The 144,179-nt window shown below is 28.3% G+C and overlaps 15 protein-coding genes across 19 annotated transcripts; 4 read left to right on the top strand and 11 right to left on the bottom strand.

Moving 5' to 3' along the window:
• Positions 1-4,235: 4,235 nt before the first annotated feature.
• LOC112720592 (uncharacterized) lies at positions 4,236-6,574 on the bottom strand. Its single transcript, XM_025771582.3, has 2 exons — positions 5,048-6,574; positions 4,236-4,835 (listed from the first exon to the last, which is right to left on the bottom strand). The coding sequence occupies exons 1-2, from the start codon at positions 5,826-5,828 to the stop codon at positions 4,321-4,323; spliced, it is 1,296 nt and encodes a 431-aa protein (XP_025627367.1). The 5' UTR covers positions 5,829-6,574; the 3' UTR covers positions 4,236-4,320.
• Positions 6,575-6,916: 342 nt separating this feature from the next.
• Positions 6,917-10,188, bottom strand: LOC112758784 (tyrosine-protein phosphatase RLPH2-like). The gene is made up of 4 exons (XM_025807542.3): positions 9,215-10,188; positions 8,024-8,091; positions 7,727-7,906; positions 6,917-7,185 (listed from the first exon to the last, which is right to left on the bottom strand). Exons 1-4 carry the CDS (start codon positions 9,774-9,776, stop codon positions 7,018-7,020), a joined length of 978 nt encoding a protein of 325 aa, XP_025663327.1. The 5' UTR covers positions 9,777-10,188; the 3' UTR covers positions 6,917-7,017.
• Positions 10,189-10,767: 579 nt separating this feature from the next.
• Positions 10,768-15,638, bottom strand: LOC112758778 (serine/threonine-protein kinase KIPK2-like). The gene is made up of 3 exons (XM_025807530.2): positions 15,354-15,638; positions 12,228-14,163; positions 10,768-11,800 (listed from the first exon to the last, which is right to left on the bottom strand). Exons 2-3 carry the CDS (start codon positions 13,958-13,960, stop codon positions 10,948-10,950), a joined length of 2,586 nt encoding a protein of 861 aa, XP_025663315.1. The 5' UTR covers positions 13,961-14,163; positions 15,354-15,638; the 3' UTR covers positions 10,768-10,947.
• Positions 15,639-29,315: 13,677 nt separating this feature from the next.
• Positions 29,316-33,077, top strand: LOC112758770 (monodehydroascorbate reductase). The gene is made up of 10 exons (XM_025807516.3): positions 29,316-29,914; positions 30,502-30,573; positions 30,986-31,037; positions 31,113-31,193; positions 31,337-31,455; positions 31,554-31,773; positions 31,866-31,984; positions 32,077-32,202; positions 32,281-32,421; positions 32,589-33,077. Exons 1-10 carry the CDS (start codon positions 29,867-29,869, stop codon positions 32,910-32,912), a joined length of 1,302 nt encoding a protein of 433 aa, XP_025663301.1. The 5' UTR covers positions 29,316-29,866; the 3' UTR covers positions 32,913-33,077.
• Positions 33,078-33,683: 606 nt separating this feature from the next.
• On the bottom strand, positions 33,684-35,203 carry LOC112758762 (large ribosomal subunit protein P2-like). The gene is made up of 4 exons (XM_025807505.2): positions 35,086-35,203; positions 34,813-34,904; positions 33,983-34,221; positions 33,684-33,888 (listed from the first exon to the last, which is right to left on the bottom strand). Exons 2-4 carry the CDS (start codon positions 34,898-34,900, stop codon positions 33,862-33,864), a joined length of 354 nt encoding a protein of 117 aa, XP_025663290.1. The 5' UTR covers positions 34,901-34,904; positions 35,086-35,203; the 3' UTR covers positions 33,684-33,861.
• A 9,312-nt stretch (positions 35,204-44,515) lies between these two features.
• LOC112758741 (IQ domain-containing protein IQM3-like) lies at positions 44,516-48,612 on the top strand. 2 transcript variants are annotated; one of them, XM_025807475.3, is made up of 9 exons: positions 44,516-44,866; positions 45,002-45,110; positions 45,480-45,545; positions 45,753-45,841; positions 46,340-46,427; positions 46,696-46,842; positions 46,936-47,028; positions 47,403-47,504; positions 47,874-48,612. In XM_025807475.3, exons 1-9 carry the CDS (start codon positions 44,664-44,666, stop codon positions 48,381-48,383), a joined length of 1,407 nt encoding a protein of 468 aa, XP_025663260.1. In that variant the 5' UTR covers positions 44,516-44,663; the 3' UTR covers positions 48,384-48,612. The 2 variants fall into 2 exon arrangements, with proteins under 2 accessions (XP_025663260.1, XP_025663273.1); XM_025807488.2 differs by lacking the exon at positions 47,403-47,504 and having other exon boundaries at positions 44,571-44,866.
• A 1,260-nt stretch (positions 48,613-49,872) lies between these two features.
• LOC112729999 (subtilisin-like protease SBT4.15) lies at positions 49,873-53,680 on the bottom strand. Its single transcript, XM_072210815.1, has 6 exons — positions 53,053-53,680; positions 52,215-52,315; positions 51,874-52,101; positions 51,298-51,406; positions 50,971-51,190; positions 49,873-50,462 (listed from the first exon to the last, which is right to left on the bottom strand). Exons 1-6 carry the CDS (start codon positions 53,608-53,610, stop codon positions 49,921-49,923), a joined length of 1,758 nt encoding a protein of 585 aa, XP_072066916.1. The 5' UTR covers positions 53,611-53,680; the 3' UTR covers positions 49,873-49,920.
• A 4,082-nt stretch (positions 53,681-57,762) lies between these two features.
• On the bottom strand, positions 57,763-61,229 carry LOC112758732 (cytochrome P450 94C1-like). Its single transcript, XM_025807465.3, has 2 exons — positions 59,996-61,229; positions 57,763-59,314 (listed from the first exon to the last, which is right to left on the bottom strand). The coding sequence occupies exons 1-2, from the start codon at positions 61,064-61,066 to the stop codon at positions 58,802-58,804; spliced, it is 1,584 nt and encodes a 527-aa protein (XP_025663250.1). The 5' UTR covers positions 61,067-61,229; the 3' UTR covers positions 57,763-58,801.
• Positions 61,230-70,546: 9,317 nt separating this feature from the next.
• Positions 70,547-75,371, bottom strand: LOC112758718 (GDSL esterase/lipase At5g03610-like). Of its 2 annotated transcripts, none has more exons than XM_025807451.3 (4): positions 75,161-75,371; positions 74,346-74,543; positions 72,365-72,636; positions 70,547-71,278 (listed from the first exon to the last, which is right to left on the bottom strand). In XM_025807451.3, exons 1-4 carry the CDS (start codon positions 75,213-75,215, stop codon positions 70,766-70,768), a joined length of 1,038 nt encoding a protein of 345 aa, XP_025663236.1. In that variant the 5' UTR covers positions 75,216-75,371; the 3' UTR covers positions 70,547-70,765. The 2 variants fall into 2 exon arrangements, with proteins under 2 accessions (XP_025663236.1, XP_025663241.1); XM_025807456.3 differs by having other exon boundaries at positions 74,346-74,534.
• A 10,711-nt stretch (positions 75,372-86,082) lies between these two features.
• Positions 86,083-86,400, bottom strand: LOC112729990 (uncharacterized). Its single transcript, XM_025780117.1, has one exon. It carries the CDS (start codon positions 86,398-86,400, stop codon positions 86,083-86,085), a length of 318 nt encoding a protein of 105 aa, XP_025635902.1.
• A 12,711-nt stretch (positions 86,401-99,111) lies between these two features.
• LOC112758701 (uridine nucleosidase 1-like) lies at positions 99,112-103,085 on the bottom strand. Of its 3 annotated transcripts, none has more exons than XM_025807424.3 (9): positions 102,880-103,085; positions 102,336-102,451; positions 101,980-102,039; positions 101,252-101,434; positions 101,058-101,162; positions 100,328-100,424; positions 100,132-100,239; positions 99,895-100,030; positions 99,112-99,428 (listed from the first exon to the last, which is right to left on the bottom strand). In XM_025807424.3, exons 1-9 carry the CDS (start codon positions 102,938-102,940, stop codon positions 99,317-99,319), a joined length of 978 nt encoding a protein of 325 aa, XP_025663209.1. In that variant the 5' UTR covers positions 102,941-103,085; the 3' UTR covers positions 99,112-99,316. The 3 variants fall into 3 exon arrangements, with proteins under 3 accessions (XP_025663209.1, XP_025663214.1, XP_025663223.1); XM_025807429.3 differs by having other exon boundaries at positions 102,336-102,533; positions 102,880-103,011; XM_025807438.3 differs by having other exon boundaries at positions 101,980-102,056; positions 102,880-102,996.
• Positions 103,086-105,121: 2,036 nt separating this feature from the next.
• Positions 105,122-107,614, bottom strand: LOC112758693 (transcription initiation factor TFIID subunit 12). The gene is made up of 6 exons (XM_029290471.1): positions 107,480-107,614; positions 106,596-107,012; positions 106,340-106,414; positions 105,888-105,966; positions 105,720-105,805; positions 105,122-105,603 (listed from the first exon to the last, which is right to left on the bottom strand). The coding sequence occupies exons 1-6, from the start codon at positions 107,612-107,614 to the stop codon at positions 105,472-105,474; spliced, it is 924 nt and encodes a 307-aa protein (XP_029146304.1). The 3' UTR covers positions 105,122-105,471.
• A 4,580-nt stretch (positions 107,615-112,194) lies between these two features.
• On the top strand, positions 112,195-112,914 carry LOC112729981 (uncharacterized). The gene has a single exon (XM_025780108.1). The coding sequence runs from the start codon at positions 112,195-112,197 to the stop codon at positions 112,912-112,914; it is 720 nt and encodes a 239-aa protein (XP_025635893.1).
• Positions 112,915-117,232: 4,318 nt separating this feature from the next.
• LOC112758681 (zinc finger A20 and AN1 domain-containing stress-associated protein 4-like) lies at positions 117,233-118,981 on the top strand. Its single transcript, XM_025807404.2, has 2 exons — positions 117,233-117,378; positions 117,801-118,981. Exon 2 carries the CDS (start codon positions 117,935-117,937, stop codon positions 118,463-118,465), a length of 531 nt encoding a protein of 176 aa, XP_025663189.1. The 5' UTR covers positions 117,233-117,378; positions 117,801-117,934; the 3' UTR covers positions 118,466-118,981.
• A 767-nt stretch (positions 118,982-119,748) lies between these two features.
• Positions 119,749-124,378, bottom strand: LOC112758672 (purple acid phosphatase 22-like). The gene is made up of 5 exons (XM_025807396.3): positions 124,003-124,378; positions 122,554-122,848; positions 120,897-121,465; positions 120,221-120,309; positions 119,749-120,106 (listed from the first exon to the last, which is right to left on the bottom strand). The coding sequence occupies exons 1-5, from the start codon at positions 124,264-124,266 to the stop codon at positions 119,887-119,889; spliced, it is 1,437 nt and encodes a 478-aa protein (XP_025663181.2). The 5' UTR covers positions 124,267-124,378; the 3' UTR covers positions 119,749-119,886.
• Between the last annotated feature and the right edge of the window lie 19,801 nt (positions 124,379-144,179).

The following is a 144,179-nucleotide window of genomic DNA, read 5'->3' as shown; positions in this document are numbered from 1 at the left end:
GGTATTAATAAATTGCATGCAACAGCAATTTTCATGATAAATATGATATGATATTAGAGTTCTCTTATTGAATTTGGGTTGGTCAAATTGTCAGTTTATTAGTTTGCTTAAACAAATGTCGGAAATTCAAATTATGCATGCGCAACTAATTGGTCAGCAGCAAATCTTTAACTTCAGTTCAGATCTGCGACGAATTAGCTTTTAATCTATCGGGTTATAAAATACATGGGCAACTAAAAAAATTCTCCCAAAAAAAATTTAGTGTACATATAGTACATTAATTGATATTTTATATATCATATACTTTTATATATTAAGATAATTAAAGTGTATGCTATAAATAATTACAAAGTAAATTACACTAAAGAAGACTAAAAAGTAAAAAGTAATAAAAATTAAAGACTTGATTATCCTATTATTTTTTTTCAAGGACTCGGTATTTTTTTTTTCATAATAATTTCTCAATGATCTAATTGTATTATTGTTCTATAATTTATTGATAAATTAATGTGGTGCTTAGAATCGATTTAACACATGAAAAAAGTAGATGTAATTCCTCCCTAGCTAATTGATTTATAAGTTGTGTTAATTATTTTAGTGTGAAAAATAGTTGTTCATAGTTCATAATATTTAAGTGTAAAATATCGTTTAAGCAGGGCAAAGAAATTAAACCTAAGCATCATTACAGGGGATAAAAAGTTGAAATAGAAAATAAATTAAAAACAACTACATGCATTATCTTAATTAACAATCCAAACAAATAACGTAGAGATGCTTCTTTTTTTTTTTAATTTAATTTTATCTGAATATAAAACAATCCAAACAAATAAAGAAGATTCCAATTACATTATATAAGTCTTTGAAATTAAAAAAAGTATACTACATTGAAATAACCTTTTACGTTGAACTAGACGAAAAGACGTTTTAATTTTGGTCGATGAAGCAACGTTATTCAGTTTTAATATTAATGAATCACAAAATGTCTTACCTCACACATATAACTGTTAAGGTTAAATGACATTGTTTTATTAAATATTTAGTGTCAAAACTAAAATTATGTTATTTCGTCTAGTTCAATAGGGAAGTATTAGATTACTCACGGGATAAGAAATAACTTGATGAAAAGAGAATAAAAAAACTAATATAATATAATTTTTTTAATCTTAAAATCATTTATAATATAATTAAAATTTATAGGTCTTTTTCAGTATATAAGACCAATATCGAAAACTATTTTAAGGCTTAACTCTTTGGATTATGAGTGTAATTTTATTGATTTTAGAATATAAGAATAAGATAAGATGTAATTTTATTTTATAATCAGTAGAGAACAAAGGATGTTAATGGAAGAATTAAAAAAAGAATACGAAAAGAAATGGAAGAAATTAAAATAGAAAGATGAAAAACCATTGAGTTTTTATTTGGTAATCAAGTTAAGGACATTCTACTATACAGATTGAAGTTGTATAGAGAAAAAATTAAATTTTTTTATAGTTATTTTTTTATGAAATTATAGTTATTTTTTATTATTTTATTAATGTTCAAAATGTACATCTTAGTATTTTTAATTTTTCTTTCATCATATAAAAAAAAAGATCTATAAACTTACATCTTTATCCTATAATTTACCATAAAATAATAACCACACCAATTAGTCAATATTTACTACTATTACTCCATAGGGAATAGAGATGATTTAGTATTTATTACCCTTTATCTTAGTGACATTTACATTTAAGTGGGAAAATATTTCTTGAAAAATGATTGGAGTTTTAATCAATATATTATTTTATAATTTTAAATATTTTTTTATTTTTTATATTTTAAAAATTAAGTATACATTTTAATTTATTCATTTAAAATTAAAAAATTAAAAATCCTCATTATTATTCATAATTTTTTTGGTGACTGCATTATTATTTGTTGTATAACTTATATTCCTTTCCTCTCGTAATATGTTCTTAAAAGCAATATATAAATAGTTTAATAAAAGTCATTGAAATTATTATATTACGATTTAAAAAACATAGTTATAAATTTATAATACATTGGCAATAGGGCTAGCAATGGGTAAGGTAGGGTAGACCCTACCCTAACCCTACATGCGGATTGAAAATTTTATTAAAATTCTATCATACCCTACCTGCAGTTGAGAATCTCTCAATTCTAACTCTATCCGTACCCTAAAATTTTAAACCCTACCCTACCCGCAGAAATATCAAATTTTTTCAAAGTAAATATAAAATTCAATCATTTCAAATTTTATACATATTAATAACATAAAAAATAAAAAACTAATGCTCTAAATTACTAAATTAACAAATTAGTTTAGTGATTGTTCACTTATTGTAAGCTATTATATAAAAAAAGTTGTGGGTTGAACTCTCACTTCCTTCACTATATACTTAATACCCTACCCTACCTGCACGCATACTCAGACCGTACCCTATCCTATCCGCAGCGGGTCGAGTAGCCTACCCTACCAGAACGGATTGGACCCTAATTAGCAGCCTCCTATATGGATTTACTTCTCCCATAATGAATATTGACATTAATCATGCAAATAACTATAAAAGTTCACAGCAGAATCCTATCAAAATCAGCCAAATAGATGAAAATCAACGTTAATAAAAGGACAGGTATAGGTCATCAATGTCTCAAAACAAATATGCAATAAAAAAAACGTTATTGCAATGGATTTTATGACAACAGAATACACCCCAATAGTTGTTAACAAAATGTTATTGATAACTAAATTCATTGTTTAGGGCTAAGATGGTTTCAAAAGATCTGCTGCAGCAAAAGAACATGTCCTGCAAACAAAAGAACAAACAAAAGGGATAAGATGAAGTCCAATGCAATGAAGTAAATATTTAGCTCATTCACCGGATAAATGGATTTAGAAGGAATCACTAATGGATAGATAAATTATAAGACTATGCTTATTACACTGGTAAACCACTTTTTTTGCTTCAGTATTTCAGAACCACAAAAGAAAAAGAGTAAATTAAACACGTAAAATATCAAATCATAACAGTATTTAAGTAACGAAGAATGATTATGTGATCTACTAAGCACTATGGGAAATTCCTACTAAACTTTTATTACCATAATGAGTTCTTAATATAATCCTAAATCCCTGCAATTTTATAACCCAAGATACAAAAACTTTTATGCAATTTTATAATCCTAAAACTCATTTCTTTCTTAGTTGCTTTTTAGAAGTTTGTTTACATACTGTTCTTGGTCTTGTTGATGCTAAGTGCATTAGATAGCTTACTGTGACAATTGATTATACTTATTCTGCAGATATGTTAGCAGGGTCCTACTATATATTATGAGTCATCTGTTTTCCCAAAATTATGATAAAGTATTTAATTTTGATTGACTCTTAATAGAAATTATCTAACCACTCAATTCATCTCCATTAAGTTTTGTCTGAGATAATGTTATTTAAATTATAATTATATTTTAAATTTTTATGTATTCCCATCTAACAGATTATAATTATAAGGTTATTTTAAATTTTAAATTTTAAATTTACAAAATTTTATTTGTTGTATGAGACATATATGAGAATAGATACTTTTAGAATCAAAATTTCAAATTGCAAATCCTTGTTCATATGAAGGTTCTCCATGGTAAGAGCATGAAATTATTAAAGTTAATTATGACTAATATTATTAAATACTAGGGTTTCAGCAAGGCCTTTTTATATTTGGTATTAATATAATTTATTTAATTTTTTTTTTTTGAAAGAAGAGTTCAACTACAAGTGGAGCGTAAAGACTATAATTTATTTAATTTAAAATATTAAAATTATTATATATCATATAATACAACATGCATGTAATATAATTAAAATTTAAATAATTAATTAGGTAAATTTGTCAACTAAAAATCGTAGAAGACTATCTTATTGTAAACTTACATGTTAGCTAAATTCTTAAAATTAAGGAGACGGATGACAGATTTTATAGAACTAATTAATTTATTAAAAAATATAAAAATATTATTTGTATACTAAAATTAATTATCAAAATTAACCACTATTATATATTATGTATAAATAAAATAAATATATGTTTTATTGAATTTATTTTTAATATTTATTTTGTATTTTAATATATATTTAATATTAGTAACTAATTTTGGTGATAAAATTTGATATATATATATATATATATATATATATATATATATATATATATATATATATATATGTGTCATAATTAAAAAATAATAATAATATAATCATAAAATAAATTTTATCATTTACGAATTCAAAACAAAATTACATTTGTGCATATGCATATTTCTTCATGGTGGGGGACAAACAAAGACTTGTTGAATGTCAGCATCATAATCCATGGCTTCCAAGTTCTCTTTAATGGTGTAGACATGACTGCTCAGAACACGAACAGATAAGAATCTTTGCTCCTGATTCCAGGATTCAACATGATTAGCAGTAGTGATGTCGAACTCATCCTTTAAGGTAAGAGTAAAGATCGAAACGCAAAGGACGATGTTTTTGACTTTCTTGGTTCCATCTTGAAGTGCAAAGCCAAAGAGCATGGCACACGTTTTGCCTTCGCCAAGATCAACAAAGAAAATTTCTTTTACACTCGTAAAATAGGGTTTGATTTTCTTAAATAAAAGGTAAGTGCTGATTCTTTGATAGACACAGACTCCATTTCGATTTACCAACATAGCAAATATCTTCGTTATCGCGAGTATTCGTGATGGATAATTTTCAGCAGTGAAACATGCATCTCTTTTCGACTTTGAGAGTGAGTATGAAAGCATCACACTATAGTTCGTGTAGTCTTCAAGACCTGTAAATGCACAGCGAGGAGTGCTAAGAAGTCAGCAGATTTTGTGATTTGTAATCATTAATTAATGGAAACTCAGGTGCAGTCGACTTCACGTGAAGTTGATACCTGAGAACGGTTACATTATTTGTATCAACTTCACGTGCAATCGACTTCACCTGAATTTTCACTTCATTAATTAATCATTATTAGTATTTTTAATGGTATGAAATTACCTATAACAGTGGACACTAATAGACAGGGCAGCAATGGCCGTCCATCTTCATCGTTTAAACATAAATGGAAAGAAGTGAAGCAGTCAAATTCTTCCATTGTCCATTGCCGAGTTTGTATGTCGAAACAACACAAAACACGTTCGGAATTATTATAATCTTGAACCCATGAAGGAAGAAATAGCCTTTTGTCGTAATAGAGCCATTGTGACCTTTGAATCTGGCAACCATGGTAAACACGCAAGGAATCTTGAGTCTCCAGGAGAGTATTAAGCGGCAAGCGTTCCCACTCGCCGCCACAACTCCGGAGAACCCAAAAACACCATTCTTCGTCGTTGAATGTAAGAAAGTAAGCTTCACCGGAAACGCAAGCAATATGGGAATTATAAAAGTCAATGTATGCCGGCACCTTTGAAATTGACTCGCACGGATTTAACTCTGTCTTTTTATTCCCGCCGTCGTCGGCGGCGGCGGCGGCAGCGACATGGCATTGAAATTCGTAGATTTGGTAGCAAGGTTGGTTGTTGTCGTCGGAGCCACCAACTAAAAAAATCTTAGAATCCAAAGAGAATAATTGCATGTCCCAAGCTGGAAGATCCATTGTGAAATCGAAGGACGAAGGTGGTGGTAGTGGAGGAGGCGGCGGCCTGCTCCATTCCCAATACTCCTCCGAGTAGTAGTGATCTTCCACGACCTCGACCTCTTCGTCTATGGGTACCAATTTGCTCAGGTCAATGCCATGAATCTTTCCACTCAGCATCAAGCAAAGATAACTTTCCACCATTTTTTTTAATCGAACACAACCAAACCCTAAATATGTGTAGAAAGGTGAATGAATTTATGGGTAAGAGACTAAGAGTAAGACTATTAATAGTATTTGAATAGATTATGAGTTACATGTACAACCCTAGAAAAAGATTGTGTTGTGTTTGTCAATTACTTGGGGTCCAAGTTTGCCTAAAGTTCATAGTTACTTGGGTCCAAGTTTGTTTAAATTTAAACTATTTAAAGTGCAAATCTAAAACTACTTGGATCCAAGTTTGTTTGAGGTTCAAAACTATTTAAAGTACAAATTTATTTGAAGTTTAAAGTCATATCAATTAGTTTAATATTTTTCAATGTAAATAAGATAAGTTTTAATAAGCTATGAGAATGTTCATGCATTCTACAAATTTTAACACATGTTTTTACAATTTTTAAATTTTTTTTGCACTTGTTCTTTCTCATTTCTAACTTTTTATAATAATTATTTTTTACACTTTTATTAGACATGATCCATAAATCCAAGAGTAATTCACAAAAAAAAAAAATCATAACTACTTCTCGAATTGAAATCAGATCATTGATACAAATCTAATTGAAATCAAATCATTGATATAAATCTTGTCAAAGTGTTGAGGTTGAAAATCTAAAATCCAGGCAAAACATACAAAATTATAAACAAGTTGTAAACCTTTATTTTCTTCAAGAGAAAATCTTGGAGCCAATATTGTACAATCAACACTCGACACACAGAAAAAAAAAAAAAAAACATTCAACACAAGATCGAAATTTAAACTCAACAAAAGCTCATTTTTAATGAACTTCAAAATGGGTTTGTTTAGCAATTTATTGTAGTGTTAATTTCTTAATATTACTCATGTTGAAAACTATTTTGTTACTTTCTAGCCAAACATAGGAAGAAAAAATAGTGTTAAAAATGTTATTTAAAATAAAATAAAATAGCATTGTCCTCCAAACTTGGTCATCCAAAGAAATCGTATGTAAAGCTTTTACTTTGCAATTTCAAGGCTAAGGGATTCAGATCCAGGGCTTTAATGAACTAAACAGTGCAATCATGCTTTTTTGACAGTCTAAGAAGACAACTAAATGTAAATATGTAAAATCAAGGAGGAATAATTTTGATTAAAGCTTAATATTTTGACTAAGATTGTATTATGATGAAAAAAAAATTATCATAAGTAGGAAACTACTTAAGCCAAAACATCTGTATCGCGAATAATCTTCGTTGAAGGAAGAACAATTGCAGCTACTGGTTTATGTGCATATCCACCACCTTCATCTATGATCAGTCTTGAGCCTTCTACATGGAGTTTTCCATGGTGACCACTAACAACGATGGTTGGACTTGTTCTTAGTTCCTACCAAAAGAATCAAAGGTGCAAATAAGAAGTTACAAAAGCAATTCAAAAAGAAAAGGTTAATTTCAAAGAAAAATGCTATGTATATATCAAGAATCAGCCACCATATATCTTGTGTATAAATAAATGTGTTGTTTAATTTATCTTCAATGTATATTTTGTATTTTAACATGTATTTTATATGAATAGTTGATTTGATGGCTGATTTTTTGTGTATACGTAGCATGATTGAATTTCAACTATATACATATGCATATAAAAAATAGCATCAATTAGGTATGCTCCTTTCAGCTTACTTTAATAGCATCTTGTTAAGTATCAAAGAAAAGTCGATAACTATAAGGAAGAACAACTCTTCTTAAATACGAACATTAAGCATCTCATACTATCCGATACAGGACTTTGGTCACCCCATAATACCAAATCCGTAACATTTCTCAGATTTGAGGTATGCAAATAACTTTTTTCAGAAGTTGAAACAAACAGCCTAAATCCTCAGCAAGTGTATTATTCTTTGATTAAAGAAACAGCATGCTATTACCTCTGGAATCTCCCATACATTCATTCTTCCACTAAGCTGTGGTACCTTAGGCACTCGAGTATCGCGAGATTTCAACATTTGCAACTGCTGTTTCACATCCACTCCTTTCTCTAAACCGGCATGAACAGCAATCAACTTGCAGCATTCAACTCCATCTTCAGTGTTCACGAAGACATCGTCCTAGTCAAGTACGAAACAGAGTAATTTCAACAGCAAGTTATTCCTTCCATCGACGATTATTGAAAAGGAAATAAGGATTTGATGTTCAAAATGCTGACAAACAAAGTTAAGCCGCACCTCTTCATGGACCCAAATCAAATCGGCAAGAAATTTCTTGTGCGAATCAGGAACAGCCTTGATCAAATCTGAACCAAAATCATTGCCCCTCAAGTAGAGATAAAGATAATAACTCTCAAATTTTCAAGAAAGGGCTGTATATACAATCCAAACTGGTACAGAGTATTATTCATTCATAGCACTGAAAAAAAATCCTTATGCTAAGAAAACTTTCAACAAGCAAGGTTTGTCTCAATAATTGGGATTAGTTGCATAAATCAAACAACCCCATGTATAAATCATGATCATAGTAAAGTAAATCCATAGAAATCTACACCTATCTTAATGGTTTCTTTCACCTATGAAATTTTCTTGATTTTCTTCTATCCCAAAAGACTATCACTACCCTCCATAATCTATTCTTCTTATACCATGATTTCTAGAGGTCTTTCTCTAATACATTCATTATTACTATTAATTAACATTGCACCAAACATTTTCCCTCGATTTGTGTTATTCTTGCTCACTTTTCTCTATCTCTTCCTAATTTCCTCATAACCTACATGAAATATACATAATTGAAAAAGCATGTTGTATAAATAACAGTTTAACTTTGAAGCACGGACAGCCTAAAACGTTTTACAGTGATCCAATCATATAAGTTCTTTTGGATGATCATTCATGCGATCAAATATAAAATACCTTATACTATCAATCCTACCATAGTACCATATAAACTATGACTATGACATATATAAACTAACTCGAAAACACAATTGTAACTAGTTTGTTGGATAGTTTGAATTTAATTTCGATGCAAAGTAAGTCTAAAGCAATTTTAGACCTGATAACGTCACATCAGCAAAATTCTACTAATGTGATTGGACGATTATATAAAGGTGAAAACTCAGGTGAAGTCGACTTCATGTGAAGTTGATATCTAAGAACCGTTAGATGATTTGACTGATTTGACTAAATTTTCATCCAACGACCCTCAAGTATCAACTTCATGTGAAGTCGACCTCACCTGAATTTTCACCTTATATAAAACATTTTACAGCGTGCATCTAATTACTTAACGTCAAACAATGGATGGGATTGCATAATTGTGTAAAATGCTATAGGGTAAAACGCTTTACAACATCAAAATTAAACTTAGTTTCAATGAACATGAGTTACTTTAAACTTTGATTGTTTAGAACTAGCAGTTACCTGCAGAACCATGAGGAACACCGTAGGACTCAAAGGTGGGTGCTGCATCATAAATTGAACCCTGATACTCGGTTCCTTTAACGGTATTAACCTTAACAGTGATGTTCCCAGCCCACCTTCTTCCTTGCAAATGCATCTCTTCATACCCTTCTCCCTTAAACCACCCTTCCCGCTCTTCACTCTCCTCATACTCCCTCCAACCGCCGCGAAACCCTTCTCCACCCGCCGCCGGTGGAAGCACTCCCACGAACGCCGCAAACGCGAAATCGTGGTTTCCGGCGAGGAAGATGTGGGTTTGGTTTGGGTATCGAGATGGAAGGGAGATGAGGAAATCGATGACGTCACGGGTGTTGGGGCCTCTGTCGCAGTAATCGCCGAGGAAGATGATTGTGGCGGTTTTGAAGTCGTGTGGGTCCGTGGCGGATTCGAGGTTGGACCATACGTTTTGAAGCTTGGTTATGTAGCCATGGATGTCACCTATGCAGATTACGAGCTTCTTGTTCTTGTTGGTCGTGGAGGTTAAGGTGGTTGAGGTGGTTGTTGTGTCTGAAGATGAAGACATAGTTATCGGTGGCTACTACTTTGCATTGCCGCTCCCAGTTGATGTGTGACATTTAGGAAGAAAAAAAAGAGATTTTTTTATTTTATGTGGGTTGGGCTTCAATGTTTTTTTTTTTCTTAACAAATGAAAGCTTACAGATCAACATATATACACTACCGACAAAAAAAATCAACAGTCTCGCCTTCAAATTTCACCTTATACATATAGTAAGTAGTAACTATTTAGCTAGCGACAAACCTTTAAATAGAGCTTCAATCTACGACAGATTATTTCTTATCCTGCAAGACTGTAGGATTCCTTGGGAAACAAAAAAAAATCGTTAGAATTTTATTTTTTAACAAATGAAAGCTTAAAGATCAACATATATACATTAGCAGAAACAAATCAACATATATATAGTGTCAGGATTCGAATGCTATCTTGTGTATACACTAATGCAATAAATTATTGATTAGTAACAAATTCTTAAATAGAGTTTTTGAATAATAATGGATTATACTTTTAGAGATACTGTAAGAACCAAAAAACAAATATTAATATATATGATAAATTGGTTGTTAGAATTTTTTTTTATTGACACTAAAAAGAGTTTTAATTGTTATCTATATCCACTAATATTTTTAATTTAAATTAGTCTTACATAGCAAGTAGTTGAATCAAATAGTTGGCCATACATGAGTGAATGTATGTAAATTAAAAGCCTTTGATCTTAGCCATGAATACTTTTGATTGTTAAGTTAAATCCCCTATATTAAAATAATAGAACCTTTTTTTCTTTTCTAATCTAAATAATACTAGACTTTTGGGATTACATTATTTTTGTTAATACTATACAGTAATATCTTACTACTTGTTGATACACTTTTCTATAATGTAACTTAATCCAACTTAAGAACAGAATTAGTGGAAACTTTTTGTTGGGTTTTGGGTGGAGAGGGAGGGAGGGAGGGAGGGAAGGAAAAGGGGGGGGGGGGGGTTATGATGCAGTGTATTGTAGTGTATCCTAAACCTTCTACACCTCAAAAAAGGCATTAAATTCAAAACTAATTTACAACATAGGCTTTGATGATTGTTACAATTTGGCACATGGTGCATTAGAGCCATAGACAAGAGAATCCTAACAATAACAAGAATGCCATTCATGCCAAAAAGAGGGTGTTGGTCTCAAAACTCAAAACAATTCAAACTCCACTTGCTCCCCTGTTGTTTTACACTCTAAATACTTCCCACCCTTATTACCATGTGATTGTGATGTAATCTCTGAGAACTCAAACTCACATAAATCTGGTACTTCTGGTGGTGTAGCACAGCGTATTAAGGCCCAATTAAGACCTTCAAAGAAGGGATGCTGTTTAATCTCAGCAGCACCTTTCTCAGTACCCAAACGATTCTCAGGTTCCTTAACTAACAAGCCTCTTATAAGGTCCCTTGCTTGGAAACTAACAAAAGGGGTATCAGGGAACCTTAAACTCTGCAGAACCACATTGGCTAAGGTTTCTTCATTGTTGGAGCCTTTAAAGGGTGTTCTTCCATATAAAAGCTCATAAAGAAAAACACCAAATGTCCACCAATCTACTGCAGCTCCATGCCCTTCCCCTTTGATGATCTCTGGTGCTAAGTATTCATGAGTGCCTACAAATGAATTCGATCTTGCGTCTGTCGGCTCGGCCACGAGCTGTGGTAGTGATCTGATATGGGCAGCAAGTTCAGCTTTCTGTTTCCTTGCCTTTGCAGCAGGAGGTAAGAATCTTGGGCTGAAGCATGGAACTTGACACACCGGTTCGATGCAGAATGGCTCAATGCAGTTGGATTGTACACATGGACCGGAAACCTTGGCAGGATCCATGTCTGAAGATTGTTTTAGAAGCGTTGGGCTAACATCACACCTCAGTGAGAGGTCAAAATCTGTCAGCATAATGTGCCCGTCTTCTCTAACTAGAATGTTTTCAGGTTTCAAATCACGGTAAACAATTCCAAGCATGTGCAAGTATTCCAAAGCAAGAAGGACTTCAGCAACATAAAACCTGCACACATAACAAACCATAATCATCAGTGTATAATAAAAGTTTTGTTTAATTAAACATCATATTATTCATAATCCAATTTCCAATATGCTGTGAACAAGGTAGCTTATGTCTATCCAGAAGGAATGAGTGTATGACCCTAGTACATAACACAAGAATTTACAAGGTAACAAGAATACTCTTTCAAGTTACACAATCTGCAACAGTGCAAATCATGTTTGTACAACACAACATGAGAGTGACGTTCATGAGAATTTAGCAAATCCTATTTGAGTATACTAGGGAAAGTGATGATTGATGAGAAGGATCACAAGCCAACTAGCATATTTAGTCAACTATGCAAGCTAATGTATCTAACCTAAGTTTTAGTAGGTGGAATTTGCATATACTTTTAACCAAACAGAAAATGAAATGCTTAGTATCATACCTTGCTGCTGGCTCTGAAAAACTTCTACCAAGCTGTTTCTGACGTAGAACATGAAGATCTCCACCAGGACAATACTCCATGACCAGACATGCCAGATTATCTGATGTAAACTGTGCATACATTGTTGGAAGAAAAGGATGATCCAGTATCCTTAATATTTCTCTTTCAGTTTGAGCCCGAGGCATCTTCTTCCTTCTTGCCAAAAATTCATTGTCCATAACCTTAATAGCAAACAAGCAATTTGTGCCAATCAGTTCAGCAAGATAAACAGTCCCAATGTCTCCACAGCCAAGTTTCTTCAAAAGATTAAAATGTCTCAATCCCAAGACTCCATGACGCATTTGACCATGTCGAATGGCTTCCCACCTAACATCCTTTGACATGTGAGGCCGATTGCCACAAGTAGAGCCACTGACATTGCTCTCATCACTGGTACTGGTACTACTGCTGTAATCACCTTGACTACTCTTTGAACTTTGTGAAAATTCAAGTTGCTCTTTCAATCTGGTATTCTTTTTCACCTCTGTAATTTCTCTGCCACTATTGCAGCTGGTCGAAACCAAGCCTGACCGCGCTTCACTTGAGTTTACTCCTTCTCCAGGCCTGATAGACCCCATGTCTTGGTTGTCTCCTTTACCTTTGTTTTCTATAGCACACAAACATCTTTCACATACCAGTGGAGCTGGCTTATTATTTGCATCATTGGATCTAGGATCACATAATGCAGAACCTGAACCCTGCTTTAGTTTCTTCTTTACCAAACCCTTGTTCTTGATGACCATTTTGACTGTTCGAGGGGATCGCGACTTTTTGCACACTCTGTTGCCATTTACTGAGGTAGAAGAGGAAGATCCTGAGTGTAGCCTACCTTTCTTTGGTACAGATGCTTTGTTTCCCAGTTTTTTAGGGGATGACTCGTCTTCACACAAGTCTAATTTACTTTCCTTACTGCTATCACCAGAAGGAGAAGATTCAGATATTTGTTTTTCTACTTGAGCAGGTTCCAAAGGCTGTGATTGAACAACTACTTTACATGATGAAGATGCAGAATCACTTTGCATTGATGATGAATCCCTGGTATCATTGTGTTCAGTTGTTCCAGCAGTTTCAGAAGTATGAACATTTTGGCTCAATGATGTGCTTGTAGCATTTGAATGAGACTGGGATGTTGTATCCAATGAAAGTGACTTACTTTCATCTGTCTCTAGAGATATCTCCATTGTACTACTACCTTTACTACCAACATAAGAAGGCCCTGATCGTCTAGCTTCAACTACAACAGAATTGTACAGTGTATGTATCTTTCCAGCCTCAGATATTCTTGGAGAAGCTGATGACTTTGATAATCTTCTCATAGCAGCCATTTCAGATGCCTTAGATATACACATGTCCCTTAATGCTTGCTTTAAAGTCACTGGCTCAGAAGCTCCAACTCGTGGCGACCGAGGAACACCCATTGTCATTGGCTTTTTTAATATACTTTTCATCTTTGGGCTGGTACCATCTTGTATTAGGCTCCAATCCCTTGATGAAGATTTAAGAGTAATTGACTCAAACAGCTTATTAATTTCATCATCTAGATGATCCTTATGCTGTAGTTTCAGCACAGGAAGCTTCTGGTTTTTCTCAGCTGCATTATATCCAGAATTGGATCGATATATCTCTGCAGCTTTCTCTTTATCTATGTCTTCCCCTGCTTCAACTATTTCACAAGTGCCACTGTATGAACCCATTAATTAAAGATAAGTTGGCTCCACTAGCTTAGCTTTGGTGTGAAGAATGTTTATTCTAATTCATTTCACTGTGGCTCCAGACACCATACACTTACCATTCAAGGACAGTGACCTTTTAGAATCAGGACCATTGTTTTGGTCAAATCAAACTTGAACTCCAAATGATACATTCACTTCTTCACCAGCTATGTGACGTTCAATCCCTAAAGCAATCAGAAACATTTGAATAAATCAGAAAACCAGTAAAAGTCAAGAACAAAAGAAGACAGCAATCAAAAGAAAACACAAATTGACATCATCAGAACTGCAAGAGAAACTAATAGGAACAGGAAGATTTGTTGAACCAATTAAATTTATTGTCTTCTCCAGAGTTAAACATCCACTTATATATGATAAAACTCAAAGAAGAGAAAACTACAGTCATAAAGACATAAACGCAGGTATGTGTGGATACTGTACAATACACAATGCAATTTTGACATCCATTTATGCATAGGATCTAGTTTAATTTACCATCTAATTCTATTAGAATGTGACCAGCATATTTACACAGAAAAAAAAAGTACTATGATTTATGAAGTAGGAATCATCATCTTTGCTTTCGGGGCCATTCAATAATATGTCAAATCAATAGATCAGATGAAAAGTAAAGCAAACCAGGAACCAACTTGCAGTTTAACTAACACATTACACAACACTTTTTATGCTACGGAGAAAAAAAAAGGATGGAAAGGCATAACTAAGCGCCATATTCTCATCAAAATTGATTTTTTTATTTTTGAGAAAAAAAATAGAAACAATAACAAGAAGCAAAATGTAAATATTTCAAATTAAGGAAGAAAAAAAAAGCGATCTAACTCTTTTTTAATAATTTGAAAAATAAAATTTTTAAAACGATTCAATAAGTCTATGCCTATTTTTCAAAAAAAAAATCAAAGAAATAGTTACATTTTATTTTTAATTTTTTTTAAAAAAAATAATGTTGCACCAATCTTCATAAACTGGATTGGCATCCAGACGCTCATGATAAAAAAGAAAAAGAAACTATAACATCCAAACTTTCATTATCAAAGTAGAAAAAAAAAATAGAAAGAAAAATAATGATATATAACAAAGTGATTTAAAATTAAAACTCAAACTTTTCTTTTTCTTCTAATATTGGTGAACGAATCCATTGTTGAACTATATCCAAAAATCACATTTTGGAGAAAAGATCAAAGCATGAATAACAACAACAACAAAAATGCAGTGTCTTCGTTGCAGCGTACGGAATCCAAAACTGCATCACAAAGAAGGAGAAGATCCAAAACTACAACTAACGAAGCACACAGCAAATACAAAAACTAAACAACAAAACGGCGTCGTTTAAGGATCTAGCAGGAATAAAACGAACCGTTTTTCAAAAACGCGATGCGGAACGTGGTGGAAGCTGAAGCTGAAAACGGAAGCTCGTTTGAAAACGAAGGTTCTGGAAAGTTGAAAATGACGGAACCAAAGTTGAAGAAGACGAAGAAGAAGGAAGTGAAGATAAGAGAGATGAGAAGAAAACCCTAACGTGGAGGAAGCTCGGAGTTAGAGAGAGAAAGAGAGAGAGAGAGAAGAGAAGAGGAAGAAGAAGATGCAGAAGAGAAGATACATTATTCATTTTTTATTTTTTATTTTTGTCTTTTGAAAAAATAAAAAAAAAATTGTATTATTATTATTTTATTTTTTATTTTTATTATTTTTTTCCCTCTGGCTTCTCTGCTTGGCTTTCAGGCTTTCAGCACTGGCACTGATTATTTTGTACTAATTGGGACCCACCAAATTTTTATTTCAAATTTTTTACTGCAAATTAAAAAAAACATAGAAATTTATATTTACCTTACTTCCACTGTTATATTTGAATTATAAAAATAGAAAGTGTTAAATATGCAAAATTTTGTTTTAATACTTTGTAGTATATTTAATTATTTATTGAATAAATTATTACTTTAGGTAACTTCAACAAATGTATTTAATTCATGTATTCTTGTTGGACTTTCTTTGACAAATTATTAATAGTATTCAATTTTTTTTTAGAAAAAATAAATAATAATGAAGAGTTCCAATAATGTTACTATTAGTGATTAGTATTACAAATTTATTCCAAAAAACCTCAATAACTTATTGTGTAAATTTCAGTGGAGGAAATTAAAATCTATCCCCGTTATAGTAAATACATATTTTCAAACTCATCAAATATTTAAGAGTTAAGAAGATTAATAATTAATTACTATTGAAGATTTTTTTTAAAAATAGTGAATAATCTACTAATAATAATATCAAAACTTTAGTGTATGATCATTTAAGAGTTAATGAGTGAAATCATGATTCAAAGAATGCAAATTAAATTGAATATAATTCATTCACTATATTTAATAAAATAATAATCTTAAGTTGTATTTTTACATCATTTTTAAATTCAAACCATAAATTAAAAATATATATTTTCACCATTAAACTAACTAATGATTTAGCAATTATAAACCAAACATACTCATAAATAAAACCCAATTATAACCACAATATATGAAGGAAAAAGTGTAGAAGAAATTTTTTGGTACACCCTCCATGTGAATGTGATATTTTTGGTGGAACATGAAAAATAAACAAAAACAAAAACTATATATATTAATAAACACTATCTGCACTCTCATGTGAATGTGTTGTGATTAAAGACAAAATATAATATAATAATATATAAAAAAAAGGTTTTGATTTTTATTTGAAAATTTCATTTTCATGTATGAAAATAAATAAAAAAAAAAATTCATGACATGATATGTTTTGGCTGGTTAAATAGTACTTACAATAATTTTAGTGTTCTTGGTCGACTTTTGTCGCTTTGCAATAAATAATTTAACCATAGCTTGAAAAAATTGGGGATCTAAGATTTGCATTCCTATTTTAAATAACAACTATATATATATATATATAGTTGAAAATATTAAAATATATTTCGTATCATCATATCATATAGCATCCAATGCTCTATTATTTATTTATTTATTTAAGTATGTTAGATGTGATATAATATCATTTTGTGCATTCTGATAAATGAAAAGAGCCAAGAAGGTTTATTTATTTATAGTTGTTGGTATGATCTAAAATTTCACCATCCATTATGTCTTGTAATATTAAATGTTATTTTTTAAAAGATAGGACTTTGTTGATGTTAGATGAAAATCATGTTATTAGGCTTATATTATTGAATAATATTTTATATAAAATTTGAAATTTTTTTCCATCGAATAGATGAATTAATTAAGATATTTTGATATATATGTATATATTAATTATATCATTTTTATAAAATTTGAAATGGATTTTTATATTAATTTTCTATACATCGTCAAACAAATTTTCTTTAAAGTGTATGAATAAAAACATTTTTCTTAAAATCTTTTCAAAGTTTCTTAACGTATTTATTAGCAAGACTTTAAATTAGGAGGAATTATAGGGAGTCAATATATGTGTCGTACAATGCATACAATGGGGTTAATTTCTGTGATCAGTTTCAAGTATTTTAAATTAGATGTTCGATTCAGTAGGATATCAGATGTTTATTATCCCTCATGGTTATTCTGGATAGTACGAGTGTATTGTGTTTAATAAATTAGTAGTATTTTATTTTAAATGTTTATTTTTTAATTCATATTGAACCAAATAAATAACATATTATACACATTATACAGATACTCCATACTCCATTTAATCCCTAACTAGATTCATAAATTAATTACCAAACAGGATTAGCTCACTTAAGAGGTTAGATAGTATGCATATTTGATTTTCTATACGCGAATTTTGATTTCTTAATAGTTGAATTTGCAAATATATAATATATTCAAAAAAATTTCAAATAATATTATTTGGCATATTTTTCTTTCATTAATAATATATTAATATATTATCATTATATTTTAAAAATAACACATACTATACCTAATTTATAATTACTTAATTATTTAATTTTTTTATCAAAATGATATATAGTAGAAGTTAATAAGTAGTATATATACATTTAAAAAAATAAGAAAAAGGAAAAAGAAATTAAGAATATATATTATTTCAGAAGATGTGAGTATAATTATTTTTTTAAAATTAAGTGAAAGTACTATGGTCATCATGTGATGTATACCTAATAAATTTCTGAAACTTGCGTTGGTATAATAATGGCCATGATCATTGATTGAAACAATGAATCCCAAATAAGAGACAACTTCAATGTCCACCAACCAATCACTTCCTCCATTAATAAATAATTTACATATATATTTTGTACTCAATCATGCACACCCCTAAAATAAATTAAAAAAAAAAGAAAGAAATTTATTGAATAGAAATTTGTAACCTTAATTTGTGCTGGCTTGATTTAACTAAATGTTAAATTTCAGCTGAGAGAGATACCTAGATTATGGAAATTATTTTTTTAAATTTTTAATATATTTTTTATAAGTGAAATAAAAAAATTACAAATAAAAATATTATATAATAAAAAATTATATTTAATAATATTACTTAAAAAAATTAAAAAGATCTATTTTGCTCTAGTTATACAATAGATGAATTACACATACATATGTGTAGGAAAAGTAAAAGAAATGACATTTTGTTTATTTATTTTTATCTAACAAAAAACTTAACTTTCAATTCTATTATATATATGAAGAAAAATATTAGCTAAGGTTTATTTCTATCTTATATAGGCTAGTGTATATAACTATATATATAACTTTAATTGAATTAATTGGGGACAAACTGTAAATAACTTGAATTTGTATATGATTGTGTACGTGTAGAGTATAAGTATATTTCCATTTTCTATATCAATAAAATAATATTAATAAGATAAATATTTGAATGATAAATAAATTATAAACACCCCTTTTTTCCCCCTATTCATTGGACAACATTTAAGAATATCTAACTTACAAATTCACTCATTCAATTATTGTCCTGAAGAAAATTAATATGATGTACGTACCTTTTTTATTTTCCATTTCATATATATATATATATGATGATAAATTAATTATTTTATTCTGAATTAAACTCGTGAGCAAATAAAACAGGTTCAACCTATGATGATAATTGCAACATTATAATCTTCAAATAAATACTCCTAATTAAATTAATATTTATAAGAAAAAGAGATTGTCTAGTGGAGCCGAGAGAATTAGTTTTATTATTTGAGTAACGCTATTATTAATTAGAATAAAATGATAAATAAATTTTTAAAAATTTATATTTCGAATAAATTAGTTTCTAAAAAAATATTAATAAAATTTTTAAGAATAGTAAATATAAACACATTACTTTTAGATTAATCCGTATAATTAGATAAAAAAATCTTAATTTAAACATAATTTATCTATGTTTAATTTTGTAGAAGATTTTATTAATATTTTGTTTAAAGACTAATTTAAAATGTAAATTTTCATTATTTTATTCTATTAATTATTAATATTTATAATTTGACGACAAGAAAGAAACACAAATGCTCATATTTATTGATGATTTACGAGGTAGTTTGTCAATTAATAAATAAATTAATTAATCTTATCTTATAGCACCTGTAAGTTCAAAAATTATTATTATAAAATTATACTTATTGCTTTGAGATTTTACATGAATATAAAAAGGTGTGAAATATATAGACGGACCAAATTAAAACAGTCTGAACTAAGAAAAAAGAACTCTTATATACTAAACATATATAGAAGTAAAATTGATGTGCTAATATGGAATTATATAATATTAGAAAATTTTAAATATACTATAGCAATATTAATATTTTAATAATTTTAACTGTTAATTTTAATTTACATAAATAATATATATTATAATTAAAATTAATAATTAAAACTATTAAAATATTAGTGTTTTAGGTACACGTAAAATTCTTTTAATAATATTATATTAGTGGCAATCTTAATTAATTCTCACCTGATGATGTGCCAAGTTGACCTAACAAGTAAATTATAATATATAAAAAATATTTTGAACAATTATTAGACATGTGTTTGTACAAAATAATAGGGAGATTTGAGCTATACTTTTAGTAAATTTGTATTCATTAATAAAACAATTAAAATTCTCTGTTATGATGAAATAAAGCATATACTTCAATAATATTTTCATTATTATTTAAGTTATATAATATTAATATATATTTTCTATCTTTTGTAAAAAGAGTAAATACTCAACTCGACCCCTAACAATTATCTCAAAAGGATTACGAGGTTATTGACAAAAAAATATTCAATCCGATTCCTAATCTTTTGTTTTTGGGATTGATTAGTCCTTATGCAAAAAGAATAACATTAACTTTTTTTATATAAGAACTAATTAGTTCCATAAAAATAAAACTCAAAGTTAGGTTAGGTATTTTTTTTTTGTCAAAGATTTTATTGTTTTTTGAAATAATTATCAACAGCCCTTTAAAGTTTTTTCTCTTGTAAGAATTTACCATTAAATTAGTTTATAAATATTATAATATTATAATATTATAATTTACCGAAATAGTTATTGATCTTGAAATTCATTTGAAAGTTGAAATTGCAGTGACCAGAATTTATCACTGGATTTATGGTTTTTGTATTTTTGTTGAATTGGCACATTATTGCAGGGTGATAGTTAGTGACCCCACAAAAAGGAGTACTCGTATGGCTCCTATAATATGAGTTTTCATCAACGAAATGAAAGCGAAATAATTTGGATTATTGATATGGTAAGTTTCACACTTTTTAAGTTTGATATTAGACAAGTATTTTTCTATTTTTTTTAATTTTAATTTCATTTTTTTTTTCAATTTGAAAAAAATATATATAATAAAAAGTCGATGTGTATGAGTTACTGTTTATTATTATTGTTTATGCGAAGATGTCAGATATCATCAAAATTTGAACAGCGACACTTTATTGATGTTGGTCCCATGCTTTTTCAACTTGTTCACAGTTCATATTTTTTTTTTTGGTGACTGTTCACAGTTCATATGAGTATGATAAATCTCTTTCACCACATTATTCTAATTAACAGCTAGGTTTATATATATATATATTTGAAACAATTGCTTAAATCAATCTCTGACATTTTTAATATGAAATATTTTAATTTTTTTTACTTTTAAAATATACAAAATAATTTTTAATATTTATTTTTAATAGACTATCAATCTTTTATCAATTTAATTTGTTTAGTTAAAATTACTATTTTAAATTTTTTAAGAAATTATTTTGATATTTTTTAATTTTTTAGAAAATATTATGTATTTCACTCTTCTAATTAAATTAGCAGAAGATTGTATTGTTGAACAAAAATAAACATTGAAAGTTATTTTGAGTATTTTAAAATCTAAAAAATTAAAATATTTAATTTTAAGAACTTTAAGACTGATTTAAATAATTGTTTTAACTTTTTATATATAGAAATAAAAATTAATTTTTACGTAAAATTTAGAAGAGTAAACTAAATATATAAAATGTAAAATTATAATAAGATTTAAAATATAAAATCATTTTATTTAGTAAAATATTTTAGAATTAGTTAAATTATTTAAAATTGTAATATCAAATAATTTTAATAATTTTTAATTACACCGAGATTCTATGTATAGCTGTGAAAATAGCTAGTGTTTGGTGCATTTGGTAGCTAGCTTAATTTAGTTTAGTTTAGTTTGCATCTTATTAATATCATATACCACAACAACAAAAAGCCTTGATGCGTTCATTTCTTATTAGGTGAGTTCTACGGTGGTTTTTTTTTTTTGGTGACTTATAGTGCTTTTGTTATAGTTTTTAAATTGTCTAACTTTTTTTAAAGTAAAAAATAAATATTTAAAATAAAAAGTAAATTATGTAAAATTTATTAAATATTATTTATTTACTTTTTTTAGTAACTTAGGTATAATATGATAGGCACTATAACATTCACCTTCTTATTATTACCGTCACAATAAAAACTGTTATTAGTAAATTTTAAGCAGTCTACATTTATTTTAAATTAGTATCACAAAAATATTAAAAGAAACCATGATATCTTTTTTTTATACACTAATTAGATCTAAAAGATGGAGGGAAGAAACTCCCCGGAAGAAGACAATTTAATATAAATAATTGTGATTGTAATCATATTGTGTCGGTAATGAATCTATTTTATTTTTCATTTTTTATTTTTTTTTATATTTTGCTATTTATTTTGTACCACAAACCATAAATCTCCACAAATTTATGCATACACATGTGTGGTGAGAGTAGGTAATAACAATTTTTTGGTACCGGATGGTAGATATTGATAGATAAATGGACCCAAAACAAGACAATGAGGGCATGTAATAAATTAATTTCATTTATTTAGAGGGAAAATAATTCAAAGGTAGGAGGGAGGATTCTCACTTTACCATTTTAGAAGAATAGTCCCTGTATGTAGAGATTTCAAATCCTTTGTGTGTGAATCATTTATTAATCTCTTAATCACTCTTAAAGTTCAATGCTGACATAATTATAAAGTGTGAAATTAATTAAGTGTGAAGTTAAGTAGTTTTACACTAAAAAATGAAAAAAAAAATCACTTTAAGAAAAAATAAAAAATAGCCACTTTCTTATATTTTTATATAAGGTAAAATATATTTTTTGTCCTGAAGTTTGATAAAAGTTTTAAAAATACCCTTAAGTTTTATTTTATTTCAATTTTATCCCAGAAATTTTTTATTTGCATCAAATATATCCCTGACGGCTAATTTTTCAAAAAATTTAAGACTAATTTAACAACAATTTCATAAGAACAACCCTCAATACAAGCAAATCAAGAATAATTTTCATGCATTATTGTTAGATTGGTCTTAACTTTTTTTGAAAATTTAGCTATCGAGGGTATATTTAATGCAAATCAAAAACTTTTAGGATAAAATTGAAACAAAATAAAATTTAGGGATATTTTTAAAATTTATGCTAAACTTTAGAAACAAAAAATATACTTTATCCTTTAGTATATAAATAGAATTATTTTTAGAGAATAAAATTCTGATCTCTTAATTCTTTTTAACAAATTCTAAAACTTAATTAATAGTACAACTTTTAATTTTGTGTATAATTTCTACTAAACCATAGCGAATTATACAATATTTAAGAAATAAAGATTAAAGAAGTTGGCACATGTAGGTGGTCAAAATTCAAAATAGTAAATGAATATTGGTGAACCTTTAATATATAGTGGCAGTTTTTCCGTCGCCAATTTATTGAATGAAAATTTTTTCTTGTTTGTCTTTGTAAGAGTTTGACTAAGCCTTTTCCTTTCTAAAGTAAACTTAATATTTTATTAAATAAGTTAGATACTCTATATCAACTTCTCAACCGAGCTAGCTAGCTACCCATTATTTGTTATTAATTAGTAAATAAAGTAAAAATATCAAGATTTTTAATTAATATTGTATAGCTTTAAAGTACATTAAATATTATTTATGTATTACACAATAAGAAATGAAGTTTTTTTTTAGGTTTGAATTTATATTAAATAATTAAGAAATTAAACATAAAAAGTAGATGTGACTACGCATATCATCTATCCTAAAGCATACGATGATATATGAATAAACATAAATATTATGTATACGCTAAAAAATCAATCGCTAAATTAATTATTATATATTTTTATATAATATTATGTATAATTTTATTTTATTGAGTAAAGTATTGTTTTTATCTCTAATATTTGGAGTAAGTTTTAAAATTATTTCTAACATTTCAATCGTCTTATTTAAGTCCCTAACGTTTCAAAATTGGCTCAATGTTATCCTGTCGTTAGAAATCCGTTAACAGAATTGACGGTGGGACAAAATTGAGACAATTTTAAAATGTTAAAGATTTAAATAGAACGAAAACGTTAGGGACAAAAACAATACATAAAAATAAGTTTTAATTTTTTTCTTCAATAATATCAATTTTTTACTCTATATAATATTTAATTATTTTTTAATCACATACAAATAAATTACACTTAATCACACTACTTTCGTTCTAAATAAATTTTTTTATATTTTTATATTAACTTATAACTTTAAATGTAAAATTATAAAAAAATAAATTTATTTAGAATGAAAGTAACGTGATTAAGTGTAATTTACTTATATATGATTAAAAAATAATTGAATACTATATACAGTAAAAAATTGATATTATTGAAGAATAAAACTAAAATTTATTTTTATGTATCGTTTTTGTCCCCAACATTTTCGTCTTATTTATGTTTTTGACTTTTTAAAATCGTCTAAATTTTGTCCCGCTGTCAATTCTGTTAACGGATCTCTAATAACTGAACAACATTAAGTCAATTTTAAAATATTAAAGATTTAAATAGAACGATTAAAATATTAAGAACAACTTTAAAAATTATCCTAAACATTAAGAATAAAAATAATATTTTATATTATTTTATTTTAATATATATTTTAATATACATTTAATATAGTTGCCGAATAAAATATCTCATTCCACCATCCCAATCATGTTGGAAGTTAGGTCATTTACGCCTAGATTTTTCCTTGTCGAATCATTTAGAATCTTCTTAAGTTTTCTCTTATATCTAATTATTGGACTATATATATCTCCTATGTGATTTACCCTCTTCACCAAATAATGTTCTTCTGATTTTCTCTTGATTTGTCAATCACTAGTACTTAGCACAATCTCATCAAAATCTTTTTAGCAATATATAAACGTCATTTATCCTTTTTCTTTCATCTTATTATTTCTTATTCGATCAATTAACATATAATTACTTATCAATCGAAACATTTTCATGTCGGCCATACTAAACTTATGCTTATATCTTTTGTTATATATAATACTTATTCCATTTAACATAACTAACTACTCTGATTAACCTTTTTTATGAATTTTTTTTTAAGTTGGTGAGACTGTGTTTATTTATAGATACAACATTTTGAGATAGAAAATAAAAAATACAAAATTATATTTAGTAGATAAGACATAAACAAAAATATTATGTTTAAAAATATTAAATTAGTATTATTTTGTATTCATAAAAAAAATAATACATAAAAATATAATTTATTTTTTATTTTATTATTTTTGTTAATTTTTTATAATTATATTTTGTATTATTATATATTTTTTTCAAATTTTTTGAATAAAAAAAAAGAAAATAAATTATACTTTTATAATTTGTTCTAATTTATCACTAAACAAAAGACAAAAACACTAATTTTTATATCTCTATTATTTATATTTTATTTATAGTGTCTTATCTTATCTGTTCTCAAAATCAAATACAACCTCAAAATTCAATGAGAATCTAGTATGTTATACTAAAAACCAAATTATAATACATTAAAATAACTCAATGACACAATTTACCAATTTAATTAGTTTACACTTATTTACATATTGATTGACATGAACAATTTTAGACCATCATAAATTGAATAAAATCTTAATGATTATTAGAGAGATAATAATAATCAAATGAGACAAATTTATTTGAACAAAAAGGGATCAACTAACCAATGTAAAAAAAGTGAGAATGAAGAATGGTGAAATCAAATCAACTCAAATTAAAGAACCTAATATATATAAAAAAACATCATGGATTTCTAGTAAAGGATGTCCACAATGCAAGTTCACATGGGTGTGAACCTAACTTTTTTGGAAAAGGATGTGTATGGGGGGCTTCTCTTTAAAGCCAAGGAAAGAAGAAGGTACAAAGACTTAGAAATTAGAAAGCAACCATATATATATATATGCTTCTTCAACCCCCTCCAAAAAAAAAACAAGGACTATAACTTGTTCAACTTTGGAAAGCAACTATGCCTAACTTTGTGACCATTTGCCACTCTTTTTAGCTATGAAGCTTTTAGTTCTCCTGGTCACAGTGTGACCACATATCTGACCCAATTGAAAATGTAACTAGGGTTTGTGGTCCTCCATTCTACATCTATGAGTGCATGTCTCATTCATTGTCACACAAACATAAATTATGCTGCCAAACATAATTATTATGATTTTATTTAGGCCATTCTATATATCTATCTATATATAAGAATAGGGTGATATTTTTAATTTTATTTATAATTTTATATGAAATATTGTTATGTCATTGATGATCATAGGACAATTATTTTGTTTTACATTATTATATCCTCTAATAATTAGAATTAGTATAGCGAAATACCTTTTAATAGGTAATATATATTAGCCATTTTTATTATAAAATTATTTTTAATCTTTTTTTTGAAAAGTTTAGAATTAGGATTTAAAATGTAAAATTAAAAAATTTTAAAAATTAATTGATATTAGCAAAAAAAAATTTACTCTCAAATTATTCTGTTGATTCTTATAATATAAGTTTATCAAATTTATACTTAGGTCTCTATACTTTTTTTCTTTCAATTGGTTCCTATTCTGCTTTTAATTTTATAATTAAATATTTCTTAGTGTAAAAAATATTAGAGTTAACTGAATATTTATTTATAAATTAAAGATATTCATAATTAAAAATCTAAATAGATATTTAACTGCGTATATTTTTTTAAAAAAATATTATATTAATTTTAACATTTTTAATATAAAAAAATAATTATAAAATTAAATATAATATAAAAATAAAATTAAAATAAAAAACATAAAAACTAACAAAATAATTAACCCTAATATTTTTTTACTATTCACATTTTCAGAAAGGATGAAAATAATGGCAAGTCAACCTTTATCACAAATAATGTTACTCTTTCTAAAATTATATATAATTTACTTTGAGCACCAGAAATTTGATATGATTCCAACATAATTAATAAAGTTATGATGATGAAGCGTGTGTATGTATGTGTAGTATAAATTAAAGAAGCCAAACACATATTCTAATGAAAGAAAAGAAAATCTCCTCCAAATATTGGATGTACATATACATAGATATCATATGAAACATTGTTTAATGATGCAAGAATAATGAGTGGATTTCTTTTCTTAAAAAAAATGGCGTGTGTCACACTAAGAGAATAATAATGTTAGATATGAGTATATCAATTACAATAACCTTGATTTATAAACAATTAATGATGAATCTCTTAAAAAAAGAAGATAGTAACATAAAAGAAAAATAAGGTGAAGACAAGTGTGCACAACAATTTTTGGTGTTTAGTTTAAGAAAGCTACCATTCTTTCGAGTGATGCCTAAGCATGGAATGCATGCCATGGAGGATGGAGCCACCGACAAAGTCAATAATTAATCTTACATATACTTTCAATATTTACGGCGGTTATTATGTAGTTTGCACTTGTAAACTTCCATTCACTCTTTTTTTTTAAAACTAACTTAAAAAAAATTATCAATGTGGTAATAAGTATTTTGTTTTCTTACAAAATTATCACCAGGAAACTCTAATTTTTTATAGAACTTCTATTAAGTCGGATAAACTTAGTCAGATTCTTAATAATAGGTTTTGTATATAGGTATTTTACTGAAATTAAAAATAAAAATATTTGAAATCTTAAAAAGATATAAACTTAAAGATACTTTTTTTTCCTATGATCTTAAATTTAAATTTTTTAAATAGAAAAATAATTAAAGTAAAGTATATTTTTTACTTTTAACATTTGTAATTTTCTTTAAAAATATTTTTAATATTTAATTATATTTAATTTTATCCCTAACGTTTTTAATTTGCATCAAAATTATCTCTGAATGTTAATTCAATCTAAAATTTTAAGAACAAAATTAAAAATATTTTGGGATAATTTTAAAATAAATCGAAACGTTAACGATAAAATTGAATCAATCGAAAATGCTAGCGACAAAATTGATGAAATTAAACGTTAGAAGTATTTAATTAAAAAAAATACAAACATTAAGGACAAAAAATATAATTTACCCGAAAAATTATTATTGATTGTTTATAAACTTTTAAGCCAAATTAGTCGAATTCTGCATAATACAATCTAATTTGTCAAGAAACTTATGGAAGTTAAATGAAATTGCTTAAAAAATGTTGGTTTTTTATTTTGGTTTTTCACGATATATCTGTTTAAGGGTTTAAATAAAGTTGCCAATAAATTACTACATGTATAAGACAAAATTCAATACTTACTTAAGCGAACGAGTGAGTTAACCACTGCAATAATCCAAATTGGTTAATGTCTCTATTTTATTGATTAGATTGTACTAATTTATTTTAGTTTAGTATTACTTTCATTGTCTGAAAAAAAATCTAATTAAAAAAAGATATATTGAGAAGAGGCAAGAGACTGCTACCAAGCATATATGAAATGATAAGGTTTTTAATTAGTATGTTTTTACTTTTTAGTATCATTGGAGTACTTTAGTTTATTCTTAAACTTTTCCTGCTTTATTTCTCCTGTTCAGAAAAATCAAAAGAGAAACAGTTAAAAAACTGTTATGGAGTAAGATGGATTAGTTCTTCAATCTAATCATATTCTTTTTCCATGGTTCGTTTAGATTAGACATTAGTGTACATTGTGTGTTGAATTGACATATTGTATCCGATGAAGAGACATGAAAATGAATCATGAGTTTTTTTATTATTAATTTTTTGGCCGGTAATCAATTAATCCATTGATTTTTGTTCTTTCTGGCAACTAGCCACATCTTTGATTGATAATATTTTTTAAGTTAATAGTTTTTGGAAATAATTTTATGGGCTTGAGTTTTTGGACAAATTGAAACAGATTACTTGTTTGTGGACTCGATGCCTGATTCTAGCCCAATAAGATTCTTGGTCCAAAAAAGCGAAAGACTATCTTAACTATTGAAAGGGGCCCAATTTCCAAAAAGGGCCCAAAAAACTGAAATTAAAAAAAGGTTGACCTGAATAGTATATTAATCCAAATATTTGTATTACCAAAAAAAAAAAAATCCAAATATTTGTAAATTATTATCATCACTTCAAAAATAATTACACATATTAATTTATCTATTTTTACTAAAACAATCAAACTTATCATATATAATAAAATAATATAACCAATAACATACTAATAATCAAATTTATTATAATAATATAATAAAATTTTCATGAAATATCAAATATATGCTTTTTATATGATGATTAATTAGTTACTGATTTTTTATATGTATAAAGTATAATGATTGAATATTATTAAAAGGAGGAGAAGAAAGCATTGTGATCACGGATGACGTCAAGAAAGTCAACTTTTCTGACCTTGTAGAAGTTTCAGTCTAATACACATTCCCTTGACCACTCTCCATTTAACATGGCTCAATAGAATACAATGAGGATACAAAATTACCTATATAACCAACTCACCATGTTAAATCAAAATATTAATGCAGCTTACAGAACAAAATGACAATAATAAATGGACCCATTCATAAACCAGCTTTCTTTCTCTCTCTCTCTCTCTCTCTTTTTTTTATTGTTAATAATATTTGTTTTAGTTGTGAGTGAATGAACCTGGACGTTATGACATGCGGAAAGCTGTTCCCTGCACTAGCTTATTCATTGTTATTAATAATAACTTTTGATATTCATTATTTAAAATAATTATAAAATTATATCTAATTTCCCCAAAATTCTAGACCAATATGGAAAGGAAAGGATTCTATATGAATCAGAGAATTAAATTAATTAATTAATTTATTTATTTATTGAATTGGATAGTGCCACGGTGAAGGCCTCCCCTGCGGTTCCCCGTGGTGGTTAATACCAACGGCCAACGAATGGTGCCACGTCAGCTCGATTCCTTTCACACTCTGTGAATTCCCAAACTACCCTCCTCCGAACCCAATATATAATACGAATGACCAATCACATTTCCGCTTATCATCGCTGAGAAGGCGAAAAAGAGAGAAAGAAAAAAACGAACAGAAAATCTGAAACTGTAGCGATCCACAATGGCGAAGACCTTCAAGTACGTTATCCTCGGTGGAGGTGTTGCTGCTGTAAGTTCCATTTCTTCAATCTACTATTATTGCTTCTTAATTGTAGTTGTCGACTCGTGTTGGAATTTTAGCTGATCTGTGTAATTTGAGCTTGAATCTGAGTTTTACACTTTTACTGATTTGAATCGGAAGAAGAAGATTCTAGACTTAATATCTATATGCAGTGCTTAGTGATTACGGATATAGCGAAGTAGTGAATTCACGTTATGCTTTATTAGATATTTTTGCTCATTAGAACTGTTGAGATTGGATGAGATGTGATGTGATGTGATGTGATGTGATGAAACTTTTGAAATTAGTGTGGATCTTTTTTCTGAAAAAGATTCTTCTTATGTCTGTCTGTTTTAATCTACTAAGTGAGAGAATTTTGTTATGGAATTGTTAGCTGCATCAGCTCGAAATTTAGGCATGGCTATCAAAACTTAGTGCGAGTAGTTCAGCACTATTATTTCACTACTTTCCCCTGAAAAATTTGGTAAAACGGAAAAAGAGAAAAAGAAAAAAGTGCTAGATAATTTATTTTCACTTGAATTCCGTTTTATTTCCGGTTTTCGGATTGTGGAGTTGATATCATTTCGTAATTGCAGGGTTATGCAGCAAGGGAATTTGCTAAACAGGGACTTAAGCCTGGGGAGCTGGCAATCATATCCAAAGAAGCGGTATCTTATGTTTTCAACTGCACATTGCATCTCATACATCGATGTTTAGAATAGTGTGGTTTTCTCATTTGCGATTCCTTCTCGTTTTTAGATGTATGAAATGTTTGTGGAATATATACATATATATTTCTTTTCTCGTTATACATTTTGTAAATTGATACATCATGGACCTCTAAGTCAGGAGTTAAATATTACTTATTCCTTGTGGTTTTATATGTTCTAATAGAAATGATTTTCCTTTTAACTCACAAAACAAATTTACTAGAAGTTGCAATTTTTCTTTTGAATTATGACAAATGGGGAAGGAAGCAATATACATATTATTTTCTAGTATATCCTTCCTTAAGTGCTTTCTATACATTTTGTCTTAATAATACATGTTCCCTTGTTTTTCTTTTTGTATTTTCTGTAGGTAGCACCTTATGAACGTCCTGCACTAAGCAAAGCTTACCTTTTTCCTGAGTGTAAGTTGTGATATTCTCTCTCCCTCTTTGCCTGATATGCTATAATTATCTTGATGTGACAATTGGATTTTGCAGCCCCTGCTAGACTTCCTGGTTTCCATGTTTGTGTTGGAAGTGGAGGAGAAAGATTGCTTCCTGAGTGGTACAATGAGAAAGGTGATTATTGCGTTTGGTTCAGCACAATTATTGGATAGTTTTAAGGATAGCTAGGCTCTCATGCTAAGTGAAAATAAGAGTAAACTAGAAAAATGGTCCCTAACAATGATTTTCCAAATGCAAATTTAAATGTTTGATTGCAGGTATAGAGTTGATTCTTAGCACAGAAATAGTGAAAGCAGACCTTGCTGCAAAATCTCTGACAAGTGCAGGAGGAGAAACATTCAGTTACCAGATTTTGTTGATTGCAACCGGCTCAACTGTAAGGATCTTTGAGGATATTAGAGGATATGTCATGCATTGTACTTCATTTCTTCTTTTTTTCTTTTTGTCTTGCTAATACTTTGTATTTGTTTGCAGGTTATAAGGTTGAGTGATTTTGGTGTTCAAGGAGCTGATGCCAAAAACATCTTTTACTTGAGGGAAGTTGATGATGCTGATAAACTATACGAAGCAATTAAAGCAAAGAAAAATGGCAAAGCTGTGGTTGTTGGAGGTGGATACATTGGTCTGGAGCTTAGTGCAGTGTTGAGACTCAACAATCTTGATGTTACCATGGTCTATCCAGAGCCTTGGTGTAGTAAGTAGATAGTTATAACGTTTTCTTTTCAAACCATCTCGTTTTATTCTTTATATGTTTTTAAAGAAGTGCGTTATAATCTGATGTTGCAGTGCCAAGACTTTTTACATCTGGCATAGCTGCTTTCTATGAGGGATACTATGCAAAAAAGGGGGTCAATATTATTAAAGGAACGGTTGCTGTTGGATTCACTGCAAATTCTGATGGAGAGGTATGATTGAACTCTTAATCTCAATATGCTACTGATGGGATTTCCTTTTAAATTTCAAATCAAGCTTGACATGATTTCAATCCACCATTCAGGTGAAAGAAGTCAAACTAAAGGATGGCAGGGTCCTAGAAGCTGATATCGTTGTTGTTGGTGTTGGAGGAAGGCCACAAACAGCCTTATTCAAGGGACAGGTTGAAGAAGAGAAGGGTGGAATCAAGGTTAGTATACCATATCCATTTCTTAATTGATATTGAATCTTTCATTGTTGATGATAATGTCTTTTGTTGCCGCTGCAGACGGATGCCTTCTTCAAGACCAGTGTTCCTAATGTATACGCCGTTGGTGATGTTGCTACTTTTCCCTTAAAATTATATAATGAGTTGAGAAGAGTTGAACATGTCGATCATTCTCGCAAATCAGCTGAACAAGCTGCGAAGGTGAGAAAAAACTTCTAAAAAATGTTTGATCACTATGGCATTCAGTTTTGAAAACATGTGTTGGTTTCCAAAGCTACTCAGTAGATCAGTACCCAAATGGACATTTATTTTTTTCATGAACTATTCTTGCCTACACTGTCTCATTTTGAGTAACATGTTTGATGTAGGCCATCAAAGCTGCTGAAGAAGGGAAAACAGTTGAGGAGTATGATTACCTTCCATACTTCTATTCGCGCTCATTTGAACTGTCTTGGCAGTTCTACGGTGACAACGTAGGTGACACCGTGCTATTTGGAGACAGCAGCCCGGAGTCATCTAAGCCGAAGTTTGGGTCATACTGGATTAAAGATGGGAAAGTCGTCGGCGCCTTTTTGGAGAGTGGAACCCCTGAGGAGAACCAGGCTATTGCCAAAGTAGCAAGGGTGCAACCTCCAGTTCAGGATGTGGACCAACTTGCGAGTGAAGGTCTTTCCTTTGCTAGTAAAATATAGAGCTTTTGTTTAGAATGATACAACTCAAGGGTGATTGCATAGAATAAATTTCTGTACCGACTTCATTTTACTTTGGGTTTATGCGATTGTGTCATAGAAGAACCTTTTTATGTTTTTATTTGATTTCTTATGAGATTGCAATGGATATCCCTTATTTCTGTGTTATTATTTATGTTTACAGTACTTGATATGTACATCTATGTTAGAATTATCCCCCTCTAAAACAAAACTGAAAACGAATTTAGTTTTAAGAACGTGCTGTTTGCTGATTGTGGGGCCATTCTTGAGAATGTTTGCATGGGGATTTTGGTTCCTCTGTTTAAAACTAGGTATCAAAGAGCATCTGCATGTGAAACATTCCCCTGAATTATTAGTTGGTTTACTTATTTTGTTCGGTTCTATAATTTCACTCGATTTTCAGTTAAGTCCTTATATTATATTAAATTTTGTAACTAAATCTCTATCATAACAAAAATGTTAAAATTAATAGAATATTTTATTAAACTATATAAAATATTCAATCAAGTGTTAGACATATTTATTTTGTTTAACGAAATATTTTATTAATTCTGATATGATATAAAGACTCAATTAAAAAAAATATGGAATAAAATTATAGAAATCGATAGAATAATTAAACCTTATTAGTTAGTGCCAGTTTCTTATTGCTTTTTAACATTGTCAAGGAGCATCGTTTTCTTTTTACTTTTTTTTTTTTTGGGTCTCTTCTACCCAAAAACACACAAGACATATCTATAGCAAGAAAGATAATAACCAATAAACTCCTTTCTCAATTATCAAAACGTAATTCCATAGCATGAAGAAACTAAATTAAGACAAGATTGGAATTAATAGGCACAACAATCTACATTACTTATTTAGAATAGAACTATGATAAACTAAGCAGCAGCTCTAGAGTAAATTGAGAGTATGTTCTGGAAAAATGCCATTAATCGAAGAGACTGAAGCCCATATCCTGCATTATTAAAAAAGAAATTAAGATGAAGAATCAGAGACTATAATATAGAATGAAACAACAGAGATGTAGTTGTTGCAAACTAGAAACTTACATCATCGGATTCCTCTTTTTCCTCCACCTTTTCTTCTTTCTTAGCTGGAGCAGCTGCCGGAGCAGCAGCAGCAGCACCTCCTCCTCCGGCGGGAGCAGCGGCAACAGCGACACCACCACCACCACCGGAAGGCACAGAGGCTAACTGTTCCCTGCCGGCAGCAATAACCTCAGTTATATCCTTCCCCTTCAGCTGAGACATCAACAGTTCAATCATATTATCCTCTGCTTCTGCTCCAACTGCATATTACCAAAATTATGAAAATGAAAGTTAAATTTTGATGACATGATAATATATGATCAGATATCTATGTAAAAGTAGTTAAATCCTGCATGTAAATTAAATTCAAGTTACAATTTTTTTTTTAAATGACAATTGACTACAATTTCACCCCATATTGCATGCAATAACTATTAACATTAATTAAAAAACAACAATGCATATTCCATTAAACATTTAACATGAATTAACCATATCAGATTTTGTAACTAAGTACCTGCAAAACGAATATCCCTAATATCCTTTGACCGAATATTTTGTATAGTTTAACAGAATATTTCGTAGGGATTTCGTTACAAAATCTGATATGGTATAGAGACCTAATTGAAAATTTAAAGAAATTATAGGGATCAACAGAGTAATTAAACCATTAAACAACAAAATGCATATCACAGAGTAAGCTACATGAATCAAATGAAATGAAATCACACAACAGCTTATATTGTAATCAATCCATTGAAATCAAAAAAATTTAACAATAGGGATATATATATTTTTTTTAATGGAAGTAATATTATGAATTTATATTGATAGAGATAGGAGAATGGAACCAGAGCCAAGGATGCCCTTGATGTCTTTAGCAGAAGGGTTTTTGTTGCCTCCAAGAACAGCAAGCAAATATGCAGCAATCACCTTCATTTTCCTATCAGTCAAAAATCCCACATCAAATTAAATTAAACAAAAAATCGTTAACAACAATGATGTAACATTAGCCAGCTCAAACACTATAACTACTATACAACTTCTATTTAATTTATTTATTGTAACAACATTTCAGCAATGGCCAAAATTAACTACGGAGAAGGGAAAAGAAGAATAAGAACCTGCGATGGCGAAGATTCTAATGACGAGTTCAAACTTGAAACTCAATGGAACACAGATTCTGTTCCTGTTTCTCTTACGTCACTCTACGTAGCAATAGTTTTTGGTAGTTGCACTAGGGTTCGTTTTATTAGGAACAGAAAAGAAAATTAAAATGATGGGCTTCTTATTGGGCCAATTTGACCAAGTCTGGGCCCATATATGACATCTCTTGTATTCTTAATGGGCCTTCTTCAAATCCACTAGATATTGTTGACCAAAAAACAAAAAGAAAAAGAAAATAGAGATGTAATTACTAATTAGTAACCAATTGAAATTAGTAAAGATAATAAATAATAAATATTACGTTGGTTCCTAAACCAGAAATTTTGAGTTGGTATTTTAATTAGGAATAAAATATTAAAATCTAAAATAAGTATATTAGTTAATAAATATAGTTAGAATGAAACTAATTACTCGCTAATTAATACTGCCTTTTATACCATTTTATTAAGGTTTTCATTTTCTTATTTTTTTTTCTTTATTTTCTAATAATTATCATGAATTTTTACATGGTAGAAAAGTAAACAAGTGATCACATGCACCCTTTTATATTGGTATTAAAATGTTACTAACAAGTGATTAATCTCCAAGTATACTGATGTTTTTGATAATTTACACATTCACACGACTAGTGTGTTGGCCATGTCAAATACTGAAAATTCAAAACACGAGTGTTGATATTTTAATAAATATATATCTATTGTACGGAATAATAATAATAATAATAATAATAAGCTTGTCTTGTTTAAGTATGTATCTAAATATATTACCCAATAAAGTTTAAGTCCTTTGGTATGTTGACTTATTATTACTGGTTTAGGTTTACTACTCTTGCAAGTTGCACTATTTAATTAATTGATTGCAACAACTCTGATTTTGACCTATCTCCCTTCTTATATTTAGAACAAAACTAGGAATGGCACTACAATAATTAATTAATGTAACAAATTTATTAATTAGCAATAAATTTCTAATGAAACTCACATTTGTGAATAATTAGTTATTAGCATGTTGTTAGATCGAAGAATACTGTAAAAAATAATTAAAAAATGAGTAAATATTTTTTTTGGTCTCTGTCATTTTTTAAATTTGACTATATGTTTCTTAACCTTTATAAAATATCAGATCGACTCCTATTCATATATTCCGTGATACCAATAAGTTTTCTGTTGGTTTTTTCGTTTATAGTCGTCGAAAAATATTGAGGTGTAACATACAGCCTATGACATGGTCTTGGCGCATCATACGTAGAATGGTATGTGTTTATTGGGACTATTAAACCCATGTATAATAAGCAAAGCAACGTCGTTTTAATTTTATTGCTTCGGGTCAAAACGACTATAAACGAAAAAATCAACGAAAAAATTTATTGGTATCGTGGAATATATAGATAGAGGGCCGATCTGATATTTTATAAAGATTAGAGGGCGTGTAGTCAAATTTAAAAAAAAAGACGATGACCAAAAAAGATATTTGCTCTAAAAAAAATAGTGGTGTTAATAAAATAATTTGAAATAATAAAATACATAATAATATGAAATGAATCTGGAGTTACTTTTAAAATTTACTACCTAACTTACTTAGTACATGATTGCAAATGAGAAAATACTGATTCTTTTTACAACCACATTAGAGATATATTAAAATTTATACTGAAAAATAAATTATACATTAAAATGAATTAAATTACATATATATTTATATATAAATATATAATAATTGATTTTTGTGTATATTTAATATTTTTAATGAAAAAATTTAGGAAATCAGCAAATTTTATTGTTTTTAGCCATCAATTAACCATCAATGATATTTTTAATAGTGTGAAATTGTATCTAATGGTATAAAATTATTTAATTTTTTTTTTATGGTTAAGTGCTAACCAGAATTTAACAAAAGTGCTGACCCCTAGCACTTCTCATTTTTAATATATAAATTAGGATAAAAATTTTACGATTACGAAGCTAAGATATTTTTAGAAAAGAATGTAATAAGCATAGAATTATACACATGTTAAAAAATATTATATTTATGAATCAATCATCAAATTAATTATTATGTATTTATATATATATATTATTTTATATAATTATATTTAAATATATTATATATAAATAATTGATTTAAGAATTATTTTTTTTATACATTGATTTATTAATATATATTATTGTGGCACTTTAAACTATTAGGTTGCATGAAAAAACGGTAATCCAACGATGTTGTGATGGATTATTAGATACGTTCAGATCACAAAACTAATTTAATTGAATTGAAAGCTGATACTTGATAGTAGACATTAGTGGTTTATGATTTTGCTTAAGGTCACTATCTAACATGTAATGCACATCATTATTATAATATATATTTAAAAAAAAAATTGAAGTCTTCAAATTTCTAGGGCTCTTTCTTTTCTCTTATTTGTCTGTTATAGCCACGTCCTTGTCTTACTTAAGCCCATTTTTCTATGCATTTTTATTAATTATACATTAATACACTATCTTTGTTAAATTCATGAATTTGGAGTATATTCTGATTTCTCAACTTGCATAATTTATGTATTTTATTTATGTATCTACATTGATCATCGAACATTTTTTAATACATTATTATTTCTGAATTAATGTTTTCAGAAAAAAATTGTATTATTCATATACATTTAGTAAAAAATTATCTTAAATTAGCAACGATATTATTCAAATTTCTAATATTATTGATCATAGATATAATTCAGTTAAGTTACAATTGATCACATCACTAACCGAATAGTCCCCATTATTTTTGTGAAATTGCTTTTGTTTTGAATATGATATGACTTGGTGAATTATTTATCTTGTTGGAAAAGCATTTTTTTTTTTGTTTTATTGCAACCGCACCTTGTTACTCTGAGCGACTAAAAGATAGAAATTAATAAAAGATAGAAATTAAAATAAAAATTTTTATATTATATTTGATGTAAAAAATATTAGACTAAGTTATATTTTAGTATTATGTTTGATTTAAAATAAATATAAAAATTAAAAAATAAATTTAAAATTTAAAAAATTAAATAAAAATATTTAAAAAAATATTATTAAAATTTTAATTTTTTATCTTTAAAAATTTTAGTTTCATATATCTATACTTTTTAGAAGTATTTAAAAGACTAAAATTTTAAATTTCGAGACTGAAAATTTAATTTTCGTCTTTGATCACTAAATATAATATTCCTCGATATCAATTTCAAAAAGCAATTACAACCTTAAATTTTATCAGATTATTTAGAAATTTGATTATAAAAAAGAGAGAAAAATAATTAGTGATTCTAAATTATTCTTTTAATTAATTATGTTCTTATTAATTTTTAAATAAATTAAATTTTAAATGTTTTATTTTTTTGACATTTTAAAAATAATATATATTTAAATTTTTATCCATTAAAAAATTAAAAAAAAGTTGAATTATGATTCCAAATCATTACTTTAAAAAATCTCAGAATTCACAGGACTTATCCAGTAGTAGGTATGATAAATAATTTTTCCTGGAAATTAAAATTAACAACGTGGGGCCTTAATTAAATATTGTGTTTGATGTGCTGTAATGACACGGACATCTAAAATTAAAGGACACATATACTTTATTTTTTTGTTTTATTCACAACATGACTTAGGTTGCTCTCAATTGGAAAAATTTAAAAGAAATTTACTATATTACTCCCTCTAATAATCCGGTCATTATTATTGTTTTTCTTGGTCAACGAAAGCTATGAATAAACAAACCTACTCTATCTCCTTTCTTAATGACCAAATGTGTGGCCAGAAAATATAATGGATGAGGATGATTGAAAATAAAAAAAAAATAATATTCCAAAAATAAAATAAAAAAGGATTTAATTATTATATATATTAAAATTATTATTAACAAAAATTTTAAATTTTTTTATATAATAAGTACATTAAATCTTAAGTTTTATATAATTTTTATAAAAAATAAAAAATAAATTAACAATTTTAGTGTACCAAAAATTGTTACACGTTAGTTTGACCATGAAATCGAAGACTTGAAAAGCAAACTACACTCCCAAAGTCCAAACAAATAACCATTGAAATAAATAAATTTCACGTGGCCACTTGTTCAATTCTTTCTAGCGAAATGATATATACGAATTTCTAATATTTATAAAATATTTAAAATGCTTTTATATAAAAAATAAATTGAGAAAAAAATATTTATATGTTACTTATATTTGCAAAGATGCTTTTTATTTCTTTTTCCTTTTTGTAATAGTTTTTTAAATGATGTTTAAGAAAGGAGTTCTGCTATAGAGTCAATAGAATATTTGACTATGTCATGATACCACTCATCCTAAAAATTTAAACTGATGAAAAAAAGTAACACGAATAATTATATTTCTAATACTAAATCGAATATCTCTAAATCTTTATTGTACATGTTGTACAAATATTTTATTAACTCCCTATACTTTCTCTTAAAAAAAATATTAGAATGCTAGAGGATTACTACAATATTATTTATTTATTTATTCTTTTAATTGAGGAAGAACTAACGAAGAAGGTGCAACGTAATTAATGGGAAATTAATGGTAAGAAAAACGCAGCACAAATAATTTGACTATAACCACGGAATTCACGTGTTACATTGTATAGTGTACCTTATAGTACGTATATTAATTAACATTGAGTGTAACTTAATGTATGTATGTAACTTGTGATATACCACTAAATTAACATAGAAATTGTGGCATATACCATAGTCTATGATCAAATAGGGTTTTGGTTAACAAAGAAATATTTCACTAAAAATTTAAATTTATGATATTTTAATACATTTTTAAAATATTAAATATGTATGTTAAAGATTCTTGATATTTATTATTATTATTATGGAAAAAGGTTAAGGAATGTGAAATATTTATCGTCAAATACATAGTGATTTTTATTTTTTTATCACTTAAGGACAAACAACTGATCACATGGTATTCTTTATATTCAAAATATAATTTAAATTCCTAATTTCTTGATTAAAAGGCCAGATGATGGTATAAAAACAAATATTTAGCAAACCGACATACTCGTTAAAATTAAATTTTAAAGGTGAGTTGTCTCAATAAAATGGACAGAAAACAAATAATAGGAACACTGTGGGGGATAAGGTTGGGACGCATTCAATATACATTATTTCTAGTCAATTAGTGTATGACAAAAGAAAGAAAGTATATAGTTTTTATGGTAGGTATTCATGAATCGAATTTGATCTGTATATTTGCGGTGTTTATTTAAATTTGGTTAAAAAATTGTGGATATAAATTCGATTGGTAAAGTTATCGGATTGGATCCGATTCATACATTAATAGATTGGACTGCAGATTTTGTGTAGGTATCTACATATAATTTGCGTATCTTTAAAAATAAAAAATTAATAAATAAATATTTTTTTATGTTTTATTTTAACTAATAATTATTATATATGTTATATTATTTTAATTTATTATTTTAAAAATATGTTTAATATTATTTTAAGAATAAATATATTTAAAAAATAAAAAAATAAAATTTATATATATTTTTAATAAAAATAAATTTTTAAAATATTTTTATATTTTGTAAATATATCCGATATCCGATCCGATCCATACATTTGAAAATAGGATCAGATCTAAACTTAAAAATTATAGATATTAAAGCTAATCATATCTAATAATTTTAGTGTGAATTGAATTAAAATTTTGGTCATATCCCATCTTATTTAATCTAATCCAACGGTAAGTTATGTTTAGTAAAGTCGGACCAAAGTATTAATAGGGCAGCCAAATATTGGTTTCAAAGGCAGTGAGTTGTCCTCTATCATTGAACCATAATCTTTGGAAATAAATATTGTTGCTGTTGTACATGATATTATTTGTTTATATATATATTGTTATAATTAAAGTTATATTTTTTTATATTTTGATAATACTTACTTTAATAATATTTTTTAAAATAGATATATAATATAAATATACTAAAATGCATTATATATATATATATAGAGAGAGAGAGAGAGAGAGTATCTTATGGCTCATAAGAATTTAGTATGGCGGTTTTAATAATTAATTGAGATGGTTTTTGTTTAATTATTAGGTCGACATCCTTTCATAATAAAATAGTGTTATCATCACAATTTATATATGGTGCATGAAAGTAAGATACTTATAATTATGCCCAAAAAAAGTAGTAACTTATAAATAAACATAAAATTCAAAGATGGTTGCTGAAAATGGGACAAAGTGATAGTTGTGTACTTTTGTCTTTGTCTAACGTTGTTATTATTATTATTTTTGTTTATATTATTAATTAGTAATAATTATATTAGATGTACATTAAAATTCAACTATCATATTTGGGGGAGTAGCATATAATAATACCGTCAAGTTCCTAGTGTGATAATATGCTACTAGCTAGTGTCATGTATTTGTCTTAGTGCTACTATTTGTGAAATAACACTAATAATTTTCAACAAAAATTATTCCACTTTTAATAATTCAATCTACTATATACAAGTATAAAGGTAATGATGTATTTGTATATTTAAATGCTAAGTACATCACATAAAAATTTAGAAAAACCAAGGATGCAGTCATATTATTAAAATTGAAACTAGTGCATATTATATACCCCCAAGTGATCGATAACTAAGGATACAATTAAAATTGAACAATTGTTTATAATTGATGGTAATAAATTAAATAGGGCTGCCCAACAATAAAAAAAAAAACATTTGTTATGTATTTAGTATTTACTCATCATGTATGGACGCATGTGGAGAATATTTTCCTAATTAATCATGATACAAAATAAACTAGATGTTTGAATTTCTCTTATCTTCTACTCTTCTAATCTTCTTTGAACATTTAAAAAACGATACATAACGATTTTAATTATAATTTTTTGAGCTGTAATTCATCCAATCTGTTAAAAAACCATTAGAATCAATTTAGATTAATTAATATCATTTATATTTATATAACATATTTATATATTAATTATAAAATTTTATATTTTTATTATTTTAATTTATTTAATACCTATAAATACCTCTTGTATATTATACTTTTGTTTACACTGAATAATACATAAAAACACTTTCTTTAGTTTGGTCTTTTGTTTCTAACATAGTATCAGAGCGAGGTTTTGATCTTGTATACCCATCTACTATTTACAACTTCCTGATCAAAAAGAGGATCAACCAAAATTCAAATGTGTACTTTTTCAAGTGCCTGTATTTCTTCCTGCATTACTTGTTGTCAATTTGGGTTTGTGGAAACTTCTCTAAATGACTTAGGTTCATGTTGATGAAGGATAGTAGAAAAATAATGATAATCAAGAAGATGAGGAGGTGGATTCCTTACCCTAGAAAAACGAGCGGGAGCAGGAGACATGACGGTAGGAGCAGGATCATCGTCCGATTTGAAATCATCGGGAGATGGAGAAGGCGGAAGAACAGGAAGCTGTGGAGGGTCACTTGAGATAGAATCTGTAGAATCATCACTAGGAAAAAGATCAACATTTGGGTTAGTAAACAAAGGTGACTTAGTAGTAGGAATTGACTCAAAGGATGAGAACCAAAAAAACATGTGATGCTCCCAGAAGACAACATGACGAGATATACAAATACGTTTAGAGAGATGATCCCAACAACGATAACCCTTGTGTTCAGTGTCATAAACAAGGAAACAACACATACGAGCCCGACGTTCAAGTTTACTATGTTAATGAGGCTGAAGAAGAACAAAACATACACAACCGAAAACTTGAAGAGAACTATAATCTGGGGAGGTATGGTAAAGACGCTCAAAGGGAGTAACATTACCAAGAACAGAAGAAGGGAGTATATTGATGACATGAACAGCAGTAAGAACAGCTTCACCTCAAGTACGCTCAGGACACGAAGAAGAAAGAAGTATTGCACGGACGGAGTCAAGAATGTGACGGTGTTTGCGTTCATCTCTACCATTTTGTTGAGATGTACCAGGACAAGAAAATTCAGACAAAGTACCTTGTTCTGCAATAAAGGTTAAGAGTTTGGAATCACGGTATTCTATAGCATTATCACGTCGGAAAACCTTAATGACCTTGGAAAACTGAGTTTTAATCATAGTAGCAAAGTTGATATAGATCTGAGGTAACTCATGGCGATTAGTCATCAAATAAATCCAAGTAAAATGAAAAAATCATCAATAAAAACGACAAAGTATCGAGCTCCTCCCATAGAGGCAGTGGGAGCGGGACCCCAAACATCAGAGTGAATGAGATCAAAAGGAGAGCAAGCAAGAGATGAATTATTGTGAAAAGATAAAACAGGTTGTTTGGCAACTTGGCAAGAAATGCAATCAAAAGATTCATTAGTTATCCTCAGTCGTCTCCTACTGATATTTTTTGTGATAACCACAGTGCTATTCAGATTGCACATAATTATGTGTTTCATGAATGCACCAAACACATTGAAATTGATTGTCACTTTGTTCGGCAACGTATCTTTATTGATGCTGTTCGTCTCATTACTGTTAGAACACTGGATCAGACTGCTGATATCTCCACGAAAGCTTATCACCTGACTCGTTTTCGGACTTTGTTATCCAAACTCAAGCTGGTATCCTTAACTCTCACTTGAGTTTGAGGGAGGATATTAGAGAATCATTAGAATCAATTTAGATCAATTAGTATCGTTTATATTTATATAGTATATCTGTATATTAATTGTAGGATTCTATGCTTTTATTACTGATTCATTTAGTACCTATAAATACTTCTTGTATATTATATTTTTGTTCACACTGAATAATATACAAAAACACTTTTTTTAGTTTGGTCTCTTGTTTCTAATACAATCTAACGGTAATATGTTATAATTAATTTAGGTTGATTGAGTGATAAGCTTATTTATTCTTTAAGTAAAAATTAGAGGTTCGAATTCCATTTTGTGAATAAAGTAACTCATTGGTCAGCAACATGGGAACTCTTAAATAGAGTTCAGATCTACGATAAATTAGTTCTTGACATATTGAGTTAAGAGATACTGTCAAAAAAATCGATAACATCTTGTGATGCTATTTAAAAACAATAGCTTTTTGTTTTTTTTAATGCTTGTTGAGATTTTGTTTAATTGTTTTTTTTTGAATTTATAGTTTAACGTAAAGAAATAGTTATCTTTGTTTTTTAGTAAAACTAATATATTTACTGTTATCTGTTATCCTTTGACAAATTTATTTTTTCTTAAAAAAAAAAAGTTAAAGAAAGATAGAAGCGCCTGGTGGAAGAAGAGATAATAGTAAGAAGGTAAAAAGCGCGTTGTAAGAAAAAAAAAAAAGAAAATAGGAAAATGGATAAAATTAAGTAATAACGAAAAAAAAAAAACAAAACAATGTGTAACCCCAAACAACAAATAATATATAAATGCCACGTGAATGTTTTTCTTCTTAACATTCATTCATTTATTTTCATTTCTACATCACACACACACTCTCTCTCTCTCTGAAACAGAGTCATAATAATTTCAGAGAATAATGGAGGTTGATACGCTCTCTGCTTTTGAACCATTCTCCTTCGGAGATTTTCGATTAACGTCCTCCTCCGATTACTCCCAACTCTCTCCCAATGTCGATCCTCACGCGCATTCACGCGCTGCTCTCAGAGTTCAGAAGGTTTACCGCAGCTACCGTACTCGCCGCCGCTTGGCCGATTCCGCCGTCGTCGCCGAAGAGCTCTGGTGCGGTGGTGCCTCCTCAACCTCAATCTATCAATTCTAAATTTTCATTCCTTCATGCAACTCATTCTCAGACCTCTTAAAAAAAATCAAATTTTTTATTTTAATTATTATTATTTTTGTTTGAATTTTTTGAAGGTGGCAAGCGATAGATTTTGTGCGGCTAAATCATAGCACGATTTCGTTCTTCAATTTGCCGGAAAGCGCTGCTTCTCGCTGGAGCCGTGTTCGTCTCAACGCTGCCAAGGTTTTCATTCAACACTCTTCTCTCTCTGAAACTGAGTCTGAAAAATGAAGCCTTTGATTAAGTGTTTGTTTTGTTTCATTTTTCGCCGTATTTAACATACTGTGTTTTGTTTCTGTTACGTGATTATGTTTTATGTATATGTATATATGTGTATAATACTATAATGTAATGCTAACATGATCAATAGTACTCAATAGTGATGAGATGTGTGTATAAGAATACTTGGAGTTGTACGGTATATATACCATGCTATACGGATATTTATGATTGATTATTGATTATGGTTTTGGAAAAATGAATTGAAGGACCAAGTTTTGAGCTTGATTCTGAAGAAAAATGGACCCTTTTTTCTATGTTTTCTTTTGACAGGTGGGTAAAGGTTTGTCCTTAGACGCCCAAGCTCAAAAGTTGGCTTTTCAGCATTGGATTGAAGCTGTGAGTTATTCAATACTCTCCCTATTTATTTTTTTTTATTTTATTTTATTGTTGTTATAGTAGGGTGTAGTGGTTGTAGAAGCTATTTATTTATTTATTTAATTGATAATTCTGTGTTACTTAAGTTTGTTTGACCAACATGCTCTTATTAGTATATTTCTTAATTCTAATTAATTAATTAACTAGTGTTAATTATTTGAACTGTAGATTGATCCACGCCATCGTTATGGACACAACTTGCATTACTATTATGAAGAATGGTGTAAAACGGATTCTGGTCACCCATTCTTCTATTGGTGAGACTTATTTATTTATTTACCATTTTTTTTGCCAATTTATTTTTATCTCTTCAAGGAAACCCCTTTACTTTTCCTCAGAGATTTGGCTGAAACCATAGTGGGTTGATTTGTGTGTGACTTTGACTTGGAATGTGTGAAGATGACATTTAAAAAAAAAATTAATTGCTAATGCTGTTGATAATGGGTGATTAGTTGATTACTTTCTCAATATTGATGGTGCTTTTGCATTTGACTATTGCTGGGGTTGGTTCTGTATTACTCTTTCATGACTTTAGCCTATAAATGTTTACCTGAAACTACACAAAATTATTTTGAAAAATCTAAGCTGGATCAGCTAAATATAAAGGTACATATAATTGGAACATTTGATTCTGTTTTCTATCTCTTGTTACAAAAGGTGAAGCTTGTTATAAATGGCATTAAGGCATTACTATGCTAACATGAGAATGATGTATAATTAGTTTTATTGCTGAAATCTTTATCCTCATTCTGCAGGTTGGATTTAGGAAATGGGAAAAACATTGATCTTGAGCAATGCCCTCGATCAAAGCTCCGAAAACAATGCATTAAGTATCTTGGACCTGTATGTTCATCATCTAATTAAACTCAATACTTTCTTTTTATATATCCCCTTTGATTCCTTTTATCCATCATCGTGAATTTCATCCACCTTTAGATCGACATATTTGGATACAAATTATATCCTGACATTGAGACAGATATAAGGGAACAGAAGGGTATTCATTATTGTAGTTGACTTTGATGATGTTGATGTGTATTGCATTATTTCAAAAGTAGCGGCTTGTTCCTGATTTTCTGACCTGTTGATCCTTAAAATTTTCCTAAATCAGCAAGAGAGAGAGCACTACGAGTACATTGTCTGTGATGGGCAAATTATCCACAAACAAACTGGAGATTTTCTTCATACATATGAAGATACCGAAGTTGCCAAGTGGATATTTGTAATGAGTACCTCCAAGAAACTTTATGCAGGCAAGGTAATAAGTCAAGACCAATTAACAGTTAAAAGATTTCAAAGTTTTCAGCATTTCATTCCACCCAGCATACTGACACATTGTAGTAACCCTCAGAAAAAGAAAGGGTTGTTCCATCATTCTTCCTTTCTGGCTGGCGGAGCTACCGTAGCTGCCGGAAGATTGGAAGTCGAGAATGGGTTTCTAAAGGTATACTTGTTGTCTTGTTGATTCAATATGTTGCATGATTAAATCGGTTGTGCTAACCTCTTCTAAAAATATGGCCCTACCTTCATGAATAGCCTTAAAGAGATAGTGGGAAGCATTTTCTTTTTTCTTTTTATTTATCTTTTAATTACAATATTTTGGTTAATGTCCACCGAGTCACATTGGTACGCTTTTGCTTATTCCAATTTCTTTTGTGCATTGAAAAATGTCCATTTTTTGGAAGAATACATGTGGTTTATGTGCATTGAATCACATTGATATTATTATTATTATTATTGTTGTTGTTGTTGTTGTTGTTGTTGTTGTTGTTGGGTTCTTGAAAAATGTCTGATTCTCAATGGCTTTGACTTTTTCAGTCCATATCTGCATATAGTGGACACTACCGGCCAACAGATGACAGCCTCAATAGTTTCTTATCGTATCTCAAAGAAAATGGGGTCAATCTTGATGAAGTTGAGGTATCATTAGCATTGATACATTTCCTTTCATCTATACTCCAATCATTATGGTGGTCCTTTGTCAAAATCTGGTCTGTAGAAAACTTTAGGCCCAAAGATGCTTTTCTAGTCTCGATCTTCATCTGTTCTTTGTTCAACTTGAAACTTTTGGCCTTATATTTGCAAAATGATGTTTAATGTCACAGAAAATTGATTTTGCATTGTTCACTCCTAGAGTCAAAACATTTTACATTCTGTTAGAGTCACTTTTGAGGAACTACCGAACATAAATCAATTTAACATCAAATCAGTTTTAACTAACCGATTCTACATAAGTAGAACCAAATACAGTTATTGATTGAGGCTTGTATTTTTTTTTTTGGTTAATAGATCCGTAAGCCAAATGAAGATAGTGATATGTATGAGGACAAGCCTATCGAAAGCGAAGTAATAACCGAAGTTCCAACCAATGGCAACGTGTTTTCTTCTGAACCCGAAATTTCCAAGGAGGTGGAGACCACCCCATCCTCAGATAAGGAACAGGAAGATCCTCAACCTGAACCGGCACCAACACCGACACCGACACCTACCTACATGAGAACTCTCTCAGGTGGTCTTCAGAGTCCAAGAGCCGAGGTACCAAAGACTTCGATATTGCAAAGGATAAATTCCAAGAAGGCCTCAAAGTCCTACCAATTAGGTCATCAACTTTCAAGTAAATGGTCAACTGGTGCTGGTCCTAGAATTGGTTGTGTCAATGATTACCCTGTTGAGCTTAGGTTACAAGCATTGGAAATGCTTAACCTTTCTCCAAAATTTCCACCTTCACCTTCTTCTTACATGCTAGTGGGTGATCTTATGTCCCCTAATGCATCTCCAATACCCAATATAGCACCATGACTTTATACTGATGATACTTTTGTTAGTTGAGTTTGAGCCACTCAATTATCTTGTTAGGATAATAGTGGTTATTATAGATATAGTCTTGGTTTAGGATTTTCTCCTCTAAGCTTATATAGATGGTAGCTTCTAAGTAAATGTTTAAGAAAAAAAGTTATGTTCCTATGTCATCTCAACCTGTGAGAACTTTAATGTTATCTTATAGTATGAAATCCAAGTTACAGAGAAATTGATTAGTGTTTTTATCATTGTGAATGTTTATAGTGATAGATTTTATGTGTGGAAAAAAATGTTTATACACGTTGTTATATCAACAAAAAACATGATTTGACTATTCATTATTTAAAAGCCTTTAAAAACAAAAAGCAAATTGATAGTGGATGACAAAAAAAGAAAATAAAAAGTAGTGATAAAAGGTAGGATTGAAAAATAAAAGACATGCATGCTATGTAGGACCATAGAATGTGCTACCTAACATTTATAGTTATAATATGTACATGCATGTCAAAAATGGCAAAAAGCTATTATTAGTACCAATATGATTCCCAATTACATAATTTGACAAATAAAAAGAGTGACAAAGGAAAATAGCAAAAAATCCCTTGGCTTGGTTGCATATAAACTTTAGCTGTTTTTTTTTTTTTTGGAATATAAACTTTAGCTAGTGTCCCTAGTAAAGTATAAATAAATAAGTAGATAAATGGAGGTTTGATCATGATATGTTCATTGTTTGATCTATAGTGTAGATAAATTTTATTTCCTTTATTCCTTAGGGTGAGTGCACCTCTTACTTAATTCAACTTATTTATTTACAGGGTTCACATCTCTGCTATCTATAGAGTGGATCTCTCTGATTTTCATCCACTAATTTGCATTGTTGAAGAATGGAGACCATGCATATGGAAGCTAAGTTTTTATGGCTTCGGAAGAAACTCTTCTGGATGTACATTCTCTAATCTCTATCACTTTATCTTTTAGTATTCCATTCTATAGTTAAAATGAGTCATGCTATATTTTTAGGTCTTTATCACTGATATTTAGATCTTATTACTAAGAATATGACTAATGTAGCTTGAAAAATTATAGTTATTTTTGCCGACTCAAAATTTGTTTATTTTCAAATTTCAAACTTTGGACTACAAAAAAAGAAATGAATTTCCCTCTCACTTTACCAAACTAATTGTGGCTTGCATCATATTTAATATTGAATGGATTGATTGCCTACTCAAAAATGGCTTGAGACAAAAAGCTTGGTCCTATAACTTTATTATAATATATAGTCATTGATTGAAAAAAAAAAAGGTTAGGATAAAGATTACTAAATCAGTATATTGCACTAGTTAATGTTGGGCATCAAAATTGAGTGAAATGGACAATCCATGTAGCCAAATATCTTTTCATTCCAATGTACATAAAATGAGAATGAAAATCAAATACTCCTAAACTTAGAATTAAGAGAAAAAGTAAAAGATAATAAAAGAACTCCTAATCAAAATTAATTCCTAAGCTAACAAAAAATTAGTCCAGTACATGGAATTCAGTACACATTTCCTTGTTTATAGATAAGTATAGGGCTTCTAACATTGTGTTTAGAATCATTCCATTCAAGTGATGCTGATAATACCTTTATCCCTTTTGGAAATTGAGGACCCTTTATGACAACCTTAAAGGACAACTCTTGTTTTATCTTACTAAATTGCAATATACTTGGTTCAACCTTAACTGAAAGATCCTTTGGTGCTGTAATGTTAGCCTTATAAGTTGAGTTTCCAGTTCCAACATTAGTCACAGTCCTATAAAATGTTGCTGAGATGGTAGAATTGGAAGGAACCTGAATATGCATTGAAGGGTAATTGATTCCATCATTTCCTTGTGTCGGTTTATTAATGGTGGAACAATTAAAGCCTTTGCTTCCAACTAGTATATCAATGCTTGTGCTATTGTAACCTTCATTGCATAAGAATGCAATGTAAGAGTCCAAATTAATGTCATAGATTAAGCCTGGGTCCAATGCTCTTATAGGGTTGATTCTTCCTGAACCAGTTCCTAACTCAGCTGCAAAGTCTTTCATGGGAATAGCTGAATCATAGAGGTCAAAGTAGATTAGCAAAATCAGCATGAAAATTTAAGGTTTAATTATTCATGTTAGAATTTATTACCTTTCTAACAATTCAGATGGTTCTTTTAGTTTCATCAAATTTTCAATTAGGTCCTTATAGTTTAAAAGTCTATAATTGAGTCTTTATATTAGATAAAAACTTTCAATTTGGTCATTTCTAACAATTTTTGGTTGAAATATTCATTTTTTGTGTTTGATGTAGGATCAATTATGAAATATTCTAAAAGCAAATATTTTAGTATCAATGTGTTTTTGTGAAAAATAACAACTAGTGAAGATCTAATCACAAATTTTTAAACGGTAAGGACCTAATTAAAAAATATTAGTAAAATTATAAGGATTAATAGAATAATTAAACCAAAATTTAATTACTCAATTCCTTAGTTCTAAACCCATATTTCATTTTTTTGCCCAAATATAATCAGCATTTTGTGGTGATGAATTTTTTTCCATTAAAAAGGTTCTCACCGGTGGTCATGAGAGCAGACTTGACTGCAGCTGGAGTCCATTCACGGTGGAACGATTTCACATAGGCGGCGGCGCCGGTGGCATGAGGACAAGCCATAGAAGTTCCTGACAGTATATTAAAGGATTGAAAACGGTTGTCCTCAGGTTCAGGGTAAGTTGTTATGGTTTCCAACTTTGAATAACCACCTAGAATGTCAACTCCTGGAGCAGCCAAATCAGGCTGCAAAAATAAAAATCAAGTGCTTCATAAGAAGGAAAATTACCAAATGCAATTATAAGCTTAAGATATCTAACTAAGATTGTAGATGAATCATGAATGATGATCACCTTGAGGATTTTGGAGGTGATTAATTCAGGTCCTCTAGATGAGAAAGAAGCAATATATGGAACTTGGCCTGTTTTGCTTGTGGTTTTGTATATAACAGCTTTAGGATTCCTGAGTTCATAAATATTTAGATTGATAGACATATATTTATTTAGATAAGAAGATAGATAGAAAATAGGTTACCATGTCTCTATTTTGTAGCAAAATTTGTCTAACTTTTTATCTAAGAACTGTGGTATAGGGAAATGATAATGTCACTTCCATTTTACTTTTTTGCATCATATATTTGTATGAATTTTTTAGAAAAATGAATGGTATTAGCAAAATAGGAGTGACCCAACATTTTTCTGTCTTGAAACACTTATCAAATATGAAGTGAAAGAGCTAAACAAACTCTAAATACCCAAAAAAACACATATACTTTGACAGTCATTTAATTATATCTGTTCTTTTGAATGACTCTTTACGTGGTCGATATAAAAAATAGTTATTTTTTCTGATATGGTATTATGCAATTAAATACACGAGTAAAACTGTTTTACTGATTCTGCATCAAAATTAAATTCTAATAAACTTACTTGGTGGAATTGATGTAGAGAGAAATGTTATTTCCCAGAGTGTAGGCATCAACAGTGGAACTAGGAATAATTGTGACTGGGGAATAGTCTGCTTTAACAGCAGAAGCAGAAATAAGACCAGCTCCCTCTAATTGTTTTATGGTTAAGTCCTGATTTCCAGTGTCTCCAAGGCAGTACACAATCTTTCCCTTCACTTTGTCTTTGCTTAGAGTCCCATAATCACAAGCACTGCATCATACATTTTAATTATTTTCTCTTACTTCATTGAATTAGTCTTCTTTAATACAAATTTTATCTAAAGTTGTGCTGAATTTTTTTGGTAATCAATGATATCAACATACCTGGCATTGCCATAGCTATCCCCTGAAGCATTAATGGCTAGGTCTCCACTAATCAATGGATACATTTTTTTCTTGGGGGAGAAGGTGTTTATAGATACTCCCTGGCAACCATCAATCAATTAAACAGCAGAGTAATGAGTTATTTGTAATATAAGTAAGGCCAATTCTATGGTGCCTATGAGTTTTTGTCTAAATGTTGCCTAACTTACTTTTTGTAGTAAATTTTGATTTTTTAAAAATTATTTATTTTATATCTTTTAAATAAAATAATAACTTTTAACCATTTTTAGTAAATAGGCACCACATTATAGACACCATAGCATTCACCTATAAGTGAATTCAAAAAAGAAAAAAAAATTCAACTTTTGCATATTTAATTTTTGAGTTTAATTTTAATGAATTGGCTTAGTAAAATATTTTATACACATTATTTTTTATTTTTTTAGATGACTATTCATTCAATCAAAGTAAAAAGTAGTGATTTTTTATTTGTTATATGTACATGCATAGAATTAAATTTTAATTTTTTTTTAAAAAATATTTTCAATTTCTTTTAGAAGGTAAAAGCAAAAAAGCTGAAGACTCGCGTGTTCCTACTGTTTTCACGTGAATTTGTCAAATCATCTAACGATTCTCAAGAATTAACTTCACATAGAGACAAACTGCACGTGAGTTTCTACTTTAAAAATACAACAACTACTAACTAAATAGATTGCTATAGATTTTTCTAAACAATTCAATTATGCAAAGAATTCGAACTTTACAATGAAAAAGGACAGTTTAATGCACAAACATCTCGTAATAACGCAGAATTCAAGAAAAGAACATAACCACTTACCGTAACTTTTTTGCCATTACCAAGGGATATCGGTGTTATAAACTGTCTACCACTAGAAGAAGCAGCCACAGTTAAAATCCATGGAGCAACATTCTGAACGGTTTCAGCATAAGGACCATCATTCCCAGCTGAACATGTTGTTAAGATCCCTCTTTTCATTGCATGAAATGATCCAATGGCCACTGGATCACTGAAGAACTCCCTTGGATTCCCTCCAAGAGACACAGATATGAAGTTCACACCATCAGCAATTGCATCATCAAACGCTGCCAATAAGTCCATGTCACTGCATCCGCTGTTCCAACACACTTTGTACACCGCTATGCGCGCGTTCGGAGACCCGCCGCGGGATGTCCCGCGGCCGATGCCATAAAGACTGGCTCTCCGAACGAGCGCACCCGCGGCTATGGACGCCGTGTGTGTGCCGTGGCCTTCTTCGTCCATAGGGCTAAGATTTGTGTCCATAAAATCGTTTTGTTCTAAGTGGAAGAATTTTGCTCCTATCACCTTGCTGTGTTTTGTAATTAACATAGAAATGGAATGGAACCAAGTTTGCATTAGGTTTCATGCAAAATATGCCATAATAATTTTGAATAATGTTACTTGCATTCTAAGAAACATAAATTAAAATAAAATAAGAGCATCGTGTTTTTTTATATTGATATGTGTTTTTTTAATATTCTTTTTGTGAAAAAGATAAAAATGGTAAAAATAATAAAATTTAATTTTATGTATTTATTCACAAAATCATGAAAACAAAATATATATTAATCATAGTATTATTTATGTGTCTTTGTGAACAGTTGTGTGTTTCGAAAAAAAAGTAGAGAGTGCAATATTTTATATATATAGTATAGTATTTTTTATATATATTTATATACTAAAATGTAATAACTATATGATCAAAATATGTCCATCGAATAAAAAGTATAGCACCCTTAATTTAATAAATAGCATTTAAATAAAATGTTAGTCTTTGTGTGTTGCATATATAATTGCTAATTATCATAGCATCTTTCATGTAGCATAATAGTAATACATCAAAGAAAATTCCATATAGGCAGTAGTATTATTTCTCTTTTTATATGTTATATATCCATCATAATATATGAACCAAAAACTTAACAATAATAAAAAAAATTATTTTTGTGATGATAGGAGATTAAAAAAATTGATTATATATTTAAATAGATCTTTAAAAAATTTTGACGCAACGTTTTTATTTTCAAAATTTTTTTTATTACATTAAGATTCTTGAACTTTACAAAAATATAAGATATATAAGTCTTTACTTTAATTAGATTCGTTATTTTTACTTAGATAAATAAATTCTTAAAAGTGTGACGAAAAAGTTTATATATCTTACTTTTATAAAAAATTTTAGACTTCAACATAATAAAAAAATTTTAAAAACGAAAACATTCGATATAAAATTCTTTAAGGATGTATTTGGATATATACTCAAAATCAATAGACGGAGAGAAGAATACTTGTTGCAGTGTGTGAAATTAGCTGATGTGACACATTTACCCTTCCATGAGCTTGGGACAGGCCCAAACCCTTTATCATTGAAACATGGGCAATCAAGTGCAATTCCTGGTTACAATTTAAAAAAACAAAATCTATATAAACATTAAATAGATGATGAAGCACTTATATATTGTAAATTTGTAATTTGTAATTACTCTTAGAAGGCTATGGTTAGTTGAGAAATTAATCAAATTATTATCATTTTTATAAGAATTTTTTCAGTTTATTTTCAACTTTTATATATATATATATATATATATATATATATATATATATATATATATATATATATATATATATATATATGTATGGCTGAGATTAAAAATGGAAAAAAATATTTTATAAATAATTATAATATATTAAAATTTATTTATAAAAGTTTTATTTTATTCTATTTTTATCTCGGAATGGACCAAACATACCCTCAGATAAAAATATTTTTCATCTTTACCTGTGTCTAGCATACCAAGAATGATATTTTTCTCTACTTTGCGGTTTCTTTTTACTTTTATAGGCATTCCCAAAAAATCCCATGACCTTGTTGTGTGTAATTTATTCACTTTATTTGGAAACACAGATACTACATTGTTCTCCCCTGCATTAAAAAAAAAAACATCATTTCAAAAGAATATATAAGCATAGCTCAATTTGAAAAAAAAAGAATATTATAAATCAAGATTAAATTAGTCAAATGATAGATATTATTTATATATATAAAAAAAATTTCATATTTACTCTAGAAAATTATAATTCAAATACGAGTAACAAAAAAAAAAAATAGAAACAATTGTAATATTAGTAATACCTTGTAGTTTTGCTGCTTCATGTGGCAAAAGTCTTGCAACAAATCCATTGAAACTCTTTCCATAACTATGTATTTTGGATTCTCTAGCTAATTTCTTGCTACAGAAAAGAAAAAAGTCACTAATAATCATCAAGGGATGATTGTTTAAAATAAACCAAATTAAACAAGTTCAACTGTATAAAATTATATAAAATAAATGTAATTTTAAAACTTAAAGAAACTGAGATTATTACTCTCCAATGGCAGCCTCCAATATGTTGTGGTGATGATCTTCTGGTAAATATGTTGTAGTCTTTGGTAGCTCTCCCATGTATACTATGTAAGGCTGTTTTTTTTTTTTTCACAAATTTTATAACAATTGTTTTCATTAATCACCATTATTATATAATTACATAAGCACAACCAGAATAAGAAGTAACAAGAACATTAAGAAAATAAAAAGAGTGGATAAATTCTCTCAATTAAAATTTTCACTTGATTATGTTAGTGTGAATTTCCATCATTGTGAAAATCTAAGTTACATTTAGTTTGCCTTTTTATTTTTAGTGTTTTTCTATTTTTAAAATTTTGTAAAAGAAAAAAAATGAGATTAAAATAGAAATAAGATTTTATTATTTTTAATGTTTTCATTTTTTCTTTTATAAATGTTAAAAATAAAAAAACACTAAATATGATTTTGAAATGTAATTAGTATGATTTAATAAAAAGTTGTGATAAATTATAAATGGTTGAACTTTTCTCCCGGATTTAGGGTGGAGTTTGTAAGAACGATTAAAAAAATGATATATATATATATATATATATATATATATATATATATATATATATATATATATATATATATATATTTTAAAAGACCAAATATATATTCAAGACAAGCACAAATCTTAAACAAGATGTACCTTTCTTTCATGTGGATTTGATGCTTGTATCAATGAGACAAAACAATAGAGACAAATTAGTAGTGGCAAAATTTGTAGCATCTTCATTGAATTTTTCATTCTCTAATGATCTTATAGGAGAAGCTAAAGGAAAAAAAAAATTAAGGAGTTAAGTGCCTATTAATTTTGATGTATATATATAGAGAAGAGTAGGTTAAGAAGGGATGTAAAAAGCATGTCATTTTGACTTGAATTTTGGTGGCTGAAAGAAGGTTTAAGATTCAGTTTTTAGTGGCTTGAGTTTTGGATCTTAAAGTCAGACTAATGACTAGAAAGCAATATTCAGTGAACAATTAATTATTATCAATTAGTCAATGCAAAACCATCATAAATTTAAATACTGTAAAAATGGCTAATTCTTGATATATATATATATATATATATATATATATATATATATATATTTATTATATATAATTATTATTAAATAATTACATTATAAAGAGAAAAAATATTCAATAATAGTATATAGTATTTTTTTTTTGTTATAATAGCTTTGTGGATGGCTGAGCAAATTGAAAAATATTCAATAATTGAATTTGGAATTTCTCCATCACTTTGACATATGTTTATTTGTTTGTTATTGTAGACTAAGATAGAGGTCAAAGTGGGAAATTAAAATATACTACTTCCAAAATCTACCACTTCAATTGGTCCACCATTAAAAAAAAGCATGAAATTTGATGGGGCTAAGTGGATATGAAATTGTAGGCCAAGGTTAGGACTATATTGTTTTAGGGAAGCTAGAGTGTGGTTTTGGGGTGGTTGTAATAATTTGGGATTTTTTGGGGCTTCTTTGTAATTTTGTTTATTTTTGGGGTTCATGTGTAATAGTTAGAAGTATAGGTTTAAGTTCAGGTTAATTTGTTACTTATTTGTATCATGAAAAGTTTTTTTTTTTTAATTAAGAGTAAGACTCGAATCCAAAAACTTTAGATGATGATGAAAAAACTATGAAAAGTTACTTTAAGTATGTTAACGTGTATCTTGATTTTTTTTATTAATAAAATTGACAAAAAAAACTAAAATAAAAAAATAAATTTAAAAATTGAGTTGCGTTGTTGTTGTTGTTGTTTTTTTTTTTTTGTCGTTTAAGCCTTTAACTTAGTTTCTTCGAAAAAAAAGTTGAACTATATTATATTGTTAAAATTCAACAAAAATAAATTCAATTTAATATTGCAATAATTATTCCTTATTCAAGGACTTTTTTAAAGTCCATCACAATCTTTTTTATAATATTGTCACTCCAATTTGATAAAATAAATCTTATTATATATGTCTATATTTTGTATTGAGAATAACATCTCCTAACCTAAGAGTGAAATTAATTTTTTACTTTTGGTCATGCATTTCGATATGCACCATAGTCCATAGTGCCACATTCTTTACACTTCTAATTCAATAAATTAATTAATTAAATAAATAAGATATATATAGTAGTACACACTACTATTTTAGTAGCATGATTATTATTGAATTATATGTACATACAATGCCTTGAATATTAAACAATACAAATCCAAACAATAAAGTTGCCACTTTTGCACCCCAAAATGAAGTAAAAAAGAATCCACCGACACCATCAATAATAATAATATGTTGGTTCTTGTTTCTTGTGGTGCAATGGATCCCCGTACTCCATTATAACTATAGTTACATCTCATCATCAATTACCACCACCACCGTCATCATCATCATATATCATGATCAAATCTTCTATAATTTGCTAAAAAAAAATCCTCTATATTCTTTAAACCATACCCTAAATGTAGTAGCTAGGTATATATATGTTCATGTGCTTCATAATTCACTTTTTTATTTATGTACTTATATAGTATGATGTGTGAAATATCTAATAGATTCACATATCATTTATTACACATGACATAAATTTATTTTTTTACTGAAAAATTATTGTATGCTTGTAAAAAATATAGACTAAATGTCCGATTATTTGCTCGAAAGACAAAATATTTATTTATAATTTAAAAATTTTTAATTGATTTTTAATCATTTACGTAATTAGTTTAAATGATCTTTGTTATTGGACTAAATAGTTCTCGACGCATCAGCAATTCAGCATCAGCAATTCATCGTTTACAAAGATCGTTTAAATTAATTACTTAAATGGTTAAAAATCAATTAAAAATTTTTGAATTATAAAAAGACACTTTGTCGTTCGAATCAGACTGTACCAACATTTCAAATAAAGTATAAAAATAATTGAAAGTAATTTTTCATATTACCATTGAATTGTGTGCAATAATTAATCTTTTACTCTAAATTATAGGAAAATTTTTAAGTATGCCGTCATAACGGTGTTTCAGTGATTTTTAATCGTTGATTTTAATTATAAAAATATATATATATATAATATATATAATTAAGATCAACGGTTAAAAATTACTGAAATACCGGTACAACGGTACACTTAAAAAATCTTTCTAAATTATATACCATAAAAAATGAGTGACTAAGAAGATTGGGTTTTTCTTTGATTGACAATTACCGGAAGGCCACATCTAAAAGTGGCAGTGAGGCCAGGAGAGAACATTGGGGTAGCATGATGAAGAACAGGTGGAACCAATTGGAAATGAAATCTTCTAATCAAAGGGAGTGTCACACACTTAATCTCCATTAGGGCCATTTCTTTTCCCATACAAACCCTTAATCCAGCTTGAAAAACCGGGTACTTGAATGGATTCTCATGGTGGAAAACACCACCCTTTAACCACCTTTGAGGCCTAAACTCCATGCAATCTTGGCCCCATAACTCTTCCAATCTTCCCATTGCATAGGGATGGTAGGTAACCCTAGTTCCACTCTTGACTTTTGTCCCATCAGGTAACACATCATCTTCTACACAAAATTTGGAATCAAATTGAACTGGTGGATACAATCTCATACTCTCATACACTGCTGCTTGCAAATAGTGTAATTTCCGAAGCTGTTCAAAGCTTGTAAGCTCCTTGTTTGCTCCAATTACCTTATTAATTATTGTATATATAATTCTTAATTAGTTAGCCACAAATATAAATTAGAGTTTAATTTTGATACATTCACAGTCTAAAACGTTTTATACAATCTTGCGATCACATCTGTTCTTTTGAATGATTATTTACGCGATCAATGTAAAAGATAGTTATTTTTACTGATGATGTGGCTTACGTAATTGAATACACGTGTAGAACTATTTTACACTGACAATGCATCAAAATTAAATTTTATAAATTATTATTATTATATAATTGGACATGTTCATAGTTGAAAGTTGTTTAAAATATTAAAAAATAATTTTTATTAATTAATGTCCTAAGAATATTTATTAAGAAATTGACAAAAATAAAACCTACAAGCATCATAATACATGAACTTAAAAACTTTCCTTTTTAATAAAACCTCCATTTTCTAATTATATATTATTCCTTAATCATCCAAATAGTAAGTTATCAATAAAGCAAAAATTGTCCCTACCTTTTTGCTTAGGGTATATGTTTGGTTTGGAAGTGAAAATTTCTATAATTTTTTTTAATTCTAAACCAAATATATATCGCCTTAATATAATGATCATGTATAAACCCTAACAATAATTAATTTGATGAAAATATGTATATCCTTAATTAAATCAAAATAAAATAAAATAAAGAAGTTGTGTTGGAAGGTGTACCTTATCTGCTTCAAGGAGAATCTCTAACTCCACTTGAGGGTGTTTTGCAAGCAACCAAAAGAAGCTTGTGAGGGCAGAAGCCACGGTGTCACGACCAGCCAATAAGAAACTTATTACAATGTCTCTCAAACATGTCTCATCTTCAACATTGCTCATGAATCTTGACAACAAATCCTTGTGTTCGGAAAACCCCATTTTCCTTTTTTGATTTATGACCTCTTTTGCCAACATGTTTATCACTCCAAGAGATTCTCTTAGCTCCCTCTCACTTCCCATGTTGAAGAGTCTCTTCACCTTCCATATGAAAGGCGACACAGCCATCGCCCTCTCGGCCGACAGTCTAGACGCCTTATCAAAAGACAAGGCGAAATCAGACATGGGCAAAGATTGTTCTAAACATTTAGGGTCTAACCCGAACGAAAATCTACATATGCTATCGAAGGAGAATCTTCTGAATACATCTTGCAAATCGACTTGATATTTTCTCGAGGATAATAAAAGAGGGACAAGTCTTTGTTGGATTTCATAGTTGACAATCTCAAAGGCAAAGGATTTTATGGAAACTTTGTTGAGCTCCATGCTTGCCATCTTCTTTTGGAACCTCCATAATTCACCATCAACATTGAAGATTCCTTTACCTAAGAAATCACCCAAGATCATTGAGAAGGCTTTCCCTTTAGGGTAATTCTCAAACCTTGTCTTGAGCATGTACTCAACGTTGTCCGAATTCGCGGTTATGGTGTTCCTAAGAACATGTATGTGGATGGTTCTTGTTGGTGAGTTCTTGAGAAGATGAGAGTGCCAATCACAAAGATTTTCAAAATCTTTGGACCAACTTGAAGTGAGATAGGCTTGGCAAGTTTCACAATTGCAAAAGATGTTATTCTTGTTTTTTTTCTTGATAACTATTTTGAAAGGGGATCCAAAGGAAATAATTATTATGATTGTGATGATCATGATCATGATCATGATGACCATGAGTGGAAGAATAAGAGAAGAACCAAAAGAGGCATCATTATTGAAGAGTAGATGCAACAATGAAGAGGTAGGTATTACATGTTCAAGTTCCATCTATGGAAACTAATTAAATTGATAAACAATAAAAATAATTGATAGAGAGAAGAGAGGATAGTGAAGTTATGATAAGAATTAAGAAAAGAGGTATGCAACCAAAGAGAGACATGTATATATATTTATAAACCATTGATGATAATTCAATGATGTTTCTTTCTACACTTATTGTATGAGTTTGATTTGTAAATAATTATAAATAAATTTTGTTTACATTTTTTAATATGTCGGACGTAATAATTTAAGTCATCCTCTAACATGAACATATATATTAATATTTGTTAACTAAGTTAAAGAACTAAAAACATTTTTTAGATTATGACATGGTTGGATGTATTTTCAGTTTCAAGCTTTTACTAATTTTCAAAAAAAAAAATAAATTGAAGTCTTTACATATTTTATATGATTGTGTATTTGTATACATACATAGGTCTTAATTACTTACTTCTAGATTTTAAAACTCTTTCAGCATTAATTAAAAAAGTCTTAATTATTCTGTTAGTTCTTATAATTTTACTAAATATGTAATTAGGTTTTGATTTTATACTTTTTTTTTCAATTAAGTCCCTCCACACTATTTTTAATTTTATAATTGAGTTCTTTTTATGTTAAAAATATTAAAATTAATAAAATATTTAATTTTTCTAAAAAAATATGTGATCAAGTTAAGTTCTTAATTATTATAGATATTTTTTATTTGTGAAAAAATATTCAATTAACCCTAATATCTTTTACACTAATAAAGATCTAATTACAAAATTAAAAGCATTATAAAATCCAATTAAAAATAAAAAATACAAAAATTTAATTAAAAATTAATAAAATTATAAAAACCAACAGAATAATTATACCTTATTTTGATACATATTATGATGCATTTAAAAACTATTTTTTTAGAAGAAGAAAAAAACTAACCTAACATATACATTATGTTATAGTTTAGGGTTTTCATCCTAAAAAATAATGGTAAAGCTAAGTGATGAAGGTTCTAGTCTCTAAATCATTATAACACATTCTATTCACACACTTCATAAAATCTAAATACAAGTTTAGCTTCAAGTGAATAATAAAAACTTTATATCAAAACAACAATAGGAAAAACTCTGATGAATTATTACATGTGTATGGTGTCGTATCAAACCTTATACATAAAGGGTGTGGGTGTGTAAAGTAATTATGGCCCCAACGAAGAAAACAAAGTCTGTTGAAACCTTGTTACATCATCCATGATGTGTAATTTTGTACTATATTTATTTAGCACACGTGCTATATTTAGAGGCCATAAACTAACAATACTTCTTGGAATTATATTTTACCAAATTTGTGATTGGTACATATAAAAGATATCTTTTTTTTTTATTATTATTCAGTTTTAATTTCTTGACCCTTTTGGAGTTTGATTTGATCCAATACGATACACACACGCATACATTATGAAAAATTATATATATGTTCATGGCATCAGTTAAATGTGTCACAATATAGTGTTAGTATTAATTCAATTATCACGTGCTTTGGATTTGCTTGCTTTTTTCGTTTTTTAACCAACTGAGAGATGAGTGTAAATTAGAAGAGAATCTATCTTGAGAACACCAACCTGTGTTTTGAGATAGAATTTTAGGGTTTCTCTGAGATAATAATGTTGGACTTTTAGGTAGATCACTTATTCATTATATTCTTCAACTTTTAATGTGGTACCAATCAAGTAGGCTACCACTTGAAACTTGAAAGTAGTGTGATCATGGATTTATTTTTTATTTATTGTTAATATTACAACGTATATTTTATTTTTCACTGTTTATCAATTTGTATATATATGAATAAATAAATAATTACTTTAGATGTACAAATAACATGTGCATTCTCTTATCGATTTAAATTAAAAAAAATTAATATAGTATCAAAATTTTTATAACCAAAATTTAGAGTTTAATTCTTACTGGTTCTAAAAGGGAAAAAAAATTAGTATAAGACAAATTTAAAAAAAACTATACAAAATTCACACAAACTTAAAAAAAGAGACTTATATATGAGGAGATATATTATCGATATAACTGTACATATGTCCCTTTTATTGTTTTAAGTTTTTAGAAGAGGTTTTTTTTGTGATTTAAAAGAAAACAAACAACAACAAATAAAAATAAAAATAAACAAAAAACTGCTTAAGAAAGGCAATCGTCCCGCTGAATACCATTCTCAAATTCTTTTTAAGGCAACAGAAGCTCCACTTGCGGAGAAAGGGTCTTCATTGCAGTCTTTGCCATGATGTCTGCTACTATGTTTGCATCTCTATCAGCACATCATTTCCAATACATGATATCTCGGATTTTTAACACCAAAGGATTAATAAAACCATAGTAATCCTATAAATTATTCACATATACCGTCTCTTTGCCCCCGAGTCTCATGCTAAAAGAAAGTCTCTCCAAATAGCAAACAACTCTCCTTGCAAAATGCTACGATTCTCAATTGTTCCCAAACAGCCTCGTTGCCACCTTCCCTTCCAATCTCTGCTAACACAAGAAAAACCAACTCGAACACCATTGCCAGGATAACTAGCATCACAATTAATCTTAAAGGTATCTATTGAGGGAGAAATCCAAGAGCCACTAATGGTAGAGGGAATAGACAATCATTACAACTCAAAAATATTCCAGAGCCTTATCTGTGGTTCAATGCTCTTGAGGATGAAAGATCTCGTTATTTCTCGAACGCCAAATCCACCATATCAGAGACCAGAAAAAAGGTTATTTAGTAATAAAAGAAAACAAAATTTACCATTACCACATATAACGATATACTTAATAATAATGGCCAGCACATTTTCAACCACTATAAATTTTTGTCCCTCTCCTCAAAATAATTCAGAGAATTTCACTCTAATTGTAGTAATTCTGAAAATGCATGTCATTAATGTATTCCCAAATACATGCACTACTTTTTTTCCTTAAAACAAAAAGCTTGCCATATAATCCCAACCCAAACAAATTTGTAGGGAAAAGGTACAAAAAACTTTTTCTTTCTTTTGTGGGGAAATATATAGAAGACAACATTAAGTTTGTGTGTTGATATCACATCAAATCAATTGGAGTGCTTATTAGATCGTACCCTACCAAAATGGTGATATTTGGGGTCACCTTTCTAAACCATAATGCGTCCATTGCGCTTCACCTAACATAAAAGCCAAGATATCTATGTGCCTTGTCTTTTATATATATGCTAAGTGAAATCATTAATCATGTTTGTGTAATGAGTATTTATTATATATAATTGAATTACTAATTACACATGGAGAACATATAGAGATGATTAATATACAATAATCACCTGCTTAGTAACAACAAGCTAGCTAGAATTAATATAATAAGATTTTGTTAGATAAATAATGGCTTTTGTGAATAATATGAATAATGGACTCTAAAATTGATTCAATAAAGTAAAAATATACTATACTTCTAAATTATCCACCTAAATCTTAATATTAGGATAATCATCCGCACAGCTAGTGAATTGAACATCCAATATATTCATTGTTAACATTGTTTAATATTTTTATTGTCTACTTATATTTTTTCTTAATATTATTGATAAGATGAAACGGTGAGATATGACAATATAGTTAATTATCATTCTTACAAAAATTATTTTTAACGGTCATTTATTTTATTTTTAGCAATAACAAAAATAGTCATTTATATTAATTATTTATCGACAATTAAATATTAGTTGTGTTATACTTTGTTACTAAAATGTTGTAATGATAATTATACAATAATTAGTAAAGATATGTTTAACTGTTCTAAAAAAATATTGTCATTATAACATATAATATTAACAACAAATATGTAATTATTAATGTTCTGAAAACCGGACTGAACTGACCGGTTTGACCAAGTTAATCGGAAATCGATCATCTGGCTGGTCCGGTTGTACTACAAAATCACTTTGCAAAAAATCGATTAAAAAACTGGCTAAATCAGTAGTTAACCGATAAATTGAATGAACCGGACCAGTTTTTCAAAGAGCCGGTTCTCTCTTCCAGCACAAATGCGGCGTCGTTTTGTTCCTTCTATATATAAGAAAGGAAAATGGGAGACACAAAGCTCCCCTTGACCCCTTTCCTCTTCACGCAAAATTCCTAATCCCTCTTTGAGTAACCTAACCCAAGAGATTCAGAGGAGCACCCAGCCACGCCCCCACCATCAGTCCCCGGTGTCAGCGCGGTTGTTGCCATCCTCGTCTTCTCCTCTCAAAGGTCTATTCTTCTCCTCGCATCGCCCTGTCTTCGCCCTGTCCCTGCTAGCAGCTCTGTTCTCCTCGTCGTTCCGAGCGTGTCTACTTGGCTGTCTTTTCTTCGCAAGTCACCTCTGTTTTACTGTACAGTATTGCAAAACAAACGCTACCTAAATTATTAATGTTATGATTATGAAAGATGAACAATTTTGGTGCACATGGTTTTTGTGATTGGAGAGTATGTGGACCTTGCTGCTTGGTTACTTTCTCTATATATAAAGAAAAACTTTCATTCAATCATATCAAACATTAATGCTTCAATTGCATTCAAAAAAGCAGTGTGTGAAAGGACCTTATTATAACTGTGTTTAATTTGCATTGGATCCATATGTATATATATATATATATATATATATATATATATATATATATATATATATATATATATAAATCTTCACCCAATTATTGAGGTGATCTTGTCAATACTCTATGGCTATTCCTCATTACAAATATATATTAAGATTTTGATGTTGAATGTCATGGAAAAAAGAATTGTAGAATAATATTACTTGTACAGATTAAGTACATTTGTACATGTTCATTAACAACCAAACACAAAGAGAAATGAATAAAAATTCTTTTGACTTTTAATTTTATTTTATTCACAAATTAAAGAGTAACTTATTTATTTATTTGTTTATAATATTAACAAAAATATTTTTAAAGATATATCACACAAATAAAATTATTCCAACTCAAAATTACATAAATATTATAAACTAATATTGGTTACACGTCATATCCTAAATACCTCTATGTAAATTGAATCAAATTGATTCGATTTATACTATAAAAATGTTTAGATCTATAAATAAATATAAGTAAATTAGTTAATTTTTATTGGATTTCATTGTTGTTATACTATAAATAATTTTATTATATACATATATATATATATATATATATATATATATATATATATATATATATATATATATATATATCGTATGATTTCATTATATAAAAGTGTTTAGGACATAGCGTATAACTAATTCTGATTTATAATATTTGTGTAATTTTGAGTTAGAATAATTTTATTTGTGTGATTTATCTTATTTTTAACCTGTAATAAATTACTTTAATTTAGAAACCATACATAATGAAAATATGTCGAGTTCAGTTACATCTTCTTAGATGAGATGATTTTATTATTGTTTACTCAATTTTATTTTAAATATGTAAAAAAAAAAGAGTTATTAATCTTAAATTTAATATAAATTTTGTTGGACTTAAAATATGAAACAATGCATATGTGCATTCTATTTTACAATAAAATTTAATTTTTATTTAGATAAATTAAAGGTCATCCAACGACTCTGATTTTTGCTTGTTAGCATTATAGATGGCAGTAGTTTTGTTAATTTTACAAAATATAGATGCACTGTTATTAATTATAAAATAATCTTATATCAACATTTAATTATCATATGGCAACATCTCAATAAAAAAAAAAAACTATTTTTATTATTTATACTGATAATATCTCAAACTGTACTTTTCAATTATTCACTCATCACTGGATATAAAAGCAATTATTATATTCAATATTCTGTTCCAGTCCATTTCCCAGCAATAGTCTTATCGAGCCAACAATTATTAAGTTTAGATGTATTTTCACCGTTTTCAATTTTAATAAGAGTAAACTATATGTTTGTACTTACAAAATATTTTTTAGGGTAAAAAACCCAAATAAACCAGGCTGAGAATTTTTTTACCCAAATCAGCCAAAATGAAAATTTTTTCAGTAATCAACCAATGACCATTTAAATGTAATTCGAATCAACATGATTCGAACTTGGATTGCATGTAATTCGAATCATATAGATTCGAATTACTCACTGACACTCAAAGCAACATAATTCGAATTCAGCTAATTCGAATTAGGCAGCAACATGTAATTCGAATCAAGTTGATTCGAACTACTTCCATGCATGCCATTCAACGTAATTCGAAGTGGATTAATTCGAACTACACCTGAATATTTTTTTAAAATTTTTTAATAAATTTATTTAAATTATACCAAAAAAAATATTTTATTATATACAAAATAATTTAAAAAAATGGCTTAAAAGATGTTAGGAGTACTATAAAAATTTGTAATGTCCTAATGACTTAGGATATTAAAGAAATACTCTACATAGTCAACATTAATTTAAAAATTAAAATAAATATAGTTATAACCAGTATTTACCTAAATTACAAGAATATTACAAACTTTTATAGTACTCTTAATATTTTTTAAGCCATTTTTTTAAAATTGTTTTGCATAGAAAATGGCTTAAAATACCCTTTGTTCTATGGAAAACAATTTTTAAAAAAATGACTTAAAAAATGTTAAGAGTACTATAAAAGTTTGTAATGTCCTAATGACTTAGGATATTAAAGAAATACTCTACATAGTCAACAATAATTTAAAAATTAAAATAAATATAGTTATAACCCGTATTTACCTAAAATACTAGAATATTACAAACTTTTATAGTACTACTAATATTTTTTTAAGCCATTTTTTTAAAATTGTTTTGCATAGAAAATGGCTTAAAATGGCTTAAAATGCCCTTTGTTCTATGCAAAATAATTTAAAAAAAGGCTTAAAAAATGTTAGGAATATTATAAAAATTTGTAATATTCTAATAATTTAGATAAATACTGGTTATAATTATATTTATTTTAATTTTTAAATTATTATTGACTATGTAGAGTATTTCTTTAATGTTCTAAGTCATTAGGACATTACAAATTTTTATAGTACTCATAATATTTTTTAAGCCATTTTTTTAAAAATTGTTTCGCATAAAATAAAGGGCATTTTAAGCCATTTTAAGCTATTTTAAGCTATTTTCTATGCAAAATAATTTAAAATAAAATGGCTTAAAAAATGTTAGGAGTATTATAAAAGTTTGTAATATTCTAGTATTTTAGGTAAATACGGATTATAACTATATTTATTTTAATTTTTAAATTATTATTGACTATGTAGAGTATTTTTTTAATGTCCTAAGTCATTAGGACATTACAAACTTTTATAGTAATCCTAACATTTTTTAAGCCATCTTTTTAAAAATTGTTTTCCATAGAATAAAGGGCATTTTAAGCCATTTTAAGCTATTTTCTATGCAAAACAATTAAAAAAATGACTTAAAAAATGTTAGAAATACTATAAAAGTTTGTAATATTCTAGTAATTTAGGTAAATACTGGTTATAACTATATTTATTTTAATTTTTAAATTATTGTTGACTATGTAGAGTATTTCTTTAATATCTTAAGTCATTAGGACATTACAAATTTTTATAGTACTCCTAACATCTTTTAAGCCATTTTTTTAAATTATTTTGTATATAATAAAATATTTTTTTGGTATAATTTAAATAAATTTATTAAAAAAATTTTAAAAAAATATTCAGGTGTAGTTCGAATTAATCCACTTCGAATTACGTTGAATGGCATGCATGAAAGTAGTTCGAATCAACTTGATTCGAATTACATGTTGCTGCCTAATTCGAATTAGCTGAATTCGAATTATGTTGCTTTGAATGTCAGTGAGTAATTCGAATCTATATGATTCGAATTACATGCAATTCAAATTCGAATCATGTTGATTCGAATTACATTTAAATGGTCATTGGTTGATTACTGAAAAAATTTTCATTTTGGCTGATTTGGGTAAAAAAATTCTCAGCTTGGTTTATTTGGGTTTTTTACCCTATTTTTTATTAATATCTAAATATTAATTTTATTAATGGATATGTTTTTTTTAGCATTTTGAATTTCATAGGTAAAAATAATTGTTCACTCGTTTTTCATAGCGATATATATAGTTGATTTATCAATGTTTTAAATGTTAATGGGTAGAAATTTACTAATCATGATTAATGACCTAGTATTCTTGTCGCTCTTTAATATTATTTCTTTATCTTTTTACTTTTTAATTTTTTAAAAAAAAAACGTAGTAGTTATATCTAGTAAAATAACATAAATTCTTTAATAAATATTAATTACATTAATAGTGTTTAATAAAATCTAATTTATAATTAAAACATTTATTAAAATATAAAATTATAATAATTTTTTTAAATTTAAAAAAGTATAAATAAACCAGATATAAAAGTATCTTCATGGATTTATCGAATATAAAATATTAACTTGTATTTTAAAAAATAAAAATATCTTTCTAATAAATAATTAAGTATTACCAAATCGACACCATGGTCTTACATGTTTTTTCTTCTTTTTTGAGAGGGAAATAAGGGCATGGCTAAGAATTAAGATCAACTGAAAAATCGTCCTTGAACCTAATAAGGATATCATAAGTTGGAATGTCACCCTCCAAAGTGAGTCATAACCACTCTCAGTCAACTTTTGAAGGCACCATGTTTGTATTTTTTCGGTAAGTTTGAATGTTTTATTTATTTATTTATTTTTTTACATAGATTAGACAGTTCTAATTTTAAGCATTGCAACGTCAGAAACTCGCCCACACTACATACTCATCATACACACAACATTTTAAGGGAGATTTCATCTACTATATATTTGGCTTTGTCAAGTTTCGAAAATTTTAATTCCGGGTTCAGTATATTAAGTATATATTTTAGGTTTTTTTTGTTTTTGTTTAATTTTATTGTATCTTTCAGTCGGTCGATAGGTTAATGACTAATCTGTTGTGAATTAGAATTTTATTTAAGGGTTTGTTCCTGACCAATGAATTTTAATTAGATTTTTTTATTATTATTATTAGTTGTCACGGTATCCCTCAACTATGCAGATCAAAGATTAATCCACCGTGAATATGAGTTCTATTAAAAAGTCTGTTGCTGATCAATACGTTATTGTATGTACAAGATAAAATCTAAACCCCAAACATCATCACTCGACCAAACTAAGTTGGTTAGTTCCATTTAAGTTTTTATTTATTTATTTATTTATTTTGGATAAAGCCATTTAGGTTTTATTTTTTTGGTAAAAAGCCATTTAGGGTTTTATTACTATTATGTTCCATCATAGTTTAGCTCATGGTTGTTATTAGCCCAACTCCACTAGCTAGTCTATCTATAAATTGGGCAGCATAACAAAATTAGTAGACCCAATTTATATATTGTGGATCAACCGTTCCAATTTATATACATGTCCGACCAAAAAAAAATCTGTGTATCATCTTTTGAACCAAAAAAATTAATAGTTAGACATGGGTCATTTTGTATGAATAATTTTATTCATAAAGCTTTTAATACATAAAAGCAAAAAAAAAAAAAATTCAATACATTAACAAATCGGTTAAAGTGACAGATACTCTTTAATTTTCTCTTAACGATACAAGAATCAAACATTTTTCAATTAACTAATAAATAACAAAACAACTAAAAAAAATTGATATATTTAGATTCAACAACTCAATTCCTTTCGTCTAGTTCCGAAGTTGAGAAAGAGCATTCATGTTTTGTAACTTGTTATAAACCACATGCCAACCAGCTTGTGTAGGGTGAAAAAGGTCCCAAAAGAAAGCTGTTTTAGGGTTTTCACAAACCTTATACTTCTTCACATTGTTGTTATCAACATCTCCACAAGTAAAACCTTGGCTTGTTCCTAAGCAACATGGGATTAACTCATTGTGAAGGTTGTAGGTTTTAGGGTGGTTAAGGACTGAGGTAAAAGAGTCAAAGAGGTCAATGATTAAGAAACCACCCTTGTAACTTTGTTTCAGTTCGGTTATGGATTGGTTCAAGAGGTTGTTGTGGATAGCAACAAGGTTGTTGAAGGTTTCATTGCATTTTTGGAATGAAGATGTTGATGTGATTAGAGGGAGGCATCCAAGTGGTTGTAGGCCACCAATTGCAACTTTTTTCACTCCCAAGTTCTTGATTCGGATTAGGTCTTTGGTAGTTTGATTAATCACTGAGGCAATGAATGATGGAAAACCCTAAAAAAAATTAAAAATAGTAAGAAGTCAATAATAAAATTTATTTATCTTCAATTACCGTCGCAAAAAAAATAAAGAAAATAAGATTGATTTGTCTAAAATTCGTCTAAAATATATCATAATAAGTAAAAACTTGATAAATAAATGTATACTAAAAAATTATCGAAAAATTGTTTGGCAAAAAGGATTTCGAACAAAATTTTAGATAAAATATAAATTAACAACAAAAACTTTTGAAATAGAAAAAAATTATCCAAATTTTATTTAAAATAAAATATCTATCTTTAATTCATTCAAAATTTATCTTAATTTTATCCCAAAATTCATCTGATTTTTAGTATTGTTTAGAACACTAATCAAGTCTTAAAAGAGTTTAAATTTCTAATATCTAATATTCATCAATTAATACATGTTATACATAAGTAAAAGTGGTTGAATGCTTGAATTTTATATCAATCATCTAAAAACAACTAGTTTATTTTGTGGTAGGCCATAATTGAATATATATCACTGTTTATAAAATTTTTTTTTGTTTGCTTGAATGGACAAAAATTTGTTGAAAAAATTTATTAATTAGAACGATGTTACATTCTTCATTTTTTTTTTAAAAATATTTTATATATGCTTGGCATAGTAGCAAGTGTCATCATATCTAGGAATGACTATGGAAATCTATTATATTATACTTTATTATTTTTTAGCCTTAGATATTCAAGTATGGTACTTGTTTGATAGAAGTGGGTAAGCTAGAAATTCTAACAAATTTGGGACCACATATAATACTAGTACTTTTTAATAACCAAAATCTGTTTTTTTTTTTATAACCATATATATATGGTTTAATTATTTATAAATTTAATCACTTAATTAAGCTAATTGAATTATTATAGATCAGAGTTTTTATTTATTCAATATTTAATTTGATTGTCAAAAGTCTAGGTTTATTGTAAGAGTCAAGAGATAATAAGTTTTGGTGAAGTATATATAAAGACCAAATTTAAATTACAGATTTACCCCTATTATTATATAAACATAAAGTTTCCACACAAATTAAAAAAAGAATATCTAGTTAATTTAATTAATTACCTGGATAGAGCCATTTATGGTAAGGTAATAATTGTAGTCATTTCCAGCAACAGAGACATATGCAATGGAGTTGCTGAGATCAGAGGCAGTGTACACATTTTCTTTGATGAGTTTTTCAAAGAAATCAATTTGGATTGTCATATTTGGATTTTTAGATGTTGTGTTGAAGACACCTGTGCCACCATAAGCAAAATTCATTCCATATTTCAAATTATTTGGCATCATTTTTCTCAAGTTGTATGGCACTGGTGATTTCAACCCCAAATACTTGGCTGCATATACATAAAAAAATGAATTAATTAAAAATTATTAATAATCGGTAAAGGCTAGAATAGGATATATAGAATAAATTATTAGAAACATAATTATTCATATATTTTTTATTAGTTTACATTTTTAAAAAAAAATAATTTTAAGATATATTATTAAAATTTGTATGATAGAAAGGTCTAGATTTCGATTCTCGTTGATCTCAAAAACAAAATTTAGCATAAAAAATAGTGTTATAATAATATGTTTTTGGAATTTGTACAAATTTTTCATTTTTTTTTTTTGAAAAAAACAAAGATCAAATTTTAATAAAAAAATAAAAAATATTATTTAAGCTCATTAAAAAAATTTAATAGAGCTGACATTATATAACGGTAATGCTTTTTTTTACGATCGGTCGCTAAATGTAATTTAGTTATTGATTTAGTAATTAATATTTTTTTATTTTAAAAATTTTATACCAATCACTAAATTAGTCGCTATTAACAACTAAATTTTTTGGTCGTTAAAATCTTTTGCTATTCTAATATTTTTTGTAGTGATGGTAGAAATATAAAGAGAGAAGTATGGTGTTAAAAACCTGATCAATAGTTGATAGTTGATACCACGTGAGAATTGAGATTAATTAATTAAAAGTGAATATGCATTCAGGAACAATATTATATATTATATTGCATGTGATCTAGGACAGATCAAAACGTGAAACATTATTACATGAATATTTAATTCTTTTAATTTTCCTTTTTTGAAAATGATAATTTAAAATTTTATTAGCAAAAGAGAACTTCACAAAAATCATGCTACAGATGCATAAAATCTTATAGACAATATCACAAGAAAGAAAAAGTAACAAGCCAGCACAGAAATATACCAATATTATCACCAACCCCACCATTTTAATATTTCATTAACTTTAATTATTAGTAATGAGAACTAATATACAAGCAGTTAAACCAACGCATCTAAATTCCAAAAAGCATCACTTTCCTTGATTAAGTAAGCAAAGTAATTAAGGATATAATATAAAATTAGTTTATATATACTTTTTGTATTAGTAAGAGAAATTGTGCTTCAAATAATTTTTATTAATTTAAGATTAAATTTTAAATTAAATTAATAAAAATTTGAATTTGAAAACTACTTAGATCACGAAATAAATTAAAATTAAATATTAGATAAATTTATCTTTCTTTTCAATTGTTATGAATTTAACTTATTAAAATTGAGATAAAATAGATTTGCTTTAATTTCAAAACACTAACTTATAAAAGTAAGCAATAAAATAGATTTGCTTTAATTTCAAAACACTAACTTATAAAAGTAAGCAATTTTTTATTTTTATAAATTATTTAAAAAATTTATTCTTGAACGAATAAAAAACTTGTAATATACCATTTTTATATCAAAAAATAAACATGAATATTTATAAAATAGATAGTACATTAATATTAAATCGAATAGATTCTTATATATATATAAAGAGACCATCATAGTTTTTTTTATAAATAGATAACTCGAACCCGCAATTTTTAAAAAGTATAAAAAGAGTATGACATTTAAACTATAACTCGTTGATACGAGACAATCATAGTTCTTCAAACAAAATTAAAGTGAAGAAATAATATATATATTTCAAATTTCTAGTCACTCTAAATCATTTTTGATAACTTAATTAATTAGTCAAATTTGTAATAGTAAGTACGGTACTTACCAATGTAATCGGAGAAAACTCTGCCGTCGGAGAATCTTCCGGCGGGTTTACCGGGAAAGGTGATGCCATAAGGCTGTTTCCATGAACCCGGTTGATCTTTTCTTGTGTTCCCAGCATCAACATATGAATCTCCGAAAACAAACAACTTTGTTGGACCATAATGTCGCACCCTTGCCTCAGCTTGCAACCCTATATGTCCTATCATAATTAATCAATAATACTTAATAATTAAAACTCTATTATTAATTTTATCTGTTGATGAGTTCTTCATGAACTAGTCAAGCATAATTAATACATGAAATGATGAAACCAAGTCATAAATATATAATCTACTTATCATTCATTCAAGTGTTACTCTTTCTATACAAAAATAATTAAGTCTTTTTTTATTAATTTAGACAAAAAAAAAGTAATACTGGTCTCTAGATAATAATAATAATAATAATAATAATAATAATAATAATAATAATAATAATAATAATAATAATAATAATAATAATAATAATAATAATACTTTTGATACCTGTATAAAAATATGATTGTTACTAATTAATTATGTATTTAAATTATTTTTTAATTAATAAAACAAAAAATGCATATTTAGTTGACAAGAAAATATTAATATCAAAACAGTATTTATTATAAGATGGAAACTCAGATGTAGTCGACTTCATGTGAAATTGATAGCTGTTAGTCAAATCAGTTAAATCATCTAACGACTTTCAATTATTAACTTTACATGAAGTCGACTGCACCTGAATTTCCACCTTATTATAAAGGATGTAAATAGTTTCGATAAAAAAAAATAATCGTACCTGAGAGAAATATAAGTGTGAGGAAGAAGAAAAAGAGTTGCTTGGGTAACTCCATGATGAATGAATTGAATATGAAGAAGCTAAGAGTAGGGTTGGTTCCAATGCTACTTTTTAATTAATGAAGTTAGAATTATATATATTTAGAAGGAATGATGATTATATATGTTTGTTGAGAGAGAAAGGAGGAATGAGCTTATAGTGGCTTGATGAATTGAAGCATGGAGACATGGGTTTTTATAGTGACGAGAATGAAAATGTTATAACATATAATTAATGATGACAATTGACAACGCCAATTCAATATTTTAATAAGAATAATGTGTTTAAATTTGTCGTTGAGCTATATGGTTTAAAGTTTAAACACGGAAGGAAAATAAAGGGGAAGAATAGTCTAAAAGCATGGCCTAGTCCATTATGACCACCAATTAGAAAAAAATAATAATAAAAAAAATTAAAAATATTATTTATATACCGACTAAAATTAGTTATCAAAATTAGTTATCATGTATTGTATGTATATAAATACATGTATAATTTAATTTATTTTTAATATATATTTTATACAGTTAAATTTAATAATTGATTTTCTAAAAATTTTTTTTTTAATTATGAAAATTTTAAATAAATTTTTTTTCTTAAGCTTAAAAAAAGTGTAACTTGTGTATTTTCTCTAAAAAAATTAATATTTAATTAAAAAATTTTTACTAAAAAATAATAATATATAAATAAAAAATTTTAAATATACTAATATATTAATATTTTAATAATTTTTAATTATTAATTTTAGTTATATATATTATATTTTATATAATTAAGATTAACAAATAAAAATGATTAAAATATTAATATACCAGTACCCTTAAAATTTAAAAGTTTTTCATATAGATAGAAGGAGAAAGTCAAGGGTAAAAATTAAAGTACACTGTAATCGTTGAATTGAAAAGGAATGTAATATTTGATGCTCATTAATTAACTATCTCCAATGCCACGTAAGCAAGGCAACTGAACATTCAAAATGTCGATAAATATATGGATAAAGCTAAGCTATACTACGCGGAACATGTGCTTCAAATTAAAATTAGGGCTGCGTTTTGTGGTCATCAATGGCATACCCTGTATAGAACAAGTCATCATTTTAATGTTCATGGATTTTAGATTGGTGATTATTATATGATAAACGCGTAACTAATATATAATCATTTATATTTTTTATTAATTTAAATTTTTAAAATAAAAAAATTAATAACATAATATCAAAGAATTAATTATTTAAATATTTAAAGTTTAATTTTTATTAATTATAAAAAAATTGATATAATAAAAATAAATGAAATAACAAGAGAAAAAAATCTATACAAAATTTATGTAATTATAAAAGATATAACAAGTTGGACTATGCTACGCATCCAAGTATTTTTTCATCTGAAGTTTTATTCAAGTAGGTTCAGCACCAATAAAAACCACTCTCATTAAAAGAACGTCATTACACGCGCTTTATCTCCTTCTCCTCTCCCGCGCTTCTTCTTCTTTTTCTTTTAAATACACGTATATGCTATCTTCTTCTTCTTTCAAATTCACGTATACCTCCACCTCCACCTCCTTCTTATTCTTCTTCTTCTCCTCCTCTTTCGTTATTGTCATCACCAACAATTGCTAAATTAAATTGAATTGAATGGATGTATGTGTTCTAAATCTGAATTGAATTGATAATCTCTAAATCATAGACAGAGGTGTTTTGAATTTGATTTTATATAATAGATTATGTTTCGTTCATTTAGTACTACTATACAATTATTTCACCAAAGTTGTTTGAATTTGATTTTATATAATGGATTATGTTTCGTTCATTCAGTACTATACAATTGTTTCACCATGAGTACGTGTTTGGTTCATTATGCAGAAAGCTATTCGAATTTGAATTTATATATGGATAATGTTTCATTCATTTATTATTATATAATTATTTCACTATAATAACATGTTCGGTTTATTTCTGTTCTGCACAATTCAAAACTCTTCCTCCTCACCTTCTACTGCTTCTTCATCAGAGAGAGAAGGAAGAAAAGACAAAAAATACAGCAACAACAACAACAAAAGAATGGCGAAAAGGAGAAAACACTTGAAGAAGAAGGAACGCGAAAAAGAAGGAGGAGAATGAGGAGGAGGAGGAGGAATGCGAAGAAGAAGACGCTTCGTGCATAAACGAACGTGAGAAGAAGAAGAGAAAGAAATATGAGAAAAGAAGAAAACAGCAAAATACGCGTGACCTAAAATTGCTTGGATTAACTTGGATGCCAAAATTACTTAGATGTACAAAATATTTCTAACAAGTTATATAATATAAGACAACTTATAATATATGAATTGACTTTTTAAAATAATTTCAAAAACATTTTATTTATTTATTTATTTTGGGTATCCGCAGTTATGCTTGTTAGTTGACTTTTGCAGGATTATATTATATATTGAATTTATATTAAATAAGCGCTTTTTATTAAGTTATATAACTAAATAAGGGCTGCGCTATCCAGAGGTATTTATTACAAGTTTGAATTAGGAAATAATATTATATTATATATGAGAAATAAAGTTAATTAGTTATTTTCATGTTACTCTGGTTAATTAATTCCCAAATACTTCATTGTCGATCGCATGAGTTAGTTATTTGCTATTTTTTAAGGTCAACATATTTGGTTCTGGATTTTATCTTGTTTTTTTGTTCTGGTCGGGTATTTTTTTTTTTTTTTATATATATACGCCATATGATTGTTATTTGTGGCCTATCTCTTATTGAGAATCTCTTTTAGAAGGAAATATTGTCATTTCTCTTTTGTGTAGTTTTTAACCAAATTAAATAAATGAATTGGTCGATTATTCAAACCCCACACTAATATATAATAACACAACAAAATAAATAAACAATTTTTCTGAGCTACTTTCATTCTCAAATTCCAACTAACTTATAAAGAAAAAGAAAGAAAACTAAAGTACTTGTCCTGAATATTTGTTTTTCTACCAATAGAATGAATAGATGGTGTATATATAATTCTTAATCATTTTAAAAGTACATTTTGCCGGCTTATTCTAATAAACATTATTCACGTACTAAACTAATAATAAGCATTGTCATTAAGATACCACTTTAATAAAGACACTAAAAATATCTTTTTTTAAAGACGTTCATACATGTCATGTTATTATTAGATATCCTTATTAAACTGGTTAATAATTTATTTTTTATTATAAACCAAAACAAAAACGATTTATTATAGCAACAATAATAAACCCAATTATCTGTATTATAATTATTAGACCCGATTTGATTTGATCGAATTATACCATTTAAACCGAATATCTTTAAATTTTTTGATAAAAAGACAATTATATCCTGACTTTTTGTTTTTTAGACATTTAAATCCCTAAAAATTTAAAAATATAATTAAATTCCTAAAAAAAATTTGGATTTATTGTTATTGTTATAAAATAAATCGGTTTTATTCTAATTTTTTAAGAAATTAAAAAATAACAAATTCATTAATACATCTAATAATAATGTGACACGTAAATATCTTTACTGGAACATCTCCCTTGTTAATAACCCAAATTCGGTTAGTTTAAGTTCGTAAATTATACTAGTTGACCCGTTTAATTTGTAAATTCACAAGGAACTTGATTGTGTCATTGCATTGTTGGAATGAGGATTGGGATGTCATTAGGGTAAGGCACACAATTGGTTGTAAGACCAACAACAATTTTTTGCACTCCCAATTTGTGGATTCGGATTAAATTGATCAACCGCTGAGTGAATTAATGGTAGTATACTCTACACATGAATATAATTAAATAAATATAAGAGTATAAAGTTAGAAAAAAAATTATTTACCTATCATACACTACACCAATTCTAGCATATGCGGGCAGTTTATTTGTGACGGTTTTTAATAACTACCTAACTAATTAAATCCTGTTTGGCAGCGGTTGTTGTGACGGAAAATAACAAATGTTGCCAAATTCATTTTATATAACAGCAGTTTTATATTAACTGTCGCTAAATTTCTCTAAAATCGCCGCAATTTGTTAGACCGATTGTAGTGTAAGCACTAGTAGTATTTAACAAAAGTAAATCACCAAATTGCAATGGAATAATATAACTATTTTATTTGTTGACTAAAGAGATGAAAGAAAAAACAAAAAAAAAGAAAAATAATTATAACTAATTGTGGCTTCACATGATGATACAATTGGATAAAAATATAAATTTAATGGAGTACATTCAAAAAGAAGACCGTGAAGAAAAATATTTTTTTTAGGTAATTTGAAGAAAATATTTTATTATATGCTTAATATTAATAATTAGTTATATGTGATATGATTCCAATAATAATAGCATGCACAAGTCCAAGCACTTTCAAACAAGATGAGCAGTACAAAAAAAATTCATCATTAATGAAAATCCAAAAACTAGGTTCACATTTTGTTCCAGCCCAGTCTTACAAGGCATCTTTCTTTTTCTAATTAATTTAATGTATGTCAAAATTAGTTCTATTATATTGCTAGCTACGCCAACATTATTATTCTTCTCTCATAATTTAAATATCCTGGTTATTAATTCCCAAAAAAAATTGATATACTGAAACAACAACCTTGTTTTCTCGAAAAAAATAAATTATATATTAATTATATGTGTTGACTGTTGCACGTGTGATATATATATTAAAATATCATATTTAGAGTTCAATTTCAATACACGGATGATGTAAAATACACAATCACGATTATTCTCTTAAATGGTTATTATTTACGCAATTAATGTAAAAAATAGTTATTTTTATTAATATAATATTATGTAATTGAATGTACATATAAAATAGTTTTACACTGATAATACATCAAAATTAAATTCAACCGAAATGGAATGATTATTATTAGTGTGTGTAGCCAAGTAATATTTGTAGTAATTTCCAGCTACGTAGCCAAAGAGTTGGTGAGATCTGAGGCATTGTAAACTTTGTCTTTGATGAGTTGTTCAAAGAAATCAATTTCTGTTGTCATGTTTGGTGTGGTTTCGGTATCAAAGTTTATTCCATATTCCATATTATTTTGCATCATTTTCCTCAAGTTGTAGGGCACTGCTGATTTTACTCCCAAATACTTAGTTGCATGCATCCCATGAAAATTTTATAATTAATTAAATTATTGTTACATATATAAATATGATGAGCAAATTAATTATTTAATTATTAGCAAGTAGATATAAATATCGCTTAAGAAAACGTGTTAGATATTCATATACTGAGTTACTGACCCAATATTAAGCTTTTGTGATAAATAGTTTCACGGCAAATTAAAAATTTGTATATATTAGTTTGTTGTTTAATGAAAAACTATATATAACAATGTAGGTTGTAACTGATTTTGTCGCGCTTTCAATACACTCATCAAATAATTTCTCTTTTTTTTTCACCTTTCTTTTCCTTTGTTTCTTGTTATATTTACATTACGTGTAGATACAAAATTAGTTAGTAAATTATTAGTTACTAATATAAAATACATAATAAATATAAAATATACAATAAAAATGAGCTAATAATACATCATATATTTATAAATAAATATATAAAATTTAATGAGTATTACTTTTATGTATTATATACTTTCCACACTAATTTAGTTTATGATATGATCAAGTGAGGGTTAACTATATATATATATTTTTTAATATTAATAATACAAAATTTATAGTAATAATAAAAAAAGAAGAGAATGAGAATTTTATATATCATTATTTGTCTCATATTTTTTTCTATAAAACATAACATGAATCGAACTTTAAATCGTTAAGGTATAGAAATTCTAATATCATATTATAAAATTATTTACACTAAAATTTAAGGGTTTTTTACTTAAATAAATTGTATGGGAGTCAAAATTACCTTTTCCTAAAACAGATTTTGCAACGTGATTATCTTTTTGTATTATTATATAAATCGTCCTAGGCTGCAAATAGTTATATAAAACATGAATCATCTCACCTTAGGACGATTAATGCATGACCTTGTGAGGCAAATTAAGAGTAAATCGTGGCAGGGCTTCTTGGGTTAGAAGTAGAGTATAAATCGTCCCAGGGTAGTAGGTTTCACGTGTTCATGGGCTAAATCAAACTGGGCTGTCACAATTTATGTGTTATTGGGACCCTCTTCAGCCTGGGATGATTTATGTGTTACTTTGTAACACTAACTGGGCTGGGACGATTTATGCCCAAGTTAGCAACCCTAAGGACTCAAGCACGACTTATGCAGGCAGAAACTCTATAAATAAACGAGTTTCAAACAGACGAGTCACACGGGACATATGTTGAGGGTGTGAGAGATTGCGGAGAGTATTTTCTTTTTAGTGCACCACCGGGGAAAAATAGATGAAAACACAAGTGAGGGTGTAACTTTTTCTAGCAAAAAGCAGATAGGTGTGTTTATAACTCCATCAACGACGTTGATGGATTTGCACAGTAGTATATTAGAGAAGGCTGAAAAGTGTGGTAAAAAACGCGTGAAGCAATTATTTTTTCGTATTCCGATATCATTGAAGCCAGGTTATGTTAAGTTTGGGAAGTATGCGATGTTGGGTGATGACGACATGCGAGTTATATTTCACAGTCAATCAAGATTTTCCGACTTAGGCGCGCTGGAGTTGTTTGTCAGAATGGTTGACGTGGAGGGCAGCAGCGGGGGAACTGCTCCGAATCTGCCCACTGTGAAGTCATCGATGCAGTCCTCCGGTGGGAGTTCATCAAACAACTTTCCAAACCACACCCATGCAGGTTTGCCACCCTCCATCAACTGCTCGAAGTCGCTGAGGCACCCACTCACTGCATGACCGTCAATTGGAAGGCCAAACTGATATGCCACATCTTGTAGTGTTATGGTACACTCCCCAAATGGCATGTGGAACGTATGTGTCTCGGGATGCCATCTCTCCACAAAAGCACTGATCAGCGGCTCATCAAGCTTGAACCAATAATCATTCAACCGAGCAACATGTAATAGGTTCGCACGATCTAAGTACGGGAGTATACGATCATGCAGTATCATCTTCTGTTGCCGATGCACGCTCCTAACGCACCGGGTTGGCTGAAAATACGCAAGCATAAGCACATAATTATTTCGGGTCCTTAAACACACACACATAGAAAATAACTTAGTCCAAGACAAATATCCAACTCACAGATGCCATCAAAATGGATATGTTGATAATAACATTTCATGTTCAAATTGACATTACCAATATAATGTAAGAACCATAAAAGTCACAACCGAACCGATCAACTCACCGGGTTAATGGTTCAACCGGAAATTCACCGGTTGAACCGATTGACCCGGTCCTATATAATTAAAAAATAAAATATATTAAAAATTTTAAAATTTAAAATTTAAATATATATTTTTCACTAATAATCCAACTTCAACATTTTTAAAAAAAATTGAAACTCAAGCGGTTCGGTCGAACCGGTCTTACCGAGTGATATCAATTTAAACCCCCTCATTCCGGGTTTGACCACACCCGACCGGTTGGTTGCCTTATCCGGTCAGATCATCATATTGGACCGACTCAGGATCCCCGATTGCCCAGTTTTCCCCTCGAATCGGTCCGGTACGGTCCGGTCCGGTTCAGTCCGGTCCGGTACGAACTCAATAGTAAAATCAGAAAATTTTATGGGATTCTACCATCAGAACCATCAACCTATCATGAGCGAACTCCATAATCTATTAAGAACAATGATGTTTAACGTCTTATACTAAACCAAAAACTAACTAAATCACTATACATGGTATCCGACAACGTCTTAATAAAAAAATATTCTAATATGCATATTCACCCTATACAATATCATCCAACATACTATATCATCCAAAATTTAAAAACATTACAAAATTTAAAAACTTACCTCTTGATCGATAAATCCAGCAACATGCGCAATGCCGTTCAGGCGGTACATATCTCCTTCGTTCGCGGCCATTATCACCCCCGGAGAGATTCCCCAACTCCACCAGCCGGCCACCGGCGGCCCACTGCCACCACCACCGGTGCCACTCAGACGCCTCTGTCCACCACCAGTTGCACCTCCGCCACCAGCTGGTCCCACACCCGAAAACACTTCTCCCCCCAAACTTCCTCTCCAGTAAAAAATGGTGGCTCCCAAACCTCCCTAAACCCTTTACGCCGCAGCAACAACAAAGATGACTCGTACTTGAGTCCTTAGGGTTACTAACTTGGGCATAAATCGTCCCATCCCAGTTAGTGTTACAAAGTAACACATAAATCGTCCCAGGCTGAAGAGGGTCCCAATAACACATAAATTGTGACAGCCCAGTTTGATTTAGCCCATAAACACGTGAAACCTACTACCTTGGGACGATTTATACTCTACTTCTAACCCAAGAAGCCCTGCCACGATTTACTCTTAATTTGCCTCACAAGGTCATGCATTAATCGTCCTAGGGTGAGATGATTCATGTTTTATATAACCCTTTGCAGCCTAAAACGATTTATATAATAATACAAAAAGAGTAATCACGTTGCAAAATCTGTTTCGGGGAAATCAGGTAATTTTGACTCCCATATAATTTATTTAAGTAAAAAACCCAAAATTTAAACCGAGAGATAAATAAAAGCATATAAATTATTATATTTGTAAGAATATTTGGTACAACCGTACAAGATGGGAAAAAAATCACGTGTAATTTTTTACTTTTCTTCCGTTGTGTATCAATAAATTAAAAAGAAAAAATATTCAATAAAAATATTAAACAATATGAATAATGGATATATTGGATGTTCAATTCATTAGGTGTGCGAATAGTTATTCTAATATTAAGATTTAGGTGAATAATTTGGAGTGTAATGTGTTTTACTTAGATTGGGTCAATTTTAAAACTCGTTGTTCATATTGTTCAAAAAAGTCATTAACTATCTAGCATAACCCTATTAAAAATACTAAGCATGTTTAATTTAAATGTATTTAAAGCTTCACATGATGACATGATACTATATTAAGTATGTATGTTTAAGCTAATGTTAATTAATTAGGGCTCTCATATTAGTAAGATCTAGGCGGTTGAAATTTGAAAGAGTTCTAGACTACTAATTAATAAGTATAATAAATTTTTTTGATAGTGATGTAATCATTAGAATAAAGTAAAGTAGTCACAATCGCTTCCTCACTAAAAATCATGAGTGGAATCAAGGCTATTGACAATGCAAGTTCTACTTAAAAAAAAGCACTCTACTATATAGATTGGGGTGGTATAAAGAGAGAATATAAATTTATTTTATAGTTATTTTTTATTATTTTATTATTATTCAAAATGTGGATCCTACCTTTATCAATTTTTTTTTCATCCTATTAAAGAAAACATCTGTAAACTTACATCTGTACCTTATAATTCACCAAAAAAAAAAGCTGCATTATAAAACCAAACTTAAGAATATACCGAAAAACACAATAAAAACAAGACTCCCAACCTTATTCTTTTTTTTTAATTAATATTGGAATGCGGATGTTTTGTTTTTTGCAAAATAGCTGAATTTCATTACTCAAAGAATTATGAAATTCATCTTTTATATTTTTTAATGTGTTTTGTTGGACCTTATTTCTCTTTATTATGTTGGATCCTCAACTTTCCCGAAATACCTTACCCATCACGAATAGTTTTAATTTTGTAGTTTTGTTTTGTTATGTCTCGGCCCAACATTCTAACCAATAAAAGGGTCAAGTCCATTCGGGTCGGATTGAGTTCTAGTTATGTGGGCCGGGTCGTTTCTTTTGGCCTTAGGCCATGTCCAAAAAAAAAATTCTATCTTAGCTTTAAGATTTTAAGATTTTGAAATTAGCGATAACTTCCTCTATCATAAAAAAGGTTTTGCTTCCATCCTTATTGTCTTGTTTTTTTTTTTTAAATGAAGAAAAAAATGTAAGATATAATTCATACTTCAAACTCAAGAGGCTAGCTAGATAATGTTAGCTAGTGTATTTAATAGATATGAGCTTTTAATTTAAATATCATTGTAGTAATTAAACTAAAAGTAAAAATCAATCATACTATGTGTGTACACAAAAAATCGATTATTAATCATTGGTCACCGCGTATAAAAATATATATTTGACATCTTATAAAAAAATATATTATACTGCTTGCTTCAGATAAATTTAATTATTCGTCTTTTATAGATTTAATTATTCTACTACATATTTAATTGTTCCAATGACTAATTATTTAGGTAGAAAAATATATGAATCAATATATATATAAGCACGTAGTTGCCAATTTTTAGCATGTACGAAGCATTTTTAAATAAATATATATAATATCCAATGATAGAATACGAGTGAAAACAAAAAATAAAATGGTTCAGACTCACTCATAATCAAATTAAATTATATCATCATTAACTAATAACTTTATTTAACATAGACTCATTCATGAGTTTTTTTTTTTTACTAATGTGCTATTTTGTTGGAATTTATTATAAGAAGGTAAAAACTCAAGTGCAATTAATTTCACGTGAAGTTGATAGTTGAGAGCTGTTAAATAATTTAAATAATTTGACTAAATTTTTATCTAACGATCATCAGTTATCAAATTCACGTGAAGTTATTTTTACCATAATTAATTATCATAATAAAAGAAGAGTGATATTTAGATAATTAATTTTAAAAGAGTGATATTTTAATACTAAGTTCTGATAAATGTAGAACATTGGTTAAAAAGCTCTCATTCATTCATGCATGTATAAGAGTTCTGTATATTGTCACAAAAAAAAAAAGAACAGGTAAAGAAAATCATGTATGTGTATATATGTGCTCATCCTAGGCCTATATACCAAGACAAGTAATTTACATATATATAATTGAAAATAGAGTAGTTCTATGATCTAGAATTAGAGAAAGGGTTAATCTTGATAACAAGGCCAGGAAAGACATCATCAGGGTCATGAATGTGTGGATTTTCTTCAACAATGTAAGGGTCACCACACTTTTCACTTATTGTGTGAAGTGTTTCTCCCTCACCAACCACATATATTTCATCACATACCTTGTTCTTCATCTTGAACTTGTTGTTGAAGTTGTTGTTCAATTCATCACCACCACTACTTGACTCATTCATACTCATCAACACAAGCATTAGTGCAACAAACACACCAATGTTCCAACAAATCTTCTCTCCCTTCATTCTACTTCCCATCAATCTCACTAATACTAATTAATAACAACAACAACTTGGTGCAAACCCTAATTTTGCTTCTTCTTCTTGTTAGCTCAATTTCTTTAATATTTTTCTATAGGATATGCATGCATATATGTATGTATGTTTGTGTGTTTTAGTAAAGATCCCTCAGCTCTCACAATGCCATATCCTTAATTGGTTTTAGATGAAATTATATATATATATATATATATATATATATATATATATATATATATATATATATATATATAATTAATTAAATTGGGAGAATAGGGTTTTCCTCTATCTGGTTGTTGGGGTGGGTGAAGTAGTTTTATGATGTGGGGGGTGTTGAAAATTGAAATTGTACTTTAAGTGAAGTTTGTGATTGTTGTCAAAGTACTTAATTAAAAATGGGAAAGAGTTGGTTTAACTAATTTATTAAATTGGTTATTGTTTTTGGTTTGACTTACCTTTTCTTATTTAAGTATATGGGTGTCAATCATCTAAGTTTTTCAACTTGTATTAGTAATTTTAACATGCATCACATAATTCATTGAAATTCTAAATATACAAATTGAAAGTTGGATCCACTTAATTATACTTTATATTTACTAATTGATGATCATATCCATATATAACTATATATATGGATAACTTTGCAAAAGTTAAACATGGCTAATTGTTAATGTTAAGGTAAATTCAATACCCTCAATAATTAATATTCATTTATGCTAAATGAGAAAGCATAAAATTAATGGTAGCTAGGTATGTATCTATTTGATTTAGTAGAATTTGAAATATATTTAGAGTTTAATTTTGATGTATTAAGTTTTAGATACTCATTCAATATGATTAATGTATTTAGATGAATTTTTAAATAATAAAATTAAAAATTATTTATTTTTACTAATGATAATACATAATTGGTTGTTTATATAATTTTTTTTTATATCAACGGTATATATGGAAATTAAATTTATATAATTAAGTGCAATATTAATGAATGTGTGAACAAAAGAAGGTTGAATCAAATTAAAGCATATATATAATTTGAAGTAGTTTGAAAGCATCATATCATTAGTAATTGGTTGAGCCTATAGCCGAAATGACTGATAAGTAGGAGGTATATAGATTATATCACAAATAATATTCATCCACCCACCTGTCCTTCAAACTTATTAGTATAAAAAATGATTATATACTATGCTCTTAATTAAGATATATATAAATAACACCATCAATTTCTCAACCATAATTATAGACAAATTGACTTAGCTTGAAAACCAACAGAAAGCCCTAAATGCATCGAATTATACCAACTTAGGAACAACATGTTTTTCTTCTCTTTTTTTTCCCCTTTTTTTTATTTGATGTGGAGGAATAACATGTTGTGTTATGCATCCTATATATGATTACTTAGGAAAGTTTCGGAAATAGTGAAACATCAAATATATGATTACCAAACTTTTAACATAGATATATAATACCGGTAACATACTTAAATAACATAATGACATGCATTTAGTGATACAATTTATTTTTTTGAACTTATATATTTTTCTTACAATCACAAAAAAAAATTGCTAATTACCGTTTGATTTATGGTGAATTTTCAATATAAATCCAAAGAAAATTATTATTACTATCAGATTGTATCCGACAAAAAATTTTTTTGACAAAAATATTTTACCGTCAGATATTTTGGATCCAACGCTAACTCTCACTCATTTTTTTGTTGGGTTTTTCTAACGCAAAAAAAAAAAAAAATTAAAATGATAATGAGATTGCTATTGTCACTACAACAAATCCTTAAGATAGCAACGGTTATTTTGCGGCGGTTTTGTAAATGTGCCGCGAAAAGACAAATTGCGGCACATATAGCGGCGGTTAAAGGTTGGGGCTGTCAGGACGACATTTAGCGGCGGTTTTGCTAAAACCGCCGCTATATTGCTGTAAGGTTAACATTTCGCGACGGTTTTCTTCAAACCGCCGCTATATTGCCGGTCAGGTTTGTATTTCGTGACTTCTTTTCGAAAACCGCCGCGATATGTCCGCCGGTGACTTCTTGTTAGGCATTTTGCGGCGGTTACTTTTAAACCGCCGCAAAATGCGTGTTACCACATATTGCATTGTTCTCTTTAGAAATAACCATCTGGGTATAATATAGTTAAATGAAGACTACTTTCTGAAGCTACATATGTTTAAATCATTCTTACTTAAACTCGTAACACTTTTTTTACATTCGGTTTACGATAAAAAATTCACAAGTTACTTGTAACCTTTATATGTTAACTCATGTGAACAAATTTACCACTAAGATTTTCTTGAATACGTTATTGGCATTTAAAAATTGCATTCAATCATGGATGTAAAAGTAGAAAATAAAGGAAAACTCTGATATTTATGAAGTTAAAATAAAGTTCTAGAGAGCATACATCAAAGTTACTCCTCTTTGAAGTTATGCCTTACTAAACCTAAACCAAGAATAAACATGTACAACTGTGACCCAAATCATTAAACTAAGAAAATCAGCGTAACTGTTATAATAAAAGATCAAAATTTCTCTCCAACATCATATTGATCTGGCGAAAAAAACTCTGTTATGAATCTATGGGCTTCACGTTTCAGAGGATCTGATATTTCATCTCCATACCATGGCATCTTATTCAGATCAAAGCACCTTTTCTTAACATGTATATCATCTTGTTTATCTTGTTGGTCTTCTAAAGTTTCATCCTCTTCATCCGGAACCTTATTCAGATCAAACTGCATGGATCTATCAACTGCGACAGAGGATACATCATCTAAAATGTCTTCTGAATCAGACTCTTCTCCGTCTAGACTGTTAGGAACTATTTCTCCGGAATATTCAGGTACGACTGAAAATATCAACATGCACATAACAGAATGAGTATACATAGAAGGAATTGAGAACTCTTGAGTTATTAAATACTGACTTAGAAAAAAAACCAAACTACAAGATGCTAAGACAATTTTATTACTAAACGCAAATTTTCGACAATTACCATCACCCTTGTTAGTAGTTTGTGCAATTTTCTTAAACATAAGCTCTGTAGCAATTGTTGTGCTTGCAGAGGATGACAACAAGTCCTCATTTTTTATCGATCCTGTTCCACCGTCATGTTATGTTCACTATTGTTTTCAAAACGTAACACTAGTGAAATTATATTATGTAATACATAGCAAGATTATAAAAAATGCAACCCTAATAACAACTGTAGAAGGAATAAAGATTTAACGTATACTAATATTTCCATACTAAAATCGATGAAAGAACCAAAAATTTGGCTTTTACTCATGAGGATTCACAATAACATAACTATTTAACTGGAAAAAAAAACTACACAAGTGTAAAGTAACCAAAGAAAATAACATACAACGCTGAGTTTATTTAACTTAGTTAATGACAAAAAGATCATTTTTAAAACACATTAAAATGCTTCATACAAAGCATTATGCGACATCATCGAAATTCTCTGAGGCATTTTCTATGAGGTCTTCTATATCCTCCTCCCTTGTCAACAGTAAATCTCCAATGTCACCTTCCGCTGACATGTTCAACCCTGGCTGTGGAGAAAAACCAACTTCAGCTTCTTCATTCTCTTCTCCCATGTCATACAAATCCTTTGGTTTCACATGAACCACAACACTCCATTCTTTAGCTACTTCGTCATCCACATAGTATACAAGCTGAGCTTCTGGTGCCAATATGTACGGTTCATCTTCTTCACGATTACCAGTGTGTATTGGACGAGAGAAATTAACGCTGGTAAGCCCCAAATGGTCTTGTTTGATGCCTCTACTGGTAGTGGTATCAGCCCAAACACATTTGAACAATACCACTGTGAAGGAACAACTGTAATTCAACTCAATTATGTCTATAATTTTTCCGTAATACGGAACGCCACCAACAGCCACTCTATTATCACGCATGCTTGCATAACTTCTCGTATTAGATGATACATATACTCCACTATTTTGTGTTTTCATCCCATTTTCCTTTGTGACAGTTCGAAACTTGTACCCGTTAACATTATATGCCCCAAAACGTCTGGCCTGAGTCATGGGACTGCACGCAAGCAACTTCAGCTCTTTCGATTGAATAGTACTTTCCAGAAGAACCTGAAACCACATAACATTCACGCTTTATATTAAAGTCGGTTTTAAAAATGTACTAATTCCAGGCTAAAAAAACATTGGTCAGGTTAGTATTCTGTCAACCTGAGCATTGAACCACCGAAGAAATTCTGCATGGACGACACTATCAATCTTAGCTGGGGACCTTGTCTGATGACGCATGCTTCGCTTTGTCTTTTCCCTAAATGTACTTTATTGTAGAGAAGAAAATTAGTCCAACTAGAAACTAGGGTAAAAGAGTTACGTTGGTGTTTTAGAAATACATGCGTATACTTACTCAAGGAACGGAACAACGACATCGCAGTTGACTAGCACATGACGATGAGCTTGATGTTTTTCCATTGGAGTGAGTTCGAAATGCGAAACTGCCCCTAATGCCTTGCCAATAGTTGGGAAGATACTCTCCTCTGAATTGTGAGGAACGTCAACAGGCTCATCGTCAACTCGCCCTGGTCGGTTAATTATAGTCTCAATATTATCCAAATACCTAGAACAGAAAGTCAGGATTTCCTCAGATAAATAGCCTTCTGCAATTGAGCCTTCCGGTTGTGCTCTATTACGAACATATTGCTTCAGACGTCCTAAATACCTTTTATATAAATACAATAAAATACTCAGTATATACACAATTAATTGATTTGAATGTACTAAAGGGGTTTATCAGTAAGCTAACCTTTCTATTGGATACATCCACCTATAATGTACGGGTCCACCAAGAGTAACCTCATCAACGAGATGCACGGTGAGGTGAACCATGACGGTGAAGAAGGATGGAGGAAAAATCATTTCCATCTGACACAAGGTTTGCACAATATGATTCTGAAGCTCAGCAAGCTGCATAGGGTTTATGGCTTTCCCACAAAGTTCTCGGAAAAATGAGGACAAATTTGCAATCACATTGGACACCGGACTTGGAAGTGAAAAATTCACCAAAATTGGGAGTAATTGTTCCATCAGAATATGACAGTCATGACTTTTCAACCCAAATAACTTGCGCTGTCGCAAATCAACACAACGAGCAACGTTGCTAGAGTAACCATCTGGAAATATCACATTCTGCAAAGTCTTCAGGAAAACATCCCTCTGTGAATTCGACATCGCAAATATTGCATAAGGATATTTACCACCTTCCCCCGGCCATAATTCAGGCCTTATACCCATGCATTGTAAATCTCTGCGAGCTTTTAGATTGTCCTTTGATTTGCTGCTATCGTTTAAGATAGTGAATACCACATTGTCACACACGTTTTTCTCTATATGCATCACATCGAGGTTATGACGCAACATCTGATCCTCCTAGTACGGGAGGTCAAAGAAAACACTCTTCTTCTTCCAATGTGAATCATCTTCATCCGCATCCTGGCCATTGCGTCTTTTTTTAGATGTCACACTTGAACTCTTCCCAAATGAAACGTGCATATTAGACTGCTGCCTCAATACATCTGTTCCGGATAACTTCTTTGGCGGATCTCTACCTTCGACCTGCCCATCAAATCTATTCCGGTATAGTCTGTATTTGTGTCCCTGGTTTAAAAAGCGTCGATGGCCTATGGAACACCATTTTTTACTGTCTTTCAGCCGATGTGGCTTAGCATCTAAGTTACACGTAGGACAGGCTAACCCACTGTGCGTATTCCAGCCGGATAGGTTTCCCAATCCTGGAAAGTCGCTAATAGTCCACATTAGTGCCGCACACATCTTGAAAGTGTTTCCCTCTTTGGCATCATAGGTTTCAATGCCATCCCATAATTGCTTCAACTCATCTATCAAAGGCTGCAAATAAACATCTATGTCGTTACCCGGCATTTTCGGCCCAGGAATAAGCGTGGATAGAATGAAAGATGTCTGCTTCATGCAAATCCAGGGTGGTAGATTATACGGAATAAGAATCACAGGCCAGATGGAGTACTTTGTGCTTATATTCCCAAAGGGATTAAATCCATCGCTTGCCAAGGCTAGGCGAACATTGCGCGGATCCACAAAAAAATTAGTATACTTTGCATCAAACTTTTTTCATGCTTTAGCGTCCCTTGGATGCCTAAGGAAACCATCGTTATTAGACGCCTGTTTATGCCATAACATATCACTCGATGTGTTGCTGCACATGAATAACCACTGCAGTCGTGGTATGAGGGGAAAGTAACGAAGACTCTTGGCTGCTATAGGTTTTCCTTTTCTCTTTACTGGTACGTTGAGCCTAATAATAGATCCTTTTTAGGCTTCTGCTTCCATCTTGAACATCCACATTTCTTGCACCTAGTCAGGTTCTCATCATCACCTCGGTACAGCATACAGTCATTTGGACAAGCATCTATCTTGGTGTATTTAATACCCAGCTTTCTTATAGTCTTCCTAGCTTCATACACTGTCTTTGGGAGTTTTGCTTGTTCGAATGCGTCGCGCAGCAAGTCAAGAATCATTGTTATTGCCTTATCACTCACACCGCACATACACTTGATATCATAAAGCTTCACTAAAAATGATAATTTGGAGTACTTTGAGCATCCGGGATATAACTCCTGCTCTCCATCTGACAGTAGATCATTAAAATCCCGCGCTGCGCGACTTGGACCTTCATACAAGCTCGGTAACACGTCTTCATCATCTTCTGCATGCTCGATTGTTGTGATGTCCTCACTCTCATTTTGTATCGTGAAATTGAATGCATCGTTGACCATTTGGTGCATTTGATTCACTTGGGATATCAGATTTTCATCTTCTCGTCCCAATCCAGGCCTCTCTTCAACCGGCTTCTCACCATGACGCACCCAAATAGTATATCCAGGGAAAATGGTCGTAACAACAGATGGTCGTATGCCTCCTCTCTTGTTTGCATAAGTTGAAACCCGCATTTAGGACATGGACACTTTATCATGCCATCGGAGGATGCATTCGCAAACGCAAAGTCTAAAAAAGTGTTCAGTCCTTGCCTATATTCCACACTACCCCGTGACTTTGAAATCCAGGTTTTATCAATATCTAGTATAGTATTAAAATATATCGAACTAATTATTAGTGACGTACGAGATATGAGAAGACAAACTGGTAAAAATATGCATCCATCATAACTATGACGATATAGTTTTAGCTAGCAACTTAGTTTTAGCAAATTATAGTTGATATGAAATTTAAAGTTTCTGTGAGTCTACCTTAAAGTGAACACCGTGTAACTAATGTCTTTATTAAATATGCCATTACTTCTACTTGTTTTAACTAAATTATTGTGTAGGTGTCATGCAACTTAGTTGAAATTGTTTTGGTTTTATATTAACTATCATTGAAAAAATTAGATATTACAATCCAATAATGATTTCAAATTTTATGTTACAAGAAATTATAAATTCAAATCAATAAATTATATTTTATTCTCAGCCACTTTTTAATTTAGAATAAAAGCTCCCTTACAGTCTTAATTTAGATATATGGTGCATTAGTTGATTATCAAACATTATACGTTTTTATGTTAAATACCATTTTTAATTAGAGTTGGTCAAACTGGATTTTGAATGAAAGTGATCTTGTAAAATTGATTTTGGATAGAAGCGAGTTTGTGCCAACATAATTTATGTTTGGCAATTCTATACTAAAATTGATTTTGATAAAATGAATTTGTTTTGATAATATTAGTTAAAATTACCTTTAGATAGAGAATTAGTATATTACTAAAAAAATATAATATTAATTTATAATATTAGTTTTTAGTATATTTAATCGGTTTTAATACTTTTTTTTAGTATATTTTTTATATAATATTTTTTATAAAATTATATTTTAGTCTGTTATAATTTTTTCTAATAAAAATTAATATTTATACATTAAATTAAAAATAACATATAAAATAATATATTTTATTACTTCTTATGAATACTCTCATCAAATCTTACGCTCTCCGCCGTTTTGGAATCTAACTTTGTTACTAATTATTATACCATATACTAATTAATATAATAAGTAATACTATTAATATTAAATTATCCTTATAATATAATAATACTATATGTTATAAATTACTAAACGGATATTTCGACAGTTATACATCATAAGCAATTATTATAATAAATTAAAATCATTATAATATCTATAATTATATTAATAAGGATATTAATACTTATAATATTTATAATAAATCTTATAAAATAAATTATGTTTATTGTTATGATATTATGTTTACTAATAAGGATATTATTTATAATTATTTATGAGGATATTAATATCTCTATAAATATTTACAACTGTTACTATAAATTAGAGCTATTATAAGCAATTATTATAATAATTTGATTAATAATTATTGTAATTTATTTATATAATTATTATATTTATAGATTTTATGATTGTCATATATTTATAGGTATTATAAATATAGTAATAGCTATTTATTAGAATAATAAACATTATTAATTTATAATTATTAATTATTCATAGGTATTATGTAATAGAGATTACTAATAACGTACATTACTTATAAGGATAAATTATTAATTTTGTGAAATGTTACACTTAATTTCTCCCACTGATTTTAGTTTGCCTGGTTTGGGAAATGTTCCTTAAACGGCGTCCTTTTTTATTTTTATTAAAAAAACATGTGTATACATAGTAATTCTCTTACATTTGATATTCATCATATCTTTTTCATTTGCATTTGTTTTGTTACTTATTCATAGAAAAAGTGTGAACAGAACACTTTAAATCAGAGCAAGCAAGTTTACACACATACTGGAGGCTCCAAAACCTTGACACGAAAAAAAGACGAAGTGGTAATAAGTCATCCTTTGCATTAAGATTTCGATTAAGCTTCTTGAAAAATATTATTGTTTACTAAATTGTGTCAATATCAATGATATAGGAGAGAGAGCAAGAAAGGCCCGTTGGTAGAGGAGAGTTGTTTATCATGACTCATAAGAAAAGAGATGGCTCGTATATCCACCCCGATGCGCGTGTTGTTAGTGTAAGTCATGTTTGAAAATTTGAAGCAATATATAGCTTACTGTATATATCGTGCTACTGTTAACTTCTTCCTTTCCAATGCTGTATATTTTTAGGAAGCAATTTCAAATGTTGAGAGGCAGGATGGATCCTAAGCAGCTTTCACAGAATGACTCGTTAGCACAAGTTCTCGGAAAGGAGCACCTAGGACGAGTTCGTGCCCTAGGTGCTGGACCATGTCCCACCCAAATCTTTGGTAACGCTGCTGGAATACCATCGGGTTTTGTAGAGTCCAATGCAGAGGATAAGAGGATGATTGCAGAATTGACGGCTAAGCTAGAAGAAGAGCGGGCGAAGAGACAATCAAGACATAAGGTCTTGGGATATGTAGTCCAACAGTTAGGAGGCAATTTGCCAGTTGAGATTGCTGAAGAGCTGGCTTTTGTGGGCGGTACACCGGACTCGTTATGAGTAGGGCCATCTTCATCTGGAAACCACGACCCGCAACAAAAACTTTGAATTTCAATTAATGGTCTTGGATACCTTTTACATTTAAGTTGGTTTAGTATGTTAGGCTTATTTTATCCAACTTGAGCATTCTTACTTTATTTTGGATGATATTATAACAATTTCGTTATATATGTTATTTTTGCATAACTTTAATTTGGTTTGTTATGTTAATTGAGTTGTTTTACTTGGTTTAAATTAGTTAAAAAGTAAAAAAATTAAGGTTTAATAAACACTCTTTATCAAAATAGGTAAAATAATAGAAAATTTAAAATTTTAATGGAAAATTTGAATTTGGCGGCGGTTTTGAAACCGCCGCAACACTATAAATTTTTTTTTCTAGTCCGCCATTTAGCTGCGGTTTGTAACCGCCGCAAATTGGATAATAGCAATTCCTTTCACATACTGTGGCGGTTAATAACCGCCGCTAAACTTAAATGGCATTTTGCGGCGGTTATTCCAGCAGTTGATTAAAACCGCCGCAATCCGTTTTGCCGCGCCCTATCTTCCGGCGTTCCCAGGAACCGCCGCTAAATGGCGTTTTTGTTGTAGCGTGTTGTGAGATTTTTTACGATAAATTCAATAATAAGGACAAATCATTTTAATGAAACAGTTTGTTTCAATTAAATGTCTTGTCGCCAAATTTTTTTACAGAAAATTCAACAGTGATATTTCATTTTATTTAAATGTGTTTTACGCCACATTATTGCAACGGATTTAGTGTAAAAAATTACAATCGAATGATAATATTTGGCAAAAAAAAAGTAAATTGAGCAATTTCGATCAAATTTTACGTTGATAAATCCAACGATAATTATAGTAGAAAAAATTCGACAGTCATTAGCGTGTTTCTGATAATAAATTACCTTATCGTAATTAAATTATTTAAATTTGGATCCTTTAAATTTTGAATTTGTACTTTAGAAGGTAAAGTGTGATCTTCTACCCTTGAATAATTTTTCTCTCATATTTATTTTTTGTTCCACCTATAAAATAAATTGTAAGAAATCATCCTTTATTTTCTAAAGTAAAATTCAAAATTTAGAGGATCCAAATCCAAATTTTTTAACCTTACATTTTTATTCTAATCACTCTAGATTTTGCTATTCCATTTTTATTACACATGAAAAGTATACCGTAATTAAAATTAAAATTTGTGTTATGAAATAGTAATCACTCAAATTTCTTAACTTCGTTAAGAATAAATTAAAAAAAAATACTTAAACAGAGAATCTTATGCATAATAAAAAATCTTAATATTTAAATTTGCAAACAATGACTGAGACATGAAATCTACCAAGGAAAAAGATCAAATAATTAAGAAGCGCCATATATGAATTTGAACGAAATAGTCAAATAATAAATAATTATTACAGAAGTAATTATTGAATAATTTTCTGTAAAGTTCCAACAAAATTTAAAACTACTTGTAGTGGTAGGTCTAATGGAGGTAGCTATTAATGTTGGCATTGACAAATAAAGATAAAGGTTCCATTAAGACAAGACCTATATGAAAATATCATATAGCAATACTCCTAACTATGATTAGTGAATAATTAAGGGTGCTTATTATGGGATAAGTTCTTTATGTTTTCTTTTAACATTCTGCATATTATATTAATTGCATTTTTACCCAAAATGGTCAACTATTGTATAATAATATATACACCAAAATAATCTTGATTTAAAAGAAATATAAAAAATAAAAAAAACCTTTATTTAGAAATGGTTTGGTCTTCCATAAAGCTAGGATAAGGATACATACAAATTCAAATTTAGAAAGAAAATAAGCTTAAATGTTTGGTTCATCAAAATTGTGATAATAATTAATATTTATGGAACAAATTTTAATTATTTAAATGATCAAAATTTAAATATTTATGTCAAATTTAAATATTTATGTATCCTTATCAAAATTGTGATAAGGATACATAAATATTTATCCAACAAATTTTAATTATCAAAGAAAATTTTGAAACAACTTTAAAAATATATATTTTATGGAACATTTATCATAAAATAAAACCTATTTTCCCAACTGCTAGTGCAGTGGTTGAAGATGTGTTTCAATTTCAAAGTACACATTAAATATTTCTAATTGTAACCATATTGATAGGTTAATGGAACTTGGATGAAAATGACATTATCACAATTTAGGGTATCCCAATTAATTAACTCTTCCATAAGCATCGTTGACTCCATTATTATTCTAAATCTTGCATAATATTATACTTGAACTAAGACTATAATTTAATTATATGCTCCAATTGTTTTATTAGTTCATCGCAATTAGAGCTAGATTCTGTTAGAATAATTAGCTGCAAATTTTGGGTTTGAATCTATAGTACTCATTATTAATAGTTATAGTTACTATTTACTAAAGGCAAGAGTTTTCAAAAATTTATGACTAGTCCGAAAATTCTGTTGAAGGTTGGAACAACTTTCTTTTGTAGGTAACCTACTTATTGTTTAAGTAATCTATTATTATTATTATTATTATTATTATTGTTATTATTGTTATTATTATTACAAGAAAATTTTGACATTGAAAGGGTGAGAACCATCAGTGAACCCTTGACATCTTTGAACTAAGGTTAGTTGACTTCAATCAACTATGTTATATTTACACAAAAAAATTAGTTACTAAAGTAATTAATCATATAAAAAATAAATTAAAATATAAAACACATTAAAATATAAAAAATAACATTTATTAATTATTATGTTCACGTAAAAAAATTAGTTATCGAATCAATTATCATATATTTATATATAAATATATATTATTTAATTTAATTTATTTTTAATATATTTTTATTTTAATATATATTTTATATAAATAACTATTTTTTAATATATATTTTGTATGATTGTATATTTAAACACAAATACACATGATGATTAATTTAGTTAGTGTCTAAATTTGTGTGTACGCATAATATTTTTGTAGTTAAATATAAGTGCAACAAAACAAAAATGATGACCTTAAACAACATTTTTGCAATAATTAATAATTAAGTGGTTACCTTAGCCTTGACATTTTCTTTATTTATATTTTTCTATTAATTTCGCAAACACTCAAATAATAATGTAAGTGTCAATTTTTTTTTAAATTTGATTGACCCTAAACAAATATTAATTTAGAAAAAAATCACTAGAAGTCATTACATTAAGATTCATTGTCATTTGTCACATTAAAACTCAAAAGTGATTATTAGCTCATCTTTGTGTTAGAGTCCAAAATCCTCATGCTACAATTAACTTGTGTCAGAAGGGAAGTAGTTCCAATTATTTAATATATATATATATATATATATATATTGATCGATTCTTCATAGAATCATAATGATTTCATGAGTCTTTCCTTAATAAAACGAAGAACTTCATCAACATTCACCGTCCAAGCAACTGAAACTGGGGAATAACCTGTCCATGGATTACTTGTATTCCATCTGCATGTAAGAAAAAAATAAAAAATAAAAAATAAAAAATTTATCATAAAATTTAAAAAATAATGATACTTGTACTTATTTTGTATCTTATATTAGGTCAACTTACACTTCTATCTCTAAATAAGGACTCAATTTAAAGTGATCAGAAATTCAGTTGACTTAATCTAGACGTAATGAATGAATTATTTAAATATATTTTTCCAAAATGCCCATTATTTTCCTTGTTTGTCTAGTATTCGAACATCTGACAATTGCTTAAGCAGACAAATGAGCTGACCACTCGACCAACCCAAATTAGTTATCTTTGTTACTATATGTAATCCTATTTAAATCTTAAATTATAAATCCTAAAATTTAAAATTTGTAGCTCTGTAGGTGCAGGCCCAATTGAAGGCCCACTCTATTCAAGTGTAAACTAGTTTTAAATTTGATCATATTTCAAGACCAGAAAAAAATTTGATCATACTTTTTTAGTCCTAGGTCCATAATTGTATGTCCCTCACAAATGCCTTGTGTCTCTACTCTCATTACCCCCTTCTTATAAGTAAATAAATCTGGGTGCACAAGTGCCACAAAAGAGACAGGGTCATGAAGGAAAATTCCTGAAACCATATAACAAAATAAATAAATTATTAATGAATAAATTAAAGATATATTGTCCCTTAAAAAAAAAGCACCAAAACAAAATAATTTGTGAAATTACCATAGAAACCATCAGAATTAACATGCCAATCCCTATAGAATTTGCACATGTTACTCAATAAATGTGCATACTTTCCTCTGGATTCCTTCAATTTAAGGAGGTCAGCATCTGAAAAGTGAAAAATATATATTGATCCATACAAATTAAATTGGAGAAAATAAATTATATATTGATTATTGTGATATGATCCCATCACCTGTGAATTTGATTTGGGTTGTAATGTTTAATCCAACAACAACAATGTTAGCTCCAGAGGTAAACACAATATCTGCTGCTTCTGGGTCTCCATAGATCTTCAAATAATTAAATAGAATAAGGAGGACATGAAATTTGACCAAATTAACTTTTGTGTATTTTATTTTTTATGATGATTTACCTATAAATACCCATTGCATTAATAGACAATATGAAAAAAATTTATACTTATGAAAAAAAAAGTTTAATTACTCTGTTGGTCCTATAGTTTCGCAAAATTTTTAATTAGGTTCCTATACTTTTTTTTCTTTTTAATTGAGTCCCTATACCAATTTTTTTTTTCAATTGAGTCTCTACACTTTTTTTTTTCTTTTTATTTGAGTCCCTGCACCAATTTTTTTTTTAGTTGGGTCCCTATATAATGAAGCCAATTACTACTAAGAGGGACCTAATTGAAAAAAAATTTAGTGCAGGGACCAATTAAAAAGAAAAAAATATAGGGACCTAATTGAAAATTTTACGAAATTATAAAGACCAACAGAGTAATTAAATCGAAAAAAAAATTGACCAAATATTGACATATAAGCAAAAATAACGAATTCTCAAATTTATTAATTAAAAAATAATCTAAAATATATGAATCTGATGAAATGGTCGTATATAATTATTTATGTTGTTAGTGCATCAAAATTAAACTCTAAAAACTATAGATATAATATATGATCACTCACATTTGCTTCTGCAGCAGGATTAACATTCCCTAAGGCCAAAACAGAACCACCAAGTACAACTATTTTCTTCACCTTGCTTGCAAAAGAAGAATCCCTTTTGATGGCCTGAAAATAAAAAGTTAATTTTTAAAAATAAAAATAAAAATTCAGGGGCCATAAAAAATTTCACTAGTTAATGACTTATCAATAATTACCAAAGCTAAGTTTGTTAAAGGTCCAAGTGCTAGAACAGATACTTGACCAGGATATTCTGAAATTTTCTCCACTAAAAATTCAGAAGCAAACTTGTCAATTTTCTTAGCTTTTGGTGGTGCCAAGAACATATTTCCCAATCCATCAGAACCATGAATTGAATCAGCAACCCTAGGAATTCCACCCTTTTATCATAATATAATAAATCATTATTTAAGACTAAAAAATAAATAATAAAAATAGGACATGATGAAATACAAACTATATCTCACATATATATAATAATGTTACCAAAAAAAAAAAAAGGTTTCGACATTAGTATTCAAAATTCAATAAAAGACTTAATATTATCAAATTGGTGTGATATTTCATTTTCACTTAAATTTGGAAAAACAAAAAGGAAAATAAAATAAAATAATTATACAAATTATATTATGCAAACCTAAGTAGATGTCTGAAGGATGAAACCTATATATCAAGGTGAAAACTCAGATGCAGTCGACTTTACATGAAATTGATAGTTGAGAGTTGTTAAATGATTTGACTGATTTAATTAAATTTTCATATAACGGCTCTCAACTATCAACTTTACATGAAGTTGACTGCACTTGAGTTTTTACCATATATCAAGGGTTTTAGCGTGAGTATAAAATTTGATCCATAAACTTAATTATATATCCCTTTTGAAATTCCAATCCAAATATATGAATTATAAAATATAATTAATCACCTTAAGTGGTTCAGGGCTGCCTTCTGCTACTGGAACATTTTGATGTCCTGCAAGCTCACACTGCATAATTTTGTTTACTATCAAAAATATAATTAATTAATTATATTGGTGAAATCTATAGTAACTATTATTATGGTGGTTATAATGCTTACATAAATTTATAACACTTAAAAAAGTGTTACTAAAATTAAAGTAATATTTTTTTACCTTTTTATCATAACATTTTTTTTAAAACTAAAAGTAGTTCTAAATATTAAAAAATATTACAAAACATTATGATATAACCACTATAACATGCACCTTATATTATGATCTGTTTCAGAATTATTAGAGGCTAAAAATAAATCAAGACATACCAAAAGAAGAGCATTGTGTGTGGCACCTTGTGTGGTAACATTACCAAAAATGGTGGTCATGCCTATGATCTCCACCTCTGGACTCTCAAATGCCATCATAATTGTAATGCTATCATCTTCATATTAAAAAAAAGGGGCCAAAATTCACCATGACAATTATTTGGAGGGATTCTTATAATATTATAATTGGTCTACCAACTGTCAAGTTCAAAAATAATTCTATTATTTACTTTTTTACTTATCATAAGAACAACATTGTTATTTTGGTCTAAGAATTGGACATAAGTCACTAATTTATTGGATCAATCAAATTATTTATAATCATATATATAAAGTGGTACTATGGTGAAAGTTTTTGCTCAAATCATGATTAGAAATTTTGCAAATTTTTAATCGAAACCAAATATGCTACTACATCGTCCATCTAATAATAAGTGAGTTGTGTAGTAAAATATCTTTTCCCCAAAAATTATATATCATTTGCTAATATTTATGAAATATTAATTTTGAGTAGATATATATAGAAATTAGGAAATGAACTCACCAATTCCAGGGTCAGTATCAATGATGAGCTTCTGGGGTTCATGGAGTAGAGAATTCGCCATGGGAGTTGGTAAGAGATTTATGATAATTTGTGAAGGAAAGTGGGAATGATTTGTATGTGTGTATCACAAAGCAAAATGAATATATATATTGTAGTGACATTTATAATTAAAAAAAAAGGTGAAAAGAAAATGAGGATGTATTGTAGTGACAAAGTTAGGCACTTAGGTCACTAGCCTTTTATTTTATTTTCCTTTACAGACTTTAGATCAATCATGTGAAGATATGTTAGTTGTTGAATATTATGATGCTGGTTTCAAATCTCTATCAAAATATGATTTAATATTAATATAATTTATGGACTTAACAAGAGGTTAGATTTATGTTTAAAATTTTAGAGAAGATAACATAATGTTATATATATTTGTAAGGTTTAATTACTTTTTTTTGTCCTTATAGTCTTACTGAATTTTTTATTAGGTTTATATACTTTTTTTAATTTTATAATTAAGTTTTTTGTAATCTAAAAAATATTAGAGTTAACTGAATATTTTTTCGTAAATTAAAAGTATTCATAAATAAAAATCTAACTAGATCTTTGACTGTATATATTTTAAAAGAAACATTATGTTAATTTTAACGTTTTTAATATAAAAAAATATAATTATAAAATTAAAAACAGTATAGAGATCTAATAAAAAAATATAAAAATTTAATTAAAAATTTAATAAAACTATAAAAATTAATAGAATAATTAAATTTATTTATTCTTTTTCACGAAAAAAACATTAAAATTGCTACCCGAAAAGGAAAAGTTTTTTTTTTTCGTCTTGAAATGGAAAAGCTTTTAACGTATTAATATCTTGAGCTGGTGACAGTATGGGCTTTGTCAGCATTCAACAAATCCTCTCTCTCTCTCTCTCTGGTTTTTTTAACGATAAGACAACGAACTTTATCTGAATTTCAGAAGTTTAATGATAATCTTTCCCCAGAAAAGATACAGCTTTTACATTAAGCTTCTTTATTTTATTTTTTCTTAAACTAATATAAGCTTTTCTTTTGATTCTCAAGCTTTACTAAATTTGATGATGTGATTAATTTACACATAATAGAAGCATAAAAGTGAAACAACTCATTCATCAAGTTGAAAAGTCGAATATCTTGTAAACATATAATTCAATCTAATTTAGATTAATTTTGACGCAAGTGTAGCGAGTTTTATATTTATTTGTAACTTTTTAGACGATTATAGTAATAGTAAAAAGAAATTCTTTATGGGATAGTTATACATAATTAGATGAATGACTATTTCTATGATCATCATGTGGGAAAAAAAAAACTTTATACAGATAACTCAAGGATCATATTCAAATTAAATTAATTTTGTTTTGTGGCCAAAATACAAAATGTATAGGAGTTTCGTTTAGATTTGGCTTTTTTTTTAACTGCTTTATTTTTGGCATAAGCTTCTGGCCGTTCCATGCCAAGGATGACTTGGAAGATAAGAATTAAATCTAATTACGGATCCTTGTGGTGTCATAATATTTGGAAAGGAATTAAAAAATGATAGTACAAATTATCAATTTTTGTTTCGATGCCAGCTGAGATCCTAAATGATCCTACAATCCAATCCCACTTGAAATTATAAATTTATAATAATATATAATGAAGCAATAATTTAGACAGCGAATAATTATCTTGAGTGCACCATAGTTTAACATTGTCCATGTGCGATCCGTTTTAATTAGTTTATTAAACTTAGTGTTGAACAAAAAAAAGTTTAAAATTGATTATTTATATATGATCTTTTCCACACAGGTTATGAGGTACGAACATTACTTTATATGAACAGAAAATCAGAAGAAACTATTCAAGATTTCAAGGTGATTTGAATGTTAAAATATTTGTTAAAAGGAGAATGTACAGATGGGGAAATGCTTACTACAAGTTAGAAGAAATCTTTTTTTTTTTTTTACTCTTGTGATAATTTGATGCCATGAAGTGGGAGAGTGGATGATGAGCATTTTAGGTAACAAATGTTGTGAAATGTTTCTAGATTCTTTTTGGGGGCATATGATGCTTACAAAAAGGAAATAAATCAAATAAATAAATACTATAAAATAAACTTTTGTGATGATTTGATTCCATGAGGTGGAAGAGTAGCGAATGATTTACGGTTTAGGTTTTAGACTTTAGAGTTTAGCTTTTGCGACGCTTCTTGGAGCAAGACACTTGGAACAAAATTACAAAAATTAGATCCAAGACATGAATTCAACGGGAACAAATCTTTTTTACAAAAGATGGGGAATTGGAAATACTCAAATGCTTCAAAGTTCATGGTGTTCCTCATGATCAAAGAAATAAAAAGCAACACTTTTCTTGCCATAATTTTGGTTGAGTAAAAGTGTAGAACCCCTTTAAAGCATTCCTAGAACTACAATTCAAGTGGCAAGATAATAATGATTATAAACGTCATTTGTGACTACAATGCACACAAGAAAACCTGCTTGGTTCAATTCAATATAAATTTTAGTTACCTTTCCGAAGGGGTTTCTCCTTGATTTTGTAATACATAAACACTCTGCACCTCTCGTCAGTTTTTAGGGTTGGGAGAGCCAAGGGCATTCAAGGGTGTCTTTGCCTGGCTACCCTTTGCGCCACCAGATGCTTTGCCAGCAGAGCCCCTAGCATGTGCTGCCTCCGCTGCTACCATTGATTTCTTCATCTGTTGAACATATAACAAATAAAAAAAAAATAATTATAATAATAATCACAACTATTCATCTAACAGGTAAAAAATATAATTACTAGATTAAAGTGAAAGAAAGAAAAAACACTTACAGCCGCTAGTCGCTCCTTGTGAATATCACTTGCAACCTGCAAAAGAAGGATAATTATTCCAGGAAGTGTCATATTCCAAGTTTTCTCTACAAAGACGAAGATGCGGAGTTAAATGTGAAATGTGCTGAAACCAAACTCTGAGCAAGAAAAAAATTTCTAATCACTAACCTAGATGTAAAAGTATGTCTTTTGCTTCCAAAGTTGTTGATTTCCGATGCTTAGCTAGCGAGCAACCAGATTTTGTTATCTATTGAAAGGATAGAAAATCATTAGTCCAAACCATAAAACTAGTATTAAGGAGAGGGAAATGAATCAAGATAAATGGATCATCTGAAAAAGACAAGATTGCTTGTGTGGTTAGTTTATTTCTATAAATATGTAATGCAAAACCAAATATCTGATCTACTTTCATATGCATATATCGTAGAAATCTTGTACAACTCCTGGTTCAAGTAAATGAGATGAAAAAATCAGCTTTATAGAGAAACCAAAGAACAATAAATAAATAAATAAATCAATAATAACAGATAGACTTAACAAATTTTATTGAATTGCAAAAATTTGGACAAAGTTTTCCAACAGTTCACTGAACACAATTGAGTTAAAGGTAATTTACTCACAGACTCTAGAAAATTTTCTGCAATATCGACAAGAATGTCTGCGACATCAGGATCCAACTTCTCGGCTGGATCGACCTGCCAATAAAGTAGAAGTGTAAATATAGGAAACAAAAGTAACACATTCATGAAACTAGGGATTGGACAGCCAAACAGATTTATAGTAAAATTATCAAAATTGAACTGCCTTGTGCCATATTGCATTCCGTAATTCAAATTTTGACTTATCCGCTGAACAAAATAGAGAAGCATTGCAGACCTGACTTACTAGCTCATGGATGCTTCTTTTGCTGAGAACACTATTACAAGGTTCATCAGTATCCACAGTAGCTAATCTACTTTGAATTCCTGGTTGAGCTGCAGCGGATTGAGCAGCCACAAGAGTTGAAGGTTTCTGATTTCCTGGGACCTGTAGCCTTGTAACCTGCTGCTGCTGAGGGACGTGTGGAGCCCTTGATGCGGGAACTTGTTGCCCAAAATGCTCCTGTGGTTGATTAGATGGCAAAGATGGTTGCGCCTGTGATGCTGTTGGTGTAGACTGCTGCTGCTGAGGAATGTGGGCCCTTTGCTGCAAGGATGCTGGTGGGTTTACTTGCTGCGGGTGCTGCCTATAAGAAGAGGTCGGCAAAGGAGGCTTCCCCTGTGGTCCAGATGACAACCACGGCTGATTAAGTGACTACATACTTTGAGGTACACTTGGAGATGGTGTTGCAGGTGTTCCCACTGATGAGGTTCTTATAAGTCCATGCCCTTGGAAGCTCTAAAGAAAACATGACAAATTGCAAAATCACTGACCAACATTATTTTTCTGTATGTTTACATACAAAGCTCAGGCATTGCAACAGAAGACATATGAAGTGAGAAATCCTCTTAAATAACATGAGTTGAAACAGCTAAAAGAGATATTCTTATTCTTAATATATAGCTATACGCACACTCACAAATCACTGTAGTAAAATATCAATCAGTTGCTTATATTTTGAAACATATCACACTCCTCAAAACCCGTTGCCACTATCTCTCTGACTAGAAAAAGCAAAAACTACCAAAACAAATAAGCGAAAAGCATACAAGCATGCTCAAAGTCATAAAATTTACTTTTACAAAGTTGCAGAGGAATGTAGCGAAAAAGCAAAGACTAACTTGCGAAACAGTAGTTGGACTATTCTGTGCAGGGGGTGGTGGTCTGAGAGATGATTGAACAGGTCTATGTTGATGTGCAGGTATCCCACCTGGCCGCATTTGTGATCCGGATCCAAGCGAACCCAACATTCCCATTCCTTGCATTGGTGGTCTCATTCACTCTCACCTAAACATTTCAAACAACTAGTGAAACAGAATGGGGCACATTTAGATCAACTTCCTAAATACGGAAAGGGGAAAAGAATCTTTTAATATAAGTAAAATGCAGGAACTCAAGCTCAAGCAACTCTATATGCTCCCAGAAAAGCAAGAGCTCATTGTTTCCTAATTCTACTTTTGTGAAATTTATCCAACTAAACTCCCCAATCTATATCCAGTGACTATTTCCCATTCTAAGTTTGATTGTTTTTCTACAAAGAGGTTGAATCAATCCTTTTGAGTGTTTAACTACCAAATAACCAAATACATTAGCCCTTAAACAGGGTTAATACGATACTGTCTCTAATTATTGAGGACTACACTTACGAGTTTTGATCTTGCCAGTGACTAGTGTATTCAAAGTTGTTCTATTCAACTACCACTCAATACTAAGTACTAACTACTCAACCAATCCTTTAACTGTTCGGTTAATAACTAACAAGCTAACTATAACTAGTTATGTGCCTATAAAATCAATAAACCAGCATTGATTTCACGAAGATTCTACACCAAAATTTCCAAACAGTTGGGGGGAAAATTGGGGCCTATACCTGAGAAGATGCATTATTGGAGGCAGATTCTCCGATGCCAACTTCGGTTCGGCCCAAACCACCGAAATGCTGACCAAAGGAAGAGGAGAATGGCGGAGGGGAAGGGCTCTGGTGGTGTGCGGGCACACCGATCGCCATGCCGCCACGCGGAGCGGCAGAAACGGACGGAGAGGCAGAGGATTGCGAAGGAGGAGGAGCAGCGGCAGAGGAATATGGAGGGAGTGACGAGAAGTGAGAGTGAGGCTGATGCTGCTGCGGCGGTTGCGGTGGCGGGTTGCGGCTGAAGGAAGGAGGAGGGTGGCGAGGTTGAGGAGGGGCTGGGGATGGTGCGAGGGGTTGGAGGTTTTGTTGGGATTTGTACGGAGCTAGGGTTTGGATTTGGGGGAGCTGAAGGAGAAGATGGAGGGAGAGACGAAGAAGGAGAAGGAGAAGGTGGAGGTTGTGATTGTGGTGGTGGTGATGGTGATGGTGATGGTGATGGTGATGGTGATGGTGATGGTTGAGGAGGTTGCGGCGGCGAGGGTTCGGCAGCGGTTGGGGCGGTAGTTGTTGGGGCTGTGGGGACCGCTGGTTGAGGATCCATGGTGGTTGATGCAGCTGCAGTTACTCGAAACCGAATTTCAAAAGCATTAAGAAAGACTATTGCCTATTGATATACCACGAAATATGAATTATTAATTCTTATTATTATTAATATTATTAATAAATAATCAAATAATTATAATTTAAATTATTTTATTTGTAGATAAAAAAATCTAAACGATAACCATGTTTGACATTATATATGCACCAAATATTCATGCAGATATTATTATATTGAGTAATTATTCCAAGATATCTTAATTTCTATCTTTATTATTCTTTCTAAAGCCCAAACTTAATTTCTATCTTTATTATGATGCGCTTTATGATTCTGTAAAAATTAAAATACACACGTTTTAATTTTTATAAAAAAGTAATTCTTATCTCTTAACATTTATATTTAAATAATTTAGACACAAAATTTATTATCATCATATAACTGTCTAATATCATTAGATTTAAATTCAAATTATTGGTATTTATTTAAAGTGAACTAACTAATAAATCAATTCAAATTATTTGACTTATTTGATTATTTCTATTTTTTAGACTTAATTTAATATTTAAATAATTAGATACCAATTTTCAGTTAAGATATAATTGGTTTAGATAATAATTCTGACAAAATTATCTTTACAAAAGATACGCTAACTTAATTGTTAAAATATACTCTATAATTTATCTAGTTAATGTATTATTTATTACTATTTTATTCGATTTGTATGAATAATAACATATATAACTAAAAATAACTAATTGTTTTATTCATTTTATCTTTTCAAATTGAAATTTAAAAAGTTGTTACAAATGAATTTAGAGTTTAAATTAAATTTTAAATTAGTTACTTTAAATTAGACACATTCATTTTTCAAAAACTCAAAATCATTAAAAAAAATTCATAAAATATTTACACCGCACGACATCTTATTTGTAGCGGTTCGGATAAACAACCCTACTAAAAATAAATTGATTCGTATTAAATACCGAGTATATATTATTAGCTCTATATATACACGATGAAATATAAATTATTATTAATATTTATAATTTAAATTATTTTATTTGTAGATAAAAAAAATCTAAATCATGTTTGACATTATAGCAACGCATAAAAAATAGTATACATGCACCAAATATGCATGCAGATATTATATTGAGTAATTATTCCACGATATCTTAATTTCTATCTTTATTATTCTTTGCCAAAGCCCAAACTCAATTGACATAGGCTTGGTTTGGTAAAGCTTTTTGAAGATGTGCTTGTACCTTTTAAAAGTTCAAGCTCTTCATTTTGTGTTTGGTAAATCAAAAAGATCATGTGCTTGTGCTTGCAGCTTTTAAAAGATCGGGGTACTTTTGAAAGCACCTAGAATAGAGCTTTTCAAAGTTGGCTTGTGCTTTTCAAAATTTAAAAGTCTAATATAACCTCATATGTTAACTAATTTTCAAATTTAATGTTTGCATTTATGTCTATTATAGTATTTTTAAATTTTAAAAGCTATTTTACCAAACAAAATTGAGGCGCCTGATTCAATACTCCTGGAAGGTTTGGAGTATTAAAACTCTTTTTAAAGAGTTAAACAAAAGTTAACGTATTTGTAGTTTTAGTATTCTTTAATTAAGAAGAGAGAGAAGAATCATCATTTAATTATTAAGGAAAGAGAAAAAAATTAACATTAAATTCTATTTGGATTAAATTTTTTGTTTTAATTTAAATTTATTTTATTTTTAAATTAATATTAAATTATTATAAAATTATGATAAAAATAAAAATTTAAAAGAATTAAAAAGATATAATACTCTTATTATTCTAAAATTTTTTTATTTAAACAAACATATTCATATTATTTTAAAATTAATATGAATAAATTAAATTTTAAATAAATATATTCATCTTATTTTAAATAAATGTTCTCATATTATTTTTTTAAAACGATTAAACATGATTTTTAAATATTTCAACAAAAGAGATAGATATATGTAATCTTTCAAATTAATAATATTAGAGTGTATATATAAATACATAATATCTGAAAAGATTAATAAATCTTATCTAAAAAATATAGTTAGAGATATTTTTTGCTTAAGATAATAAAAATAATACGAATATATTTATTTTTATTAAATTAAATTATTAATTTAAATTATATCTATCTAAATTTTAAATAAAAAATTTTAAAAATTTAAAATTAAAATATGTGAATAAAATTAGATTAATAAAAAAATATACGAATACGATTCAAATTGTATAGAAATAGGAATAAGTTTGTCAGTAAACAAATTCATTATTTTTAATGAACAAAAAAAGATAGTATATTAAATAAATTTTATGAAATAAATTATAATTTTAAATAAATAATTAAAATAAATAAAATATAAAATTATTAATTAAATAGATTTTATTAACTAATTAAATAACTTATATACTAATAGAGTATATTAAATTTTTTATAATAATTATAATTATTATTTATTAAAAATATATTTTATAAGTTGTAATTAATATATTTGTAGTTTTTCAAAAAAAAAATATTAATTGTTTATTGATTTCGTCAGTATGCATTAAATGTTAACTTAAATCAACGCAAAGTAAATTAAATTTTAAATTTTAATAATGTTTTTTTTGTTAAAATTATATGGAGTTTTAAAACTCCAAACATCAAGGGAGTATTGTAACATCCACCTTGTAACATCCACCTGCTTTATGATATCGGTAACATACGCATGTTTTAATAAAAAAAAAATAAGTCTTATCTCTTAATATTTATATTTAAAAAATTAAATACAAAATTTGTTGTCATTATATAATTGTTTAATATTATTTAGATTTGAATTCAAATTATTGATATCTATTTAAAATGAACTAACCAATAAATCAATTTAAATTGATTGACTTATTTAATTAATTCTATCTTTTTAGACTACTTAAATTTTAAATAATTAGATAATAATGTACAGTTATGATATAATTTACAAAAGATACGCCAACTTAATTGTTAAAGCATAACTTATAAATCTAATTTATCTAGTTAATGTATTATTTATTACTATTACCCGCTTTGTATGAATAATAACATATATAACTAAATATAATTAATCATTTTTTTACTAAAATAGGAGACTCGAATCCGCAACCTCTTAAATAAATATGCGAAAACTATGTCATTTGAATTATAATTCATTGACTAAATGTAATTAATCTTATTCTATTCATTTTATCCTTTTAAATTAAAATTTAAAAAGTTGTTACAAACGATTTTAGAGTTCAAATTTCAATTTTCAAATTAATTACTTTAAATTAGACACCGTCATTCTCTGCAAACTCAAAATCATAAAAAAAAAAGTTCATAGAAAACTCAAGAACAATCAAAGAATTCCAAAACAATGGAGAACAAGAGAAAGGATCAACCTTCATCAGCCTCCACCAACTACCACCACCGCCGCAATGTGAAACCGAAGCCCAATCCAGAGCCTCAAGATCCAGAAATCAGAGAATTGCAGACACTCCCTCTCTTCCCTACCGGACCATTATTCCAATCTTCACCTTCTTCCAATCATTCACAGGATCCAGAGCTTTCATCACCACCACAACCACCACCGGCACCGGCCTTCGTCGATGACCTTGACATAGTCATCACTCCTCCCTTTCCATGGGCCACTGATCGTCCGGCGAAAGTCCACACACTCCAATATCTGAAACAAAACAAGATCTTAACAATCAAAGGAGACGTTCAATGTGGAAGCTGTCGCAAAAAATTCGAAATGGAGTTCGATTTAAAGAAAAAGGCTACAGAGCATGGAAAGTTCTTGAAGGATCACAGAGCTTCCATGCATAGTCGCTGTCCAAAAGAGTGGATGAATCCGAATCCGATTGCATGCAAATTCTGCGGCCAAGAAAAAAGTGTGAAGCCTGTTATTGGAAGTTGGAAGGATCACTCCATTAATTGGTTGTTTCTTTGGTTAGGTGAGTTCATAGGGTTTTGCACTTTAGAAGATTTGAGGTATTTTTGCAAGTACAATAAATTGCATAGAACTGCAGCTAAAGATAGATTTGTTTTCAACGCTTACACTGAAATCTTCAAACAACTCATTCGAGTCGATTAGAAATCATTGTAGCATGATATGTCAAATTCACTTTAGTTTAGTTTTTAATCTTTGTTCATTTTTTTAAGATGAATGAATACTCACAATTGAGTTGAAGTTGATATTATGATGATTTAATTAAACTTGTTATATCGTTTAACAGTTTTTAATTGTATTTGAATTTTTTAATTAGGGTTTTGCTGGATGGCTAACTTTTTCAGGGCAACGAAAAGAAAAAAAAAAATAGATTAGCCTTAATTCAAATAAAATGTTTTGGTAATTTATAATTTTTTTTTTAGTTATTCTTACGTTTAGATATTCATAGAGTGTATTTGGTAAACATGTTTGAAGGAAAAAATCATAAATATCCTAAAGCTTTTTGAAGACTTCAATTTTTTGTTTGACTAATTTTCTTCTCTACAAACCCAGAAGTAATTTTGTATAATTATAAAGATTATTTCTAAGTTCACCTTTCAATTTAATTCTAAAATGTATGATTAAAAATGGAGACTAGTTGATATAATTATGAGTTTATTTCACGGTTCTAGTTATACAATTTTGACAACTATGGTCATATATATATATATATATATTTGTATTTTTTAAATTACAAACTTAAAAATATTAAGAAAATGACATGGTTAACAGAATTCACAAGTTTTTATATTAGAATTGGCCAATTTGACATGAAGCTAGTGCAAAGAAGTATGCCTTGCGAAATAGGTTAATTATGTATTTGAATCAAAATTCTTAATCAAATCGATCATTGAATTAATAGAATTAAAAATTTAATTTAAATTGAATCGAATATAATAAAATTATATATATTGTTTTATTATTTTAAACCAGTTAATCGCTTAAAAAATACCGATTTGGTCAAATTAATTGGTTCTTTAACTGAGTATTCCAATTTATTACCTATCAAATTTTGCTTGAATTAATTAATCCGATTAAACCGATTAATAGGATTCGTTTCACATAACCATAGTTGAATGGCTTAATGTAGAACTTTTGTACCACCCTTCATATAGTTGCATGTACTTAGTTAGTATTGGTTTGGATTAATTTGAGTAAAAAAAAATATAAAAAATAAAGTATTTTTATTAAATTTTAAATATATAAATGTATTTTTTGTAAAAAAATATTTTTTTGAAAATTAATAATATTTTATTAAAAAAAAAAACAGAAGCAAAGATCGTGTTAAAAAACAATTCATCTCGTAATGAAGTTAAAAATATATTTTTGCAATTAAAAAAAAAAGACCTTCCGTTGAATTATTTGTAATCAGATTAAAGAAACTTCACATGATCATTTAATAAAAAAGTACTAACTTAACCCATCATATATATTGTGTTAAATAATTATATATCATACGTGGAGATTTTTTTTTTAAATAGTGACAACACAATTTGTCAAATTGCTATTGGATGACAAATACATGAACATGCTATTTCTGGAAGAAAAATGAAAGCATATGAAATGACATGGTGGTATGGAAGACAGGGTGCGGCAAAGTTTAGGAGACGGTGGCCGACCCCAGCCCACAGAAAGAACACAACACGAGTCACAAGGTGCGGTTCCCTTTCAATTCCAAAGCCCATGATCCATCTTCATCCCTCACACATGACACATGGATCATCATGATATGCATCATAGTTGATCATATTAATATAATTTTTTATTTCTTTTATAAAACACTTGGGATTAAATTATATTATAAGAAAATTTTAAAATCTATGATATACTGATGTTTCAGTCATTTTTAATTATTAATTTTAATTATAAAAAAATATATAATATATATAATTAAGATCAATAATTAAAATTTACTAAAATATTGATGTACTTGTATATTTAAAAACTTTTTTATATTATATTTTTTGTTTATGAATATTCAAAAGGTTTAATTATTCTGATTTTTATATTTTTATTAAATTTTTAGTTTAAATTTTATATTTAAAAATTTGTAATTAAATTTTTTATTAAATTAAAAATTTCCAATTTAATATTTTTTAATTATTTTTTGTTAAAAATAAAAATTTTTGAAATATTTATTTTTGTGTTTGATATAAAATAAACTATAAAAAATTATAAAATAATATGAAATAAGTATCTAGAATTATTATTTATTTTATAAATTTTATCTAATATAAAAAATTTAATTTAAAATTTTTAAACTGTAAAGATATAAAAAAAATCAATAAAATTATAGAAACTAATAAATTAATTAAATCTATCTCAAAAACATCTTTTGTTTTTTATATAATCGTAATGTTTTTACATAAATCTATATTAAAAAGGTGTAATATGAAAATATAAATAATCAGAATCCATTAGAACTAATTAACTAAAAGTAATTTTGCTGTCAAATTACACAATAAAAGATTTTAGTATAAAAAAATAAAAAGAATTTATTAGTATTAATTTAAATATAAGATAAAAATAAAAATATTAATTATCTAAGATTTTTCTATATGATAAATTTTTAATAAATTTAAAAAATAATAGAGGTATTTATTTATAAAAATAGGAGAAATAGACACTATGTTAGAAACAGGTGTGGGTCACTACCTCAAGTGGATGCATTTGATGTGGTTCCGTTCTTCCAGCTAAGCACAACTAAACCCAAAGCCGTGGTTCCCTTTAACAACAGCAGTATTCATCGAACCTCAACCTCCTTACACTTCCATTTCTTCTTGACAATTCACTCTCACCCACCAAACCAAACAAAGTTAAGATTTGGTTTAGTAACATTTTTTAAAAAGATGTTTATATTTTTAAAAAGTATAAATTTTTTATTTTGTATTTAATAAATAAAAAATTTATGTATTTATATTTTTTATTTTTAAAAAATTAAGATATTTTTAAAAGTATTTAAGATAAAATTTTTTAAAATTAGCTTGTACTTTTTAAAATTTAAAAGTCTAATCTTATATATTAATTAATTTTTAAAATTTAATGCTTAAATTTATGTTTTTTATAATATTTTTAAATTTTAAAACTATTTTACCAAATATAATTGTTGTTAGCTTGTTATTTGTGTTTATTAAAAATTATTTTTAATTTAATTCATTAAATATAGATGCTACACTTTTTAAAAAGTCATCTTTTAAAAAATAATTTTTATAAGTTATTTTTAAAAAATAAAAATTTTATTAAACTAAGTCTAAATATACTCATAGACATTATATAATAGTAAAATTTAATTTTAATGTATTAGCAGTATAAAATATTTTTATACAGATAATTAATATAAAGGATAAATGACATGTATTAAAATTAAATTTATAATAGTAACTATGATCTGGAAATTTTCATAATAATTACATATTTGAAATTAATTTTGTATGAATAAAATGAGTTATGTCTAGAAAGATAATATTTTAAACAAAAATAAATAACTAAGAACCATCAGAGTAATAGTAACTGGTATTCCTTTCGTTATCGCAGCCTCTCTACGCGGCAGACACGGACACGCTGCAACCACTTCCATTTGTTTCTGTGTTCCAAATTACTTTGAACAATGAGAATATATTTGTTATAATAATGAATTAATTATTCAAATACTTAATTAATTATATACTTTTTCTTTTTTAACTCTGTACCAAAAAAAGTCATATATGTATAAAGAACACTACTTTTCAATTTTAATATTGAACTATGAATTGTGTTTTTCAGCTATTTTAGAATTTGATATATTTTATCATGATGTGTATTGAATATCAACAAATTATAAAATCAGATTTTTTTTAGTACACAAATTTAACTTTTAAATTTATGGTTTTAAATTTTTAATTTTTATAAGTATTTAAATTTGATTTTTAAATTTATGTTTCACTAAATTTTAACAAAAATCAGATTCTTCAATTTATATATTTACAAAATCTATAACTCAATTGTTATAAAATCTGAGAATCATATTTTTTATTAATTTTATAACTTTTACCCATCTTTAAAAAAATTAGCATATAAAGAAAAGCAGAATTTATTCTAGAAACCAAAATAAGAAGAAAAAGAAAATTGTGAATCAGAAAAAAGTTGCTGAAGTGGCGACCAAATCCATATTGAGCACCACCACAACCAGCCTGTCCCTTTCTTTCAAATAAAAATATTTTTTTTTACACTGTATAATTAAAAAAATTGCTAATAATGCATATTTTCTTCACCTCAGCATCATCAACCATTTCTTTTATTTTATCATTTCTTTTATTTTGATAAGATCAACCATTCTCTCTAGTCTCTACATCATATAAACAGAATTAAATAATACTAACACTAATAAATTAAAAATAATTATTACAATTTTGTCTAGTTTCGCCGTTTCTTCCTCCTTCTCTCATAATCCTTTTCCCACTCGGTTAATAATAATCCTTCTCCATTAAGATTCTTTCTCACACCATTCTTATTATCTTCTCCTTCTCCCTTCTCTTTCTCCACATTCTCAACCTCAATTCTCAACCTCTTCCCAAACAAAACCACAACCAGGTATCGCAATTTCCCTTTTTTCTTAAATTTATATCGTTTTTTGTTCTCTTTATTTTCTGTATTTGGTTACGGGCCACAAAATTTTCAAAAATAACCCAAAAAGAAAAAACCGTATATGGTTTTTGCAACTTGTATTTGTTTTTTCCAGTTTTTTTATACCGTATTTTTTCGTTATAACTCTTAACTATCTTTCCAATTTTTTCCATTCGATTTTCTCGGAATCCAAACTAACTCAACGTTTTCAATTGTTTTTCCTCTTCAATTCTCTCTATAAATTTCCTTCATCTTCAAGATATTTCCAACACTCCATAACCAAAATCATATTTCTAGTCTCTGAATCTCAATAAGATTTTTCAATTTTTTTCTGAATCTAAATTTTAGATAGCTAACGTTTCTTATGAACTTCTGTAAATTCCGATCAGGTTCAAAACATTCACAGCGGTTCTGATTGTGAATTTTCTCATCAAAGAAAGGAGACGAGGAAAAAATTAAAACAGAAAAAAACAAGAAAAAGCAGAAATTCGAAAAGCTCAAGCTCAGATCTAGAAACGTAACCATGGCGGAAGAACATCCATGCCAAGCTCCTGAAGGTCACAGGCTCTGTGTCAACAACTGCGGGTTTTTCGGTAGCTCAGCCACCATGAATCTCTGCTCCAAATGCTTCAGAGAACAAGAATCCGCAAAATCTACGATCGAGAACGCTCTCTCCACCGCCACAGCCACCGCAACCTCCTCCGTCGCCGCCTTTCCATCTCCGTCACCGTCCACGTCGTCTTCTCCGGCGCCAACGCCAGCCGCCGTCGAATTCTTTGTCCCTCAACCGGTTGAGCTAGAAGCTTCGAGCTCCGTAACGGTTTCTGTAACGACCAGCTCGAATCCCGGAGCTCCGATTCAGCCGAACCGTTGCGCTACATGCCGTAAACGAGTCGGGTTGACCGGGTTCAAGTGCAGGTGCGGTGTCACGTTCTGCGGGGCCCACAGGTACCCGGAAAAACACGCGTGCGCTTTCGATTTTAAGACGGTGGGAAGGGAGGAGATAGCACGTGCCAACCCCGTGATCAAGGCGGAGAAACTCGATAGGATCTGATGGGAAATATGGGAATTGTTTCTCAGCCGTTGGATCAGACGTATGGGCCTACACAAAGCAGATGGTTATTGTTGAGTAAGTCCTTCTTAGATGAGTTAATCGTGGCCGTCCACCTGGACATCCGGTGCAACTGAGAGATTTGTCGGGATGTACTATAAAAAAATATGATTATGATGTAATGATCTTATCTTTGTTGTTATTATTAAATTTTAATATTATAATAATAGCAGTTTGGTTGCTTTGCTTGCTTGGCTGTCTCGACTAGAAAGGTTGAATAAGTCATAGGTTATTTATGTGGTATTAGCTTTTGTAAAGTGTGAAAAGCAAGAAAAAAAATGAATGAAAGATTGTAGTTTCATCCACCACTACTACCACCATCTTTAGGGATTAAAAAGGTAGTTGAAAATGAGAATTTGGTGGTTTTGTTGTTGGGTCTACAAGTGGGCAAAAGCCCAGTGGAGCGTTTTGTGTTGCTTTCTATAATGAATGCGAAAGTGAAGTTATCATATTTGGCTATTTGCACGCAAGTGGCTTGTTTTTTTCATCACTTTTATATCCTTGTTAATTATGATTTATGATACAATACGATTCACAACTATGTTAGCGGTCAATGTTGGATTGAACAAAGAAGTTTAGAGAGAAAATGTTGTTGGGCTTGGGCTTGGTGGGTTAGTGCTCCCCTTTCCCAATATAGCAAAAATTTGACTGATGGTAATAAATTGGCAATGTTATTTGAACATAATCAAAATAAATATAAATTTTTTAAAAATTAATTTGTAATCAGTTACCAATAGTCAAAATTTTTGAGTCAATTTGATCAAGTGAAGAGGAATAATAAAAATATGAGATATTTAGTTAGAGTTTAAGAACATGAAGAAATGTCATCAAATATGATGTCTTGATGACTCTTTTTATGTAGAAATTTCATACTATCTGATTTGAACTTTTTATGATTTTTTGATGTATGTGTAGATTTTTTTTTATTTGTTTTTATGATTGACCTATTTTTGTATTTCCTTTTTTTTGAATCTAATGTTTTCTTTTTTATATTAGCACAAAAAAAGTGTCTTTTTTATTTTTTGAATTATTGAAAAAAAATGTAAAAATACTTGAAATACATTAATTTTTCAAATGATTGAGAAAGGAGAACTCTTCTACTTATCCCAAAAAGAAAAAAAAAGGAAGAAATTGTGTTAGTTGGGGCACACAAGGATGGTAGGATTATTCTTCAATTCTAAACTATGTATTGCTAGAATAAAAAAGAAAAAAAGAAATATGGAAAGTTATACAAGCTAAGTTTGATTATTGAAGGAAAATGGATGTGTATATACAAAATACACATAATAAATTAAGTCCTAGCTAGCTGTGTATAATACAATTAAGAGAATTAAAATTAATTACTCTTATGTGTATATATCTTTTCATAGCTCTTGATGAGCAACAAGGTGATGTTGTTGTGTGTTCCAACATTCTTTAAAGCTAATTAAGCTCTGAATCCAAACATCATCAGCTACAAAAGCATCAGAATCATTGTTGCGGTGCCATGACCAGTGTGCATGTGTTTCGTTCACTATTCTCAACCTTCCATGACCAAAGCTTGCTTCCCTATACAATGAGAGTGGACTTACCGGTTTCTTATACCTGTATTATATTCCATCAAAAATCACAATTAATTAACAACCCTATAAAAATAATCATTTGAAATTACGGAAAATTAACTTATTAATTAATCAAGAGTAGTAGCCAATATCTCACGATAATGCAAGTCCTTCACGATTTCCTCCATCTCCAATTGTCACGTACATTGGACCACATGGATCCGCATTATTGTCATAAACCCTAGTCTGTAAACAAATAATAACCCAAACATAATTTAAAGGCATTTCAACAAAATTTTTTATGGTATTAATATATATAGAATCAAGCTCCTTCGAAAAAATTAGTAAAATAAAAAAATAAGACTCTAATTATCATATCATCTTTGAGTCAAGATTGTATGAATCTCGCATAATAAAAATCACAAATTTAATGGTGAGTAACTTCTTATTTTATTAATTTCTCATTTTAAAACATTCTTTCCTACTAAATAAATATTATATGAGTTTAACTAAAGAGCTTACTCTTTTTTTGTTAATATTAGTAAATTGTATTTAAAAAATAAGTTTATAATAATAAAAAGTTTGACTATTGTTAACTAATAATTAAAAAAAATTACAAAAATTATATTTATTTTGATTATATTGAAATAACATGGTAAAAATTCAGATGAAGTCGACTTTACATAAAGTTATATCTAAGAGCCGTTGGATAAAAATTTAGTCAAATCAATCAAATCATCTAACGACTCTTAAATATCAACTTTACCTGATCTGAAGTCGACTTCACCTGAGTTTTGAGCATATGAAATATATGTATGATTATTATGACTTACAAAGCGTTCATATGCATGAACATGGCCAGCAAAGACCAAGTCAACACGAGCCTCAAAAAGCAAGACCTCCATGGATTTTCTCATGCTTTCACCTTCACCTTGATGTGCTTCATTGGTGTTATACCAAGGTGCATGCAACAACACAACCACCCATGGAGTCCTCTTCCTATCAACCTTCCCCAAGTCATCTACAAGCCACGTGTACTGCTCTGATTGGTCATCAAAATCAGTGTATGACCCCAACATAATAATATGGGTCCCAGATACCTCAAAGGAATAGTAGAGGTTTGAGTTGGACCCACTTTCTTTGTGGGGATTGGGCCATCGGGAGTTGTAGGCCTTGAAACCGGTTGGCTCGGTAATCGGTAAGATCTCAACTTCGTGGTTGCCTTGAGTGACCATCCATGGTCTCTGGCTGGCGTATGGTTCCACCAGGCGACCGAAGGAGTCCCATAGTGGTTGCTGTGTGTCAGCATAGGATAGGTCACCCGGTAATAAAAACACATCATAGTCTTTGCTGTTAACATGTTTTAAGGTTGATGCTGTCCATTCTGTTTGTCCCAAGTCACCTACATCATGCACGAAAATATTTTGTTCTCAATGTTACTCAATCCAAGTTATTTTCTTTTAAAAAAATGTTAAACATTTGAAATAATTTATAATATATTAATTGAGGTTAATTTTTATACATTTTACACTCTCATATAATATGTTTCTTTATGATCATTCACGCAGTCAATATAAAATATAATTATTTTTACTGATGTGACATTACGTGATTGAATACGTATATAAAATTACTAATAGTATATTAAAATTAAATTTATATTAATTTATCTAAATGAATCATTATCTTAGACAAAAATAGTAGCATATAGATTTTTTTTCACCAGCATATCTCGAACTTAGTAAATTAATGACTAATTTTTTGTAGAGTTAAATTTTATTTAAAAGTTTAATTAATAAATTATTGTATATATAAGATAATATTTGAATTTATGATATTTATTTAAATGGATTAAACTTATATATGACTATAGTAGTTGATTATTGTATGTAATATATAGTACTTGCCGCATCTAATTTTATGATCTGACAAATACCTTAAAGCCTTTAAAGTGTTATTATTCTTTGATGACCATATCCTATGTCCTAGCTAGTGACCTTTCTGAAATGCCAAGGCCACCTTAATTTGCTTTGGATTTAAGCAGACATTGATCACCTCCCTTCTAAGGAATCTAAATGATTAAGAATTATCGTAAAACCTTTTTTTCAAAAAAAAAAAACAAAACAAAAGAAGTTTCTTAGCTACTTAGGAGCTTAACTATTTTTTAGAGGGAACAAATTTAGGAGCTTTACTTGATAATGGAATATTTAAGTGCTTGATCTCCGAATAAAGAAAAAAAGGCTTAATTGTTATATTAACAATTATCCATGTTAAAAATAAAGAAGATGTTAAAAAATTCCATACAAAACAAAATTATTATTTCCTATGAAATCAAATTGATAAATAAAAGAATAAAAAATTATTTTCTTAAAATTATTTATATATCTCTCTATAAAAATTTAAATTTGTAAAAATAATTTTATGATCTAATAAAATACAAATAACACGATTCAAAAACAAATTAATGTGTGGATGAAGCAATTAAATTACCTACAACCGCAAATTCAATGGGGAAATTGAGTGGAGGAGTCTTGAAGGAAAACTCAGGGCCCAAACCACCACACCTATAGAAGTAATTGGTATTGGGCTTCAAAGGCCCAATAACCACATGGTGGATCTTCCCTGATTGGTACATGAAATAATTGTATGAAGTGTGTTCCCCCTTTGATTTTGCTTCATATTCTCCTCCTTGTTTTGTTCCATACTCCACCACTGATCTTGCATGCTTGTCTTCTGTTACCCATGACACTCTCATGTGATCTTTCCCCACCAATGATATGTGAACCTACAACATATATCAATATCACAATATGATGAATAATTAGGGTTCTTATTCAAGTTTGGTTTGTTCATAAATTGTTAAAGTGTATAAAAAGTGTATTGCTCTTGTTTTGTTCAATTAGGGTTTTTATTTGCCTAGATTCAAGCCTATACTAAGAATACTATTGTAATCTTTTAGTATCCTTGCTCTTTCATATAGTTTACCAATACTTTTGACTATTTAAATACTCTATCTGTTTTAAAATAACTGTTGTTTCCACTTTTGAATTTTATTAAAAAATCAATGTTTATTATTTAGATACACTAATTTTTAAATAAACCTAAAAAGTAAAAGAGACAGTTATTTTAAAACGGAAAAAAAAATATTTTCGGTCTTTTAATTAAAATTTGAAAAATACGTAATTTGATTAATTTTATTTAAACATTATTCATTAGAATACTGTCTTCATCCTCTCACTTTTATGAAATATTATAATAAAAAATAAAATAAAAATATTTAATGTATTGTGTAAAGTCCATATTTATTAAAAAAAAAGAAGAGACATATTGATTTCTCATGTTGATATATTTATGACTTCACAATCAATCAAAATCTTATTTAATTTGATGGGAAATAAGACAACAGCTATAATTAGACTAGAAGTGAGGCAAACTGAGTCGAGCTAAATTAAGTTCAAGTTCAACTAAAAAAAATTAAGCTTGATTCACGACTCGCCTTATTAATAATCGAGCTTATTTTATAAGTTCAAGTTTGGTTCAACGAAAGCTCATGAGTTAGCTCAAATAATAGAAACATAATCTATAAATTATAACTTATATATATAACTTATATATATATTATAAAAAATCAATTTTATATATTATTTATTTATATAAAAAAAATCCGATCCTAACTGGAAATACACTTCTTACTTTAGACATATAAATCAATCTTTTGACATATGCAAACTTTTGCCAAGAGGTAAGAGATAGAAAAAATTTAACAAACTTACACAATTAATATAGTAACACATGTCAAAAATTGATATACATACATGCATAAAGTACTAAAAACTATAATTCTCACCCAAGGGAGCAAAAAAAATGCATGAAATTGGAGAGACACATGAAATGTTGATTAATTATCGTTTATGATTTTAACAATAAATTAAAACCAACCTGTTGAGGTTCAGAATCTGAGCGTTCATGAGGAGTGAAAATAAATTGACCAGAAGGTTGGCGAGAAAAAGATTTCTCCTGTGATTTTATGATCTGTGGGAATAATAATAAAAGGAAGGAAAATAATTGAAGGAGAAGAGAATTATTATTCCTAATCATTTTGTTGTTTTGGCCTTCCATTTTGTTTAACCAATTCTTTCTCTTCAATTTGTATGTATATATATAAGGTTGTAGTAGTCTTGTATTAGTGATACAAGGTATCATCAAATTAATAAAATAATGTAACTGAAAATTGAGTTTAATTTGTGTGGAGGGTGTGTGATTGCAATGGCGTCAAGCAATTTCCAATTTGAAAAAAAAAATGGTGAAATGAGTTGGATAATCTTACAGCAAAGATCAATAATCCTCATTGGGTTACTATTCTTTGCTTCTCTTCCACGCACACATAACATTATGTGATGCATGCCAATCAATGCCAACGATGATGTTCTTCTTTTGCTGTAAATTAAACCCTAACTTTTAATGCAAGGAGATTAATAAAATATAAGGAATAAATGACCCTTTGTATCCATAAAAGATGAAAATACTGACATATGTACCCACACTAAATCGAAATTAAACTTGTACCAATGCGAGATGCCTTCCATGTGACAAAAGTACCTTATCTTTGGAGGATTGGAGTGACATGCAGGGTACTTTTGTCACACGGAAGGCATCTTGCGTGGGTATAAGTTTAGTTTCGATTTAATATGAATACATATGTCAGCGTTTTTATCTTTTATAAGTATAAATGACCATTTATTTAAATATAAATATACCAAAATAAAACAGGAATATGATTTATTCCAAAGTATTAGGTTATGTAATAATTTATCATTTTTAAATAAGTTATAATGAATATAACTAGGAAATTAATTAATTTTCAGTTAATATCAATTATTTTTTATTTTTAAATTTAAATTTTAAATAACAGATTATAAAAAAACTTAGAGTTAAAAAATTAATTTTATGATAAAAAAATACTGACTAATATTAACTAATTAAAAATTAATTTTATATATTTATTAATGTATATTAGCCACGGTTTTAACCGTCGCTAAAATATAATTCTTTTATATAGTGATAGTTTGTGTTAGTTATTTTTTTTTAATTAGTTACTTGATTAGCTTAAGTAGCAATAGCACATGTACAAAAAGACTGTAAAATATTGTATTTAAGATCATGTTACGTATCATGTAAACAAAGACTTTGGAAATTCTATGTTAATTAACATAATCTCAACAAGATCGTTATTTATTTTGTTGGAATATCCATATATCTTTCCGAATATACTTCAAGAAATAAATAACCGGAAAAACACATGGTTATTCAGAAAGAGACTAAGAGCTAGAGTAGAAAATTGTCCATTTTAATATATTTAGAATATTGATATATTAAAATCTTGAGTTCACATTTTGAAAAGGAGAATATTGTTGCACAAATTATTTTTTTTTTGTTGTTGGTATTCTTTCACCTGATAGATAAAAAATTAATTCGTTGTAAATTTGAATTTCATTTAAAAATTTGTTGGTAGTCAATAGATTACTATAAGCGCAAAACGATATTCGAATTTTCAACACTTGTTTAAATGAACTAATAAACTAATTATTAGACGAATCCAATTTAAACAAAACTATATCTGATAACAAATAATGTTTTTTCTTCGGTATGTATTACCAATAATGAATAGGTATATTGGTATAGACATGGTTGTGTACAAAACAAAAACCTAATAATTTGTCATGACATTTAATTTTTGGTAAAAGCCCAAATACAACTTATAGCATAAAGGTGAGGTCTAATCATCTTGAACAAAAAATGCCAGACCAAAAAGGAAATTTTGAACAAAAAAAAAAAACCCTCTCAACATAGATGAGATATCCAAGACTGCAATAGTGTATTTTTTAATCAATATAGGTTGATCGAGTAGTCAGTTCACTCGTCTGTTTAAATTTTAAACAAATATTAGAAATTTAAATTCTGTCTTGTGTGTACAACAATCTTTTGGTCAGACTCTCAAATAGAGTTAAGATATGCGATAGATTAGTCCTTAGTCTGTTAGATAACAATAAAGTGTATTTTTTTGAAAGTCTAACTTATATTCTCTTTAATCTATTATTCATAAAAAAATAATATATAACAAATATTACTGTGCACGAAGTTATATTTAATTTATTGTTCACAGGGTAAATTTAAAGGTGATTGTATGATTTGACATAAAATAAATGATAAAGTGTGACATATAAATTAAGTAAATGTTCTCTCATCCTCTCCAATAATATTATATTAAAATGAGTTGACTTCAACAAAAAGATGATATATACACTATTTCTCTGTTCTTTTTGGATAGAGAGCAATTAACATATCTCAAAGCATTAATTAGCAAATGGCATATCAATCCCTTTAAACAATGAAGAATGAAGCATTATTATTATTGAACCCTAAAATATAAAACATGAAGCATCACTACTCATCTCATTAATTATTCTCATCAATATAGTTACTGTTTCTAGTTGATAAAGCATAATTCCCCTGCTTCCCTATTAGTAATACTATGCCATTCATTCATTCATAGCTATCTAGGGTTGCAATAATAATTTCCCATGTGGTAATTAATTAAAGGCATTTTTGTTCCTTTCTTTATGCATCCTAAAACACTAGTAAATTTCCTTTTAGTACTATAACGATGTTGTTTTGCAAATAAGTCAAATATATATTATTATTATTGTTGTTGTTCTTCAATTTGTTTTTGTTATTGAGCATTATTTAACTGTTGATGTGACATTAAATCTTTTTGAGTTGACAACTAGTTTACTCTACCAAATATAATTGGATAAAAATGTAACATTATAATCTGCATTGGACCCCTTTCATTGATGATTATGGACGAAAGCATAATAATATTAAAAGGGTGAATCATTTTTATTAAAGAGAGGTGATTTTCTCTTCCTCCTCCTCATATGCATGGCTTATATATATATATATAATATATAATGGAGGATATTATTTAATTATTACAACAATCTATGGCATCAATATACTTCAATAGAAAAGCATTGGTAATATTTATTTTAGATGCAATAATTTATAAATATATATATATTTTTTTCATTTGGAAACTCCTACCATGGTCGTTTCTAGGATACTTTAATTCCAAAGACTTCTTGTATATAGTATATACCCTTATTAATTGGTGGTGAACTAGCATAGGGACAACATTTTCAAAGAAGCAAGAATATTCTCTTGAAATAAATAAACATGGTAAAAAGTCCCACATCAACTATAATTATTTAGGGCATGGATAAGCCTATCCATATACAGATAATCTATAAACACAATAATAAAAGAGTTTAATTTTAATATATTTAAAATATATTATTTATATAGTAATATGAGAAATATTTTATTTAAATTATTAATGTATTAAAAAATTAAATTTTAACAAAAATTCAAACTTATAATCTTACATATACTAATATTTTTTAATTTTTTAGCCATGTTATATACGCTATAAAATCAACCAATTTGACTTGATATAATAGTTAGTTTACAAGTTCACTTAAGTAAGTCTTGCGGTTTTGAATCTTGTCTTATGCATGCAACAGTCTATTGAAATTTCAATCCGCGACAGATTAATTTTTGACCTATCAAACTAAAGAATATCATAGAAAAACAAAAAATATATACTATCAGATAATTCGGGTATACCATTCAAAATTTAATTAGGCTACTATTCAAAATTTTTACCATTAGACTACTCATAATGATTTAGTAATTAGGCTTTTTTTGTAACATCTTTATTATTAGAATGTCACGTTTTCAACTGCACTACTTTGATAGAGCAAATATTATGATGACTTCCATTTTCATATATATAATAATAATAAAATAGGAGTCTTTAACTCGAAATCGTATCGCTGTTTTCTTTGGAAAACCGAAATTACTTTTTTCTTTCGTTCTACAAGCATGCATACATACAATACCAATCACAATACTTCACACACACACACATACAAAAATCCTTTAAACAAGTAACTTACAAACATTAATCATCATTACAATGATGACTCGTATCTTTCTTTACAAAAATATAAATCTCAAATAATAAGGCGAGGCAAAAGACATCTACAATAATACAACCATAAAGTATAGAAATCACGGTATAAGCTTCCTCGTCCGCTTCTTAAAAAGAGAAGTCTGTAGGGGGTGAGAACCTAACCACATGGTCTCAACAGAAAGTTTAGAATTGTCATAAGAGAATATGTGTAAAAAAAAGAATGGATTTCAACCGCAGTGATTATCGCTCGCCTTATGAATCTTTTCAAAAACCAACAGTTACTTATTCAAAATCCAAATTCATACTTCCATTAACTCTATGCTGAATCAGTTTGACCTTTCATACTTTACCAAGCTTTAACCATAAATCAATCACGGCCTCCAGCCCATCACATAATCAATTACGACCCCTGGCCCAAGCAAAATCAATCAACACACAAATCACCACAAGTCAATGCGCGTATCAATCTTTACCAACTTACCAAATTACGGCCTCTGCCCTAGCCAGTCACGGTCTCTGGTCCAAATAATCAAATTTTGGCCTCTGGCCCACATCAATATTAATTCTCGGCCTCCAACCCAAAGTAATATCAAATCTTAACCTCTGACCCAACATATAATCAATTATATGCCACCACACTCCAAACTAACAAGTCACAAACTCAAGTAATCAAATAGACAAACAGACAGTCACACATAGAGAACAAGTAAGGCAAATAGTACAATTAGCAATTAACAAGATGTCAATTAGGCAAGTCAAGTTAAACCCAAAAAAATGCAAACAAATGCAGTATGTTGTATTACTGTCCTACTGGCCATGAGCTCACATGTCGGTTAAAATGTCAGAATCTGACACATTCGGTAGTTAATTCGAACATTGTCTCTAGATTGCACATCCCAAGAGGAATACAAACGAAGGATAGTGTCTTTCTACATCGAAGGAGTGTGCCTTTTCACCTTGCCACCCGAGAGAGATGTTGGAAAAATAATACGAAGGAGAGTGCCTTTTCACATCGAAGGAGTGTGCCTTTTCACCTTTCCAACATTTACACCACAACAATAGAGGAAATCCTCCATCCTCAACTTTCCTATCCATGAGCAGTACAAAATCACTGTCCTCACAACATCAATCATAATCTCATTGTATTCACAATCACAATCAAACTCAATTCATAATCATAGTCATTACTAATCAATCTTAATATTCTTCTCATTCACTTTGATATGTCATTCTTTAATTAATCATTTTAGGGACTAACTAAATTCAACTTTCAAGCTTCTCAGATTCAACTTAAAGTACTCCTAAAATTCTCACCCTTTACCTTATAATTATTGAAACTCACAAATCAATTCTCCGAATTAACAAAATCATAAATATTCTAGTTTTCTTTAACTGAATTATCAAACTAACTTCAATAATCAATTCCTTTAAATTCATTTAAAATTTTCAAAAACATAACTCTTAATTAGAATTAATTGAATAAAACTCACTTTCAGTTCAACCAAAAAATTACTTTTATCCAGAAATTTAGCGCATTAAAAAATAAACTATTTTTAAATTTATTTTTTAAAAAGACAAGTTAAATTCTCAATTTTTACTCAACTAAAAACTTCAAACTAACTTCAAGACCTTTCAAGTTTCATATAGAAAACTCAGTTTAATTCATTAAAATTCAACCCCAATGTATATAAAGTCTTAAAACAGTTCAAAATTCATACAAGAGTTACATGGGTCAAAAAGTTGGTTGGATATGCTAAAATAGTTAAAATTAATATTTTTTCAAAAATATGACAGTCGTGCATACGCATGCCTCGTGCGTACGCACGAGTTAAATTTTGCGCATACGCATGGGACGCGAACAAAAAAATTCAATTCTATAAAGCAGGCTTTGCGTACGCATGAGTCATGCGTATGCAAGACCCTAATTTCTGTAACTTCTGCAGAATTCAGTTCTAAATCTCAATTTTTCAAAACTCATAACTTTTGGTACAAAACTTATTTTTCACCTGTTCTTAGACTGTTTTGAAGATCATTTAACTAGCTTTAATTTAAGATAGATTTCACTCAATTTCATACTCCGAGCGCCAAATTATGACCAATCAAAGTTGGTCAAAAATCTATTTTTAGTAAATTTCACACGATGCTCATTTTGACCAATTTTTAAAATCCAATTCAATTTCAAACCATTCTAAACCTAGTCAACCCAATTCTAACTCGTTTAGCACATTTCATCAAACATACCCATTGACAATAACAATACATAACACTTCTCAATTCATCCAAAACTCATTAATTTAACAATCAATTCACACATGATAATCACCACTTACCATGATTTATCAAATAGGAGATTTCTCACCTTATTCTGGCCTTAGGTCCAAACTCTCATATCAAACATCATTCAACTCAATTTCATAGCTCATCACAAAGCATTCCAAATCACAACATTTATTTACTAATCAAACATACATTCTCAACTATTGTCAAACACAATATTTACACTAATTCATCATTCAAACACATCATCAATCATACATACCAATTCATGAGACTCACATAATCATTAAAAATATAATTTTTATATCGATTTCGATTTATAACAATCCTTGGTAATAAAATAGTTTAAAAAAAAACTCCTACTTTGTTGCCGGCGGTTTCCAATCTCTTGAACTTCCTTTACCATCCAACCCGAGTCTCAACTAAAGCTCTACATTGCAAATCAATCTCCCAATCATCTTAATTTAGTCTAATAATACCAAATTTCATACATTTCATCATAGGGTTTCACATATGATGGGATAAATCAACGGAAGAACGTCCTCTTACATTTTCTAACGAAAATTTGGACAAAAATTTCGCTAGAACGTAAGATTAATTCTCTCCTAAACATCAAAATCACCGTTCATTCAATATCTCAAACCCAAACTCAGAATCGGAAGCAAACTAAGAACTAGAGATGGGTACTTAAAATTACTCACCATAAAAGTTAGATAAAAATAAAGAGGAAGTTGAGAACGACGCGTACCTACAAACAATTTATCAATCAGACATACGGTTTGAAAGTTGTGAGCAATTGAAAATGGTGATAAATAATAAAAAAGAGTTTGCTCCCACTTATCTTCTCTCTAACCATCCCTCTCACTCAAAAAGAGAAAGAAATGAATTGAAATAGGTTGAGTGAAGAATTTATGTATCATGGATTTAGGCTCAGTTGGGTTCATTTGCAATTTTGAGCTCGTTGATCCTATCTTAAACCAAAAGCTTTAAAATAAGTGTTCAAACTTTTATTTTAAATATTTTTTTTTGTTTTTTATAAAACAAAATTCAAAATTTTAAATAATTCATATTTTAATTTATTTTAAAATCCGGGCATCTCCCTCCCCCTTTCCTATTCATTGGTTTAATATAGGACTTTATTTTTTCTAACAAATTTCAACTTATAAATTGCTTAGTCTTATAGTTATAGAAAGTATTCAAGATTGTGATGCATAGATTAATCCTTTGTTGTACTATAAATGCGGCTCATGTCTTAAAGAAGGAAAGAAAGCGTGCCTTATATCTGAAAAGGCTAAATCTAGGTGAGAACAAGACAAAATTTTGTTTTTACCTAAAATATGCAAAATTAAAAAAATACAAAAAACATATAGAAAATTATCTTTCATTTTATTTTTAAAAGAACTTATAGATAGTTCATCTACAAATGTAACAAACTCTCTTTTCTACACATGCAACCAAGTTGGTAGTTTGTTTACAAAGAAAATATAAGATGAAAGTTTTGAGTAAAGAGAATTTTTTGTGATCCTCTCATTATTCATACTTATTTACTTTAGCAAAATAATTTAATCCAATAAATATTCTCTTATATATTAAATTTGATTTGGTAATGACAATTTAAAAACCAAAAGCACATAAAAAAGTAATAATTAAGAATCTTAATTTATCATTTTAATTATATTTTTAATATTTGAATAAATAAAAGTTTTAAATATTTAAAAAAATATTTAAAACTTTTTTATTTAAAATTAAAAAAAATAAATTATAACTCTCAATCATTTTTCATTCATAAATATTCAAATGATAAATTTACTTAAGGATCTTAGTAACATTTGGAAGAATTCAATTAGAGAATTATTTTTTTATTTAATATCAATTAATTTTTTTAACTTATCTTTTATTCTAATTTTTAAACCTTAAATAATCATAATTCTAAATTCTAAATTATTCAAAAACATAATAATTAAAAATACAATAAAAAATTAATATTAACTAATTAAAATATACTTATTCAATTTGCATGTGTGAACACAATATATTGAAGTATGTTTTTCCTACGTATGTGGTCCCCCAAAGAGAGAGTCTTGTATGCCAACCCTAATTTTTCTTCTTTTTTCAAAAAAAAAAAGAGAAAAATCAAAGGCCTATATATAAGCTCACGTGTAGGGTTCAATGCACTTACGGACCGTAATAATGTAAAAATTCATCATTAGTAGTGCAGGGATTGGTATTATGTGAAATCATTATAAATGACCTCAGAAAAAGAAGTAATGAAGGGATAGACTTAAAAGCTCTACTTTGCAACAATATAAATATTTATATATATTCATTGATGAAGTCATGCATGCCATTTGCCCCTTCCCCTTGTTAAATGCCCTAATTTTTTTTAATGATATTTTTTAATTTGACAAGATAAAAATTAATTTGTCGTAAATTAAAATTTTATTCAAAAATTTATCTTTAGTTAATAAATTATTACATGTAAAAGACGAAATTTAAACTCTCAACACTTACTTAAACAAATTAAATATTTTATTGTAGCCCTTTTTTTATATTATTTAATTTTTCTCTCTTTTTTCACTTTTTTTTGAAATATTACAAATAGGATACTATTTTTTTTACATGTTTAATTTAGATTTAAAATTTTTAAAATATATAATAATTGGATTTGACATCATAAAGTTATAAAATAGCTTAAAAAGGACATTTTGGTAATTTTCTTAAAATTTACACAAATTGTTCTTTAATTAAATGGTAATTCTAACAGAGAAATTGACAAAAGATTGTTTTTTACTTTATTTGATAACTTTAGAATATTAAATTACACACTTTAAAAAAATTAAAATATAAACAATTTAATTTAATTTAATAACAGGATCATTTGATTGCAATTTTCTCCGTCATTTTTATTTTTTTTTAATTTAATTTTGTTGCACATTAACTCATTACCCTGTGGGTCACATTAAGATCTTTGAATTGCCAATAGTATCACACGCTGAAGAATGATGAGAAAGATATAAGCAAGGGTGATGAAATTTCAAAGGCATTCACGTGTGTTGGTCCTTAGCTTGATGATGCTCCACAAAATAATAATAATAATAATAATAATAATAATAATAATAATAATAATAATAATAATAATAATAATAATAATAATAGTTTCCTTTGGTTTCTCATCACTACTGGGCTGATGCAATCATCTCCTATTCTCTTTTAATGTTTTTTGTTCTTTTTTTCTTCTTTCCTTTTGGTGAAAAATAAAGATGGGTCATTACCACTCTGCATAATTGTAATTATAAGCAAGGTGTATGATGATGGGTATTCATGAGTGCCAGTTATATTTATGTGACCATATATATAAATAAATATAACTTTTTCTTAATAATACTAATTGAAATAATTATTTTTTAAAATCAATATTTTTAGAACATACACTAACTAATTAAATTATTGATTTTGTTAACAAGTGTTTCAAATTAAAGATATTTTATTTTAAGACCATTTTTTGTTAAAACTTCAAAAGTATAATTTTTATTCAATATACTTCATATATTTATATATTTATCATCATTGAAAATTTTGTTTTGTTTTTTTATTAGGTTTAATTACTCTGTTGGTCCCTATAGTTTCGCGAAATTTTCAATTAGGTTCATATACTTTTTTTCCTTTTAATTGAGTCTTTGCACCAATTTTTTTTTAATTGGTCCCTACACTTTTTTTCCTTTTATTTAGGTCCTTATACCAATTTTTTTTTAGTTGGGTCCCTATAAAATTAAGTCAATTACTACTAAGAAAGACTTAATTGAAAAAAAAATTAGTATAGAGACTCAATTAAAAAAAAAAGTATAGAGACCTAATTGAAAATTTCACGAAATTATAGGACCAACAGAGTAATTAAATCTTTTTATTATTCCCTAAAAACCTTTTACTTTTGATTATTAAATTAGGTAAAAAAAAAGTGTTGAATTATTGATAATAAATTAAAAAAAAATAAGAAAAGGGGTGAGTGAATAGTGAATACTCAATATTTTGCAGGGGTAAAAGGAAAATGGGTTATTTAAGAGGGGGGTTTGAATGGATTATTACTACTAAGGGAGAAGAGAACCATTATTGTTGGGCCTTTGCCATCATTGTTTGTTTCTGACGAGATTTTATAACACCCTTTTTTATTAGATTCACTCACGCATTTACACCAATTTACTGCCACAATTTTTTTAGCCTTAGCCTTAGATAATAAGAGATACCCTTTTGCCTCCCTATGATTTCTTTCTTTGACTATATAATTATTATTATTTATTTATTATGATTTATGAAATTAATTTAATGAGATATGTGATATATGGAGTTGTTGACCAGAAGCACATGTTGGGATAGTGAATATGTTTTTATTGAACATGTCATCATAGGAATTAGGATAGCAACTCATGAAGGCTATAACTTTGAGTTGATTTTGCTTATTTTCACCATACACTTGGTGGTAGCTATATATGTCATTTTGAGGTCAAAAGAAGGGCCCATATCATTGCAATATGGACCTAGAATTTCAATATATATTTTACATATTTAAAGTCATATTCAAGAAATTCTAGATAGTGCATTTTGTTTTGTTTAATTATCCTCTTAGTTTTTATAGTTTTGTAAAATTTTTAATTAGGTTTTTACATCAAAAAATTTTTTTCAATTAGCTCTCTCTTGATAATAATTGACTTAATTGTCTAGGAACTCAACTTAAAAAAAACTTGGTATAGGAACTCAAATAAAAAAAAAGTATAGAGATTCAATTGAAAAAAAATTGGTGCAGAGATCTAATTAAAAAAAATATAAAGATCTAATTGAAAATTTTACAAAATTATAAAAAATAAAAGAATAATTAAACGTTTTTTTCATAAATTTTTATTATTTAAAAGTCCTATATGATTATTTATATCGGATAAATTGATATTTCTATCATTTTAAATGTCAAATTGATTTAGAATAAAATTTGTTAGTTGTTTATTTAATTTGTCAAATATGCATTTTAAATTTGATGAAAAATAATAGAGGAATTAATCTGTCGGATAGAAGTAAAAATTTATTAAAAATTAAAATATTTAATTTAAAATTAATTAGAGACTAATTTAAATATTTTTTTATTTGTTCAAATTAAAGCTTAGATAGCTTAGGGATCACTCATCTTATTAATCTTCAAGACATATATTTCGAGGTTGTTCAAGAACTTAGTAATTATCCATGACAAAAAATAATTTCTCATGTAACAATGAGAATCGAACTCAAACTTTTATATAATTTAATATTAATTGTATTAATTATTTTTTTATAATAAAATCGTTTTATATTTGATAATATATAACTTAGTCTTACTAAACTTTTTCAAAATATGGGGACTATATATAGTATTTGCGAATCTCACAACAATTTTATTATAAAATAATATACAAAATTGTTAGATATTGGTAAGGGTATTTAAATTTAAATCAATTCAAATTAAACCGTGTATTCAATTTAATCTAAACAAAAAAGTAATTAAAATTGTATTAAGTTAGATTTGATTGAATTTTATTTTTGACAGACTGTATAGATTGGTAGATCAAATTTCGAATTTACTTCTCAAAATAAATTTAAACTGCACAATGTGTTATAATATTATTATTTTATTATTATATTTAAATTTTTACTTATAATATATATGTTTAATTTGTTATAAATTTTTATACTATTCATGTATTATTATTATTATTTAGTGAATATTTTATAAATTTAAAATGAGATTTATTTATTTATTTTAATTAACTTATAATTTATTTCTATTGTTATCTAATTGTTATTTTTTAAGATATTATTAAAACTTGTTATGACATTGTTGGTTATTTAAAATTTAATTTTAAAACTTATTATATATATTTAATTTTTTAATTTACAAAACTATAAATTTAATCTAATCCAAATTGTTTGAAATTAAATCGAACTCTTTAAAAAAACCATTCAATCCAAATTATACCACAAATAAAATAATTATTTAGATAAGATGAATTATTAATTCAAAATTAATCCAAAGTGTACCGTAAATATTCTAGATATTGGTATATGCAAGCAAAAAATTCTTGAAAAAATGTGATGAATTTTGGGGCAAACTTGTTATGCAGAGCACGAGGATATGGGTAGGTGCTAGGTAGGCACTAATGTGTTATGTTCCATTTGTGGGTAAAGGGAACATCACAAGAAAAAGTTTAGAACTCAAAACAGATAATCATTATAAGAGATAATTTTAGGTGCATGGTAGTTGTAGTCATAAATTTTCGGGTTCCAACATACTATTTCTGTATATGATTAAATATTTTAAATATCAACAAGTCTAACTTTAACACAAGTTTTTGGTTTAAGTGAATCTCAACCATATCCTTTGGATATAAATTATATTTCCTCTTCTTTTATAGTAGAAAATAAAAATATTAAATGTAAAAGTAAATTAAACTTAAAGCAAATTCACATATGTATTAATTATTATATTAGCTCTCATGTATTAAGGAAAAAAAGGATGAAATAGGAATTAAAATAATTCATTTTATTCCCATCTAATTTTATATATGGTTTTATTTTATTTATTTTATTTAATTTAAAAAAAAATAAAAGGTAAGTGCAATATAAACCAAACACACTAATATGAGTTAGTTGACCTAATAGTAGCTTGCATATATATATATATGAGTTGTCATTTGAGTTTAAATATAAGATTTCATATGAATGGACCATATACCTAATAGTAGCCTGAATTTGTCTTACTCTATCATCTAAAGAAAGAGATGCCAAATCACTTTATCAACTGAACTAATTTCTTGAATTTTGTTTTTTTTTTTGGCTGAAAAGTATTTTAGTTTATATTATCACTCTAATGTTATATAAATTAGCAATTAGTATTTTGATTGATTCTGTGGTGAATCATCGATTTTAATATGTATTTTTACTTTATCTTTAAGAAATACATTTTGACCTCACTATGTGCTTTTTTAAAAAAATATTATATGTATACTATAATTTAACCACTAAACTAGCTACTATATGTTTATGTATATTTATACATATTATTTTTTATATTTTTTTACTAAATAATCAGCCATCAGAATAATAATATATTACAATAATAAAATATGTAATAGACGGATAATTAATTTCTTTTACAGTAATATAATAAAAAAAATTACGAGATATTAAATATATATATTTCTATACTAAGTTATTGATTAGCAACTGATTTTTTATGTATATGTAATTTTATTTAGTTGTCTATGATATTTTCCATCTCAATAGATTAATGACTAATTCGTTGTAAATTTGAGCTCCATTTAAGAATTATCACTAGCCAATGAGTTACTACATACACAAGACAAGATTCGAACTCCTGATACTTATTTAAATTGACGACTAAGTTGGCCACTCGACCAACTCAAATTAATTCTAAGTACACATAATATAATTGTATTCTTTTTATATATGGAGATAAAGGAACATAATCCTTAAGGACCAAAGGGTAATCTAGGAAAGAGCTAGCCCTAAACAGGGGACAACATAGTTTGATGCAAGAAAAGTCCTAAAACAGGGGAAGGCACTCATGAAGAGAAGAGGTAAGAGGTTAACACAAAAATTCACTCTAACATGGGAAAATATTAGTAGACACAATCCAACATATTACCAACTGTCAACCATGATGTTCCACGTTATGCCACTCATAACCCATGAGGGTTTTTGGGTGCTGCTTGTCCCCTTCTCTTATTCCAACCTTTTCTTTCCTATTCCTCAATTTTGCAACATAGAGTGCTTTAATTAACATAATACTACTAGGGTTTCCCTTATAATTACCATGATTATGTATTAAGGTAAAGTAAAATGGCCATCAATTGTATCAACACCAGGTTATCATATTTTCAATAATTCTTATTTTAAAATATTGAAATAGAAAAAAATGAGTGTTAACAAAAATAATTAGAATTTAAAAGAATTTTGTTCGAAATGAATTATATTATTAGGACGATAAAATAATTAATTTGGATTAGTTGAGTAGTTAACTTACTCGTCTGTTTAAACAAGTATCGAAAGTTCAAATCTTGTTTTATGTTAAAATTTTAAGACAACTACTATACACCTAGGCTAATTGGTCAAAACATTATTGTTTAATTAATTTAAGATAGAAATTTAAGTGCAATCGATTTCATGTGAAGTTGATAATTGAGAATCGTTAGATGAAAATTTAGTCAAATCAGTCAAATTATCTAACGACTCTCAATTGTCAACTTCACGTAAAATCGATTACACCTGAGTTTTTACCATAATTTAATTAGCTCATAAGTCACATGTTATTATTGAGAAAGATAGGTCATTTTGGGTTCCAAGTGATGTTAATGCAAAACCCTCCATTAGGAGTAAGAATAGATTCTTATAAGGAGCATGTACTTTGGAACAAGATTTGCTTTAGTGGTATAATGACAATGCACAACACCCTCCCTATCTTTTTTTTTTTTCCCTTTTTTGTGGCGGAACCCTTTTAATGATTTCACATTGAGTTTGTTTTTTAAAAGAAAAGTACTCCTCTAAATTTCTAATCCTAACACACCACGTAGAAACAAAGAATAAATAGAGGGTTCTTGGCAAACGCTACACCTCAGCTCTACACACACATAAAAGATTTTGTATTTTCTTTCAAAAATAAAATATATAATGTAATCATTAAATATATTAGAAAAATTAAAAATTTTTATACATATATAATTTAGCTTTTATCAACTATTAGTATAAAATAATTTTACACGTGTATTTAATTACGTAACGATAATCAACAAAAATAATTACATTATATATTAACAGCACAAATGATTTTCAAAAATAATAATTAATCAATATACCGTCAGTATATCAAAATTAAACTCGATCGTTCCATAAACAAGTGGCAGTGTCTTCCTTTTCTCTTGAGGTCTCAATGCACACAAAAAACACCCATTTCAACAAAAGAAAAAGGAATAACATTACGGCAACTAAAATGATTACTACCAACACTTCCCAACACAAGAAAAATAAAAATTGCAAAAGAAAATGATTGAAAGTGAAGAAAAAAAAAATATAATAGTAATTATGAAGGGCTAAAAAATAGAAGAAAATAATAATAAAAACGAGAGAGTAATTGATGATAGAGAGAGGGGTGGTGAGTGAGTGAGTGATGGTGTGTTTTGGACCCAATCCAAACCATCATTGCATATCTTGGGACGGCCTAGCCCATCATCATTTTAGAAACCCCTAACTGAAAGCCCCCATTATTGTTCCTCTCATGTCCATTATGCCTTCATTTTATTCCCATATTGCCCTTACCACCTCTTCTCATACAAACAAACAAAATCAAATTTTATGTTTTTTTAGTAGAATCCCATGCTAAGTATCCTCTTAGAAGCAATTTTATTCAAGTATTGGATATTTCATAAAATTTTATATTTGGTTCTTTCGGCACCATTTTTTTTTCTTTATGAAAAATATTGGAATTCTTAAATCATTCTTTTAATTATTTTTTTAATTTAAAAAAATTAATTTTTTTATGTTTTTGGAGAATAATTAAAAAATAAATTAAAACTATTAATCTTTACTCTTTTTTATATCTAAAGAAATTTTATAATAATCATTTTTTATGTGAAAATTATAGCTAATATTTTCCTATTTTGGTAGCAAAATTCTTTCAAGAAATTTAGTTGTCCAATATTTTTTCATTTTCAAAATCTTGGAAGTGTCTTTAAGATACTTATGGTCAATATTTTTTTAGGAGAAACTATTACTTAGATCTTTAATGTTTTAAACATCTTATTTTAATCCCAAAATTTTTTAAATAGATTTAATGTTGTTGTGTTATTAAATTTGACACAAATAATTAACATATTGAAAATACAATATCGTTTTATTTTAGTACGTAAAATCGTAAATAAAATTTATCCTTTGGCAATCACCAATATAAATGATTTTCTTTAAATTTTAGAATGTTAATAATTGGTTGCTTAGGTTTGAGATTTTATACGAAAAAGAATAAAAAGAAGAAGTATTACAAAAAAAACTTGATTATGTTTTTTTAATACACAAAAATAAAAAATATGACTTAATTAAAAATGTTGTTAACGTTTACGTCACTCATTTTATTAATTATTCATATTAAATTTAAAAATGCAATAACATTAATTACATTTAAAATTTTTTTAGACTAAAATAAAACATTTAAAACATTAAATATTAAATTATTAGACCTAAGACAATACTTTATCATTTTTCTCGTAATTTACACATTTTTGAAATCAATATATATATATAAGCTTAATAAACACAAGTAGATACAAAAGATTCATATCATTAACCCACAAGAAACTCAAAAGTTTAATTGGGTGAGTGAAACATCTTATACACACTAGACACACATTAAAGTTAGGTAACTATATATCTTAAATGAAATAATCAAGTTCTTCTTCGTACTTTGTGTTGTTCAGAGTATTTTTTAATTTGACAGATCAAACATTAATCTGTTGTAAATTTGAATTTTATTTAAAAATTTATTTCTGACCGATGAATTACTATATATATAAAGAGAAATTCGAATACCTTCAACACTTATTTAAGTGGACGAGTGAGTTAACCACTAGTCCAAATTAACGAGATAATCAAGTTATTCTTCACACTTTAACAGCCTATCATGTATCTCTCTACAAGTTAATGAACAAAAAACACAAACACAAATAAAAAAAAAAAAGAAACCATCATCATTCACATGACGCCATAAGCATGATGATGATCATAAGAACCAAAACATAAAATCTTTTAGGCTTACTAACCGGCCGCCTTCCATGCTTACACATGCATGATTGTTGTGTCAGACACAGAAGGGGCACGTCCCCCCTCCTTCTTCTCAAAATATCCTTATTACTATCTTCATATTTATTTTACACCTATTTTTTCAAAACATTTATAATATATAATTTTAAATTAGTGATTACAATAATATAGTTTTTTAATAAATAAATAAATTATTCATATTTAATATTATTACAAAGTTTATATTTTCAATCAATTTATTCTATTTTGATAATCAATAAAATTAAACAGAATAATTACAAATTTTAATTACGAAAAATTTAAATAGAATATGTTTGAACTAATCTAATTTTAATAAATATTAAGTTAAAATATATTTTCTATAATTGATATTAATAAAGAATAATATTATTAAAATATGATTAAGAATATCCATTTTTTTAGAAAAAAATATATTATTTTACTCTAATTAAATGTTGAAACAAAATTTCTCTTCAACTCCCATTGTTCTTTCGCTTTCTCTTTCTCTCTCATCCTTTGTGTCTGTGCTCTTTTTTCTTCTCTGCTTCTTAGCTTCTATCTATTATTACCTCTCTCTCTTACACACTTTTTGGCTCTATAAATTAACACCCCATTTGTTCTCTTTGTCCCTCACTTCACAACTAACTAAACCTCTTATTTGTTTTTGCTTAAACTCTCTCCCACCTTTCTATCCTATAACACTTCCAATTCTTCTCATTCTTCTAACTATTCATTCCTCTTCCACAATCCAGAGATAGAGCTTCTTGCTTCCAACAACATTCACCACTTCAAAAAGGTGATCTTTTTTTGAAAAGTTCAAGAGAGAAATAAACATAAGAGGACCCCACTTTCCTCTCTTTGTTTTTTTCTACATTTATGTTCTTTTTGTTTCTCCTTCTTACTTTCACAAAGAATGAAGAATCAACATGATATGTATATATTGACACACATTAAGGTTTTGTCACATTGTTTTGTGGGAGGAATGTTTTCTTTTCAAAACCTTTTTTTCTTCCTTCTTATTTAGTGGGATTCCTCTGTTTCCTCTGTTTTTTTTTTTAAATTCCCATGTTAATATTTTTTATTATAATACTAGGTTTATATAAACAAATAAATAAACAATAGCCTCCTCAAAATAGTTTCTTTGTCTTTCTCTAGCCACAACCACCAATTCTTTACTATATAAATTGATGTCATGTTTATTTATTATTTCCTTCTTTCCATTTTACTTTTGGAAACTTTTGGCTTACTTATATATATGCTTGAAAAATTTAAGAACTATTTTATTTATTTTATTCTTTTATTTATTTTTTTTATGAGACATACAAACACACACAAGATCTTGGTATGAAGCTTTGTCTCCTTTCACATATTAGCCTTTATCCTTTTCTTCCATCTTGGGATAGCCAAAAAAAGAAACAATTTTATTTTATTTGTTTTATTTTCACTTGCTTTCAACTCAGGGCAGGTTTTGTACAACTATATATCATTCTCCTTAATTATTCTTTAGATTTATTTTATTTTATTTTATTTTTTGAGACAAACCCATATGCTCTATTTATTTGACAATGTGGTCCAAATAAAAATAAAAAACAAAAACAAAAAAGAAACTCAATTGTTATGTTCTGGCCTCCACCTGTTCTATACATGCTTTTTTTTTCCCACTCCTCCTCTGTTGTAATTGGCTTCTTTGTTTAAGTGTCATAATTATATCTACCAAAGCAAAATTCATAAAAGCAACACATTCATAAGGAAGCCTTTTTATTTATTTATTTATTATTATTTTTTTCTTTTTTGGCTTACCTAATAAGTTGGTTGTGTGTCTTTCTTATTCATCTTACTTTATCTTAATGATCACACTCCTCTTTTCATTATTTTTCTCAATCATATTCTTATATTAATTACATATAATATATATATCATTGATCATGCTAATTCTTAATTATTTAATTTAATTAGTTAATTAATTAATTAATTAATTTTTATTGATTTCAGGATTCATTTGAGAGATTTATTATTGTGATGGAGAGGCTGAACTCAAAGCTGTATTTGCAAAACTGTTACATAATGAAGGAGAATGAGAGGCTTAGGAAAAAAGCACAACTTCTCAATCAAGAAAATCAAGCACTTTTAACTGAGCTGAAGCAAAAGCTTTCAAAGGGTAATAAGGGAAATAATAATAATAATAATAATAATATTAATGGTCCAAATACCCTTCTTGATCTTAGCCTCAGTTCAAGTTCAACTCAAAATGCTTCCAATTCCACCAATTAGAAAATACTAAAAAAAAAATAGTGGCTTAATTAATCTAATATTAGTGTATGGTATATGAATGAGAATTGAAGAAGCATGTTGACCCCACTAGTGACTATTATTATTTTTATTTTTATTTTTATTAATTTTAATTTTATTTTTCTTTTTTTTGTGTAAAACCAATGTGGGAAGTAGTAGTATTAGTTGTAGTAGTAGTAGAAGTAGTGTCTGTTCCATAGGACAAAATTAGCATAATGTTCTAGCAGGGTACTATTACTTCCATTTCCATGTTTAATCATGTCTTCTTTTTTTGGGAGGGTTTTAGATATATGAATTTCTGAACTACCAAGGTATATGTATGATGTATCAGACCCTATATAATTAAAAAAAAAAAGGAATATAAAGTTAGTACCATATGTTTACCCCCTCATTCCTTATGTCTCTCTGTTTTTGTGATTGTGAGAAAAATTAAATGTGTGCACTCTAATTTTTCTAAATTATTATAATAATTAGTCCATATTTAATATACAAGATATATTTAAATTAATACAATAATTTAGAAATATATTTAAAAAATTGAAAATTAAAACAATTCATCAAATTGATGATAAATAAATAATTAACCCTTAATCACATCCAAAACTAGAAAAATAAGGTTACAAAATATTAAGGTGGGATAAAAAGGTCAAATTAAATATTCAAAATAGAT

Source organism: Arachis hypogaea, chromosome 2 (assembly GCF_003086295.3).
Source record: "Arachis hypogaea cultivar Tifrunner chromosome 2, arahy.Tifrunner.gnm2.J5K5, whole genome shotgun sequence".
Taxonomy (NCBI): Eukaryota; Viridiplantae; Streptophyta; class Magnoliopsida; order Fabales; family Fabaceae; genus Arachis; species Arachis hypogaea.
This window is presented reverse-complemented; position numbering and strand designations above follow the sequence as displayed.

Excerpts from the sequence above, each read along its gene's own strand:
- LOC112720592 (XM_025771582.3), bottom strand. The coding sequence starts at position 5,828 with ATGGTGGAAAGTTATCTTTGCTTGATGCTGAGTGGAAAGATTCATGGC. Across the intron at positions 4,836-5,047 it reads ATTAGTGTCCACTGTTATAG|GTCTTGAAGACTACACGAAC; the intron begins GTAATTTCATAC and ends GTGCATTTACAG.
- LOC112758784 (XM_025807542.3), bottom strand. The coding sequence starts at position 9,776 with ATGTCTTCATCTTCAGACACAACAACCACCTCAACCACCTTAACCTCC. Across the intron at positions 8,092-9,214 it reads TGTTCCTCATGGTTCTGCAG|ATTTGATCAAGGCTGTTCCT; the intron begins GTAACTGCTAGT and ends ATTTTGGTTCAG. Across the intron at positions 7,907-8,023 it reads TGATTTGGGTCCATGAAGAG|GACGATGTCTTCGTGAACAC; the intron begins GTGCGGCTTAAC and ends GTACTTGACTAG.
- LOC112758778 (XM_025807530.2), bottom strand. The coding sequence starts at position 13,960 with ATGGGTTCATACAGTGGCACTTGTGAAATAGTTGAAGCAGGGGAAGAC. Across the intron at positions 11,801-12,227 it reads TTTTCAGAGCCAGCAGCAAG|GTTTTATGTTGCTGAAGTCC; the intron begins GTATGATACTAA and ends TTATGTGTGCAG.
- LOC112758770 (XM_025807516.3), top strand. The coding sequence starts at position 29,867 with ATGGCGAAGACCTTCAAGTACGTTATCCTCGGTGGAGGTGTTGCTGCT. Across the intron at positions 31,456-31,553 it reads TGATTGCAACCGGCTCAACT|GTTATAAGGTTGAGTGATTT; the intron begins GTAAGGATCTTT and ends ATTTGTTTGCAG. Across the intron at positions 32,203-32,280 it reads AAGAGAAGGGTGGAATCAAG|ACGGATGCCTTCTTCAAGAC; the intron begins GTTAGTATACCA and ends TTGCCGCTGCAG.
- LOC112758762 (XM_025807505.2), bottom strand. The coding sequence starts at position 34,900 with ATGAAGGTGATTGCTGCATATTTGCTTGCTGTTCTTGGAGGCAACAAA. Across the intron at positions 34,222-34,812 it reads CAAGGGCATCCTTGGCTCTG|TTGGAGCAGAAGCAGAGGAT; the intron begins GTTCCATTCTCC and ends GGTAATATGCAG. Across the intron at positions 33,889-33,982 it reads AAAAAGAGGAATCCGATGAT|GATATGGGCTTCAGTCTCTT; the intron begins GTAAGTTTCTAG and ends TTAATAATGCAG.
- LOC112758741 (XM_025807475.3), top strand. The coding sequence starts at position 44,664 with ATGGAGGTTGATACGCTCTCTGCTTTTGAACCATTCTCCTTCGGAGAT. Across the intron at positions 45,111-45,479 it reads TTCGTCTCAACGCTGCCAAG|GTGGGTAAAGGTTTGTCCTT; the intron begins GTTTTCATTCAA and ends TTCTTTTGACAG. Across the intron at positions 45,842-46,339 it reads GGTCACCCATTCTTCTATTG|GTTGGATTTAGGAAATGGGA; the intron begins GTGAGACTTATT and ends CTCATTCTGCAG.
- LOC112729999 (XM_072210815.1), bottom strand. The coding sequence starts at position 53,610 with ATGCAAACTTGGTTCCATTCCATTTCTATGTTAATTACAAAACACAGC. Across the intron at positions 52,316-53,052 it reads GTAATGGCAAAAAAGTTACG|GGAGTATCTATAAACACCTT; the intron begins GTAAGTGGTTAT and ends GATGGTTGCCAG. Across the intron at positions 51,407-51,873 it reads CTCTACATCAATTCCACCAA|GAATCCTAAAGCTGTTATAT; the intron begins GTAAGTTTATTA and ends TTATGAACTCAG.
- LOC112758732 (XM_025807465.3), bottom strand. The coding sequence starts at position 61,066 with ATGGAACTTGAACATGTAATACCTACCTCTTCATTGTTGCATCTACTC. Across the intron at positions 59,315-59,995 it reads TTCTCCTTGAAGCAGATAAG|GTAATTGGAGCAAACAAGGA; the intron begins GTACACCTTCCA and ends ATAATTAATAAG.
- LOC112758718 (XM_025807451.3), bottom strand. The coding sequence starts at position 75,215 with ATGGAGTTACCCAAGCAACTCTTTTTCTTCTTCCTCACACTTATATTT. Across the intron at positions 74,544-75,160 it reads CACACTTATATTTCTCTCAG|GACATATAGGGTTGCAAGCT; the intron begins GTACGATTATTT and ends TAATTATGATAG. Across the intron at positions 72,637-74,345 it reads AGTTTTCTCCGATTACATTG|CCAAGTATTTGGGGTTGAAA; the intron begins GTAAGTACCGTA and ends ATGTATATGCAG.
- LOC112729990 (XM_025780117.1), bottom strand. The coding sequence starts at position 86,400 with ATGGGAAGTAGAATGAAGGGAGAGAAGATTTGTTGGAACATTGGTGTG.
- LOC112758701 (XM_025807424.3), bottom strand. The coding sequence starts at position 102,940 with ATGGCGAATTCTCTACTCCATGAACCCCAGAAGCTCATCATTGATACT. Across the intron at positions 100,240-100,327 it reads AACCCAAATCAAATTCACAG|ATGCTGACCTCCTTAAATTG; the intron begins GTGATGGGATCA and ends TTCACTTTTCAG. Across the intron at positions 100,031-100,131 it reads TAATTCTGATGGTTTCTATG|GAATTTTCCTTCATGACCCT; the intron begins GTAATTTCACAA and ends ATATGGTTTCAG.
- LOC112758693 (XM_029290471.1), bottom strand. The coding sequence starts at position 107,614 with ATGGGAATGTTGGGTTCGCTTGGATCCGGATCACAAATGCGGCCAGGT. Across the intron at positions 105,806-105,887 it reads AGACATACTTTTACATCTAG|AGAAAACTTGGAATATGACA; the intron begins GTTAGTGATTAG and ends TCGTCTTTGTAG. Across the intron at positions 105,604-105,719 it reads ACAAGGAGCGACTAGCGGCT|ATGAAGAAATCAATGGTAGC; the intron begins GTAAGTGTTTTT and ends TATGTTCAACAG.
- LOC112729981 (XM_025780108.1), top strand. The coding sequence starts at position 112,195 with ATGGAGAACAAGAGAAAGGATCAACCTTCATCAGCCTCCACCAACTAC.
- LOC112758681 (XM_025807404.2), top strand. The coding sequence starts at position 117,935 with ATGGCGGAAGAACATCCATGCCAAGCTCCTGAAGGTCACAGGCTCTGT.
- LOC112758672 (XM_025807396.3), bottom strand. The coding sequence starts at position 124,266 with ATGATACCTTGTATCACTAATACAAGACTACTACAACCTTATATATAT. Across the intron at positions 122,849-124,002 it reads CAGATTCTGAACCTCAACAG|GTTCACATATCATTGGTGGG; the intron begins GTTGGTTTTAAT and ends TATATGTTGTAG. Across the intron at positions 120,107-120,220 it reads CGTGAAGGACTTGCATTATC|GTATAAGAAACCGGTAAGTC; the intron begins GTGAGATATTGG and ends AATATAATACAG.